The 121,354-nt window shown below is 41.6% G+C and overlaps 15 protein-coding genes and 1 non-coding gene across 22 annotated transcripts; 9 read left to right on the top strand and 7 right to left on the bottom strand.

Annotated features, from left to right (window-relative positions):
* Positions 1–1,513: 1,513 nt before the first annotated feature.
* On the bottom strand, positions 1,514–4,191 carry LOC121608481 (transmembrane protein 80-like). Its single transcript, XM_041939772.1, has 6 exons — positions 4,173–4,191; positions 3,960–3,976; positions 3,768–3,861; positions 3,581–3,673; positions 2,640–2,841; positions 1,514–1,918 (listed from the first exon to the last, which is right to left on the bottom strand). The coding sequence occupies exons 1-6, from the start codon at positions 4,189–4,191 to the stop codon at positions 1,906–1,908; spliced, it is 438 nt and encodes a 145-aa protein (XP_041795706.1). The 3' UTR covers positions 1,514–1,905.
* A 3,298-nt stretch (positions 4,192–7,489) lies between these two features.
* myrf (myelin regulatory factor) lies at positions 7,490–26,207 on the top strand. The gene is made up of 27 exons (XM_041939559.1): positions 7,490–7,535; positions 16,157–16,247; positions 16,380–16,658; positions 17,191–17,252; positions 17,894–18,116; positions 18,239–18,339; positions 18,509–18,623; positions 19,458–19,653; positions 19,754–19,830; positions 20,381–20,491; positions 20,587–20,692; positions 21,892–22,092; positions 22,363–22,471; positions 22,682–22,791; positions 22,871–23,031; positions 23,136–23,208; positions 23,305–23,387; positions 23,500–23,568; positions 23,672–23,755; positions 23,967–24,034; positions 24,162–24,236; positions 24,316–24,546; positions 24,716–24,809; positions 25,252–25,314; positions 25,588–25,693; positions 25,866–25,940; positions 26,082–26,207. The coding sequence occupies exons 1-27, from the start codon at positions 7,490–7,492 to the stop codon at positions 26,160–26,162; spliced, it is 3,090 nt and encodes a 1,029-aa protein (XP_041795493.1). The 3' UTR covers positions 26,163–26,207.
* Positions 26,208–28,630: 2,423 nt separating this feature from the next.
* On the top strand, positions 28,631–30,075 carry tmem258 (transmembrane protein 258). The gene is made up of 4 exons (XM_041939167.1): positions 28,631–28,701; positions 29,048–29,157; positions 29,708–29,836; positions 29,924–30,075. The coding sequence occupies exons 1-3, from the start codon at positions 28,699–28,701 to the stop codon at positions 29,832–29,834; spliced, it is 240 nt and encodes a 79-aa protein (XP_041795101.1). The 5' UTR covers positions 28,631–28,698; the 3' UTR covers positions 29,835–29,836; positions 29,924–30,075.
* On the bottom strand, positions 30,009–33,630 carry tmem138 (transmembrane protein 138). 2 transcript variants are annotated; one of them, XM_041939165.1, is made up of 5 exons: positions 33,512–33,630; positions 32,398–32,925; positions 31,483–31,654; positions 31,255–31,330; positions 30,009–31,153 (listed from the first exon to the last, which is right to left on the bottom strand). In XM_041939165.1, exons 2-5 carry the CDS (start codon positions 32,523–32,525, stop codon positions 31,041–31,043), a joined length of 489 nt encoding a protein of 162 aa, XP_041795099.1. In that variant the 5' UTR covers positions 32,526–32,925; positions 33,512–33,630; the 3' UTR covers positions 30,009–31,040. The 2 variants fall into 2 exon arrangements, with proteins under 2 accessions (XP_041795099.1, XP_041795100.1); XM_041939166.1 differs by lacking the exon at positions 33,512–33,630 and adding an exon at positions 33,013–33,163.
* Positions 33,631–33,955: 325 nt separating this feature from the next.
* On the top strand, positions 33,956–42,680 carry cracr2b (calcium release activated channel regulator 2B). The gene is made up of 18 exons (XM_041938482.1): positions 33,956–34,000; positions 36,009–36,312; positions 36,390–36,501; positions 36,636–36,783; positions 37,239–37,385; positions 37,507–37,597; positions 37,689–37,784; positions 37,872–38,059; positions 39,022–39,093; positions 39,269–39,323; positions 40,196–40,275; positions 40,382–40,502; positions 40,735–40,861; positions 40,961–41,042; positions 41,186–41,300; positions 41,801–41,908; positions 42,032–42,108; positions 42,444–42,680. Exons 2-18 carry the CDS (start codon positions 36,058–36,060, stop codon positions 42,526–42,528), a joined length of 1,959 nt encoding a protein of 652 aa, XP_041794416.1. The 5' UTR covers positions 33,956–34,000; positions 36,009–36,057; the 3' UTR covers positions 42,529–42,680.
* Positions 42,681–42,728: 48 nt separating this feature from the next.
* Positions 42,729–47,551, top strand: cd151 (CD151 molecule). 2 transcript variants are annotated; one of them, XM_041938484.1, is made up of 9 exons: positions 42,729–42,977; positions 43,912–43,996; positions 44,682–44,873; positions 45,477–45,551; positions 45,931–45,951; positions 46,286–46,390; positions 46,569–46,718; positions 46,804–46,890; positions 47,010–47,551. In XM_041938484.1, the coding sequence occupies exons 2-9, from the start codon at positions 43,913–43,915 to the stop codon at positions 47,067–47,069; spliced, it is 774 nt and encodes a 257-aa protein (XP_041794418.1). In that variant the 5' UTR covers positions 42,729–42,977; position 43,912; the 3' UTR covers positions 47,070–47,551. The 2 variants fall into 2 exon arrangements, with proteins under 2 accessions (XP_041794418.1, XP_041794419.1); XM_041938485.1 differs by lacking the exon at positions 45,931–45,951 and having other exon boundaries at positions 47,010–47,515.
* Positions 47,552–47,576: 25 nt separating this feature from the next.
* gatd1 (glutamine amidotransferase class 1 domain containing 1) lies at positions 47,577–51,006 on the top strand. The gene is made up of 7 exons (XM_041938486.1): positions 47,577–47,752; positions 47,987–48,063; positions 49,404–49,509; positions 49,601–49,708; positions 49,789–49,880; positions 49,971–50,064; positions 50,167–51,006. Exons 1-7 carry the CDS (start codon positions 47,704–47,706, stop codon positions 50,280–50,282), a joined length of 642 nt encoding a protein of 213 aa, XP_041794420.1. The 5' UTR covers positions 47,577–47,703; the 3' UTR covers positions 50,283–51,006.
* chid1 (chitinase domain containing 1) lies at positions 49,981–55,301 on the bottom strand. The gene is made up of 12 exons (XM_041938483.1): positions 54,894–55,301; positions 54,544–54,687; positions 53,556–53,688; positions 53,391–53,435; positions 53,180–53,286; positions 53,041–53,102; positions 52,865–52,954; positions 52,678–52,779; positions 52,382–52,531; positions 51,414–51,494; positions 51,276–51,318; positions 49,981–51,128 (listed from the first exon to the last, which is right to left on the bottom strand). The coding sequence occupies exons 1-12, from the start codon at positions 54,996–54,998 to the stop codon at positions 51,030–51,032; spliced, it is 1,161 nt and encodes a 386-aa protein (XP_041794417.1). The 5' UTR covers positions 54,999–55,301; the 3' UTR covers positions 49,981–51,029.
* A 132-nt stretch (positions 55,302–55,433) lies between these two features.
* Positions 55,434–62,184, top strand: ighmbp2 (immunoglobulin mu DNA binding protein 2). 2 transcript variants are annotated; one of them, XM_041939198.1, is made up of 16 exons: positions 55,434–55,565; positions 56,238–56,320; positions 56,642–56,811; positions 56,897–57,092; positions 57,206–57,303; positions 57,474–57,637; positions 57,791–57,991; positions 58,450–58,597; positions 58,687–58,861; positions 59,035–59,217; positions 59,387–59,505; positions 59,595–59,689; positions 60,037–60,160; positions 60,262–61,077; positions 61,171–61,370; positions 61,593–62,184. In XM_041939198.1, exons 2-16 carry the CDS (start codon positions 56,244–56,246, stop codon positions 61,785–61,787), a joined length of 2,961 nt encoding a protein of 986 aa, XP_041795132.1. In that variant the 5' UTR covers positions 55,434–55,565; positions 56,238–56,243; the 3' UTR covers positions 61,788–62,184. The 2 variants fall into 2 exon arrangements, with proteins under 2 accessions (XP_041795132.1, XP_041795133.1); XM_041939199.1 differs by lacking the exon at positions 61,593–62,184 and having other exon boundaries at positions 61,176–61,364.
* Positions 62,185–62,706: 522 nt separating this feature from the next.
* On the bottom strand, positions 62,707–65,259 carry LOC121608556 (zinc-binding protein A33-like). The gene is made up of 6 exons (XM_041939876.1): positions 64,867–65,259; positions 64,377–64,472; positions 63,976–64,206; positions 63,536–63,558; positions 63,336–63,454; positions 62,707–63,257 (listed from the first exon to the last, which is right to left on the bottom strand). The coding sequence occupies exons 1-6, from the start codon at positions 65,257–65,259 to the stop codon at positions 62,707–62,709; spliced, it is 1,413 nt and encodes a 470-aa protein (XP_041795810.1).
* A 398-nt stretch (positions 65,260–65,657) lies between these two features.
* Positions 65,658–72,655, bottom strand: rapsn (receptor-associated protein of the synapse, 43kD). Its single transcript, XM_041939478.1, has 8 exons — positions 72,269–72,655; positions 71,287–71,625; positions 70,469–70,627; positions 69,162–69,260; positions 68,953–69,075; positions 68,797–68,850; positions 67,881–68,080; positions 65,658–67,662 (listed from the first exon to the last, which is right to left on the bottom strand). The coding sequence occupies exons 1-8, from the start codon at positions 72,491–72,493 to the stop codon at positions 67,590–67,592; spliced, it is 1,272 nt and encodes a 423-aa protein (XP_041795412.1). The 5' UTR covers positions 72,494–72,655; the 3' UTR covers positions 65,658–67,589.
* A 1,072-nt stretch (positions 72,656–73,727) lies between these two features.
* Positions 73,728–77,506, bottom strand: kbtbd4 (kelch repeat and BTB (POZ) domain containing 4). The gene is made up of 5 exons (XM_041939401.1): positions 77,452–77,506; positions 76,143–76,617; positions 75,910–76,051; positions 75,266–75,372; positions 73,728–75,156 (listed from the first exon to the last, which is right to left on the bottom strand). Exons 2-5 carry the CDS (start codon positions 76,602–76,604, stop codon positions 74,296–74,298), a joined length of 1,572 nt encoding a protein of 523 aa, XP_041795335.1. The 5' UTR covers positions 76,605–76,617; positions 77,452–77,506; the 3' UTR covers positions 73,728–74,295.
* Positions 77,507–78,450: 944 nt separating this feature from the next.
* LOC121608522 (protein FAM180B) lies at positions 78,451–79,298 on the top strand. Its single transcript, XM_041939829.1, has 3 exons — positions 78,451–78,585; positions 78,763–78,836; positions 78,951–79,298. Exons 1-3 carry the CDS (start codon positions 78,519–78,521, stop codon positions 79,296–79,298), a joined length of 489 nt encoding a protein of 162 aa, XP_041795763.1. The 5' UTR covers positions 78,451–78,518.
* Positions 79,299–79,444: 146 nt separating this feature from the next.
* On the bottom strand, positions 79,445–84,706 carry ddb2 (damage-specific DNA binding protein 2). Of its 2 annotated transcripts, none has more exons than XM_041939364.1 (11): positions 84,608–84,706; positions 84,351–84,491; positions 84,149–84,258; positions 82,848–83,039; positions 82,513–82,658; positions 81,701–81,800; positions 81,346–81,523; positions 80,849–80,994; positions 80,073–80,228; positions 79,944–79,989; positions 79,445–79,849 (listed from the first exon to the last, which is right to left on the bottom strand). In XM_041939364.1, the coding sequence occupies exons 2-11, from the start codon at positions 84,481–84,483 to the stop codon at positions 79,596–79,598; spliced, it is 1,461 nt and encodes a 486-aa protein (XP_041795298.1). In that variant the 5' UTR covers positions 84,484–84,491; positions 84,608–84,706; the 3' UTR covers positions 79,445–79,595. The 2 variants fall into 2 exon arrangements, with proteins under 2 accessions (XP_041795298.1, XP_041795297.1); XM_041939363.1 differs by lacking the exon at positions 82,513–82,658 and adding an exon at positions 82,158–82,324.
* Positions 84,707–85,314: 608 nt separating this feature from the next.
* On the top strand, positions 85,315–95,708 carry LOC121607570 (kinesin-like protein KIF23). 3 transcript variants are annotated; one of them, XM_041938445.1, is made up of 24 exons: positions 85,315–85,398; positions 85,627–85,693; positions 85,844–85,972; positions 86,470–86,575; positions 86,788–86,924; positions 87,052–87,164; positions 87,247–87,417; positions 87,602–87,646; positions 88,615–88,727; positions 89,017–89,138; positions 89,257–89,359; positions 89,441–89,520; positions 89,606–89,725; positions 89,813–89,972; positions 90,436–90,597; positions 90,692–90,858; positions 90,949–91,122; positions 91,306–91,509; positions 92,465–92,794; positions 92,945–93,178; positions 94,115–94,203; positions 94,300–94,378; positions 95,034–95,104; positions 95,196–95,708. In XM_041938445.1, the coding sequence occupies exons 1-24, from the start codon at positions 85,385–85,387 to the stop codon at positions 95,209–95,211; spliced, it is 3,006 nt and encodes a 1,001-aa protein (XP_041794379.1). In that variant the 5' UTR covers positions 85,315–85,384; the 3' UTR covers positions 95,212–95,708. The 3 variants fall into 3 exon arrangements, with proteins under 3 accessions (XP_041794379.1, XP_041794377.1, XP_041794378.1); XM_041938443.1 differs by lacking the exon at positions 92,465–92,794; XM_041938444.1 differs by lacking the exons at positions 87,602–87,646; positions 92,465–92,794.
* Positions 88,800–88,896, top strand: LOC121608636. The gene has a single exon (XR_006006967.1). It is a non-coding gene; the product is annotated as a Z30 small nucleolar RNA (small nucleolar RNA).
* Positions 95,709–121,354: the final 25,646 nt, after the last annotated feature.

The raw sequence follows: 121,354 nt of genomic DNA, 5'->3' as shown, positions 1-121,354 counted from the left end.
AATATTTGAAAAAGCAATTAAAAATATAACAGAATGAAAATAGACTAAGGCAATAAAATATACTAAACAATAAACAATAAAATATGGAAGTGAAATGTGCAACAGAATAAAATATACAAGCAGAATAAAATATACACAGTGAAATGTACCAACAGAATAAAATTTACCAGTGGACAATAAAATATACCAATGAAAATGGAATGTGCCAATATATATATGTATATATGGCTCAGTAACCTGCAGTAAATTTAGAAGCTAACAACAACATGCACTGAGCAGCTGGAATTATGCTGCTATATAGTCGCCATGCAGTTTGTTTCAATATCTACTGGATTCTGTAGAAAGTGTGGTTTGAATAATGAATGAATGAAGCTTTATCTACTTGTGACAGCACAAGCTTTGACCTACAAATGGGTCAAAGCTAACTTGAGTTAGGGGCAGTTTTTCCTTCTCAGACTGGAAGTATTTCACACCTGTATTGGGACCCTGACACCAAGGCTGAGAACAAAAAGTTCCCCAAAGTAGCCTTATATGAGATGCACTGAGTGACATTACCAACACTTAAATGGAAAGAAAAAAAAACAGATTTCAGATTTTCTTTTTATGATTCACAAATGCATGATAAGTTGTATATTCAACCTTGTCAAATAGTGGAATAATTTAATCTCCACAGGTTTTCACTTGGTGCAGCAAAGTAGTGTTCTGGTCTGAGCGAGCTGGATTCAACAGGGTGAATGAAAGAGGAGCAACAGTGTGGAACACTGCCCAGGTTTCAGTGTCACTGGCTGGTAAGAATGACCACTCTTTGTCCAGCTGCAGTGTGCTGTTCCTGCAAAGAAAATCATTAAGATAATGCAGTTGCCCTCTTCTGAGGATAGTGCTGCATGTCAACATCCACCTGAATGATCCTGTTTTAGGAAAAGAATTTAAAAATGAGCACACTCCTCATGGTACCAGCAGAGAAAATTGACATGGGGACATATAAATGCTTGTACACACACTGGCTTGACCTACAATCAGTGAAATTCCAAGTGTTTGCCCATGTTCTCACTCGGCCGTTGCTCAAGCAAAGGTACTCTGAAATCTGATTTGTTTTGAAACTGGTTACTTTGGAAACCTTGGCATTTGGTTTTATCATTAACTTAAGCTGTCGGTGGTGGGAAATAACCTGTTTGGTTAATGTGGTTCAGGGAAAGGTCTCATAGTTACAACAGTTGAAAAAAATGCTCTGAACGATTAAAGTGCTGCGGATCAGGGCTAATCTGACATTAAATATGCACACTTTAAAGAGCCAAACTAAAATATTAATTCTTAACCTGGAATAATTTTTGTCGGGTACTTAAAATTTGTGTAAGTACAAAAGAGATTGTAGAACAACTGAAAGCTCTTTATAGATCAGTAGGAATATTGGAAGGTTAACTGCCACATTTCAGTTGACCTGAGTTGAATAAATAAAGTCCTACAAGTGGAAGGGAGCAGATGTCCCTTTTTTAGTACTAAAATCAATGTTGTCACTATCCAAATCTTAATCAAAGCAATTCTGCCCTCTACTGGAGAAAAGATGAACACATATAAAACTTATCAAATGTTGTACATTTAATATAAATAATCAACAGTAACAGAAATGTAGATTTTATCTTTGGCTCCTGAAAAATATACAGAATGTAATGAAATCAATCAAAAGATAAAAAAGCTAAAGCACTCACTTTTCAACGAATACCAACACATTTCCTGTATTTTACAAACTCAGTTATAAAAAGTCCACAGTCCGAACAAACACTTTTCATCTCACAAACATTCAAAATGTCTTAAAGTCAAAGTTATTCAATTCCTGGTTGTACCAAAGAAGTGCAGACAGCCTGTGAGTTCAGCTATAACACACATGATGATGAAGAGGAGGTGTCTTCATGAATAGACACTGAAAGAGACAAAGAAGAGCAAATAAAAATCTATTATTATCATCCATTACATTGTACCTGAACAAACTGTCTCAGCTGTGTCAAACACAAACACTGTTTAGTTGTCCATAATCAATCTGGCAAATTACTGCATGTTTCGTTTAGTTTCAAGTTTTTCTTCATCTGTACTGATTTACAAACGTATTTTGGCCACCCGCCACCTGAGCAGACAACATCCATCTTTTCAGAATAAAGGACTGGCTTATTGTGATGTATCTTGGGAGGAAAATTTAAGGATGTGACGACATTGTACGAGGTGTACAGTATCACTTGACTGAATGCCACCCATATCAATAATTCAGACAAGTCCTAAAGGGAACCAGGGCTTATTTCATTCATGAACAAAAGCGTGAACAAAGGAAAGCTCAGTGCTGTCTGGCATTTCAAAACATATGTATGAGATGCTAATTATATCAACAAACTATCTTGTCCATCAAAATAAATGAAGCCTAAAATGTAGGCCAGTCTCTTCATGTGATAATGAAGGATCTTATCTATGTTTGATACCAGATATTGTAATTTGCTGACCTGTCTGTCATTTATGTAAACATGTGACCTTGTCAAAAAAAGAAAAATGTTTGTGATCTCACATGTCACATAAATAAATCTTCCTCATCTATCATGGCTGCTGAGGTTTAATGTCAAACGTCTATGATGAAAAGAAATGAAAGTGGAACTGACCTGGCCAGTCGGGCTAACGCGCTGAAAGCCAGGACTCCATCTAAGCCATAGACAACAAGTAAGACACTGCTGATGATTACGTCTGCCCTCGTCACGTACGTCTGCCACAACAGGAAGTAGACCGCCAGCAGGATAGTCATCGCCGTCACAATGAGGTTAGCCAGAATATGGCCCTGACTCTCCGTCAGGTTGCCCTTCACGCCTGCAGACATGAGCCAGACACACAGGGCCAAAGACGGTGGAAGAGGGTTGTTAGTCACTGTTTAATCTATTGTGTTCTGAAGACTATAAACTAATAACAGACTAAAAGATGCTACGAGTTGTAGCATGTCGGATCCATCCTTTTACACCTTGACCCATCCACGGAATTAAAACCAGATTATCTCATTGTCTTTTGCTTCAATTTTGACTATTCCTCCTCTTGTGAGTCCCCCAATTTTATGGAAAGGCAACAATAAAATTGATGGAGTGCCCCTTGTCAGGGAGGATCTTCAGTCATGTAATATTACTGCCAGCTGTTTCTCAAAGCAAAACATAGGCTTTTACATTAATATATGTGTTTTTGCCACCCTGTACAGTAACACTGTACAGAAAAACAAACAAAAAAAAAACTTGCAAAGACTTTGCCAATAAGAGGTCGTATTAACATTTAAATAGATGTATTGGCTGACACTATAAATAATAGCTGCCCAGAAGGAATCAAAAAAGCATACATCAACCTAAAAGACTATTACATGCTTTTTTAAATGGATGGTTAGAAATAATGTATAATAATGCAATCGAGTATGCACAAATTGTATGCAGAAATAGGCATGGTATTTCTGTCAAACTTTAACAGAACTGTGTGTATCAGAGGTGCGTAGATCTATGCTTTAGTGTCATCCTGGTCATAACAAGGTAGGCTTGACAGTCAGCCACGGTTCAATATGTGACTCTCTCACCACAGAAGAAATGGAGGACGTCCAGAGCCGCCAGGAGGAACAGCAGGCTGACATCACAGACCAGAGCATCAGCAGGGTAAGACAGCACCAAGCCTGACAGCAACAGACACATTCACTGCTCTGTACAGGTACATCAGAACACCTGGTTTTAAAACACCTGAGACTACGATACATGTTCAACACTCACTCTTTCTGATGATCAAGCCGAGAGTGAACAGGAAGTAGAAGACAAAGTAGATCGATGTCAGCTTCAGCAGCAGCTGGAAGGTAACAGACGACAGCTGGGAGCGGTGTTAAGGTGTAAGTGTCAGTGACAGAGAGAGACGTCTGTCCTTTTGACAAGGCTTCACTACTCAGCTGAATGATATGAGAAGGATACTACACTGGCAGATCTTCCTAGAGGGAGAGAGACAGACAGACACTTAACTAACCGAAGTCACTTTCTGAACGTCCTCGAGTTATTAAAGTGAACCAAAGAAAAAGTATTAATGGTAAACAAATAAAATAACTAATACTAGATAATATAAACGACTCTGTTAGCGGTTTAATGGAAAAGCGTGTCTATAGCAACCATAGCAACGCGTCCACCTACCGGGTCCGGCCATCGCCATTTTGATTTTTTTCCTCGGTTCGTTCGCTTCTAACCAAAAAGATGAATTGCAGCGCCTACTGGCTGGAAGATGAACTACAACCTCAGAGCGCAGTCAAATGATGAGAGAGGAGGATGATTAATATTTTTATACAGACGTAGAATACACACACAAAAGTCTGGACACGTCTTCTAAGTCAGTGGTTTCTCTTTATTGTTTTTTTATTATTATTTTCTGCATTATAGATTAATACTTAAGCATTAAAACTATGAAAGAGCACATATGGATTATGTAGTAAGAAAAAAGTATAAACAAAGCAATGCTTTATGTTTAAGTAAGTAAGTAAGTAGCCACCTTTTGCTTTGATGACATCTCTGCACACTGTTATCTCAGCCAGCTTCATGAGGTCGTCACCTATAATGCTTTTCCACCAGTCTTGAAGGAGTTCCCATATATCCTGAGCTCTTGTCGGCTGCTTTCCCTTCACTCTGCAATCCATCTCTTCCCAAACCATCTCAGTTGGGTTTACTGTGAAGCAGCACTCCTTCACTCTCCTTCCTGGTCAAATCCGACCTTACATAGCCAGGAGGTGTGTTTTGATGGTATGTCACTGCAGAATGCTGTGGTAGCCAGCCATGCTGGTGAAGGACTCGTCTGACCAGAAAACACGTTTTCTACTGGTCTTGGTCAGCTACTTGACCTCTGTGTTCTTATGTGAACTCTAATCTGAGGTGCTCTTAATTGGCGAGTTCTGAGGCTGGTAATGATAATGATTTTCTCCTCTGCAGCAGAGGTAACTCTTGGTCTGCTTTCCTGGAGCGTCCTTGTGACAGCCAGTTTTATCACAGTATTTGATGATTTTTCTGACTGCACTTGAAGATACATTTAAGGTTTTTTAAAATGTTTATGTCTCAAAGTAATGATGAGCTGTTGTCTCTCTTTACTTAATTACTAGACTCTTACCATAATCTGGAGTACTAGTCAGATAGGGCTATTTACTGCATACCAACACTGCACAACACAACTGATGGTCTCAAATGTATTAAGAAAGCCAGAAATCTCACTAATTAATGACAAGGCTCACCTATTAAATAAACCAGCTGACGACCTCACAAATGATGACTTCAGCATTTTACACAGGATTTTCCTTTATTTAGCCAAATTTATTCCCTGGAGAGTCACTCTACCTTTACATGCCGGATCTTAACCTAAACCTTAACCTACATGTAACCTTAATCCTAGAATGCAGGCTATTATTTAACCTTGTTCAGACCTGCTCTTTGTCCCAAACAGGAGGTGAGTCCCCATAATGTGACTGTGTAGACAGGGTTTCTATCCACACAACATGCAGGATTAGTACATGGGCTACACACACCCACACGTGCACACACACATCCACGCACATGCAGCTACAGGGTTACATGAGATAAGAAATATAGAATACCAAAATGAACTGCTTTAGCATAGCCAGCTGTTTCATTGTCCCCTGCAGCCTCTATCTGTTTCTCTTTCTTGCTTGTCCTCTGAAACAATCTGCATAGTGTGGCTGAAAGAACGGAGGCGTTGTTTGGCGTGAATGGAGGAAAAGCAGAGGGGTGGAGGGGTGGAGAGGGAGATGCTCCAGCTGTGGGGGAACAAGACAACACAACAGCATCTCACATGTGGGTGGGGGGGTGGGTGCGGGGGGCGTCAAGGCTGCGGGGGCTGCACACAGTGGCATTGTTATAAGGGGGGGTGGGATGCAGCTGATAAGGTTTAGAGAAATGGATCATTCCCTCAAATCCTCCCCTTGGGAAGCCTTGACACAAAACACTGCAGTTACTGTATGGTTGTTTAAGCTGGGGGGGATTCAGAAAGGCCCCACAGAGGCCCTTTAAAATCACATACTGTAGATCAAACTCAGGGAGAGAGAAAATATTTATTTTAGGACCAGGCATCAGGTTAAAACTGAACTTGACAGCTAATAGTGACATTAGATCAAATGTGCTGGAATGCTTTTTTTCCTCTGGTCTGAACTATACTGCATGCTGTGTTTACTCAGAGGGTAAAGAAAAGTCAAATGCACTTTCAAAACATATCACAAATTTGTGTCAAGGCTTTTATAATCAGTTTAAAACCCTCTGCCTTTAGAGCCTCTATTGGGATATAACATAAAAACTCAATATACAAAAATCTAAGAGAAAAAAGGGAGAAACCGGAGGAGGGATCCTTCCTCTAGGATAGAGAAAGGCAATAGGTGTCACATACGGATACAGGCAGAAGTAATGAAAATTACAATTGATAAAGAGTCTGTTTAAAGTCTGTACTGACACTAAAACATTTTATTTTAAATATCTAGCCTCACACAATAAAGAATAGGGTTTTAGATAGCAATTATTTTAATAATGGGTCATACGATAGATTGCTGGTTATTATTATTTTTTCCTATTAGTGGTTTTATAAAAAAAATCAAAAAGTAAAAAAGGCCAATCTCAATTTTCCAGAGGCCAAAGTGATGTCTTGTCTGTACAATAGTCTAAAACACAAAAATATTAAATTTACGAACATATATGACAAGAAAAACAGGAAATCATTATATTTGAGTAGTTGGAAGTTCTGGTATTTTTGCTTGAAAAATGACTTAAACAATAAATCGACCATCAAAGTAGTTCCCGATTAATTTTCTTTTGACGACCAATCAATGGACTAGCTGCTGCAGGTCGTTGTGAGGTACAGAGTGTTGTTCAGAAGTGACACATCTGCACATCTCTCACCTGCTCCAGCTCCTCTCCTCCGACTCTGCTGCACACATCCTGTTTGAGATTCAGAGGCGAAGGAGGAAGAGAGTCAACACAAGGGACTCGGGAGTCAAGCTTGGTCAACTTTTACGCACACTTTTTTTTAAGACTTACATTTTCCTATCGACTTTTTTTTCCCCATTTTCCCGCAGGATGATGGTGGATTTTGCGAGAGAAAATCAAAGCTTATGATGAAGACGCTTGTGGGAGCTGAGGAGAAGGTGCGCCTGGAGGAAGGGTTTTAAAAGTTGCTCTTGTATGGATTTTTGGTGGCACCTTGATTTAAAAAAACACTAGTTTTAAAGTGTGTGCCGCGGCGTCACTGGAGGCGTTTGGCTGAGGGACGTCAATCCAGTGCCAAGCTGCCCAACAGGAGAAAGAAGCTCTGCGCATGAAGCGTCGGATCTATGTGAACTACAACAAGAACAACTGAGATTATCATCTGGATTCCGTGATGCACATGTGAAAGTTTCCCCGATCCGAATTGATTCCGTTCGGACGAGGGGAGACTTTAATGGATTTTTTATGTGGGACCCGCTAGGATGGACGTGGTAGATGAAACAGAAGCGTTACAGAGATTTTTTGAAGGTAAGAATTCCTCATTATTATATAAAGACTACTGTAAGTATTAATACACATCAGTATTAAAATATAGTTGCGCAGGAAAACGAAAGGAGACCCTAAACCTGTGATTTTTGTTACTTTTACAATCACTTTGACTTGTGCATAATTGTTTTAGTGAAGAAGTAAAAACTAAAAGTGTTTAAGCGTCAGTTCTGGTTTTGTGTTGTATTGAATGCGCAGCCTGGTTGCATTTATTATCAGACACCACTCAGGTGGTGAACAATAATAGCTGTAATATTTGTGTGATCTTACAGGACTTTTAGGTAAAAGATTCCCAAACATTAATGTGCACCTCACTCTGCTTTCCACAGAAACTTTCCTCTCTTTCAAAACTAAAGAAAAAAATGCAAGAAAGCAGGAGGGTTAACGGGTGCGGGGAGCAAAAGTGCTGGTGATGGGTAACAGATCGAGTTAAACGGGGAATCCTAAGAAAAAAAGGAGGTGGAGGAGGGTGGGGTTGAGGGTTGGAAGGGTGTAGGAATTTCAAGTCAAGATAAATGGTGTGTTTTGCAAGGGTAATATGGCACAATGTGTGTGTGTTAGAGGCAGACATGAGCAATGTGATCTCAGCCAGTGATGGGTTGTAGTGTGGTGTTGATCACCTGGAGGCAAACACCCATAAATAGAACCAAATTCAGTTCAGAAAAGAGGTTATTTATGTTAATCCTACTAAGTCATCTTTATAAAGATAAATTATATTATATATAAAATAACTTGTAAATCATTCAGATTTTGATAAACTTTGGCTTCTCTTGTATACATCCCTGATTTGCCAACCCTTTGTGTGTTAGACTGAATTGAGTCAAGTTAATCAGTCATGATTTGAGGATATTTATGACTTTGCGACCCTTCTTCCAACCATTATATTCTTGTTGTAAATTTTAATGTGTCACATGCAAAACAAACACAATTTGTCCCATTTGTTTGAAGACTTTTTCATACACAGTGATTCACAGTTTGACAAAGAGTCTGCTTCTCACTAATATCTTTTTTTTTTAAAGAAACTTAATGTCAAATGTTCCAGAAGTCAAGTGTCCAGAAAAACACATACTGCGGTTTATGTATAATAAGTTATCTGTAGAGAGTCTTAACACTTGATTATAGTATACACAGAGTGTTGACTTAAATATACACAGCCATCCATGACTGTCAGAGGTTGCTTGCCATTCTGACAGGAATTTAGTGTGTTTACATTCTTGCTTTGGGAGTACGAGAGTTGTTCTTACTTTGACTTTATTTCAGCCACTTTTGCTTGCACTAAAATGTCAACTTGTCCATGAGAAGTATAGGTGCTGCCTCAGATCCTTCTTTTCCTTTTTAACTTCTTCTTTGTCCTAACTAACCTCGGAGATATCAAACTCCTAATTATATTTCTCTCAGATCTTGGATTCAGACCTTTTAGTCAACCAACGTTGACTTTAAATCTGTGACAGAGAGTGCTATCATTAAGCCTTGCGCTTTAGATTTGAGATAATTCGTCAATTAGGGTCCACATTGGTCTTGCTCTTTTATCTGAAAAACACACACACTCACACAGAAGCACACATACACACACACACACACAGCACCATAATGGATTTTGGCACTGGTAAACTGTGTTTTAATGGGATTAGTGAAATATGTATACATTCACACTAATGCACAGTGTACATTCCTGGCATAGCCTCGGTGGCTGTTCAAACACAATGAGGTGAGACTGGTGTTTCTCCTCCAGTCTTTGGCCTTCCCCAGGCTCTCGCTCCTTCTGACTCCATTAGAGTGACAGTGAGCAGACGGGGTGAGGAGGTGAGATACTGCAGACTCAGGGTGGACAGAGGGAGAGCGACTGGTGTGTTGAGAGAAACCCGTCTAAACCACCAACCCCCCAAAACTTGACCTTCTCCTCTCTGACTCACTTAGACAACAAACAGTCGATCTCACGCGCACAGAGTTGCGTTCGCACATACAAAGGATCATGAAGTTTGCTGCTGTTGCGTTACTCCAAGTAACACGCCATCACACGATGCCTGTGCTGCATTTTCAGCATGTCCTTCATATAGAATGCACTAAAACTGAGAAATTCATGCACCATGTTTTGCAGATAACTTACGAGAAATGGAGTGTAATATATAATCTGGTTTACAGATAAGCAGACATTAGACTTCATGAATTGGAATACGAGTTTCCAGTCATGGCAGCAGCAGCAGCTCTATAGGGCTGTACTTAGCCGTGCTTTGAGTTAAACGCTGCATCAGAAACAGAGCTGCAACTAACAATTATTTCATTTTCAATTAATCTGCCAGTCATTTTGTCGATGAATTGTTTGGTCCGTACAATATCAGAAAAGAGTGGAATCACGGCCTCTAAATGTGACACCTTCAAATGTCTCGTTTTTGTCCAACCAAGAGTCCAAATATACAGTTTGCAGCCACATAAGACAAGGAAAACAAGCTTGTCCCCCCAACTGAGAAGCTGGGACCAAGTTTGCTATGAAAACTGTCTCCAAAAAACATTTTTTTAAATGGTTGCACATGAATTTGCTGTGGATCGACTAACTTATCGATCGATTGATTATCTCAGCTGTAGTCAGAACGCTTACATGCTCACAATGACGATGCTGAAGTGGCGATGTTTATTAGGTATAATATTCACCGTGTTCACTGTCTTAAGGTTATGTGAGGGATGTCATTAATGCCATTAACATGATTAGTTTTGCAGGTATTTGGTCATTAACCAAAGTTCTGGAGAAAGTTTTCATCTGATGGTTGTTATTAAACTGTATCTGCCAGATATAAAACTTTATATTCACCTCCTAACCATCTTAGTCTAAAGAAAAATGAGTAATGTTCTCACTCTTATTGCCTTTAAAAGATGAACTCATCATGCATGTTGCCATATCAAATTTCCTATGAACTCCCGCTGTACTCCCACAGTAGTTGTGAATCATGGATGCAAAGGCTGTCGTCCATCTTGGAGAACCTGTGTGAGACACATTGGGATGGTTCCTCTGATTTATAAGTTTAGAGGTGGACTGCAGTCAGAGGAATGTATTGTTTGTGAGCAGCCGGGCTTACAGTGCTTACGAGTAGGTTTTATTTTTCATTGTTGTGCCTCACTCCCATCTGTGCTGGCTGCCAACTGAGTAATCCTCAGCCAGTGAGCGTGGTTTGTGGTTGAACTGGACTTCATGAGATTAATTCTCTTGTATCTGTTGGTGTGTGTGTGTAATAACTCAAAGAGAGGCTGTTGTGGAAAATAAAAAACTTGTACGGTAGTCAAGAAGTGCAGAGTTTTCATGCCACACATCTAATGTGTGACAAAAACAAAATAAAAATGAAATGAAATCCAATAGTAAAAGCATAGTTTTTATTCATCTAGATTATATGAGTGTATTCTCTTGACCACCTCGATTTGTAATTCTGAGCATTTTCAGCCTATTTCTTGTTGCTCTCTATATAATCTCCTTTTATCCTCTTTTTGCCTCTTCTTCTTCTATACCTTCCTCTTCTTTATTTCTCCTCAGTACCTTCCTCACCATCCCTCGTCAACCATGCTTTGTAGTTCTCTCCACCGCCGGCCCTCAGCCTCTCACTCGTAGCGTTTTTCATTTTTTTTCCAACCTCGCTCCGTGTCCTGGTCCCAGCCATGTCAGTCCTGTAATCTCCTGAGCCAGGTCCGCCGGTGCCACCAGTGCTTGTGTGCGACAAGGGCTGTGTGTGGTGGCCTGGTACAGCCCTTTCTCATGACTGGGAAATAATCCTCATTATAGCACTCTCCGAGCCTTTCTCTCACATGCACTCACACAATATCCACACACACACACACACACACACACACACACACACACACACACACACACACACGCACATTTGTTCCCCTGATCTGCATCTCCCAGGTCTGCAGAAGAAAGTCTTCGAGCCCGAGTAGGGAAACATGTGAAAAATAGAGAGGAATTGTTCTTCTCATCTTCTGTTTCAGGTGCTTTCATCTCAAGGACGTCAACATGCTTTGGCTACGCGCAGGTACTCTGCCGCTCTGTCCGCTCTGCTTCTCTTTAGATGTGATTGATTAGTCCCTACCTGATGAGGGGCTTTCTGTTTGTATTCACATCCTGATTAATGTCTGTGTCGTAGCGAATCTCTTCACTCTTTCACCAATAACCCTGTCCTGTAAACAAACGGAGCAGGTCCATAACTCTTAGGCTTTATATCAGAGCCTTCTTAACACTTTCTAGTGTAGTTTTGACACATTTGCTTTCACTGACTATCTGCGTCTGTGTATTGTGTTAAATTGGACGCTGCAGGCATGATCCCTGTATTTCGAGGTTGTGCAACATCTTATAGGAGAGCTGAGAGATTGTTTGCTCTTGTACATTGATTGTATTGACATCAGCTAGATCCATCAAGCTGTTTTTTTGTTGATTTCTGGGTCTTGATCAAGCGCTGCTGGGAAAAACACATAAACAAACAACGTGAATTTAAATCAGACTTATTTGAAAATCATCTCATAGGATGTAGACTAATGGCACACGTTCATTTACTGTAGACAATTACCTGTTCTGTAATACCATGGATGATTCTACAGACATCGGTTTTAATGTTTGTTGCAAGGCTTTTTTTTTTTACTCTTGGTCCAGTGTGTAAATTGATGTTAAATCTCTTATAAAGTGTATTCACTGTCTATACAATGTGTGTGTGTTAATGTGGTGTGAGTGTGCAGCCAAGTTCATTCTCGTCTAACTGTTTGATAATCAGATGGACTTTGTTCCTCCTTTGAAAGTGTTTAATTATTAACACACATGTAAGTGCATACAAATCTCAGTTGGAGGCATACATGAGTATAAACTTGTTCTACCGTATTGTGTTCAGCTTTTATGCTCCTTAAAACTTGTTTTCTTGCTTGTCCTTAATAGTAGTTTATACAACTCTAAAAGAAGATAATTGCGTGATATACTATCATTTAAAAAGTATGTGTGAAGAACAGGGAAAGCTGTGCATTTGATTGACTGATACAAGTCAAACCATGTTTAATTGCCACTCACACTCGCTCCTCTGTTTGTGTCCGTTTTAGATTATTACTCTGCTGACAACCCAGGCATTGACATTGTGGCAGAACACACACACACACTCACACACACAAACAAACACACTCATGCACGCGTATGCTTACACACATACAAAACGCACACTCCCCGCAGCCCCTAATCTCTCAAAAGGCCAGTCTGTATCGAAGTTGGACTGACAATCATTTCACTGTTCCTTGTTGGACACAGCTGGACAGAGAAAAAACATAGAGGGAAGAGAAACTTAAACATCCAGCTCACAGCAATTTAAACTTAACTGATTTGGAGAATTTTAAAGTTACTTTTTATCTCTTTATGTATCTTTCCATTTTTCTTGGCCTGCAAAAAATGCCTTTGATAGTGGCGCTCCCTATAACTTCTCTTTAATTGTTCCAAATGGGACTTGTCAAAACTCTCTTGTTTGTAGATGGCTGCAAAGATGGTGAAAGCTCTAGGAAAGAGGCAACAAACATGCTGGATGTGTTTGCATCAGCCGCAAAGTTATGAGAGACTTGGATTGAAGTACTTGAGTCCAGCCTTTCAGCAATTTTAATGCCTTGGATATGTTGTTTTTTTAGGCTTCCAACTTTTCGACCAGGTCCAGTTAGATTTTTATATGGATACTTTTGTTTTTTTCTAGCAGCTCTGTCCACCGCACCTCTAGCTGCTGTGATTATTGTCTCACCAATGAAATCTTCCTTCCACAGTGTAGTCTGACATGCACTATCCATTCTATTTACTGTGCACCTGATAGCTTACTGTTACCGCTTTTCAGTTTTAATAATAATAGAAGTAATAGAACTTAATATAAATATAGGCATCAGTATGCTCTATACATTAGTGTACATTTGGACGGATAGATGAGTGGAGACTTCAAATACTACTGTTGTTCCACTTCTGATTAATTTACATAACACATCTACAGCTGAAACATTTATTTTGTCATAAGCCAGTCTTTTAAAGATTAAGTTCAACTAATGAAAGCCGCTATAACCAATATTTTTTTTATAACAGTGTATCAAACGACTGCGAAAACACTGTGACAAAGTAAAAGAGGTCATCAGCAGTGATGAAGCTACAGAGAATTCAGCTCTTATCAGCTTTATGGAGCTTTATAGCGAGTTTCAGCTCATTGTTTAGCTCTCCGGGCTGCAGCTATACTGTTTTAGTTCATTCTCACCACTCTCACAGCATCGTTTTGGCTGCAACCGGCGGCTGTTTTCTGTACACGACCTGTTCAGCACCCAAACAACAGCAGACAGACACAGTTAACTTGTAGCTGATGAACATAGTGGAGCATTTAGCAGCTAAAGAACCAAATATTTGCCTCAAGAGTTGGTCAAGACCAAAAACAGAGCCAAAAGAGAGTGTCCTATATTCACCATATGGACAGAATCACGACTCCAAATGAGTGATAATGTTGCTTAATAACTGCTGGATGTGCGTATATGCAGCTGTTTGCTAACAAGTTCATCACATTGATACTTTGATTATACCTGGAAGGCGTCATACATCAGCGTTGTGTTCACAACTTGTTTCTGCTGCCCCGTGTGGCCAAAAAAATTACTGCAGGTTTAAGTAATTTTACTTGTTCTTTCAAATGTCTGTTATTTCCAGTAGTATACTCAAGTCAAGTGGATGTATTTATACTGCCCACAATTATGAATCAAAAATTTGGCTCTCTATTTGGAGCTGAGTGAAAAGGCAGAAACAACTAACTTTTTAAAGTTAAAGTCAACCATGCTCCACCTTGTACGCCTCTCTTTGGTTTTCCTTGTAGTTTTTTCCCGTTTCCATTTGTGTTCCATCCCTGGACAGCAAACTCACATTCTGTATTTCTTGCCCCCGCTTTCCTCACCCTCCATCCATCTACCCTCTCCTCACCCTCCATCTTTTTTATTTTCCGTTATCAGGCCTGCCAGCTTAAATTTACTGCCTCTTTGGGTGGGGTGCACATCTGGATCTTATTTTACGGGGAACCATCCTGCTTTTCTCCCCTTGCACTGGCACATATTAGGAGACATTAACCATCTGTTTCTATCCAGTGGAGAAAGCCAGTCAGTCTAAACATACTGGTTTCTAAAAAAGCATGGTAAGGTGAGGATGTACAATGCTAAACAACAGAATCTGGAGTGCTCTTGATTTGACTGGTTGGGGACAAGAGGTTTGGTTTGTGGGTTTAATGATCGAAGGTGGTAAAATCTTGATATATGGGACAAATCACACGTTATTCTTAAGATAATATGGTCGATTAAATAATTTGTGAACGGAAGCCATGTGTGAAGAGGCATAGGAGAGAACCTGTGACAATAATACTAATAAGTGGCATTTCTGTTGGGTTTCTGATGAAGAATGAGGTGTTAGTGGGAGACAAAAAAGAGGGAAAAGGAGTTTTTTTTCCAACGGTAACACAAAAATTCCTTGCATTCCCGACTGAGTAGCTGCTTAATCTATCGGAGAAAGAGTGTGTGTGTGTGTGTGTGTGTGTGTGTGTGTGTTTGTGAGAGAGAGAGAGAGAGAGAGAGAGAGACTGGGGTTGCTTGCCCACCCACTGTATACCAGGTCCTTACCCTCTGCTTCACCCCCTCCGTCCTGCTCCCCCTCTCGTCTCTCACACTCACTCTGTTTCCAGCTTCTGCACTTTGGGACAACTAGTGACAGCTTTAAAGAAAATGCAACGCTTTCTCTCATGTAGCATTTGAATTGTTTGCTCCGTGTACAACAGGGAGGGCCAGTTTATATAAAGTGATTTCCTCTTTTCTAAATATATGCATAGGAAAGCGCTTGTTCTACGTGTTGGTGTTTTAAAGATTAAGCGGGGTCATGTGTTTGGGATTTGTGAGGCTTTGGCTATCAAAGGCTGAAAATGACCCTGGGGTGAAGTAAGGGGAGCATTAGGGAATTAGAAAATGACTTTTATATATGTGCTATATGAATATGTAAAAATATATCAAATCCTGCCACACGCAAAGAGGTGAAACAGCCTTTTAGATTTACAACAACATAATCCTGTTTGTAACTTGGTTAGTAATTTTGTCATTTTGATGTAGCTACTTTACGTTAAATGTAATTCTTTATTTAATCAGGAAAAGGCAGATGAGGTACAAAATAGCAACCACCCACTGGAATGATTCCTGTCTATATGTGTAACCAGTAAGAGGCTGAATCATCAGGATGTGATTTGTAATGTTGACTACTAACGCATATTTAGACTGTTGGTCACTCTTGTAGCCTTAATCTTTATATTCTCAGAAAAATAAATCAGAGCTCGTCTTTTTACATCATCTTGATTATCTGTTCGGCAAAGATTGTGAAATTTTCTTATATGAATGCATTGATATGCTGTAATGAAGTTCTCTAAATGCAGAAAAAGCTATAAATAATAAACAGAGTTCCTACAGTGTCATTTGTTAAGTCTTACTGGGAATTGTTACAACACAAGCTGAAACTAGACCTGTGTGCGGAGTTGCTGAAAGATTCCCGTTGCTAATTCCCAGATGCTCTCCATCTCCCCTCTGTGTTTCCAACCCTCCCTTCACCACAGGTCATGATATTACCAGTTCTCTGGAGCCAGCCAACATCGACACCAGTATCCTGGAAGAGTACATCAGCAAGGAGGACGATAGCACTGACATGTCAGTAGGGACTCCAGACCAACCCGGCAACGTCAAAACAACATGCACCGACCGAATCAGATCATGTCGTTACAAAGGAATTAGTTTTTTCTGATAAGGCTAATCCCTTTTTCTTCTTCTGCTTTCTCCCAGCTGTTTCTCAGAGGTCCACAGCGCCCCGGGACCCAATTACTCATCTCCCCAGGCAGGAGTGTCCTCCGCTGGGGGGTTGGTGTGTGGTGTGAGCCCCCCTATTCCACTGCGCCAAGGAGCCCCTCTACCTGGGCCCCCCAACTGTCAGAACGCCTACCCCCCAGGTCCATCCCTGGGCCTCCGACACAACTACTCCTGCCTGGGTCAGCAGCAGCAACACCAGCAGCAGCAACAGCAGGCTCACGTCAAGCCTGAGCACAGGGGCCACTACGCTCCAGGGTGAGGACAATACCTCCATCCATGGTAGATGGATGGGGGTACGAAAGGAGAAAATGTAGCATGTTGGTGCTTAGGAATATTCAAGAAGTGTCTGAGATGCTCCTGCAACTCACATTTTAAAATCATGAACTCAGGCAAAAGTTGCAGCAGATGATGCAGCATTAAAAAAAAAAGAGCATGCAACAAAACCAGACACACACCCTACTACAGGTCCATTATGCAATCAATACGTGATTAAGCTTCATTTGTACAAATAAAGCTCGGGCTGGTCGAGAGGGGGAGGGAGACTGATAACAGACAGAGTCAAATTACATCCTGCAAAAAAATCCTGACGCACACAAGCTTGTGTAAAGAACGTCTGCACTTACTCTGATCCTGGTTTCTTAAATATAATAGGAGTTTAGAAAATAAGAATATACGAGGAAGCTCTTGCCAACTTCAAGCATGGTATTTATTTAGGAATTAAGCTATTTCTACATTTGAAAGTCAAATAGTACTGTTTTTGTGAATGTAACATCCTCTGCTTTTTTAGGACACTACCTGAGTCCCCTCCAGACTCCAGCTCAGAGCCGTACTCTCCTCAGCAGGTGAATGGTAAGTAACACATCTTTTTCCTTTCCCTGCAAAAATACACCAGAAAGAATGTGGCACAGAGCACACACCAAAAAGACCGTGCAACACAGAGAAATGGTGCTTTAATCTGCAGACTGAGTCAGAGGAAGCCACTGACGTATTCCAGGTGTATACGGGTCACAGCCTCCCCTCTGCTTAAGTCAATATCTGTTACTCATCACTTCACTGTTTTTGAACAGAGCATCACGACAAAAAAGAAAAGTCAATGTGCAAACCAATCAATACACTAAATATAGCCTTTATCTGTCTATTATTAACAGTTTACACAGTTTGAAAAATAGATTTGATCAAAATACACTTTTTTTAAGCTTTATAAGATTGAATTTCAAGTGTCTGAATCTTTGTATGTTTGGCTTGTTTCAACATTCAAGTTGAACAACAACAGTGCTCAAAGTCATTGTGTACCTCTTGCCGTTCACACACCTGTGTTGGTCTTGACCATTAGTAAAAAGGTGTGGAATAGTGTTATCTGATGGGCCTCCCTCCAGTTCTCCAGTTTGAAACAATGGAAAGTACCTTTCACCAAGGTTGGAGAGAAGTGGAATAAACTGCAGGCTAAAATTCACACAGTCTCACACATTGTGCTCCATCCTGTCTTCTAGATCCTCACATGATCAGGACCATGACACCAGAGAACATGTGTCACATGACTCCAACGCCACCCCTCCCGCCACATGGGCACTATTCCAGCGTGCATCGGGACATGTACCTGAAACCTGAGCCCATGATATCGCAGTATCCTATTGGTCCAGCCACAAGCGGAAGTGGAGACATGCAGCAGACACAGATGCTCCATCAGCTGCTGCAGCATCCTCAGGGGCAGGAGTGAGTCATGGTCATAGTACAGGAGGGAGGGTTGTGCCATGCAGTTTGCATGGAGCTGAAGAAGTGATGGCAAAAGTACTAATGTGTGCAACTACTGACTGAATTTCCATTTCATCACACAGCGGCGTCCCTGTGCACCAGGCCAAGAAGAGGAAGCACTCCGACTCTCCCAACAGCACCCTCAATTCCCAAATCCTCACAGGTATCATCAAACAAGAACCAGGTAGGCAGGCATCCTTCCTCTCTTTCTCGCCTCCTCTACCTCACGCTCACCTGCTCTTGCCTACCTTTTAACTCTCACGCAGAAAAAGACTTTTACAGAACAGTTGCAGCCATTCCTAACATTCTTCTCTCCTGCTTTAATTGCTTCTATTTCAATATGTTTGTCGCAGGTTTAATGCAGGATGCAGACAACGCCTACCTGGACCCAAACTATCAGTGCATCAAGTGGCAACCTCACCAGCAGAGCAAGTGGACACCCCTATATGACGCAAACTGCAAGGAGCTGTGGGTGGAATTCATTTTGACATATCTGTACATCTTGAGGTCTTTATTCTGGGGGGGGGGGCTCTCTGCAGAGAGAAAAAACTGAAAGAAGTTATAATTGGTTAAAAGAATAATTCAATAAAGTATACGGCGGGAGTGGTAAAGGAATAGCAGGGTTGCAGAGGTCTACAAATTCCTCAGAGGTGAGTTGTGCGGGGGAGTGAACGAATGCAGGGTTTCGGCTTAGAAAGCCAACGTGAGGAGGGGTAAAGGGAAAAATTAGTGTGCACCTTCTTTTGCTTTTGCAAAGCTAAAATAGAAAGAAGCGTAGATAGGGAGGAAGGTTAAAATGAACTCACAAGACCTTTCAGATATGTTATCAAAACCACCTGGTTGCCCATCACAACCTTTAGCACACCACACTGCCGTTAAGGAACAGAACGTTTTCATTTGTTTTCAGTCAGATTTTTTAAATCTTTCAGAAGATATCGTAAAGTTATGCATCAAAACTGAGTTCCAGAGGCCGTCAGGGGCCTACGCAGTGCAATCTACCAATGAGAGACTTTTATTTACATGAACATGTCTTTGATTTTACATTAGCATCACAGGAGAATAGAGGTGTCAGGTTTACCCTCTCCACAGTAGCTCCCCACACTGACTACATTACACATTCCCCATCCATGTTTATCTCTCTGAGCGCTTGAACATGACAACATGTGGGAGCCCCCTGTAATAGGGTCAAGAGTCTCCCCCTGGTGATAAAAATGGCAAAACTCTCTTTCCACTCTTCTTACAACAAATATAAGCGTCCTATTCACATTATTCAAATGTCACAATCTTTCTCTCTGTCTTTAGACCGATGCCGACCTACCGTGTTGATGCTGACAAGGGCTTCAACTTCTCCTTGGCTGATGATGCTTTCGTTTGCCAGAAGAAGAACCATTTCCAGGTCACAGTATACATAGGCATGCTGGGAGATCCCAAGTACATTAAGACAAGTGAAGGCCTGCAGCCCATCGACTGCTTTTATCTCAAACTCAACGGAGTAAAGGTGAGTGAAGGCAAAATAGTGAGCATGGTATCAATGCAACAGGTGATCGTTAGCTCTGCAGTGTGTTGAGTGCATGTTTTATTTCTCTCCTCGCTGCAAGGTGGAGGCCATGAACCAGTCTATCAGTGTGGAGCAGTCACAGTCTGACCGCAGCAAGAGACCCTTTAAGCCAGTGCTGTGAGTCCGAACACTTTGAAGCATAGGTTCATGTTTTTTCAAGGCCGGAGCCCATGTGTGCATTAGAGCATTTTTTTGCATGTGGTATTGATTCTTCGTGTCCATAGCGGCCATTCAAAGAGTCATGCCTGATGCACTGCCATTATGAGTGATGGAGGACAAAATCTAGACTCCACGCTTTGTGCAATACTGCATTCAGAGGTTTATCTGAAGCCACTAAGAGGCTTCAGTAGTCTCACTTAGACAAATAAAGTAAGCATAAATTCACCTCTTTTTGTTTCCCTGGACACTGTTTCTGTTTTTAGCTGCAGTGGAAGGACAGTAACACAAAGAGGGAAGTTTGTACAAAATGAGGACTGTTGATTTTGTTCCGCATCACGTACATTGAAAGTGCATCGGGAAAGGATCTTTTAACCAATAAGCAAAAACGGTTTCTTTTTTTTTGTGAGTTGTTGTGATTGTGAGTCTTTCCTCTAATTAAAGCAGAAAAGGTATACAGCTGTGGAAGGACGATTTTTTCATAATGTATTTATGCTTTTGTCTCTCCCAGAGTCACCCTGCCATCAGAGCAGGTCACAAAGGTCACAGTGGGGCGGCTCCACTTCAGCGAGACCACAGCTAATAACATGAGAAAGAAGGGCAAACCAAACCCTGACCAGAGGTGAAAGACACGCCATCACGTGTAAACACATGACTCACTGTGATCCAGTCAGACGCCAGAAGTCACATCTGCTCCTGATTTGTTTGTCCGCACAGGTATTTCATGCTGGTGGTGGCGCTGCACGCTCAGTCCCACAGTCAGAGCTACACTGTGGCTGCTCAAGTGTCTGAGAGGATCATCGTCAGGGTAACGTCTGGCCATGTCTGTCTGCCTCCTACAACAATCATATCCGTTGTGAATGTGGCCCCTTTCTCTTGGTCTACTGTACATGCGTCACTGTGTGGATCTCATCTTCTCCGCTGTCTGTCTGTCCATTCTGCATGGCTGTGATCCCCAGCACACACATCGTCAATATACACAGTTTAGAAGACTTCAGACTTGTTGCTATCCTGTTAAAACCATGTATCTTAAAACACACAAATTTTTTTACAGCTTTGTGTATTTTTTTTATATAATTCAATGAGTTTTTAAGTGATTTATTTAACTTTCCCACAGACATGTTTTGGGGAGTATATAAAACACTGTACTTTGACTAATCATGTTTTTTCTGATATGGTTTTTCCAAAAAATGAGTTCTATTATCTTATAATCCTTAAAATTATATCTACACCTCCTCCCTCATTACAAAAATTCTGAATCTTGAGAGAGAATAAGATAATTTTCTTAATAAACTTTTGATCCTACAATTGATCTAAAATGTATAAAATCTCCAGGGTTGGAGATACATGGTTTTCAGTGGACAGCAATGGTATTGTACAGCTGCACAGCTGTGAAAGCATACACATACATACACAATTGTATGGTTAACTACTTGAGCTTGAGAAGTATTAAAGCTATTTGAAAGCTGCACAACCATTGTATCTAGCCAATTTGCTTACAGGAGTAAATAATTTATTAATTTGGTAAATAATTATGTTTATTCTGTAGATTTAAACATTGACTAAGCTGTAAGGTGTAATGTAAAAGCAATCCTTTACGTCTTTGGCTTGTGTTAAAGGAATAGTTCAGCATTTTGGGAAATACGCCTATTTGCTCACTTGCCTCATATCTCTATGGTAAATATGTGGCTGGCATCAGCAGCTAGTTAGCTTAGCATAGCATAACAGCTAGCCTGTCTTTGTGCAACAAAGCAAAATCAACAAATTCTACCTACCAGCATCTCTAAAACTCACAACAAAAATCAAAGTATACAAAAGAGAAATTTCTGTTGTCTTACTGCAGGTTTTGTGCCAAAGTGACATCGATCTTCTAATCTAATTCTCGGCAAGAAAGTGAATAAGCATATTTTCCAAAACGACGAACTATTTCTTCTAGATATTGAAATAACTTTTTTAGCATGTCTTTCAGAAATATCTGAACCACTGTTTGCCTCTGCACCTGCTCTTTTGTCTCTGTTACAGGCATCCAACCCAGGCCAGTTTGAAAGTGATAACGAGGTGCTGTGGCAGCGTGGCCAGCTGCCAGACTCGGTGTACCACCACGGGAGAGTCGGCATCAACACCGACCGGCCAGACGAGGCCCTTGTTATCCATGGCAACCTGAAGGTCATGGGCTCCCTGGTACACCCGTCTGACATCAGGGCCAAAGAAAATGTCCAGGAGGTCAGGATGACGCTCAGTGTGTATCTATATGGGCGTGTGTGTGTGTGTGGGTGTGTGTTTCCAAACTGTCAGTGTATGTCATTTGTGCCTCATGTGCTTGTCATCATGAATCATGTCATCCAAATGCCCAGCTCAGCACAGCTGACAGCGCGGTTCAACTCTGACTTTTGCCTTTTCATTATCTTGGATCCAAGCATTGTCATCTGCAACTTGAACATCGTGTTTTCACGCCATCTGCATGGGTGTCATTGTCATTCTGTCTGTGTGTAGGTCGACACCACAGACAATTTGAAACGGATTTCTCAGATGAGGCTGGTCCATTATCAATACAAGCCTGAGTTTGCTGCCACCGTGGGCATAGAGAACACTGCAGAGACCGGTAACGACTTCATAAATAACAAAGTCAAATGTTTGCCTCCATCATCTCATTTCTTTGTACTCTGTATAGCATGTTATCATCTTAATATCGTATTAGTTGATCTGTCACTTGCTGCATGTGTATTGTTATGGAAGTGCATCAACTATCTATGCATGCCGTCATGCTTTTGCAGCTCTTTTTCACTTTAGCACTTGTTCTATCCTACTGCAGGCGTGATTGCTCAAGAGGTTCAGCAGATTTTGCCTGAAGCAGTGAAGGAGGGCGGTGATGTGGTGTGCGCCAATGGAGAAACTATCCCCAACCTGTTAGTCGTCAACAAGGTAACGGACGTACATAAACGTATGGTGCACACGCACATTATTTCCATGCGCGCTAACAGCTCTCCCTCTAATTCCAAAGGAGCGTATCTTCATGGAGAACGTGGGAGCGGTGAAGGAGCTGTGTAAGCTGACAGACAACCTGGAGACTCGTATCGACGAACTGGAGCGCTGGAGCCGCAAACTGGCCAAGCTGCGTCGTCTCGACAGCATGAAGAGCACCGTGAGTGGAGGCACTGTCAGGTGAGAGCAGTGGGCATGTATCGCCTCAAATTTAGGCTTCAGAGCAGGACAGAGTCTCATGTGAGTAGAAGAAGAATAAATAAAAACTTTCTTTGTCCACGTAGCCAATCAGGGAGCTACTTTAGCAGAACAGGAAGCGGCCCACTCAAGAAGAAGACAGTTAAACCTGGGGGCAAGGTCTGTGGTGGTAATGATGGATTTAAAAACATCTTAAATCGTGTTAAAGACGAGTCAGGATTTATAGCTTTAATGTGATCTGTGTGTTTATTGCAGAATTTGCTCCCAGATCAAGGCTGCATCAGCCAGAGGTTCATGCAGGGAACCATCCTGGCCCTCGTCATTGTCATGGCCTTCAGGTTAGACTGAGCAAAATGTGTTTGGGGAGGTAGTGGTGATTAAAAAATCTGCCTCACCTGTGTACAGTAGTGACATGATGATGATGTATTGCGTCTTCCCCCCTCCCGGCAGTGTCATTTCCATGTCCGTCCTTTATGTGTTGACTCTTCACCATAGAGGCGACATCACAGAGAAAGATGGGTATGTGCTTTTCAGGGAGACACTTCAGCTTTACAGTGAAAGAAATCAATTTTCCTTTTCTTCATGAATGTGTTTCTACATAATCTGTTCCTGCTTTCTGTAGCTCTGTTCCTTCCTGTGTTCTCTACATCTCTTGGATGCCCATCTTCACTGCCACTGTAACTTTCTGTCCACCTGTCTGTCCATGGTACGCTTTCAGCACCTGCCCTTCTTGATACTTGCTTCACTTTGCGATTGACTCCTTCAGTCTTATCTTTGATTGCTTAGCTGGGTGTTTCTTTTTGTCGTGATCACGAGTCACGTATCTGAACACGCTAAAATTCATTGGGTTTTTAATGTAGCATTATTTTAACTAAAGTATACTCTTGACCTTGTGTACTGCCTTCTGATTGGTGCAGGTCCAGAGCTGCATTGGGATCCTCACGGAAGAGTCCGTATACCCCACCGTCCACCACCCCTGCACCAGGTGAGGAGATCCTAACTAAGTGTTGCGGTTTTGAAAAACACAGCAATCAACAAGCTCACTCAGGACAAAGAGAGAAAATTTAAGTGTATTTTATATTTTTTCCCCCATTCTCTCACAAATCCTCCAGCTTGCTGTTCAACTACAGCCGTAAACAACCAATCAGCTACAGTTTTGACATTGAGCAACAACCAATCCACACCAGGTAAATCTAAAATATGACATGTGTTTTCGTGTAATCTAGATTTGTTTTCAATGTATGTTAATTATCTTAACTTCTCCAGATTTAGGCAGCCTGGCTCCCACAACAAGCACTATTAATAAGAAGGCCAAGTCCAGACTAATGGACAAAGACGGCCGCGGCAGAAACCGTCTGAGTCACACCTCAGCACCTTTATACTTTGCCAAGTCCAAAAGGCCATTACCTACAGACCCGGATGGAGTGGGAGCTACCAACCGTCTGCCCGGGGGTCAGCAGACATTGTCACGCAGACAGCGCAGCCTACACACAAAGGGTAAATCCACAAACACAGCCCAGAAACGTCACTTTCTTCACACACAAAAATAGTCTGCAAACACACTAGAGGCATTTGTTTGAACACAGCAAACAAATCTTATCTGCGTACTGTACAAAGGAATGCTATCATTACAGTGCTCATAGTGCAGCTTTTCTTACTTTTGCAGGAGGAAGGTCAGCTCCCTCCCTCACTCGTCTACGTATCGTGGAGACAAACCAAGAGATCACAGCACAAAGCTGCGCAACACCAGAGAGCTGCAGGTATATACTGAAAAGCAGCACTAGTCTTCAGTTGATGGTGTACAAACAGGTGACAAATGGAATGAAAAAGCAATATGAAGTGTCCCAGTAAGTTTGTGCTACTAGCAGCAAGATTGCTTTCATTGCTCCTCAGCATAGGCTGAGCACTATATCTTCAGGTGATATTCTCTAATTTGCTGGAGTGTTGTTGGACCTGTTGGTCCAAAGTCTCCCAAAGGCGTTCAGTGGGGTTGAGATCTGGTGACTGTGAAGGCCACAGCATATTTCCATTATTTTCAAAGTCATCAAAGTATTCAGTGTCATTCTCTGCAAGGAATCCTATGAATTTATAAGGATTCTCCACTCATTTATTCAAGCTACTTGTCTTATTTTCCTCCTACACGATTACAGTTTGAGTTCAGGTCTTGATGCTTGATATTATTTTTCTCTGTGTCGACTCCAGTTACACAGTGTCACTCCATGGAAGCAGAAATTCCTCCACCTCACAAATCACTTTGCACATGACGTAAGTATACAAACATGACGACATATCTGCACGCATGACATGGTCACACTTAATTCACTTTTTCCTAAAAAATGATCTATCTCTGTGATCCCTATAATAAGTCCAAAATCACACTTCCAGTTAGCTTTCAAGAAATCATTTGGAAATTGTTAGGAAATAACTGATCCAACAAAACAAAAAAACAAGGCATTGCCCACACAACCAAAAAAATACATTTCAACTTTAGAGACTTTATAGGTCACAGAGACATAAAGCATATTTAATTTACTGCAGGTCCATGAACAGCGTGTGGGTACGACAATGTGGAGCCACCAAGGGACGTTTATGCCCCAACCACACAGAGACAGAGCTCTATGGTGGACAGAGGATGTCAACAAAGGTACATAACGATGTACTCGATCATGATTGATCATGAAATCAAAGCATATTTTCTTGTTTTGTCATTGTATGTGAAACTAGCATTATAATTTTACAATATGTATTTCCCCAGTGGTGTCTTACTGCAAATGACTTTACACTGACTCATTATAGTCTTTATACTTTTCTCTAAGGGGACTCAACACCTGTGGTCAGTGCCCGTGATGTCTTTCCAGGACGTCACCTATCACTTCCGTGTCTCCCTCTCTGTGAGTAAACTCCAAAGTATGAGGGGCTTCCAGACGCTGCGTGGTTCCTCTGTGTTGTTTGATCCATTTATTGTGCACTTCGCTGGAATAAAGTCAGTGACTGATTGATGATCTTTATCTCAATGTGCTTTTCATTGACAGAGTGAAGTGAGTTGTGCCACTGAAGGAGAAACCTCATCATACTCTGACTACCATTTTCTCATTCAAAGCAGCTGTGTGTGAGGAGGAAGACGATGTGCCTTTACAATACACCACATTTTTCCTGTGTGGTTCCATTTGTACGCTGTTGTGATGGGATCGGGTTTTGTCTCAGTATTGTACATTATTTTTAAAGATATTCATACAGAACAAACTATATGCCACTGTCCCCACTGTATTCCCCTCCATATGTATGTGCATTAAGACATCTCTTTTTGCTGTGATCACTGGAATTTAAAACACTGTTGGGTTTTTGGGGTTTTTTTTTGTCTGTCACTGAAAAATGTTTTAGATCACTGTACTTGACAACTGCGTTGGGTCACTGTTAACTTGTGTACGTAATATCCATGAGTTTATAGTTCACTTAATTACTGATCACTATGTCTTCCATACTTACTATAAGCCATAATTACTTTTTATCAGAATTTAATTTTCCTAAAGAAATCCAGGCTAAGATACTCTAGATGACACCACACACTTTTTTCCAACTTTTTTTAAATACAAGGAATCTGTATGTACACTGAAACCAGTGTCAGCTGAAAACAAAAACACTTCTCAGTAGTTTAATTCACTGGAGAGAAGATCATTGGCTTCTGCTGAAGGCCTCAGTGAATGCTTGCAACTTGCACTGGAAATATACCTCAGTAGTGCACACTGGCAAATCCTGGGTCTCCGCAGTGGAGCATTGTGTTTGAGGCTGATGCAGACTCCACTGCCTGCTGTCTCCTCATGCGGCATCTGACTAAACACTGCACGAAGGGGGAAATACTCTGCAGAATTCCTGTCTCTATTGTGACATTGAATAAAATGCCAGATTGGTACATTAAATGCTTTTGAATACGCAGAGGATTACACAGAAATCCTTACTGTTTTTCCTTAAATGGGGGAGTGCAGATTCACTGGATGACATAAGACTGGATAAGCAAACAAATCACTGGAACTGAACATGTAGAAACACTGACAGCTCTTAGCATCTGATAGTGGAAATGCCAACACTGACAATATTTCAAGAAACACTGGAATAGCTTACACTGTATTTTGCTAACTGGACAGAATGCTGGTATATATTATTTAAGATGCCCAATCATTTCTCTCAAATGATACATCTCAGCTCAGAGGCAACTCAAATGCTGCTTCAGCTTTGGAAATTCCTTTTAACGGCTCCATCATAAAGCTGAGGAGGAATTGCATTTATTTACGCGCGCTCTCGAGATAAAAATGGATATTATACACTGGACTCTTTCATGTATTTCTCTGGATGTTTTGAATATGTTTCCTGTGCCTATACAAATATGAATATGCAGTGATAACACTTTTAATATAACAGAATTCTATGTAGTTGTCTTTTCAATTATTCTTTCTTGTTTTAAAAGCATTCTCCCCTCACTCTCACCGCCATGCTTTTGTTGCTTTTTTTGACGTTTTGATTTTAAATCCATATTCCATATGTGTCTGTGTCCAGAAAGAAAAAAACACAAGAGTGTATCTCAAATGTAAAATCAACATTAAATAGGAAAAACAGCCATCAGACAAAAGTTTATGGGATTTATCATAATATAATGACACTGTACAATGCTTTCAGTATAATTATTACGGCATCAGTGGGTATAGTGTACTATTTTAGCTTATTTATAATGCACCAGCTAGCATAATGAAACCACTGTAGCACTTTTTGCACTGTATATATGAACTGCTTTTGCTCTATCCAGTGCACCAGACTGTTTTCATATACTCTGGTAGAACTGCATTACATGTAACTGTATAGCTTCATTTTGTTACTACCCATGCTCCTTTTTATCTGATGTGTTTTGTCATATTGTTTTTGTAATTGATATATTTTTTTTGATTGTTGTATTATCAGTAATATATTAACTTTTAGCTAATGGAGCCCAGACATGATTGATAAGCACGAAAACACTCACACACACACACACACACACACACACACACACACCTCTGATTTTAGCACTATTTGTTAAGAGAAAATGCCATAACACTAAAACTTTTTGAGTGCTTTAATATCACTACTTTATCTTTTAGCCCATTTTATCATTACATTTTCAAAACGTTTTTTCAAAAATATGCTGTAATACTATGAATGCATGTAGTAAATAAATTTGTGATTGAATTTCCTGGCGTGTTTGATTGTCCGACTGCTTTATGAGCTGAAAACGAATTGTCCATTAGATGGCAGCCGAGGGTTTTCTATCAGTCGTGATGTGAGGGAGCTTTCTGTGCCCTGATATTTGCTTGTACGGTAACAGATTTCTCCACAAGGCAAGAACAAATTGTAAAAATCAAATAACTGCGACAAGGCAGCGTGATATTTCGGACATATGGATGTAGTTTAAAGTCTATGGGTCAGGAAACCATAAACCCAATCCAAGAAAAAGACGATATTTGTTAGTAGCCTGTGAGGACGAGAATCCTGAGAAGTTTTACTGAGGGAAAATGACGAACAAAATGTCAACTGTACGTCACGCAAAAAACCAGGAAGAGCTAGTCAGTACGTGGCCTTTTCATCTTGAATCACAGAGGCAGGAGCTCCGCTTCATTAAAAATGGTAGAAGTGTAATCTTTACCCCGTTGATATTAGTTAAACTCTAGTATACATGTAAATGTTGGTTATCTGTGTTATTTGCAATTTCACCAGCAAAACAATGCGCTTTGTGTGTATTACGCTTTGTGTAACTGGATGTGCAAACTAGCCGAGGAACGTTAGCTTCTAGTGTCAAATTCACTTTTAGCCGCTTTATTAAACAACATAATAATGGTTCTTCCTATTTTACAACGCTAATCAAACGCTATAGACTCGCTACATTGTGGTGGGAAGGTAAGGTAGGGGTTGGCGGTCGTGGGGGTGATGTGTAGCTTTGTCTAACCTGCTCGTATCTACACTGTGACTGCAGGAACTCGAGGCTATGACCAGATACACCAGCCCGGTGAACCCGGCTGTGTTCCCCCACCTCACTGTCGTCCTGCTGGCCATCGGCATGTTCTTCACTGCCTGGTTCTTCGTGTATCCTTTCAACGCTTGCTCTACTTAATAGTCTGTATGTGTTGTTTACGAAAGACTGGCTAATTCCAGAGACCATTGGGCTATTGCAGAATAGCAACCTTAAGTGAAACTGTATGATAGAAAGTTAAGGATCATGTTAGTGCTTTTGCATGTTGTTCACGCACTTTAAAAGCTATCTTATAATTACTGCTGGACTAGCTTGTGCTAACTGTGGTGACACAGGTTTTCCATTTCTGCAAATGGCCTAAACCTCCCAGACACCTACTGGTTTCTGCTCATTTTAGTAAAATGGGAAATTTTAATGAAGCCCTGGTTCGGTTTATTTCAACTTGGGACATGTTTTCCTCGTTCAGGCCATGATTTTAATTGCTGACAATAACAATGAACTCACTGACTTAATTGCTGAGATTCAGAACAGGGTGACATCTTTACACAAGCACTCAGATGCTCACACAGATTTTGAACAGTTGCATAAGAAGCTGTGCAGCAGGAGGCCTTCAACTTGGCTGTGGTTTGTATTTTTCTGTGATCTTACTTAACTTTTCATCAGCTACGAGGTGACATCAACAAAATACACTAGGGATGTGTACAAAGAGCTGCTGATCTCCCTCGTGGCATCACTTTTCATGGGCTTCGGTGTGCTATTCTTGCTACTCTGGGTTGGCATCTATGTATGAAGGTACATTTAAAATCTTATTTACGTCCAATAGTTTTTAAACCAGTAGAACAATTTTGTATAACTTTGTTCCCTCTGCCTTTCCTGCAGTTTCGGGTGACTGACTTAAAAGAATGACACATTCCAGTGGAACGAAGGACATCACACACAACACAAACTGGATTTAATTGGACGGCACTGACGATATTCTGGGATCATATGGACTCTGATTTTCTTTTCACTAGTAAAGAGGATTTGTACAACTTTTGGTGTCTTTCTTTGAGTCTGATATCTGCAATGATTGTATTAATTCATGGATATCTCACAGATTTTATATAAAATTTTAAGTTTTATTGGAAATGAGACAAGAAGTTCACTGCAAGTTGACCTGCTGGGTGCTTGAGATTAGACAGTTATTTTGACACATGGAAGGCTATTTATGGCGCGTTTACTAGTGGCGCCTAAAACCTCAATCCCTGATTAATCTTTGTGTTAAAAATAGAGCAGTCTGTTTCACCTTGTCTCCAGGATAATACTGACTACCCTAGTGATGAAGGATTACACCAGGATTAGAGAAGGATTATTTAATAAAAACAGCGGGAACACGATTCAAAGATCCCCACTCAAAGACAACTGGATTCACATGAGAATTGGCTTATTAAAATTACATTAACCATGTAAACAGCACATACTAACCTTACATAAGGCAAATAACCAACATGTTTCATCCTTTTGTGGGGGAAATAACAGAACTGTTCCAACGAAGCTATTACTATATGTTCTATAAGTAGGAACATGCATCAAAACAAACTTGCCATGGGAGGTGATACCTGCATCTACGGCAGTTCTCTAAACTTCTAATACTCTTCATTCCGCCTGCACTTCAAATTCATTTACAAAGGCCACATAGATCAACAGACCCAATCTGGATTAATACATTACACATGTCACAGTTGTCTTACCATCCACTGTAAACCATTTAACTGGCTGCATGCTCGACTATGAAGAGCCAATAAACACAGACTTTGGTTGAGACTTTGCTTCATCCTTTTTGCCTGTTGGAGAGTTCCATCGGTGTTCAACATCAGTCCACTGCTTTGTTATATATCTTAAATAGTATAACGTGATCCAAGCGTCCTTTTTGACTGGTGATGATATCCTATGTTAGCATGTCAGAGGAACCATTCTTCGCAGGACATTTGAGGTCTCGATCAAACCTGTAGCTACTTCACTGACGAGCTCTGGCAAAGGCATCACGCAGCCACATAGAGTCCTCATACAGCCTCGGGTCTCCCATGTACTCTGCTGTGCGTTTGTATAAGTAGTAATACAACACGGCCGCTGTGAACAGAAATAAGTGCAGTTACTCAATCACCAGAGAGACTACAGAAAACAGATTAGTTGTGATGGAAAATGTACCTCTGAATTAATCCACCAATTACCTGTTCTCTGGAAAACAAAAAGAGCTTGGAGACCATCTGTCCAAACAAAACGGTTTGACTCGAGCCATCTAAGGTTCTAGAAAAAAGCAATAATTGCATGGATCAAAACTGTGAACAGTTACTCTGATGTAACAAAGTAGAAATTGTATAAATGTATGGCTCTGGGTTTGATATAGTGTTTGCACAGAGTTAACACGCAGGTGTCTGTGATGGTCTGACAACACGTACCAACACCCAGCAATGAAAGCAGATGCTGAGGGTCAGGTAAAGAGCTGCAAACATCAGCAGAGCCCTGAACCTCTCCAGCAGCAGGGACACCAGGCCGACCTGGAACATGTAGGTGTTTAACATCATCAGCAGAATGATGATCACGTTGAACAAGATGGCGATGTCCTGGATGCTGCAAACACAAATTTTATTAACTCATTTATAATATTGGCTTTGTGATGCAGCATGTGCCTTAAAATACAAAAAAATGCAGCTGTAAAGTGTAAACAAAATATATGCGACCATGTCAGAGAGAAGGACACTGAAGGACTGGTACATGGTCTTTTTTTTTTTTAACAACAGTGATACAGAGAAAAATGAACATAGAAAGTCTATGGGTACTGCCAAACTGCCAAAAGATTAGACACTGAATAAAATTCTGTCTCTGTATGTTTCATGATTACACGTTGACACTGAAAGAGTAGAAGAGCAAAGTAATTGCTATTTACACAAAAATTGATACAGTTGTTCTAGTAAACTCTAAATAACTGAGTTCAGGGACTTCCTCTAAGTAAAGTTACGTTGTTCATAAGCAGCTGAATAATGTAAATCTCTGGCAACTGTCTGTTCACTGCTATTTGTTTATCAATCATCAATAACTTCTATTATCAGTCCCACACATTTAATGTTGTCCATCGCTCCCAAATCAGAACAACAACTAATTATCAACTGTCACAACTGATTAACCTCTTGGATTTTAAATGAACCAATTGATCATTTCACTTATAAAATATTAAGACTTATAAGAAAAAGTTTCCAATTTATCAAGCGGGTCTGCACATTTGTGAAGATGAAACCAAACAGTGTTTGGTAATACCAAATAATGACTGGCTGATAAATCAAGTAATCATTTCAGCATGCATTTAAGAGACTTACATGAAAAGCACCAGTTGGACAACAGGCGCTCCCCTCAGGAGTTCACTGAAGGAGTTGACGAAGAGGTCATAGGCCAACAGTGTCATCTGGATCAGCAGCACCAGAGAGTAGTTACCAGTCTGGAGCATCTTCAGGGGCTGATCCTGCACACCACCAAGCTTCACAGTCGATTCACCTTCTAGCTGCTCTTCTTCGCACTTACAAAACAGGTCTATTTAGTGAAGAGCCACCCCTACATACTTCAGCACAAAAACACTGCAGAGTCCAGAAGCAGACAGATCTGACTTCACAACTTGTCCATTCACATAGTCAGAAACTGGTGGCCATAAATGTTCTATTGCTTTAGATGTTCTTTACTCCGATTTGTCTCTCTGTTCAGACACATGCTGTTGGTTGTCCTTGGGGAAAATATATCTCGGTGATGACCGCAGGCAGTCCAAGACACCACATCAGATGTTTGATATCTTTTCATGCGCTGCATGTTGGCGTCTCTGATGTGCAAAGTATCCTCGTCGTCTGCTGCATTTCCTGCAAGAAAGAAGAGGAAAGGGTGTGAAACAACAGGCAACAGGCTGGTATGTGGTTTGGAAGAAAAACGCATTGTGATTTTTTTACCTCCGAAACGTATTCACAGCAGTGAGCCGTATCTTTGTCTTGTTACCTTCTCCAGCTCGGATGTGTGTGGATGTAACTTGTCCTTCGCAGACAGCTACATAAACAGTAAACCTAACCATACAAGGTCAAGATGCCTAGGCTGTTATACAGGCAAGCATGGAAAGTCTGGGATTACAGATTAATTTCACCTACGGCGACACCGCAATCTCTTGTTTTGTTGTTGTTCAGGTTGTCCACTCCCTTTCTTTATATCTAATCTACCTAAGACGGTGACCTGCACGTTATGTAGTGATGGCTGAAGATAATCTGGCAGACTGAAACTAGAATTACGACTGACTGCTTCACAATCTTATTTCCAAAACAAATCACTGGTATGGCACTGGCACAGCTCAGATTTTAACTTCGAGGAACTCCCTCCACGTTTGCGACGTTAACGATAACCATCGCAAGACTGTTTGACGAACGCGACACAAATAGCATTCAACCAACGCCTACTTACCGGAAGAGCGTGTAAGGAGTGAAAAAAGTCATCCAGAGCCAAGAAGAACCACTAAATTTATCACAAACATACTTTTATCGCCAAACAATGCTACCCGCTCGGAGCGTCCACTGCTGCTTTTCACTGCGATGTATTTCCGTAAATTCCATGGTAACGCTACTACTTACCGTAATAACGTATTTATAGGTAACTCGGAAATCTCTAAAAAATAGTGTTGCCAACAGTATGGAGATTACGATATATTTTGTTGTTGATTTTGTTGCCATGGTTCTGACATGTGGCCAATGTTACTGAAAGTAGCTGATGTGTGGAAGTGAAAGCATTTAAATAGGAGGACTGGTTGGCTTCATTTCGCGCTCTACATGAAACATTACGGTAGACTTCGGTAGCACGCGGTGCTCACTGCCACCCAGCGGCTGAAATCGGTACTTGACTGGAGGACTGTCAAGTGATCAAAGGTAGTGAACATCTGCGTCCAGGACAGAGAGGGTGAGTAGTCAAAGTTTCCACAACTTCGGTAAATTTATCTAAATTATAGTAATGTCAGTCGTTTAGAAACGTTAAGAGAGAGTTAATATTTACCGTCTCTCCGCTATGGTACCTCAATAACCGACCAGCTGTTGTGTTGCGTGGTTCTTTTTTCTTTAATGATAAATTTACGTTACTTCATTTTCTTGGCTTTGGTTACCTCAGCTAGCTTAGCTACCAAAATTGACTGCATGTTAAGCAGTTTCATTCAGAGCAGGTTGCCGACCTGAATTTCTGTCAAGCTTTTTGCTAACGTTAACGTACAGTCGCCAACGTGTATGTGCTTTTCACAGGTATACTGTTAACATATGTTCTAAATTAACCCACGTAGTCAGATTGAATGTGGTCTTTTGTTGACATTCATCGCAGATAGTGGAGGACTGTTGGACTGACAATTTTGTATCTTACAACATGTTAAATTAAAACTCTTCAGTGGAGCCACTTTCCGGAGTGTGAAAATTTCACCTTGCGGCAACTTGTAAAATAGTGTTTGGTTGTGTGTAACAACATTTGACCTTTGTCTGTAGACTTATTGAAAGTCTGGTTTGACGCACAGAATCCTTAACATAATATTTACACTAGGGCATACCAGCATATCTCTTATCTCATAAAGTAGTTTTGATCTTCATAGATCATCAGCAAGATGCTTTACTAGCCATTATCAGTACATACTTTTTAAAGTATTGGTTGCATGCCCTCATAGATAGCATGACTGGAGAGATAGGCCATAGTTTGTTTAACAGTGACTCAGATTTCAGTTCAGTGTGCACCTTAGCCTGATGACTCCAGAAATGCATCGATTTTGAAGCATTTCTTATTTTATTCAACACACCATCCAACACCATTTATGATTTATGCTGTGTAATAGAAATGCTGTCTAATCTGATATCTGTCATAAATCACCCTTTTATGAACGTGGAGATACAGAGGCATATTTTCCCCGTTGTTCTGAAGAGTAAAATATGTTTGCAGTCGTGCTATGTCTGTCAATGCAAACAACTGCAAATGTTTTATTTGCATCTCCGATCCCTGGCAATTCACCCTCCCCTTAGAGTGCACAGTAAATCGTCTCACATGACACCATCCTGTTTTTTGCCTTCTACACATCCTGGTGCATGGTCACGGAGCAGTGGCAGCATCACCTTTTACTTAAGTTCTCCTAATCTAAATAAACAGTGAGGACGACTGGTTGTGCTGCATGAAGACAAGAACTTATGTTGCCGGGGGAAATGAACATTTTGCATAAAAATGTGTAAAATAACATGCTGTCATACTGGATACCTCAAACAATTATAAATCTTACTGAGTGTAGACATATCAGGCACCGAAGTACAGCAGCTCTAGATAATGTGCAGAGTCACAGGTTAGTTTGTTCTGTATCTCATGTTTGACAAGGGAGGACCTGTATTGCCAGCTTCTCACAATATCCCACAGCACTAAGAGACTTGTGTCTTTTAATTCATTCTGGCTCTCTGATGATGCCTCAGATTGATAGGATCCAGTAGTAAATACTGTTGAAATACTGAGAGACTTCTCATTTGGGCTGTAATTGTTTTTTAGTATCAATTAATCTAATTTTTTCAGTTTATCGATGAATCGTTTAGTGAGATGTCAAATATGTTTTTTTTTTTTAATGGCGGGCATTACCTCCATGGTGACATCTTCAATCATCTTGTTTTGAAGATGGTAGTTTAGAATGACATATAACAAAGAAAAGCAGGAAATCTTCTCATTTGAAAAACTCGAACCACATTCCAACTTTTTCACTGTTTCTGGTTAAAAAATTACTAAAATGCTTAATTGATTATCAAAATAGCTGCAGATTATTTTGCTGTTGCTGTTGATCGACTAATCAACAATTAATTTCAGTTCTACTTCTCATGAGTCCCTGAGAAATAAAGTGACGCATTTAATACCAGATGACAAACTAAGAGGTCAACATGTGTATTTTGCCACTATTTTATGACAGACCCACATGCACCAACTTGTCGCCCATACCTGTCTGCCTCCGTGCAGTAATGTCTAAGTGGCTGAATGACTGTGAAGTGCTGGTGGCTGAAGGTAGTGGTGAGGCAATGCCAGTGAGCCCCAGACCACGGGGCCTACCAGGGGGGAGCCCCATGCCGGGTCGGGGACATAATCCACTTGTTTCACCCAGCGCCAGAGAGGCAGTGCCAGGCAGCCCACAGGCAGAGATCATGGGCAAGGCCAAGGAGCTGTTTGTGCTGTGTGACAAAGAGGGGAAAGGTTTCATCACTAAGCGGGATATGCAGGTGAGCAGCTGATGTGGTAGAATAGCAACATTTAGGGCAATTACAGAGTCTTGAACTTTTCATCTTGTGGTCACCAGAGGCTACAAGAGGAGTTGCCGCTGTCTCCTGAACAGCTGGAGACGGTGTTTGAGAGCCTGGACCGACAGAACAATGGATTCCTGACTCCTGTTGAGTTCAACACAGGACTTGGTGAGTGTAGAGTCTTGTGCGTTTTGAGAGACCACTCTTCACTGTGACATCAATGGGTAAAAGCTGTTCAATCACAGACGTCCGTCATCCACTTCAAACCAAATCGTGTGTGCTATTCTCTGTCTGTGGTGCAGGTGAGTTGGTGGGGCTGGAGGACACGACTGAGCTGAGTCAGGACGAAGCAGAAGAGGATATGGACAGGGTAGACTGGTCCCAGGACCCCGCTGCAGCTAGATTTGTAAACATCCTGATGGAGCTGGGTGCTGACAAACTCTTCAAAGAGTAAGATCACTTTCACAAATTAATTGCCAAGATTTCCCAATGGCTTCTGCAGTAGCATATATAATCCCATCTGCACTCAGCTGCCAGTTTATCAGGTCACCTAACCAAAACTAATGCAGTCTAATACAGAGGTGTTTCTGTTATTTAATCTACCTTCATTGATATAAGTGGGGTCGACAAAATAGTAAAAACAGCTGTCCGAATAATTAATAAGCATTATTTACATACTGTATTTACTAGATACCACACTACACTGCAAAATCTACAATTAGTAATGTAATCTTTCTTTGTACAGATCACAGTCAAGATGCTCGATGCACTTGATGTGCTCCTATGTGCAGTTTGTCATTAAGATCAGCACCTTTTTGTAATGTCAGAGTGATGCGGTGCTGTTAAGGTTAGATGCCCATAGTCACTTTAACAGTTGTCCTGTCATGCTGTGTGTTGTTTGTCAGTCAGCAGGAGTTCTGTTCTCTGTGGTGTGACCTCCACAGAGACAGACCAGAGCTGCTCTGTGTCCTGGAAGGCATCCTCGTCCATGCAGTGTCCCATTTACAGGACTCCATCAGAGAGAGAGATAGTCTGGAACAAGCTCTACGCAGGTCCCAACTTACTCTCACTGTCCTCTGCATGTGGAACACTATGCATTAATCAGGCCACAATCAACTGTGAGTATTCAGAGTTTTCTAAGACCATTCAACCTTGATTTTTTTTCTGTTGTAGGCGGGAGGATGAACATGACCAGGTTGTTCGATCCATATATGAAGAAATGGAAATCCAAATCCAAGAAGACAGAGAGAAACGCATGTCTGAGGTACAGACATGTGCAATTTTGTCCAGCCTTTGTGCCATGTGACAAGAGATATCATCATATCAAATTGTAATGAATTTATTGTGAAATGAAGGAGAGTGTAAGACAGAAGCAGAGAGGGCAGCAACTTGAGGAGGAGCTGAGGATTCGGGAGCAAGAGTTGGAGAATACACTGACCAAACAGAGAGAGGTATGTGCCCGAATAGCCCTAATGTTATTTCTGAACAGTCTTAGTTTCATGCGTGAATCAACAGGACCTGTCCTTGTCTTGTCTAAGCTGGGGACCAGAATCCAGCAGCTGAGCTGTGAACACGCAGACATTAAGGAGCAGAACCAGCAGCTGCGGCGCCTCAACATCCAGTTACAGGAGCAGGTGGAAAGCAGCAGAGAGCAGCTTCAGGCTGCTCTGGGTCAGCTCAGCCTGCTGCAGCTCAACGCTGCCCAGGAACAAGTGGCTAGACAGAGGTGAGCGGCTAGCAGCGCATACGAACACGCTGTAAATGTCCCAGCGATTACAGCAGAAATGCGATCATGAAAACACTGTTTCTCCTTGAAGTATGACTAAAACATCTTTCTATTAATTTAATTACAAATTGTGTGAGTGCTTTGGTATTGAAGAAAACAAACAAAAAAAAACAGATGGGAGTCACACAGTCGGTATTTTCAGTTCAGTCAAACTCGCTGCAGGCTGTTTAAGAGTTTTAATCACACTTTACTTTTCAATGTCAAGTTTGCAAATACCCAAATGTTGAGTGAGATTACTGTGAACATTTATTTGTTTTCTCAGTTGATTATAAAAATGACTCCTAGGCACCTGGCAGCTGATCTGATAATATTTCCAAGAATACCAGCTGTTTATTTAAGGATAAGGCTGGTATAATTCTGCATTTTTCAATAAATCCCATGAAAAGACCAAACCAATGTCTTAGTCTGTCAGTACTTTCCCTACCCTGTCTGTGACCCTCAGACCAAAGCCCCTTTGTCCCTGCTGAAGATATAAATCTTTAAAAACAGCTCACAAATATGTAGTTTCATTTTTCTAGAAATGTTGTTGAGTAATAACCTGAAACTGGCAACATTCTTAATGAACGTCACTCAGACGTTGTTGTTGGGAACTATTTTGTGACGTGGATTAATCCACATTTGGTGCTGTAGGGAGTACTTATGGCAGCAGAACTGCGCTTGTGGGATCAACTCAATAAACTACTAAAATAAACAAAATACTACAACACCCATGATCATCATAATGAAGGAATACATCACTCAGCAGCTCAGCAACAGCTTTTTGATGTGTTTGGAATCAATGGCAGGAAGGAGTAAGTCATATCTGATTTTAGCTACGTCGACAGTATTTAGAAGTATCAATTAAATGTTTTTTCTTGGGATTTGAGTCATGCTTTAACAATAGTTTGTTTGCTTCACTGTAGAAATGTGATGAAGGTGTCAAGGAACATGCAGAAAGAGAAGGATAGTCTCATGAGACAACTGGAGCTACTGAGGTAACGGCTGCTGTTTCACTCCAGTTCTTTCGTTGTGAAGAAATTTCCAGACAAAAGTCATAGATAAAAACTGAACCTGTAAAGCAATGAATGTCATTCCAGTCTGCGTACTTATATGTCTTTTTTGAAGCAACCTCTCAGCCAGTGTGATGTTGGTTTCCTCTCTTTCTGTCAGGGATATGAACAAAAGGCTGCGAGATGAGAAAGATGCCCAACAGTCTCAGAAGAGGGTTAGTCACAGACACTCTGTCCTTCCTCCTCTGCCATTAACCTGTTACCTCAGTGAAGACCTTTGTACTCCGTGGACACAGAAGATTTATCCAACCTAAGCTAAGTCTGGAAAAGACGTCAGGCTTTTTTCCATCATCTGGACAATGATTGTTTATATGCGCAGCTGTTATTTTTTGGTTATTGATTGAACTTGTTAATGCCATTGACACGGTTTGGGTATTTTTGCAATGTCAGCCGTGTTTTTATTTCTCTCGTGAAGATGTGGTCAGTGAAGTGAAGGATTTTGTTGAAAAGACATTTCTGCTGTCCTGTGTCACCTTGAAGCAAAGAGTGTTGTATGTGTTTATCAATGATACTGTACATAGCAGGTGAACTAAAGTGGGTCAATATTTTCCAAACTAATGAAGCCCTTTATCACAATTCTTAAAGGAGTGCCGATGACTTACCTGGTTCCCCTTTATCCCATCCTTTATCAGTATAGGTCAATATAGGTATACGCTGTTAACTGTAGACAAGAATACAGAACATTCATTCAAGAAAACATATGGACCATAATACAATGAACACATTCATTTCTTGTACTTGTACTATAATTTACAATCAAGTAAGTGTACTGTTGATAGTTGATTATGATGTTAAATGTCTTTGCAGCAGAATAAATGTCACAATTGGACTGAATTTTTGTTCTAATGCACAAACAATCTAAAATTATCTGCCTGTGTGAAGCGACTCTTATTTCTGCAGAGACCTTTTTTATTTCATGTTACATGGAAACTTGCCGTTTTACATACCCACATATTTATACTGTAAAAAACCTATATGATAACAATCTTAATGCTACTCATTTCTTCTGCCTCACAAAACCTTTTAGACTCCAAATGTCACAAAGACTTTGCAGAAGAAAGGGTCAGTCATAGGTAACTACTTACTGCAAGACAAGCCAGTGAAAAGGTTTGTATGACCAACTGCATCTGATACCACATTTGTCATGTTTGCAGTAAAGCGAGGCAGACTGCCCGAGGAAACAACTAATCTTTTGTATTCATTGATTCTGAAGACAGCTGAGCTCATCTGATGAGTTGGAGCAGGACAAAGACAAAGAGGTGACAAATTCATCCAAGAGACACCAACCGTCATGTAGAGTCAGGTGTGAAAATGTTGAACAGATGCAAGCTCAGGTATGGAAAGTATCAAATTTACAATACATTAAATTCAAAATCCATCAGTTTGACAGCGCGGTCGCAGCAGTTAGAGACATAATGATGGAGATAATACCCTGAGGCTTTTGTGGTCTACAGCAGTAATGGGGCACAGATTTGTCTTTGGGAAAAATGTCCATCCTCTTAAATCCAAAGAAAAAGAGACACTGATTTTAAAATGTTAAGTTTGGTGCCTTTACCTGAATTTTAGAGCAAAATTGTCAGTCCTCAGCGAGTGTTCAAGGTGGTGTTCCTGGGTAACTCAGGAGTGGGTAAGACCTGCTTCATCCACCACTACTGCACCGGTCACTTCCACAGCAAAATGAGTACTACTGTCGGTAAGCTTTTCTTTTACTATCACTCTGTTATCACATTGATTAACATGCTCCTCGTTGTGCACACCGTATAAGCAAAGTATGAAACCTTGTGGTTTCTAGGTATAGATTTCCAGATGAAGACTTTAACTCTGGACTCCACCACCATCACCCTGCAGCTCTGGGACACCGCAGGACAGGAGAGGTCAGATTTAACACATCTTTATTCTCATGTTTACCAGCCGTGTGCTTTTTTTTGTGGCTTTACACTAGAGCTGTAGACTTGTAAGTCTGACCATCTGTTTTACTTTCTGTATGTTATTTTATTCATTCATTTTTTGCATTCAGGTTTCGCAGCATCACTGAGCAGTACTACCGTAAAGCTGACGGTGTCCTCGCCATGTACGACCTAACTCACTCCCCCTCATTCACCGCCGTGAGAGGGTGGATGGACTCTGTGAAGGTGAGCAGGTGGAGATGGCATGGATCGTTTGATGGGAAAAACATGCAAAACACTTTGTCCCAGTTTGAATACACTTGCAGGTAAATGCAGTAGGAACCTCGACAGACACTAATGTCATCTGAGTGATAAATCTCCACTAGGTTTTTTTTTTTTAATTGGGACACTAATTTAAAAAAACATATACTCAACTGAAAACAGTACAAAGACAATATATTTAATGATTTACCTCATCAACCTCATTGATTTCAAACAAGTTGGGACAGGAGCAACAAAAGACTGGGAAAGTTGTGGAACGCTCCAAAAACACCTGTTTGGATCATTCCACAGGTAAACAGGTTGATTGGTAACAGGTGATAGTATCATGATTGAAACACAATTCTTTGGAATCGAGGTTGCAGATAATATAAAAGCTTTCCTCACCACTGATGTATTTTTCTGCTTTAGATTTCAACACTAATGCAAGTGTGTGTGTGTGCTAACCCGCTGTATTTCTCTCCCAGGAGAAGATGTGTGAAGGTGCTGTACTGATGCTGCTGGCGAATAAGCTGGACTTGGCGGACAGTCACAGCAGAGGAGTGACAGCCGGGGAGGGGCAGCGACTAGCAGAGGTGAGGCACATTTGAATATTCAAACTACTTTCTGCAGAGATTCACTCACCGTGGCACTGCCAGGAAAGAAACATTTTTTAAATAAATTAAGTTTGTTGTTTGTTTACTTCCTGGTTTATACAGCAACACCAAGCTTCGTTTTACGAGTGCAGTGCCAAAACTGGACGTAACATGGAGGAGCTGATGACTGATCTGGCCCGGTATGGCATCTTATTTCTCGTAACATGTTTGTACACTTAATTTATTGCTGTTTTTTTCACTATAGCCAAAGTACACTCAGCTACCAGTTTGTATACAGTATACAGTCCAAAACAGCTGTCATTCATTCAAACAATTAGAAACATTTTAGTGATTGAAGAAGTGCTGATTCTACTTTATATTAGTCATTTTTCAATCAGTTGATCAACTAATTCTGTCAGCACTGTTTCTCATATTAGTCTGCTGTCATTGATGTTAAAGGCATCAGCAGCTGTAAACTGTTCTCATGTGTTGTGGTTTCTGCTGCTCAGAGATTTAACCATTTTCTCCATCTTAGGATGTTAGTGTCCCAGCATGACCGACAATGTGAAGATGCACTTTTGCTGACTGAGGACACAGATAAAAGACGCTGCTGTGCATAAACAGAAGAGGAAACTATCGCGTTATGCCGTGGTTGACTGACTTCACAGTTGTGTATGTTGGGACAGTTGGATTTTGGGGAATGTTGATAAGTGGTGCCCAAATCCTGAAGTTATAATCCATCCAATAAAATATATTTTTGATGGCTGCTTTGTTGCCATAGTACTATTTTTTTTTTTTATTCCAGTAGGCCATTAGAGCTCATATGCGTGAGAAACCAGCTGGGGGCAGCCATGTACTCTGCATAGCTTGTGGAGCTGCCTGTTGTGCTAAAAGAGGACAGACGCTCAGGCGCTAGGGTAGGAGGCTCGGGTCTGAGCGTCAACAGAGAACTTACACTGTTGCAGTTAACCTTCACAGACAGCACCTTGTTGACACTCGGCTCTGTGGGATCTGGGAAGACGTTACCCACGATAATCTACATCCTTCAGGGTCCACCATCTGAAATCAGGTAGGAGTATTTTAGTCTCAGCGGAAAGGGAGAGCAGTTTTTCCATGACACAATGAGTTAAAAATAGCTTGATTCTGACCGTTGGGAGATTTTGCTTTGCTGGACAATCATATGCACACATTCTGTATTCTGTCTTATTGCTAGAAAACAACATTTATTTTTTTTTTAGTATTTGTTTAATATTTAAATGTTTTTAATATTTTATAGTTGCTGTCCCTTCACTCTTTCTGGATTTATTTAATTCTTTAAGATTTCAAATCACCATCCATCATGATGCTCATAGTCACAACTTTTCTCCAAAAAGAATCAGAGGAAAGTTCAGATCAGGATAAAACAGACTGACTAATTCACAAAGTAAAGCATAAAAGTCAAGAGTGTTTGAAGATCAGGTTCAGTTACGGGGATGGGGGATATATCTGTCTGCTGGATGACATGTGACACAAGTTAAGTATGTTTTTCCCACTACATATTTGATTTAATCTTTAAGCTCTCTGAAACGCACCACATTTCTTTTTTGGTCTAATATTTATTGTTACTTAAAGGAGACACACATAAAACCTTGAAAAAGAGAAGCTCATGCAAACTGCAGTTGTGTTAGGTGTCGACCTAGTAAATCACCTTTTCACACCAAACGTGGAACTAAAGCCGACTGAAAGAGGAAATTCCTCCATAAATATACCGCAGCTGAATCGTCTCAATCAGATAGAGCACTAACAGGCTTTAGCTCGCCGTCATGTGAGTATAAAGATGTGTGTGATACTGATCTCCAGGGTTAGAGGGTATGACCTGAGATCTGAGCATCATGAGTTCACACTCTGCATTCAGCTGTACTATAAAAGCTTCCCCAGAAGGATTTCTTTAAGTTTTTGACTTTGTAATTCTCTGTGTGTGTACTTCAACCTACAGTGTACTGACATTCAGTTTTTCATTTCAGAATGGACGCTCATGGTGACAAAACACACACCTGTGGGACAATATGTCTGAAGTATCTGCTTCTTCTCTTTAACATTCTTTTCTGGGTGAGTTAACAAGGAAGCGTTAAGATTCTCTCTGAATTTAAGACAACGAAACCCTCTGTTAAGGCTCCGTCCTTTGATTTCTTTGCTTCAGATGCCACAGAGATTAGTGAAGATTTTTGTTTTACGACACCGAATCACAGCTCACTGAATTTCTACTGTTCCTCACGCTTGCAAAAACAACTTGTTCCTTATTCCATATATTGCATAAAATTATGCAAGAGTACGCTTCACATATTTTCTACAAACTACATGTATGTTATCATTTAGTGTCTGCATTGTACTAATAGTTGCAAGAGTTATGCAGGAGCACAAAATGAGAAAAAATGAAGACTCAGTGACTCTTCAGAGACAATCCTACAACATGTCTAACTTCATCCCTTCCAGTTTTCTACTTTCTTAATTTTCTTTCGACAACTGTAGTTTTAAGGACAGATTGAATGAGCTCCTGGATAACCTACTCTGTTTTCATAAATATGTCCTCACATGAAGCCATGATTTATGTTCAGATACCAAAAACAAATTTGGCTGAGTGTCTCTTGAGGCTGACAGTGAAAGAATAAGGCGTTGTCTTGTTTGCACCGCTGTCACATTTTAGGAGTTCTGTTATTCCTGCTGAATTTTATGCAGCACACGCTCGATACGAGCATCTGGTTTGAGTTGAGCTGATAACGGTACGTTCTTTCAGCTGGCAGGAGGGGCTGTACTGGCAGTGGGAGTGTGGACCCTGGTGGAAAAGAGCGACTACATCAGTTTGCTGAACTCCAGCTTCTACTCGGCCTCCGCTTACATCCTGATCGCTGCTGGAGTCCTTGTGATAGTGACCGGGATAATCGGATGCTGTGCCATTATGAAGGAGATGAGGAGTCTGTTGATTGTGGTAAACTGAGTCAGACTCACAACCTGTCAGAGGCTTCTTTTTTCTACATTCATTTGTTTTATTTCACTCCACCAGGATCAAAAACCAATGAAAGACACTTTCTTTATACACACACAACCCGATCTGTGTCTAATGGACTGAAAGTTAATCCGTGGCGACCTTCTGTCTTGTCCTCCTGCATTCAGCGCTGCTCATTATGTCAGACGGGCATGACTGTCAAATATAACAGACAAAGTCACGCAGAGTGTGTCTTTAAGAGTTTAGATTTAGAGTGCAGCTCATGCCAGAGGAATGAAGGGCATCACAGGCGACTGCTTGGACTGAAGAGTGTGTGAGAGACACAGACAGACACCATGTCAGGATGTAATACAGAAGCAAAACTGCACAGGCTCTGTGACGTTATGTCTATTTCCATATTCGCCACAACCTTTGTAATGACTGCCTTCCTTTAATCTGTTATTCTCTGGAGTATTACTTTTATTTATTTTTTTTAGCTGTGCACAGATACTTTCAATGCCATGTTTTAGCACAGAAATATACTGACACACATCTTCATCTTATTCACAGCTGTGTTCTTGCTTATTTCATGCCTCTCCTCTACAGTACCTGAGCTTGTTGCTCTTTATTTTCCTGCTGGAAATCATTGCTGGGGTGCTGGCCTACATTACCTACCAAGAGGTGAGGGGCTTTACCTTGTGTTTGTAGCTGTGAGAAAATATTAGTTAATGTCATTTTCAGAGTCAATATTTCCCTTACGTACAAAGTGACTGGTTGGACTTCATACTTTTATTTACTAGCTACCATTGAGTTTAAATCTCACTGCAGCAATTACAAATCTACTTTTTATTCTTTCTACTTGTTTTTCTGTCATCCACAATCCCTTAATGTGATTTCAAACTCCTCGTCCATCATATTTATCCACCCACAAAATGCTGCAGTTGCCATTCTCTCTGTTGTGAAATCCTCTCTGCATAACTCTCTGTGCATGTTCTTCATTTGTCCTGTTTTTCCACCCGTCTCACACCTCTCTCTCTCTTCCCCCCTTTTCTTGCTCCAGTGTTTCCCTTTCTGCTACCAGGTAATCTGCTGCTGCATGTTTCCATGTTGTACCAAACTGTTTCTGGTCTTTGCACTTTGTCAGTCAAGCGACACAATGTTTTTTTTTGTTTGTTTGGTTTTTTTTTTTGAAAAATTAATTTAAAGACTGCTCATGTGGAACAGGGAGTGGGGTCAGAGGATCTGTGCTCATATGTTTTGAGTTATGTGTGGGCATTGCACAGGTACAGTGGAATGTTACAGGGGAGGAAAGAAACTTGACCAGGGGCTATTTTTATTGATAGGCTGAGATTTGCAGGTGACACATTTTTTTTTTCCCTGTCACTGATAGCTGAAATGCTTCTCCTGTCTCACAGCTGGATGAGGAGCTCAGGCAGAACCTAAAGGGGACCATGCAGCAGAAATACCAGCAGCCAGGGGAGGAGAGCGTCACGCAGGCTGTGGATAAGCTTCAGCAGGAGGTGTGGGAGTGAAACTGTATGTTTAAATCACACCTGATTTACAGGCAGCCAGGCAAAAAGTAATACCGCTTGAATAAGTTCAGTGTTAAAAGTCAGAAAATGTTAGATTTGAAATGTTTGTCACCTTTGTCTCATCTTTTTCTTTCTTTTGTTTCTCTCTGCACTGGCTCCCCTTCAGTTTAAGTGCTGTGGCAGTCACAACTCCTCAGACTGGACAGAGAGTGTTTGGATCCAGGTGAATGAGCGGCTTGTTCCTGATAGCTGCTGCAAAACTCCCACTGAGCTCTGCGGACGCAGGGACCATCCCTCCAACATCTACAAGGTGGAGGTAGGTAGAGGCGTCCATTTGGCTGTGGCTAAATGATATAAATCATAACAAGATTTAAATTTTTCTCCCTTTCTCGTGCTCCTAGGGTGGCTGCATTATGAAATTAGAGGAGTTCATTCTGAGTCAGTTGTATATTCTTGGTTCAGTGGGCATTGGGATTGCATTTCTACAGGTAAATCAATAACCTCTGAGTAAAATACATCTTAATATGAACATCTCTTTTAATGTTGTGCAAACAGCTGAACTGCGAACAACAATGTCTAACCACTTCTTTGTGTGTTTTTCTTTTAGCTTGTGGGGATGATGTTTACTTGCTGCCTTTATCGAAATTTGAAGGAAGATCCGTACTGATTATTGACTTTCTTTTATATGACAAGTCACATCATGAATTGTAAACTGTTTCCAATTCTGTACGTGGTGAAGTTGCCAATTCAAATCATGACATGATGAATAAAATTTAAGAATACACACACTACAGATGCTATGATGCTGCTGGGCAGCACTGTTCAGCACTGTTTCTGCAAAATGCAGTTGCATGCTGTATCTTCCCTGTTAAGATAGTGATGTGTAGATGAAGTTGTAACCAAACAACACATTTGAAAGAGCAGCGAAATATGAGCATGCTGTGCCTGCATTTGCAGCCAGTGTTGGTCTTGTTGTTTATCTACTTTTTATGTAATAAACAGTGTTTACCAAAGTTATGATTTAAAAACGAATATAAGAATATTTTTGTTTGTTGAAATACAAATAAAATGCTTGCCATTTATGTGATGTGACAGTGAATCTGTCACATCACATTGTATTCTCCGCTGCCTTCGACTGTGAACTTTTATTCTGAAATCTCTCGGCGGATGTTGTTGTCAGCTGACTTCTGAATACTTCCTCATCGCCTGTTCCTCTTTCATGATTTTACCCACAATTACCTTCTTATTCATTTCAATCTAGCTGAAATATTTCATGTGGAGGGAACACGGATATAAATGAAATGTCTGCGAAACCAACTTGTTTGATAGTGGCGAGTGCGTCTCCACAAGGTGGGTCCGTTAGCTTGCACCGGTTCATGTATCATCAGTTAATGAAGGGGATTAATTACACAGGGACAGAGTGTATTATTCACTTTACTGATGCAGGTTTTTGTCAGAGCTTACTTCTTCATCTAATTAGTCTGTTAGCTGTGGTCAAACATTACTTGCTAACTAGCTAGCTGAACCACTAAGGTGTGATTTGTTTACAGCTCTTTAGCTCTATGTTGTGTTTTGTTCCTTCAGGGGTGTCAGCAAAGTCTTTCCACCAGTCCTTCAGCCTTTGTACCTCAGTGTTTAATCTGCAGACAGCCACACCAGGGGTAAGACTATATTTATACCTGCAAATTACTCCACAAAGTAAATATTCCTGCCGTGTTTCAGCCGTTGACTCGCATCTGAGAGCCGGCATTGACCTTAAAGACAGCAAAACGATCTCACCACAAGGTCCATCAGTCTGTAGCAGTGGGTTGAATGTAACGAACTACATTAACTCAAGTACTGTTCTTGAGTACTTGAATTGGTACTTCAAAATTTATGCTTTGTGCTATTTCCACTAATTCATAGACGACAAAAGTACTTCTTACACTTATTTGACAGTTTTAGTTTCTAGTTATAACCAATTAATATGTCTCACAGGCAAAATATGCCATTAGCCGGAACAAACAACACTATAGACAAGTAAAGCTGAAACGACTGGTTGATTAATTAATAAATTGATGGACAGAAAATGTACTATTTTGACAATGGTTTGTCATTTCTCATGCAAAACATTTTTGTAAAAAAATTAAAATTAGTGAGAAATGCCAACCAATTGAGAAACTAATCAGCAGATGATGATGCAAAATAGTTCAAAAGATTTCTCCACCTGAACCAAAATTCTGCTTTTACATGAATACTCGAGTAAATACTTGAGTAAAATAATGATACATGATCGTAAAACAATCAGTGGGGACATTTTTCTTCAATTACTATTTTTACTTTAATACTTTAAGTATTTCCTAATTATACTTGCATACTTTTACTTGTAATGGAGTATTTTTACATTGTGGTTTACTAAAGGATCTGAATACTTCCTCCACCACTGTTTAGAAGTTAGTGGAAGCACCAGATGAAGTTCTAAAAAAATTTAGATGTTCAAATGTCCACTTTTCTCAGCATTTTAAAACCTTTTTTAATCTTTAGGTGATTTCAGGGCACATCTACAGTCCAGCAGGTGGCCTTAAACAAGTGAAGCTGTTCTCTACCAGTGAAATAAAAAGGCTCTGAAGTGATATATCTCCTTCTGTCAGATGGGAAAAAAGGAGTACAAACAGACATGCCTTAAAGTAAATAAATATAAATATATAAATATTAAAATGTTTAATTTCTCTCCTTACTTGATCGAACGAGCTGGGAGATATATTTTTATATAGAAAAACAAAGGCATGTTTGTTATGATGTCCTGGAACTAATATTGGTTGATTTCACCATCGATAAGCATTTTATATTTCATATTAGAGCTGATGGGATCACCTTTTTGAAGATGAAAACTACTGCTTGCATATAAATAAACATGTAGATTTTTCTTTTAGCCACAATTGGCATAGGTGACATCATGTGACCCCAGCACAGAGTGACAGAGCTGAGCTGAAATGGGCCTAAGTGTTTATTTGAATTGCAGGGAAAGCCAATAGACTTCATCGGAGTGGATGAAAGCACTGCTAGATGGGTGCAGGACTTCAATGTGAAACCCTACGCAACACCTGCTAAGCTTGAATCTATAGATGGTGAGAACATTCATTTCATGGCCATTTGGCTGTTTTTATGTGTTGCTGCTGGTTGGACTCTGCTCAGTTGAGTCATGATGACCTTTTCCAGGTGCCCGATACCAGGCGCTGCTCATCCCGGACTGCCCTGGAGCGCTGAATGACCTCGCACACAGCGGCTCTTTGCACCGCATTCTCACACACTTCATCTCTCACCAAAGTGAGTGTGAGGCTAATTTTAAAATAAGTCATGTAATCTATATGTCCGGTGTAGAGACATGTTGGTGTCTCTATTTGCAGAGCCTGTTTGTGCAGTGGGACAAGGAGTGTCAGCACTGTGCTGCGCCACTGAGGGACAGAACTGGATCTTCAGTGGCTACAGCTTAACAGGGGTTAGTCTTCCTCTGTAAACATGATGATAATATACTCAAATATCTTTATATGTTTAATGTATTTAATAACAGTAACTGTTTTACTGAAAGCCGTCAGTGTTTGAACTGGTGCGGAGGCCTGACTTTGCCAACCTGCCCTTGGTTGTGGAAGACTTTGTGAAAGACAGTGGTGGATCATACACAGGTGAGCAGAACTGCAGAGCACAGATACTAATTTGAAAAAGACTTTTTTAGCATTTTTAAAAGCTAAACCTAAAGCCCTCTCATATTTATCTCTGTTTTCCAGCAAGTCCAGAAGATGCTGTGCACGTAGTCATTGACAGACACCTAATAACTGGTCAGAATATGCAGTCAACCACACTTGCTGTAAATAATCTAATACTGCTCTGTGGTGCCAAGTAATTTTTAACATCAGGAACATCAACTTAAACAGCTCAGTTGTTCCACATTTATATATTCATGTAATTAAACATTCATCTCAGACAAATATTGGAAGATGTTTGGCAACACTGTAAATACAACTTCATTACTTGTCAATGCTGTCATTATAAACCTAATAAAAAAAAACACACAATCAAATGTCTCAGTTTGAAAATTAAAAAAAATGACAAAACTTGCGGCGTCAGGTTTTGGGGATGTTCAAAACCACAGAAAGATTCATCTTCACAGCAAGCAAAGACTCCAAGAGCAGACACGATTGTGGTTGATGAAGAGCAAAACAGAAGATTTCTGGATCTGGACTGAGGAGAGGCTGCAGATGTTTGGGGCACGTGAGCTCTGAGACCCTCAGAACAACAATATAACCCTTCATTTAAACTGTATACATATCGATGATCATGCACCCTCTGTTGCTGGAGATGGAGATGTGTTACTGCACTCTGTACTGTACAAACTGAATTTTTTCACAATATAATCCATGAAAAGGAATACAACACACTGAAGTACCTTGTGTCTGCTGCTAATATCCTTTCAATCAACACATCCCAAATGTGTTCCTGTAGACAAGATTCCTCAACAGTTCATAACCCTCAAACAAAAAAAAAGCTTATAGCTCTTGAATTTTTGGTGCACCATATTTAGGGAAAAAAGAAATAAAATCCATGTGCTGATGATTTGGGGTCCACAGTCTTCACTTATCAAGTCCAACTCTCATAGGAGATCATAGAAATAGTCCAGTCCTTGTCCTAATTCCCATAAGGAAATCCCTGTTCCCAGTTCAGTAGCTAAAGAAATCCTCAGGTAGATGGACTGTAAAAGAATTTAAATCATGTTAATCTCCACATGTAGAAGTAAACCTCATGAAAGGATCAGCTAACACAGTGAAAGAAAACAGTTTGTAAATCATCTATGTTACTCTTTGTGTTTAAACTTACTGTTTTTTTGAAAAAGGCTTACCTTCAGTGATGGATAGTACACCACATGCTTCACTGCATTGTTCCTGAGGTGAATGTAACAGATCTTATTAGAAGAAGCCATTGGAAGTGTAAGATTTCAGCCATAATTTGTTGACTTAATGAGTTATTAGATAAGTACCTCTTGTATGTGAAGTAGTGCTCTCCAGAATATTCATCCCACAGATGTTTTGGCCTGTGTTCTCGCAAAATCTCTACGTACCTGCAGGAAATCAGAAACAAGTTTAAGACAGTGTTTAAGTCCCTGAAAGCCTTATTTCTTTACTGTGACTTCTCTTGGTGTCTTGCTACTGTGTAACAAATTATTATTAATCCAAGTTAGAAAAGTTTGGGTTATTTCACATGAGAGATTGTTTTTTTTTGTTACTCCTCTCACTGGTTTAATCTGGGCGGGGCTTAGTTGGAAAAAGGTGATGTCATGTGCTTCCAATCAGTATAGAGAGTTGAAATTCTGATGACATTTGGAGAGCTGTTGCAAGTTTGATCAAACACCTTCCACACAGGGATGTTTTCCTCCCAAACTTTAACTTTGATTGTTGCTGATTTGCTCATGAATATTTTATGTTATGGAGAAATACTTACGATTGAAATTTCTTTTAAATGGGCTTTAAAGGGAAACTCTGAACATCAAAGTCTGTTCACAGGTTTTTTTGGTGTACGACTGCATATGAGAAAAAGTTGCATGAAGCCTTTTGTGGCTCCAGAGGGAGCTGCGTGAGATCTGATAAACTGCCTAGAGGCAGCATCATTTGGGGCTGAGACTGGAAAAATCTGGGGGTGTGGAGTTATAGAGAAGTGAGCTTACCAGACCTCTGAAGCTCACTCCTCATCTTTGCTTGAGGCTAGTGGCTCGAGGCTACATTAGCCACTATTAGCAATAACACACCAAAATCTCTGCCCAAACTGGAGTTGCATAGAGAAAAATACGATATCTCTAGTAATTTTTTTTTTTTTTTTTTTTTTTGTGAGTCCAACAATGTTTTGCACAGGGCTAAATAAGCGGAGCACTCTTTTAGAGTCAGAAATGTATGAAGCTTTTAATTGCTAAAATGAAAATGTATTCCAGCAGAAGTTGAAGCATTATCTCACCTTCCTCCCAGGATCGGCTCTGTTCCCTGGCTTGCAAAATCAAGGCCATACAAGTTGAGTCCAAGCAGGATCTTTTGCCTCCACTGAGTGTTGGGTGCAAGCTGGAGGACACAGTCTCTGACCCAGGGTAGGGGAGCACTCGGGCCGGGCCTATTTTAAAAAACAAAAACAAATAACAACTCAGTAATACTGTGAATCCTCTTAGGTCTGTCGGTTATTCTAATCATGTCACAACATAAAACATTTCCATTTCTACCCCAATGAATCTATGGACATGGCTTGTCTGCGACACTCACCTGGCACCGCTGGAGTAGTCATATGTCATGAGGCTGAATCCATCGACGGCAGGAGCTAGCTGCTCAAACTCCTCCCTGCCAAACATACCTGGCTGCCCCGTACTGATGGTGATAGAGACGAAAACAAGCAAAGGAATGTCAGCAAAAATTTTTTTGCATTTAAAGTCGCTGAACTAATTTCACTCACCTTGTCACAGCAGGTGGGATGACAAGAATGCAGTCTAATCTTTTAGCCTTCAAAGCCTCACATATGTGTTTTACCAAATGGACCAGCTCCCTGTACAGGGAAGATTTCGCATTTGAGTCATCTCAGTCAGCGATGGTCAGAGCAATAATAACAGACGTGTCCACAGAATGACTCACTTTCGTTTGTTCCCTCCCAGCTGGCTCCACAGCTCCAAGGTGAACCCATCGAAACCTTCAGTCTGCAAGTCACAGCTTCATTAGACAGACACAGGACAAACAAAACAGTGTTGCAAGGCAGTTAAAGCTACTAGATTACCTTTGCCACATCCACCAGCTCACTTCCCAGCTCTTCAATTTCATCTTCACTCCCCAGCACGCTCATGTAGTCCTGGTAAGACCAGCCATCAAACAGCAGCCGAGGCACTAAGGAAGAAGAGCTAAAATGACCAAACTGTCTTCTCTGAAACCGCAAGCTGCACTGACCCACGTGACCAGAGCTGTGGGCAGAGGGGAGAACATCTACTCACCCATCCTCACTTTTTTGTTCGACTTTCGTACAGCTTTGACCCAGCCTGCAGAGACAAAAAGACCCTTTTATTGCATATACATGAGTCATATATGGTGATGTTTAAATAGCTGACAAAGACCAGAAAGCCCTTTCCACGTGACTGTCAGTGGAGTGGGTCCGCAACCTGGGTCGTGATCGTGGAGTCCAGTAACATCAAAGGTTTCGGGTCCCCGTCGGCGGAGCTGAAGCCACACTGGAGACACTGACGTGAGTTTAGAGCCAAACATCTTGGTGATGTCATAGCCGTGGGAATTCCACTGGAGGATGGCAGAAATAAGGCATGTAATTTAAAGATATTCAGTCAAAATACCGAAGGATAAAAAAAAACAAACAAATGCATTTTCCTTTTCAGCACACACACAGAACAGACCGCTTGCAGATTGTGAGGAGATATTCGACAAATTTCAAATTCAATCCAGCAGTCATTTACTTAATAATTGACTACTTCTTTGGTCTATTAAAGGTCCAGTGTGTAGGATCTAGGGGAAATTTGTTGGCAGGAATGTAATATAATGTTCATAATTATGTTTTATTGAGTGAATAGTCACCTGACGATAAGGACTGTTCTGTTGTTGATGTTTCTACAGTAGCCCAGAACGGCCAAACCAAACACTGGCTTTAAAGAGCAGCCACTGAAGGGGAGGGTGAGGTGAGGGGTGTTCAGCTGCTCGTAATCTGCGCCCTCACTGCTACATGCCACTAAATTCTAAACACTGGATCTTTAAACCTCGAAAAATAGCAAAAAAGCACATCAAAATTTCCCAAAACCAAAAGGCGACATGCTCAAATTGCTCATTTTATCCACCCACAACCCCCAGATCTTCAGCAAAGAATCAGCAAATGTTTGGCATTTCTGCTTGACAGAGGAGTTAAATGATGAATTGATAGATTTTCTGTCAGGATTGATCAGCTAACAGTTTCAGCTCTACCAAAGTCAGTCATAAAGAGTTTTAATAACTGCAGTGACAAACGCAGAGGTGGGCCTGCGAGTATTGCATTAAAACTGACTTGAAAAAATCTCAATTTATCCTTTAATGCTGTGCAAAAAGTGCAAATTGCAGAACAGCAGCTAGGGAGGCAGTAGATCTGTTGGTGGCTGGTTTCAGACTTACAGGTGTGACATATCCGAGCACTTGTCCTTGAAATGTTTTCTTGATGTGAGCACAGTATCTCTTTTCCTCCTTCACTATGTCTTTCCAGTGCGGGTCTGAAACAACAAGGCCTCTCTCCAACACACACAACTCAGCTGGAGAAGTCTAAAGAGGGAGATCACAGAGAGAAGACCCCATTTCAGAGACAGAGACAATCATCGTCAGGACTAGACATGACAGGTGAAGATACTGGCCTCATCCCGGATCTGCAAAATGCAGGCAAGTCCAGTGACATACCGGTAAACAGAAGAGGATTTGTAAGACATGATAGCTCACACCTTTCCTTAAGGTAAAGCCCTGAAGTTACCCACCTCGGCCTCAGCTTTATGCGACTTCTTTGCATCAGATTTTGAAAGTGTGGCACTGACCAACCAGCAGCATGAGATGGCGGGCAGCAGGAATAATGTCGTTCTCATTTCCAAAAAAAAAAGAAAGAAAAAAACGCAGTGGAAAGGAGCCGTGAAGCAGTTGAATAAAAATGGGTTAGTTAGCTCAGGTCTGCAGGTTTGTAGCGCAAATGCTTCCTTCCTGACTGAGATCTGGCAGATTATCAACCAGCATATCCTCCTGCGGTCTGAGATCACACAGAACAACGAGCCAAAACAGCCCTGTTTATACTGCTAACACATACAGCCTGGATTTATGACAAATAACCTGGCTTTCACTGTCGGGCGGTCGATACCAGTTTGACTGACAACTTAGCTCAACGTGTTTCTATCTGGAGCGTCAACCAAGCTGGGTGACTTCCGCGTTCTGTGTTTTTCAAAATAAAATGCGCGTGAGAGCAGTCATCTGAGCAGATAGGCGGCAGTGTAGCTAGCATGCTAACAACCTAGTACAAGAAAAGAAGACAACAAGAGCCAAACAGACCAAGTGCTGTAATCTCATAGAGGATATTTCCAAGACATTTTGTCCCGCATGGTTTACATTCCCTCTCTGTCCTCTGCTCTTCTGTCGTCTGTACAGATAGCTAACATCAGTGGGTGAGTGTCATTGTCGCTTGCTAAGTGTAAGTTAGCTAAAGTAAATGGTTTTGAGTGCAGTGTGGCTAGCAAGCTAACATGTCAGCATATCTGTAAATGAGGAAACTTGCTTCATAAAACCAAAACATAAACCACTAAACTGGTACTTTCTTCGCATGTATTACCCTTAACGTCAACTCCAGCCGAATATAATAATTAATGAGAAGCAAAACTTGGGACTGTATATGCCACCATATTGGAAAATGCATGGACTGTGAGAGTCACTGGTTGAATAAGCATTCAGGCTTGTTTATTGAACAGAGTGGCCTTAAAGTCCTCCATTCAAAATTTCACTCAGAAGAATATCAGCAAGATTTATTCAAAGCATCAGAAGTAACAGAAGAGTGCAGCATAATGATATTTGCTGCAGTCTGTAGTTTTGTATTATTGGATTATTATTACTATGTGTGCAGGATTTTATGGTGTAGCTGCAAGGCTGGTGTAAAGCAAATTTGTACAGTCTGAAATCACCTTATTGCTTTGTATTGCCAATAAATGAAAGCTGAGTTAAGAGTGGCTGCATCTGGTTTGTCTGTTTTTTATCTCAGGTTATGACATTTTATTAAGTGTCTTAACTACTGACATGTTATGGATCTGTGCTGTAACATTGATTATTTTCTCGGTCGGTTTTAGTGAGTGATGGCCGTTGAGCAATTTGTGTCAAAGACACTCGAGCTTCTGCAGGAGGAGAGGGAGGCTGAAATAGAGGAGACCAGGTATGTAAAATAACATCCGGACTTCTCCACTTCCATGAAGTTGGTGGACGAGACAGATGGGGGGAGAAAAAAAAAGAGTGCTCAGAAATGTAGCAGCACAGACAGATTTATTGTGAGTCCCTGGTATGGGTCAAGGTCCAAAGCAGGGGATTCCTAAACTTCCCATAAAGGCGCTGGTTATAGTCCAAAATGGACGCTGACAGTGGACACGCGTATCTTGTTTATACTAAAGTGAGAGTCTGCCTTCACATTCAGAAATGTTTGTTGGTGCCATCATACATTGTAGGCTGCATACAGTGTCTTGTTTTTTTTTGCCCACAGGATATGGCAGGAGAACATCTCTCTGAAGGATCTTCAAAATAAAGGAGTTTGCCTGCTGAAATTGCAGATAGGAAGTCAGTCCACAGGCCTGTATGGCCGCACAGTTGTTGTCCTCGAGCCAAGAAAGCATCTTGGTTTCTCATCTCTGCCAAGCAACAGCTTTGGACCTGGTGAGGTGGAAGATCTGCATAAAGATCTGTGTTTTTTTCTGACTTTGGCATCAAGTGACATTTATGTTTTTGTCTTTTGATACAGGTGACATAGTAGGTTTGTACGACACTGGCGGATGCAATGCAGACTCACAGATCGGCACAGGAATAGTGACGCGGGTCAGCCAAGCCTCTATAAGTGTGGCCTTTGATGATTCAAAGGATGGCCTCAGCTTTGACACAGATGCTCTGCACAACCTCTTAAAGTTGGCAAATGATGTCACATACAAACGAATGAAAAAGTGAGTGACATCTGTGGTGAACTCACTGTAATGTCTGTAGTGACCATGTAAGACATTCAAGAGAGGTATGAAACCGTGAAACAACTTATTTTCACTGTGTTTTGTGCTTGCAGAGCCTTGAATGCCTTAAATGGATACAGCAACGGACCAGCTGGCAATCTGATGAATGTTCTCTTTGGAGACTCAAAACCTTCTTCTCACTCACAGCCAAGTAAGTCACACTTACATAGCAAGTATTATCAACAAACAGGCCCTCTAATTGCCCTGTGAAATTGTGCTTGTTGTGCAGCATATTGTTCACTCTGATTTCAAAACCTTGTAAATCACCATGTAAAATACACTACATACACTAATTCTTGGTTTTGTATTATATCTCATCAGATGAAGTTAAGTTCTTGAATCTGAACCTGGATGAATCCCAGAGAGAAGCCGTGTCCTTTGCTCTGTCTCAGAGAGAACTGGCTGTAATTCATGGACCACCAGGCACTGGGAAAACCACCACAGTGGTGGAGATCATCCTGCAAGCAGTCAAACAAGGCCAAAAGGTGCAGAAAGTGGATTTTTATAAGTATATATGACAATATTTTTCCCTGTTGTTGATTTATTCAGTCACAGTGTCATTCGTCACTGCAGTTGTCGTTGCAGCATCTCAGTCTAGACAGGACAGTTTTTAATGTTTGGATTTGGTGTCTGTGCAGGTCCTGTGCTGTGCCCCCTCAAACGTGGCTGTGGATAATTTAGTGGAGAGGTTAGCCCGGTGCAAGGCGAAGGTCCTGAGGCTGGGTCACCCTGCCAGACTGCTGGAGTCCATTCAGAAGCATTCACTAGACGCCATCCTCGCTCACAGCGACAACGCAAACATCATCAGTGACATCCGTAAAGACATCGATAAAGCTTTTGTAAGTATTTTAGTGTGAAGCGTTCCAGAGCTCATGTAGTATCATCCTTTCTACAATCACGTGTTCACAAAGTGCTGAACCTCACTTCATCCTTGCTTGTAAATGACTGAGCCTTTCCAGGATGCTCCTTTCAAACCCAACATGATACTATCACCTGTTACCAATCAACCTGTTTACCTGTGGAATGATCCAAACAGGTGTTTTTGGAGTATTCCACAACTTTCCCAGCATTTTATTGCTCCCGTCCCAACTTATTTGAAACATTAATCAAATTTAGAATAAGCAGATATTTACAAAAATCAATGAATTTGATGAGGTAAAACATTAAATATGTCTTTATCCTGTTTTCGATTGAGTATTTGTGAAAAAGGATAAGCAAGTTATCACATTCTGTTTCATTCATGTTTTGTACAGTGTCGCATTTTTAAATTGGGTTTGTAATATTTTGTTTTTTCAAGCTGGGAATGAAAAAGATGCATGAAAAAGGAGAGCGAGTAAACTTCAAAAGGGAAATCGGGGAGCTCAGAAAAGAGCTGAAAACCAGGGAAGCAACAGAGATCACCCAGATCTTAAAAAGTGCTGATGTTGTGTTATCAACCAACACAGGTCAGTAATGCCCTCGAGTGAAGAAACCGTTATTCAGTCGTTGCAGTGATGATGAAAGGCAATCACAGAGCACTTGTCTGCGTCTGCAGGTGCTTGTGATGATGGCCCTCTGAAGTTCCTGCCAGCAGAGCATTTTGATTGGGTGGTGATAGACGAGTGCGCTCAGGCCCTGGAGAGCAGCTGCTGGATCGCCCTGCTCAGAGCGCGCAAGTGCATTCTGGCTGGAGACTACAAGCAATTACCACCTACAATCAAGTCACAAATGTAAAGAAAACAGGTTTTCATCTTTGTGTGCATTCATAGATAAATAACATTCATGATTTAATATTTATGATTTTCCTTAAAGTCCGTGAAATATGTTTTCAGGGCCTTTTACAGGACCATGCTAGATTCTGTTTGTATCTTGCTGCTCATTGCTCTCTGTTTGGGCTCCACAGGGCTGCGTCAAAAGGCCTGTCCCTCAGTCTAATGGAGAGACTTATCCAGATGTACGGGGACTCAGTGGTGCGCATGCTAACAGTTCAGTACCGCATGAACAGCGCCATCATGGAGTGGGCCTCCAAAGAAATGTACCAGGGAAGACTAACAGCTCACAGCTCTGTAGCGAGACACCTGTTAAAGTGAGTGTGAGCTTGGCGATGGGAAGTATCTCATTTCTGTGCCTCAGTTAATGATAGCCAACAGTGGAGGAAGTACTCAGATTTTTTAAAGTACTCATATCAAACTGCATTTAAAGCAAGTAAGTATTCTATAAGTATGATCAGGAAAATTGTGTGTTTGATGCAAAAGAGATCTACCAGGGGTCACCTGTGTTGAAGAGACCTGCACGCCGCTGCTTCTTATCGACACTGCAGGCTGTGGTCTGAGTGAGATGGAGGTCACAGACGAGCAGTCCAAAGGCAATCAAGGTTAGCCCGTATTATTGTTTAAAAGATACATTTACTTAATTACAGTTACTGTGTTGTGAGATCTAACAGTATGTTAACTGTGTCCTCAGGTGAGGTAGACATTGTCGAACTGCACATAAAGGCTTTGACTGAAGCTGGGCTTAAAGCTAAAGACATAGCTGTTATTGCTCCATACAACCTACAAGTAAGTCACTGATGTGAACTGTTCTGTGAAATATATCTTGACTGCCTTAAGTATGTTACAAACAAAACCCTGCTGTCTAAACCTGTGTTTGTGAGACTGTCTCTGGTCCACTACAGCTCTTAGGTGGGAATGCTCAGGCATGGCTTTAACTGCTTATTTCAATCACATTATGTCTTGTAGCATGTAAAACAAAACGCCCTGTGAACATGTTAACAAGGTTAAAAACTTGATTTTCAGTTTTTAAATAAAAGATCTATACTTTCACAGGAAAATGTTACGTTAAACCTTAAATCTAAAATTACTGTACATCAAAAAATCTGCTTTTTTACGTTTTTATCTCTGTAAAGGTCGACCTTCTGCGTCAAAAACTGTCTACAAGGCATCCAGAGCTGGAGATAAAGTCAGTGGATGGATTTCAGGGCAGAGAGAAAGAGGCCGTGGTGTTGTCGTTAGTTCGCTCCAACAGAAAAGGTCATTTTTTTTGTTGGTTGTGTCTGTTTTTGCCACACCATGAACATTAGCGGCATTCATTAATGCGTATAAACACATATTTGTTCATTGTTTTATTTTAGGGGAGATTGGATTTCTGGCAGAGGACAAAAGGATCAATGTGGCTGTTACACGTGCGAGACGTCACATCGCTGTAGTGTGCGACACACAAACTGTCCAGAATCACCCTTTTCTGAAGTCCCTCATCAATCATATGACTGAGTTTGGCGAGGTCAGAACAGCATTTGAGTACATCCAGGACATCGTCCCACAGAATTACACCCGTGACCACAAAGACACGAAGGCTAACACGTCCACCAGCAGCTCCGTGTCCACCAAACAGAAGGTTAAAGACCAGCCTCCCAGCAAGGCCAAGCAAGGACAAAAGAAGCCCACTGGAAGCAGTGGTAATGAAAATACAGCTAATGCTAAACACGCAAAGTCCTGCATAAGAGCAGTGACTGAGGAAGAGAACAAGAACAGATACACTGAGATCAGAGAGCAGGTGGAGAGCTTTCTGAGGGATTTAAATCGCACTGAACTACAGTTTCCATCATCCTTTAACTCTCATGACCGACTGCTGGTCCACCAGGTCGCTGAGGAGCTGGGCCTCGTGCATGAGAGTAAAGGCGAGGGGAAAGACAGGTGTATCACTATCTCCAGACCCCAAGTGTCAACACCAGCTGAGGAGCCAACCCAAGAAGACGAAGTCCAGGAGGACGTGACAGTCCCAAATCCCCAAAGAGAGCCGCTGCATCAACCTCCAGTAGACCTGAAGAGTTTACATTTGGAGCGAATGAAGAGGGAGCAGCAGAAAAGGGAAGAAAATGCTCAGCAAAAAAAGCAAAACAGCAACATTCCTCCAGCTTCATCATCAAAGAAGCCCAAGTCAGCGAAAGGTTTGTAGCAGAAACATCTGATTTGTAAGTGCTTTTCTAATCTGTCCGCTCTGATATGTTTGCAACAAATCAACTCTACCATTTCTCTCCAAGGAAAGAACCGAACAAAGGCAGGTGCCTGCGACATCGCTGCCGCCGCCGCTCCAGATGATGACTTTGATGCACTTATGGACGCTGTCAGGAAGGCTGACAGTGTGTGCAGTTTTGTCAAGTGCAAAGCTTCTGTGCTAACACTTGGGCAGCTTTGCCTCTTCTGCAACAGGCAGTATTGTCTCAGTCATCATATACCAGAGGTAAGACAGGAACAGGCACAGAGGGTAGCATTTGTGTTTTCATCAAGCTGGCTGTGATTTACCTGATTCGATAAAGAGGCTTCTTTTAAAAATGCTTGGATGATGCCTGGAACTTTATAAGTCTGTTTACTGATATTTCACCATAAGTGAAAGCTCATATGTAAGAAAATTTGACGTCTTGTGCCTCTCTGATCTGACTGTCATGTCGTAAAACCCTTTTAGGTTCACGGCTGTGGAGATAAAGCCAAGTCTCATGCTCGGATGAGAATAAGCAAAGAAGGTGTTCTTTATGCTGGGAGTGGGAAGAAAGACAAATCCATGGACCCCAATAAGAAAGCCTATCTGCAAAGGAAACTGGACTCTAAACTGAAAGACATGGCGTCACAGAGGAAACCTAAAAAAGAGGACAGTAAATGATACCAAATCAACTCTATAAGTTAACAGAACTGAAGACTTTGTTCTGAACATAAATAAAAAAATCTAATATTTTAAAATAGTAGTTGTCTTGTTTGATCAAATACACAGTTTGATACAGCTCCGACTGTTGGCCGAATTTTAATTAGAGCAGCTTGAATTCTTCAATATTTGAATGTGCAACTTACTGCTGTCCGTTATTGTTGTCAGTTGCAGCAGCTATAACCAGTGGTGGACAAAATATTCAGATCCTTAAGAGTACTAATGCCACACTCTGAAAATACTCCACTACAAGTAAAAGTCCTGCCTCACTTAAGCAAGGTTTAAGTAACACTGTTGAATTTCCCCGGTTGGGGATTAATAAAGTCTTATCTTAAAAGTATCTAAGTATTATCAGTAAAGTGTAATTAAAGTATGACAAGTAAAAGTACTAATTGTGCAGTAAAATGGTTCCTGTCAGTGTTTTATTATTATATATGATGTGTTTGGATTAATATTACTGCTGCATTCATCTGTATGTTGCCTTTTACTGCTTTAGATTTTTAAGGTTGAGTTAATTTAACTGCTTAGTTTTCTGTTGGGTAGTTTAATCTACAGCAATGCATCATGTTCTGTAAGATCATCATATGTTTGTAGCGTTGCTGTCCTGTGAGAATCGTGAGGGTATGAAAAACTGTACTCTAGTAAGTAGTAACACAAGCTTTCAGAACAATGGAGTAAAAAGAGTAAAACGTGCAATATTTGCCACTGGAGTGTAGTGGAGTGTAACTGTACCATTGCATAAAATGGAAATACACAAGTACAACTACCTCAAATTTGTACTTAAGTACAGTACTTGAGGAAATGTACTTAGTTACATCCCACCACTACATTCCTATTAGGCACACACACACAGAGAGCCGTGTGTCTTCTGTATGTGAGTCTACTGTACATCCACTGTTACTGTCAGAGGACAGATTGTCAGGGGGCTGGAGTTTTTCTCCTCGTTATACAATCCAGGGGAGAAGAAGGGAAAAATCCTCTCTGAGAATCTGTCATTGAAAGTGTGTATTGGTGTCAAGTCGGCAGCGCTGATGAAAACTACCTTTCCTTTGTCGTAGTCCAGTTTTATGGTAATCCTCGTGGGTTTCTGCCTCAGCGTGAGCTTGGTGCGAGGCGAGGTCTGAGCCCAGAATGTGTCTCCGTTGCAGAGGCCAATCACCCAGAAGCCCTCGGATGGGTTGAGGAAGACGGTGCTCTTCCTTTTTATGGACTCCTGGGCCACTCCGATATACCAGTCCTTGCCTTGGCCCACGTCTACGGTCCAGCTGTGCTTTCCAGACATGAAGCCGATGGCTCCCAGCACACACACACGGCTGGTGCAGCGTTCAGGGTTGTCAGGTAGGAGCTGCTTATTGCTGTACTGCACACAGGTGAGCTCTTCAGAGAACTTTAAGTTGGACTGGGCTGTGTTTGGATCCAGAGTGATGGGAACTGAAAGTGGAAGCAAAGTTCAGAAACACTGAAGACACTTCATAGTAAATTGTAACTTGTTATTATCTGCTTACCCACCATATTTAACAATGCTAACCATCTTCTTCCAAATTCCAAACTTAAGTAATCCCAGATGCTTTGCAGAGTTAATCAGGATATCTCTGATACACTCTGGCTCTCGAACGTTGTCTTTGGCCCTGAAACATGATATAATAATTACAACATTGTCATATGTTGACAGCTGGTGCTAATTTCAGCACATAGTGAGATATTCATACCTTTTCTTTGTCTGCTTGTAGTCCTAAAGTCGCAGAAAGAAAGTGAAGAAATGCAAACTCATCAACAAAATGTTAGGTTTGACTGCTGGAGATTGAGTAACACCCACACGCTGACTCCAAACTGCAACATTATTTAGTTTCATTCCCAGTCAGATGTTTTTCAGGTCAAAATCACACAATATGTGCACCACCTTATCTGGCTTTGGAGGTATTCAGATGAAGGATATTTTAATGACCTTCAGTTGAGCTGAATCTCAGTTTTTATCCTCATTTATCTTTAAAAGGTTTCACCCATCCATACATTGATGTCAGTGATGTTTGGCAATGACAGAGATGTACGTGTGTCATCGGCATAAAAATGGCAACTGAGGTGATGGTTGATAATGTTTCCAAGTGGGAGCAAATATGATGAAAGATGTAAATACTGGCTGTAAATGTACCTGTAAAAATGCTAAGTCCCTTTGTCCGAGGGCAGACTCAATATCACTGATCGTGGAGGAAAGGGTTTTGATCTGGTCCTCGATGGTTTCCAGCTTCTCGCACATCACCTGGTTCTTGATTTCCTCTTCCTGTTTGAGCACCTTCAGCCTGGACTTTTCCTCCTCCCAAAGGAACAGGTGTAGCTTCTTGAACTCCTCCTTGATTTCACTCTCGCTTTGGTAAGCCTGAGTCTGTAATGTTGAGGGAGCTGGTTACTCTTACCAGTAAACAAAAGGCGTGTGTGTGTGGCGCGGAAGTGAGTAAACAAGTCACACCTGTGAGATTCAGCATTAGGATGTCTGACAGGTACAACACAACTCATATCATGTAATGATGACACAGTGAGTTTACCAATTTTTACCTTGATGTAGTGTTTAGTTTCCTCCCACTGCTCCTTTGTCTTGTTCAGTAATCTGAGCTTCTTCCTCAAGGACTCCAGCATGGTGGAAATTTCAGCCTGAAGAAGAATCATCAGTTAAAATCTGGAGCTGTAGCAGTTAATCGACAGATAGAAAATTAATTAGCAACTGTCTTGATAATCATTTTGCAGCTTTTCTCCGTTTTGTATCATCGTAAATTGAATTTCGTTAGATTTAATTTTGAAGATGTCACCTTGAACATCTGTCATTATATTGATATGTTTACTATCGACTAATTGAGAAAAGATTTGGCATATTAATCAGTAATAAATAACTTTAAATCTCCTTTCACACCTAAAAAAGCTGCAATCACAGTAAGAACAGATCTTTGCTCTCACAGCTCTCACAGATAATTGAATTCTGTGTTTTGTGTGTTGGAGTGGACGGACAGTAAATCCCCTTGGTATTTACTAGTTTCTATTTTTACTCTACCTTTTTCTGCGGGGCCGCCTCCTCTACAGGGCAGCACTCGTGAACTTTATGCCGTTTTGATGTTTGGCAGACCAGACAGATGGGCTCTTCGTCGTTCTGACAGAAAATCTTCAGCTTCTCGTTGTGAAGGACACAAACTTCTCGATTCCCGCTGGCCCTTTGCGCCTGATATTGGTCTGCGGCTATCTTTAGTGCCAGGTTGATAGGAGGCCTCCCGGGGACGGACGCGGTGCCACACACAGGACATTCTCGACATCCTTTCCATTCCCAGAATTTCTGTAAGCAAACTCTGCAAATGTTGTGGCCGCATTTCAGGAGAACAGGAAGGCAATAAATGCCGGAGCACTGAGGACAGAGTAAGTCCTCTTCAGGAGGTGAGCTTGTTGCTGCCATCAGGTTTGAAGGGTTCCCGTGAAGTGCGGCTACAGGAACTCTCCCTTCCTGCTCTTCAGGTGTAGTGGCTTCAGGCGGGACAACGCTGCACACATGCTTGAAACTTCTGCAAATGCTGGTAAACTAGTACAACTGGTTAAATACACATTAAGCATTCCACATTCTGCATGTTACAGCTGTAACCTGTCATTATTAAGTCACAGTTGCAGACTGGCACTTCACTTTCAGTATGAAAATATGTGGAAAAAGTCGAATCAAACCATTTGTAGATGCGGCACGTAAAAAAAAACAATACAAATTGTCAGTAGCAGCAGCAGGATCACAGACTAGTAACACTTGCATTGATTTTCAGTGCACTTTATTGTTCATGATGAAATGTTTCCATATGCGCCTGTGGTTTGACTCAATGCATAAATATATTAACAATGCATTTCAGTCAGACTCTGAATCATTAAAATCATGGTTATATCAACACGATGTCTAGAAAAACATAACAATTCTACATGTACTTAAATGTTGTGTTATTACTGCATTCATCCTCTGAGGAAGGCAAAGCTTAGAGGCAAAAACAGAGGTAGTTTAAACCATGATAGATGAGTGGCTGTACTGTCAGTAAAATCGTATTTATACCCCAGAACCAAGCACAGAAAGTGTAGATAGTGTCTTTGCTTTACATCGACTGTACTACAGGTAAACAGACAGTGAATCAACGTTGCTTTGGATGCAGGGGCCTCAAACAAGAGCCGGGTGCTGTTCAGAAGGGAGGCCAAGTGGTGACGTGACCTCAGAATGAGAAACATAAGTGCTTGTGCAGTAAAAGAAAATGTGTTGGTCTCTCTCTTCTCATACAGTCGACCCACTCACATGTCGTGTGGAGAGAGAAAACGAAACGCTTCATGTTTTAAAGCTACAGTGTCGTGTGTTTTCCTCAAGTTTGATGATTTTCACTGTGAATGTTTCAAAAGGGCTTCGTAGCAATCTCCTACCAAGCATTTATCCTGTTTTCACCGTACAATTCTGAATGACAAATATAGTCTTACGAAAAATCTTAGGATCTTAAGAGTCTAACTGTGAACGAAAAAACCTTGTTTAGGCCATGATCATTTTTTAGCCATTAATATGGCCTTTTCTTCCCAAATCACAATATGTCTAAAATAAATGGAACAAATATATAACACCATTATAAGCAAGTCTGAAATAAGTAAACGCACAGTTTGATGGATACATAATCTGATGTAATCCAACTCTGTTGCTTGGCATTGTGAATAAAACATGCAACGATAAATGATGTGATAGCTCAGTGTTTTGGCGTCAACAAGTAAATAATCATCTGAAGATCAAGATTTTACCAATTAATTAATATTAATATGTGACCACAAATATGAAAACACTACATTTAAAACATACTGTATGTATCTGCTCTGATTAATCATTCGACGAGTGTGTGATTGGTCAAAGAAGATCCTTTCCCAATAGGTTTCCTTCAACATTATCATGTTGATGACTTAAGAGTAAAACATTCCCAGAAATGGACAGAAAAGGAATTTCTATGAACACAATGTGTGTTGATCCTGCTCCTTAATCTCAGCGAATAAGGAAGAAAAAAAATAAAACAGCTGCATGTACCTGTTTTGTAAAGACATACTAGTTTTTGAATGGTTAAGAGATTTTAGTTCGTTTTTAGGTTTTACAAAACACCTCAAATAAATCAAACTTTCAAAACAAATGAGAATAGTATGTACATGAATACAATAATAAATATACCATGTATGAAATCAGTTCAACTCAGAAATGGCTCTGTGCTCTGATAAAAAAGGAAACTCGGCTGAGTAAAGAAGAAATGGATGTTGTGTAAAAGGTAACACAACAAACCTTGTGACTGAGATTACGGAGATTTGACTGAAGATCATTTCATCTTGACTCTAATAAACAATTCTAATGCATAAAATAGCAAATACAAGTTATAAACGCTCTTTGGACAGTCCATATTCCTCTAGATTTAAAACTCTGCAACAAATGGCCAGTCGTCAGAGGCAAAGCAGGTTCTTTCTTCTTCAGCTTATAGTGAAATGTGGCGCTGCTCCTCCTCAGTCAGCTGTCACTCACAGGCCGTCTGCCTGTCAACAAGGTGGATGCCTCAATTGTGTCCTCAGAGCCGCACTCTGCGACGCTCTGAGCTCAGTACGGCATCCTCTGCTTAGAGCAGTGAGTTATTACTCCTCAAACATCTCCAGCACATCCTGAGGCTGCCCGCTTCCCTCGGATCGGTCAGGAGCCTGCGAGGCCTCGCGCCGCGTCTGCAGATCCAACGTACAAACGCAGCCTCGCAATCACACGAACGCGGGCTTCATGGAGGACTTGAAACATTTGGGACAACCCTTTGTCCCGTTTGTCTGCAGACACCTGAGAGGATAAAACAGCCGAGCGTCAACAACGTTAAAGTGCGTTTGGACTAGATTACTACTGACCAGTGTGAATAAAGTCCACTTCATTTCTTTTCCAAGCAAAGTTATGTAGGAATGACATCAAAATAAAAATCACACTCAGTAATTTGTTTCATCGCTGAACTTCATGTGTCAAAAACAATGAAAGGCAACAGTATGCTGTGCTCTAACACCCACTTGAGATGGAAAATGTGGGAACAGGGTAAAGCCTGCAGTTTTTGGTCCCTGTCCCCGATGGACTCTCCACACATGCCGCAGTAGAGCTCCAGCTCCTCGACACACTGCAGGAACTTCACCACCTGCTCTCTGAGCTCCTCCTGCTGCCCCCGGCTTCGATAAATCCCCTCACTCAGGCAGTGAACCTTCAGTGTGCACAGCTTCAGACACAAACCAGAAACAGGCCGTCAATGTCACGTGTGTGTGTGTGTGTGTGTGTACTGACAATTTTGATGTATACCTTAATACATGTGTGAAGAGGATCTTTAAGTAGATCCAACACATGCTATTCTTCTGCTCTGCTACATTTCAGTGGGAAATATTGAACTTTTTCCTCCACTTCATGTATTTAACAGCTATAGTTACCTGATTAATTTCTGCATACAAAACACGGACTCAACTTTTATGTGTGATGAATCGTTGCAGATAAATGTCAGTTATGTTGCTGCTTGCTGCTGACCTGCTCTAGTTGGATTTGTGAAAAATGGATCTGACCCAACAGTTATCTGGTGTGCATAAGATTAAAAAACTTCTTTTGGGTGCTTGAAGCCTCCATCATCTAACAGCCTGAAAGGGACCATTACGGACCATAGTGAAAACTTCTACTTTTGATACTTTATACTAAGTATATTTTGCTGGAAATTATTTAAGTACTTTTACTTAAGTATATATATAAGTAATTTTGCAGGACTTTCACTTGATCTAAGTACTTCTTCCATCAAGAAATCTGAGTGCAAATGGTATTTTAGCGTGAAAACTATGTATTATTGGACTATTAACATAGTGACTGATTATTTTTCCATCGACTTATTGATTAATGGGCTAATCGCTGCAGCTCTGCATGTGTGTTTTGTCCTGTGTGAGGTGCACCAGTCACCTTGTTTCCCATTCCATCTGCCAATTCCTGCGCTCGCTGCAACGAATCAAGAGCCTGGAAAATAAACAGTGATGGAGGGTGTGCCATAATTAAAAAACATAAAACAATTCTGTCAGTCACATTTTGCAATTGAGGTTTATACATAATTGTAAGTACTTTGTCAAATTCTTTCTGTCCAAGCCAACACTTTGCAACTCCCAGGTAGACCTGTGTTTGTCCAAACCGGTTTCCAATCTCAGTCATGATAGCCAGCGCAGACTCGTAGCGAGGGAATGCTTTCTGGATGGATGAAGAGAAATACCGAGATAAAGGTCATCATGTAGATGGAAAAAAAGGAATATTTGAGTCAAAACATTTCACCTTACATCAACGTCATGCCTGGAGCGGTGTATGTCTGCAAAGTTTAGCAAGCACAGAGCCTGCAGAGGACGGTCACCGTGCTGCAGAGCAATCTTCATAGATTCCTGTTGACAGAGACAGATTTTAGAGGAGGGGGCAGTTTGCCTGACTTCCTTAGCTGTGATACCAAAGCTCTGCTGAAATCTAATGATGGGAAATTATGGAAAACTCCCATAAACATACAAGCAGAACAGTGCACTGGGTATCCTCATTCCCCATCACTTCCCTCCACACCCATATGCTCAGGTAGACAACACAAAGCAAGAACTAGAAAGAGCTGAATTCAAGATGTGCTTAAATATTGTGTAATTATTCTATTGATGTGTTCTTGGATACTCTCGCCTGTCAGAATAGTACATTTTTAGGTTTGCAAGAGTACAGCCAACATTTCATGAGCATCTCTCGGGTGTGTGCTTGGTATATTAAGATTGCACTTACAGCATTATCAATCACAGCCAAACTATATCTGTATGTAATGAAGGACCAGTGATATACTGCAGGTTTACCCTCAGAAGTGCACATATCTGTCAAAATTAACACACTTACTACTACACATTTCTTTCCGGTTAGTCAAGTTTAATATCAGTAGATAACATTAAAATGTAATGGCAATATTAAACTATACAGTACCACAAAGTAAGCTTCTTAAAATTAAGTCTCATTACGGATGCGTGTGAATCCTGCAACTGGTAGCTACATTTTATTAAACTACTTTTACAACCAGCATGCAGTTATTGCATTTAGCAGCTTCAATAACAGCGTACTTCCAAATAAAGCAGACTGAGAAGTGATGCAGAATGTGTGACGCTGTTGTTTCACCTTTAGGTCTCTTGTCCGCTGGTATTCTAACTATGACAAGATGTGTAAATTGTTTGGCTAAATGCGTTTGGCAAATGTCATAAATCTGAAATGCATCCTGCTGTCTTGTTACTATACTTTTACACTCCAAGGCAATGACATCAAGTTATTTTTCACCCTTGGTACATAATTAGAACACAGTGAAGACTAAAGTGACCCTCTTCATTAACACTTTAAACCAGAGCCTCTGTGAGTCATATTTTTGTCGAGGTCTAAGGCTGCTACGACAGAACAACTGGCGCCTGCACCTGTCGGCAGCGCAGCATCTACTGTATCTGCAGCTCCGACAGCAGAAGGCAACAGGTGACTTTGTGAGGGAACAAAAACTGCGACACCCTCCGTAAAGTTGTACAAGTTTGTCTTTGCCGGATGAATCTCTGAGGACGGGACTCATGTGTTGGTTCTAAAACAATACCTCACAGCATTCCATGGCGTCTGGCAGGCGCTCCAGTTTCCTGTAGGCGACAGACATGTGGTACTGGCTCATGGCTCGATACTTGAGGCTCCAGCCCTTGCCGTAGTCATTGACGAGCTCAGCTGCTTTGCAGGGGAAGAACAGGGCTTTTTCATAGTCCTGTTGGCAGAGATTATTGATGAGCAAGACCTCTGGTGTCCAGTTATTGCCCACAAATGGCCATATCTCAGTCAAACGTCTTATTCAGATACTACTTACATAGACTTTCTATGACGGTATTCAAACAAATGATCTTTTGTGAAAGTCAGTATTACTGATATGTGTGTCTTCAGTTTTATCAACAGGCATGTTATTTGTTTTCTTTAATAAAATAATGTGACATATGAGTGCATTCTTCAAACGCTACTTTGCCACAATCCCATTGAAACCAATCCTCCCCGGGAAGCCGAGGGATTACTCTTACAAATCTCTGATGTCAAGGGTACTACATAAGCCCCGCGCCGGCCAGCCTACTCACTCCGCCCTTGTTTTACAATGCCCAGCACTACGTGAGCTAACCATTGATGATGTTTGCTTGGATGCTCTGCAGTGTTATCATACTCTGCAAATAGATTGGCAACATTAGTATTGATTGCATAATCAAGACACACGTGCAATCCAATGTTGTTTTACCCGCAATGATCAGACTCACTCTATAATATCTCTTGGAAGAATTATTTTTAAAGATAATTAGTAAAAAGGCAATGCTGAGCAAAGACTAGGCTGTAGTATTTGCAGTACAGGGTGCGTCGAAATGACCTAATCATCTTTCAGCTCACCTTCAGATGGACATAGATGTTTCCCAGACTGCAGCAGACTCTGCACTCCAGCATCTTGTCGTCGTTGTTGTGGGCGTAGCGCAGGGCCTTCTCGTAGCTCTCCAAAGCTTTCTGGAAGACGCTGAGGCCCAGGAAGGCGTTGCCCATGCTAAGACATACCTGGCCGTTGAGCTGCAGGCTGACGGTGGTGCCCTGCATGTTTAGGCAGGTCTTACAGTAGGACACGGTTTTCTGGAAGTCGCACAGCTTCTCATTGCTGCGCGCCAAGTTCAGGTAGCCCTCTGTCAAGTAGTCCGGGTCCTCCATTTCTCTGGCCGTGTCGATTTGATCTAGAGCGTACTGTGGAGAGAGTGTGAGGTGATGGGAAACTTGCAGGCAAGTTGTGAAGGATAAGATGGATGTCAAGTGTTAAATTCAAATAGATGCTGGATAAAAGAGAAGAGATATGATACATTTATTCCAAGACATAGGGCCTCCTCTTTATAAAACCTTCATTAAGGCTGTGTGAAAGAGAGTGGGTGCTGCTTGAGTAAAGATGATTATGTCAACAAGACACCGCACACTGATACTCGGGTTGCAGGGCACTTATTTACTCCGCATCGCGTGGAAGCCACAAATTAACCCATGCTTCTCAAGATCACTGTAAATGGAACCAAGACGGTGACCTTTGACCTCTTTGCATTCAATAAACACTTGGACGCTGCGGAAATGTTAAAATGCTGCTGCAGCATAAACTGCAGACATGATGACATATAAAACTGATGAGCTATAAAGTGGCATTCAGCGTGACACACACACACACACACACATCTGCTAGTTGCATAACAAAATATCACACAGTATTAAAACTGTGAGAAATGTCTTAGCATGAATTATCCCAACCAAATGACAACACGGCTATTTAGAGTAGGAATATTATATTTCCCCAAATTAAACCTTAAACGCTGATGGTACGTTATCTGGTTAACTCAAGTGTTCTTACCTTGAGCATATCTTTATATTTTCCCATTTCCGAATGAGCTGTGATCAGGCACCCCAACACCCGAAACTTCCCTCCTGGGTCTGAGGTCTTCTCCAGCACTTTTGTCCAGACATGCAGGGCTTTGTCTGTCTGATTGGACTGATACAACCTCAGGCCCTTCTCTATCTGCTGCTTGGTTTGGTCCTGGCCCATCTCTGGTGCAAGGCGCCTCATAAAAATATTCATTCGTTTAGGCCATGCACTTTCGGTGAGGCAGCAAGAAAGTAGATCCTTGCCATGCACAGTACAACTCCAAAGAAGATCCCTTGAAGATGATCCTCTCAGAGGTCGGAGCCAGAGGGCCTACCAGATCCCGCTCTCTCAGCTCCGGCTGCGCTGAGACGGAGAGGAAACTGGATCCACCGAAGCAAAACGGCAACACACCAAGACCATTATCACCAATCGTGTGGCGGAGAGCCGGAAAAACACTTTCCCCATTTAACCCTGCGATGATCCCATGTCGCCATCAAGTGTTCAAAAATTCTCCCTCAGATTTCCGTTTGAAAAATGCCAAAGAAACACGTTTCCCAGCGAAGTGCTCGCAGAGATATCCCAGAATATCTCCTCCCTCCACACCCCAGCGAAAGGAATTCTCAGCACCCACCGTGTCCAACCCCCTCCACCTTCCTCCTACTGCTGGCGCTACAGCAGATGGCCTTGTCACTCTAGACCATGTGTCCCTTCAGGAATTCTGTCCTGCCCTCAGCAAGCAGTCCCAAGGTCACTTAAGCTCCTAGCGATCTACCTTCACACCAACCCTCACCCACTGGCCAAACTGGACTACACATTTTTACATCACAACCCTCTGGAGCATTAAAAGCAAACATCCCAAAATGGACCTCACCAGACCCTCACATGTGGGACTGTGAACTGTGATACAGAGACTATTAACAGCTTTATTGCCCAACATTAAGGTACTGCATGTCAGATGGTGCTCATAGTGGCCGTCAGTTCCTATTGGGAGTTCTTATGGAGGCGCATATGTGGCCCCAGAAACCCCCACCCCTCATCTTGGCGTCAGCAACTGATGCTTAGAATAGTTCACAAAGTCTGACATGTTACTGGGTTTGGGTTTCAGCTGCACAGCCTCCTGCAACACATCAATGGGATCAAAGTTTTGGCCTCTCTGTAGTAGCTTTCTCTCCTTCAACACCCCTTCTTCCCCCTCCCAAGGACAAAGCAGGCACCTTTACCACCTCACCATTCACAAGATGCATTACTAATCCAAAGATAAAAACTGTTGGGGGTTATGTCTTTGTAGAGACAAAGCTTTCAGTTGCACCATTTCTAAACGCATCGCTGTATAATTGCAAGAATGAAACATCCTTAATCCCTGGTAATAAGCCTAATATTAATAGTATATAGTTAAAGCATAAAGGGCCAAAAATATCAAAATAAACAGTGACAGCAGGTAGCGACAGCAATATATTTAACATTTCTGTTAACAGTTCAACTTGAACACAGTACATCAAAAAATAACATTTTCAGACAAGAAACTGTGAAAAATTGAAAAGTTAGAAAACATTGTCTGTTATCATGTTTATGATTATTAAAAGACTTGAAATCTGACATCTGAGGATATTTAACCTACAACATCATGATACACTAATTCACATCTAATATACTGGCAGATGTTTTATGTTCACTTTAGGTTTTTACAGTGAAGTTGTTCATGCGTGTCAATAAACAGGCAGTGCACAGGAAAACAATGTGGATTAGTTCATCACTGGTTACAGCATCATCACAAACTGTTTGACTTCTCAGCTAAGGGATCCACAATGAGACACACTGTAATACAAGCGACACATACACACGCACACACAGAGCTCTGAATTGTTTTTCCTGGTCCGATGGAATGAATGACACAGAAACCAGCTGATTAAATACATTTAGGACAGGTCCCCTCTCAGGATCATGATAAGTTATCAGTCTTCCCTGATTCTCTGTGGTGACTTTGTGGACCACAGCGTGAACATCTGGAGGACAGTTTAGGCCAAAACAAACTGCCAGTTTGTGAGGAGGATTTTTATACCTCTGATAACAGAGACGACAGATGTGGCCGGGTTAAACTTTAACGTGTTTGCGTCCCCTTTCTTACACTTGTCCCTGAAAACGTATATGCAGCCGTTACAACTTGCCACCTTCCACAGGGAAGGAACGCAGCTCCACACCTCAGGGAAGCGCAGGCGGGTGAAGCTCTCCAGCAGAGGGTTGTAGCACACCAGGGAGTCTCCCTCTGCTACGATGAAGATCACGTCCATGTGGACCGCAGCGTGCATGCAGCCCGCGAACGGCAGCATGTAAGGTTTGATCTGGCACTTCTGGGAGGCGGTGTCAAAGCACTGGATCAGTCGAGATGGCTTAGTAAAAAAGTCCATGTCGTTCTCCTCCCCTCCGAGCAGGTAGATGGTGCCTCCCAGGTTAACGCCAGCAGCCCCTGACACTGCAGTGTCCAGCTGGCTGGTCTCTGTCCACATGTTGTCCTTCACTGTGTAGTAGATGACGGCGTTAGAGAGGGTGTCCTGCAATGTCTTACCTCCCAGTGAGTAGATAGCGTCCTCAGTAGAGACAGAGACCATGGTGTGGTGGAGGCGGTCTCTGGGCAGTGGGGCGCAGCGCTCCCAGTCCATGGTGTGCATGTTGCACTTCCACATGCGGCGAGGTATAGACCCCCCCACCACATACAGGTCACCTCCGTGTTTACAGGCTGCAGTGATCTGATGGCATAAACTGTTCTGGCCGCTAACGCTGATCGCATCGTCCTCGTCACAGTGAAGTGACACAGCCAGGGAGTGAGTCCGAGTCTCCTCTTTACCAATCAGGTAAATGTGGACGTTCTCACCGATTTCCTGTAGACATACAAGGTAAAGACATCTGTGATACAAATGATTACAAGAGATATTTGATAAGAGCACCCTCTTTATCAACGGTTCACAGGTCTAGACGAAAGAATGTTACCTTGAGGTTTTCTTGAAGGATGCAAGAAAACTCCTCTCTCTCCACCTTGTTGTGGTTTATCCACGACTCGATGGCCACTGTTGGATTCTGAGAGCTCGGAACTCCATCTGCATGCAAACAAACACAAAGCCTAGTGAGTCACATTCATAAAAGGTGTTTACTTTTTGTCCAACATTACCTGTCACATTTTCATTGGATAGGTAATAGTGTAGAGCCAGGGGTGGGGGGCTTAGGGTGGATCAAACTGGGGACATTGTGGTCATATGATAATTGCCTTAGCCATTCAGCTACCAGGACGGCACATATAATCTGCATTCAAGGTTAAAGGACTATACTTTTTCTTCGTAAAAATTACAAATGATGTAATGTATTAGAAAACCATTTTTCTAAACATACTACTGCTTTTTAGAAACTGGTTTTCATTCCGTCTTTTTCAACCACTCGCTGTTATTCAGCCTTTTCCGTAAAGATTGACAATCAAGCCTATAGAAACTGTAAACTCAGGAAATGTATTAACAGTGTCACAGTGAAGGCATGATTTGGCTTGCAGTAATGTAAATAATATAATATATGGCTTGTAGTAAATGGAAAAGCATTGTTTCAGACATCATGGCACACAGTGATAGGACAGCAACGGGTAATACCTTTGATGATGTCCAAGAGCAGACAGAGAGGCAGATTCAGAAATTCTTCGGTCTGATGCAGCTGAGCCAAGTGGATTTTAGCACAATGCTTGGCTGCAGTGTACAACTCCTGGTCACTGTGTCTGTCTGCAAGCCACATCACCTGGGAAAAAAACAGGTAATCACGAAACTGATACTACATAATTATGACTAACTAGCACAGACTACAAGATTTGTGAGAAACAGTGAATCACCTGCAGGCAGTTCTTGACCTCTACTGTCCGTGAGAGGAAGCGGGAGCATTCCTCAAACAGTGCAGTCAGCTGGTACATATCTGCCATCTCATAGGTGTCCTGCAGCTCCTCCACCCTCAATTTAATTGTGCCGTGATAGATGTAGTCAATCAGCAGCTGGAAGACCGTGGCGCTGACATCCTTAAGCTCAATAGAGCGGTTGTGGGACTCTTTGAGGTTGGAGGTGAACATGGAGCGAAAGAAACTGCTCTGCGCCGAGAGCACCAGCCGGTGCAGGTGAAACTCTTTGCTGTCCACGGTGACGGTGACATCAGCGAACAGGCCGTCCTCCAGACACAGGTCCATGATGCTCTTCACCACCCGGCTCGAGTGGGAGCGGTCGGTGAAGGTGTATCCCAGAAAGTAGTTCTCCTCTCCCACAGAGCCCCCCACACTGAGGCCCCCGTCCTCGCTGGACTCCATCTTTGCTGCTCACCTAACAAAGTCAAAGAACAGCATAAAATCTATTTAGACCCAGTCATCAGTCTGTAAGACAGTCTAGCGAAAACTAATGCAGTCCAATACAAAAGCCCTGCAATAAATCCTGCCTTTATTAAGGCGATAATGTTGTTGAATCTGTTCAAGAGAAACATTTATGATGAGGATTCTTTTTTTCACTTGTGACCATGACATGTACTTAACAAGACGTTTTCCAGTTAAAACAAACTTTTTAACATCTACTTTTTTCTTGTTAATAACTGGCCGATATACCATGACAAAATATCAAAAATACGCATACACCGCTGATACATCGGCGAGGGTGACTTCTCCCTTTAGCTCAGGTGTTGATTCAGTATAATTATAATTTTGGATAATATACTATGTGGTGCTGTGTTGCGTTACCCTGTAAGACGTTTCTATTCAATTTTAAAAATGATCACCACCCCATTTACTTAAACTAGGAAAGAATAAATATTAGACACCTACCAGTAAAACACAATATTATTCAACACCCGAGACAGAATCGAGATCACTGCATGTTCTGTAATATCCCATTTAACTATATCTGAACTCCAATAAGCATGACATCAGATACACAACAGACGCTAATCCATAGTAAAAACAAGTGAACACAATTAGCTACTGACTGGCTATGCTCTGCTAACGCTAGCTATGTTGTGTTTACGTTAGCACCCACAGTAGCTAATGGTAGCTGGCTAACGCTGCCACAAGTGAAAATTCAGCGTGAGGGTAGAGTTATAACTAGAAGTGGAAGTGAGACAAAAGCTTCACAACGTTTGAACAATGACTGCTAAACAAGTGTGGTTACCTTTATTTCCACTACTTTACCATTCAGCAGCTGAACTCTTCACCGGAAGTAAATAAACTTTTTCATTGTCAGTTATGAAACGACTCATTGGTATCAACTGATGCTACTGCCCCCATGTGGTGGAACTATGTTACTAGAGTTGTCATTTTGGAAATACACTTTTTCTTTTTGATGTAAATACTACTGTATGAAACTCTAAAAATAATGCATTTTTTACAACATGTACTGTATATCATCTTTACCACATGCATGAGTTTTCGAGATTATATTGTATCTTATCCAATTTCACATGAAGCCAAAGAGGTGAGCTTTAAAATCTTGAATGACATTTATCCATCCACTGAATTCTTGCATAAAAGGTTTCATTGGAAAGATACTGAGACTGTAGTGCATATTTTATTCCAATGTGAATTAGAGCAGGTTATCTTTTCAGAACTGACTTCATCCACTGAGTGTGGTGTCTGTTCAAACTGGAGTTTTTATGAAGTTGAAAAAAATAGAATTTTGTGCTAAATAATACAATTTCAGGGTAAGTGTTAAAATAGTCACATATACTCAAACATTAAGGCCTTAATGAACAAAGAAAAATAATAAAAAAAAACTTTTCAGCTTCTGAATGACAAAATGCCCTAAAACCTCTATCTTGAGTGGACTTCTGTTCAGGAGGACCCTCACCCTTTATTAACTGGTACTGACTTTGTGGGTGCTTTTATTTATCTTTGTATTTATTGTTCAAATTGAATAGACAGGGAAAATACATTATTCAAGTAATGGCTGACATGTTTGTACTTGAATTTTGCAAAATAGATGGTGGAAAAGATTAGCTGACTCTGTGAACTTTGAGTCCTGCATGCTGTGGATAAAAAGAACCAGAAATTAAAAAAGTATTGCTGTCTGCTCTGCATTACAGCCAACTGGCTTTTGGTCCTGTTTTCCAAGGTGGAAAAATGCATGGTATTCAGGCTGAGTTGCTTCTCTCTTGGTTTGCAAAATGGGCGAGTGAGAGCAGAGGTGAAAAGGATGCGGTGTACTATCTGTCCGTAAAAAAATTCAAGAGGAGAGTGAATATGGAAATACAGCTTAAAATCTGCTTTCAGCTCATTTTGTGGTTTTTGTTTGAGCCAACTCTACAAGGTAAGTAGAAACAGAAAATCTTTTAGCAGGGCTATGTGATGTGGACAGAAATTCTTCGGTTGTTATATAATGATGCTGCATGCACTGTTCAATTTGCAGTATGGTGTCAGTGTTTGCAGGCACTGACAGTTTATCTGCAGTGATTTAAGTAACATCACACAGTATTTTCTACTTTAGATGTGGCTGCAGGCAAAAACCCAACTCCTCAAAAACCTGGCTCATCTGTCTCTGATGCAAACCTGATGTTTGAGGTACTTGGTTCATGTTAACTGTCTAAATGCAGATAAATCTACATGCAGATATATTTCTTGCTGTTTTCCTCGCACAGTAAATGATAGATATTTATTTTGCTATCCTGCATGCAGATCTTGCTGGGCGGGGTAGAGATGGACCAGGACAACAACATCGTCCTGCTTGACAAGGAGCTGGCATCGATGAGGTCGGGGCGGGCTTTCCTGTCTCAGATCAACGACAACATCCCCAGAGGCCAGAGCTCCATGGTGCAGATGGTGAGCGCGCTGCAGTCTCAGAGGAGGAGGCCTCTGAGTCAGGCTCAGTTTGAGAGTCTTGTCCTGAGCATGGTGTACTCTGCCCACCAGGCCCGGCATCAGGAGAGAGAAGAGGAGCAGGAGGCCTGGGCCGGAGTGCTCCTCCAGCTGGCAAATGTCACAGTCCATGAACTTCGTGGAAGTTATCTCTTCAGTTATGCATGAGACACACGCTGCCATTCTGTATGAATTAAAGGTGTATGCAATAAATCACCCTTCTTAAATCTTCCTGTGATGTTTGTTCATAATAACGCATGTGGTCAAAGATTTGCAAAACTTTATTATTACAGTACAGTAGAAAAACATCAGTGAGAACATACAAGAGCTTTGGTTTTAAAATGGTTCATAAAAGAACATCTGGAACATTTTTTAAACATTCAAACAATCCCTGAAGTTAGAGACCCAACAAACTGTAAACAAAGTAATATATACATAGATTTTCAATAGCCTCTCTATTATAGTTTACTTCTTCCTCATCTGTGCTTGTTTTTGTTTTGTGCACCCAGTCTGGGTCTTGGTTTTGGTCCCTGTTTCTTCCAGAGAGGCCAGTTTCTTCTTGAGCTTTGCATCCACAGCGGGACCTCTCCTGTCCCTGCCGGAGCGCTGCTGACTCCTCCTCTGGCCTCTCGAACTGTCCACCGAGGTCGAGGTTTCCTCCTGTTTGTGTCGGTCTCTGATCAGTGACTCGTTCCTGTCCCAGATGAGCACTGTCACACCTGTGAGTGAACATGAAGCAGCTGAGGTGACACAATCCGACCTCCTCGTCATCAGGTAACATATATCAATAACGTGCTTTTAAACAAAACTCACCCATTCCCGATCCAATCACGTCGCCCATAGGGTTGAATTTGTTGATCTGTAAATGAATATTTGCATATGTTAATAACAAAAGGTTTCTGGCCTTTAAGGTTTTTAAAGGTGCTTTTGAAGCAGACTCACAGATTTGATCCCTGAAACAGTGGGATCCTGCAGCTGACACACGAGCTCTGCTGTGTTGGAATCAAATATGTCGATGGTCCTCTGATCTCCGGGGCAAACGCGGTCATCAGGGTAGCGGCCCGCCACAATTAGGTCATAGGAAGGGTGCCAGGTGGCCTACAGAGAAAAAATAACAGCGTTCTGTTGTTACATACATGACAAAATGTTTCTCCCCTGAGCATGTCTTCAAATACCACCTGGTCCATTATTATCTACAAACGTCATGAATATTAATATTATATCTCCAACAGATTCTTCTACATATTTTAATTTTAGCTTCATATGCAGCACAGACATTTTCCAGACATCTCTGCACACTCTTCAACTTCTGATTGCTGATAAGATTAAATGTGTTTAAGCCATGAGACTCTGTAAGACCCTGCCAGCGTTATCTTATAAACTTGATTAAAGGGCTGATAGCAAAGAGAACAATGGGTTGCTTGTATCAAGTACAGATTTCTTCCATCAATAATTCCTTTCCATGTATGACTGTGGAGACACCCTGTGCTCAAAAGCAGCATTTCATTGAAAAGTGATGCAATCCAAATGTGCTTTGCAGACCACGACAACACTGTAAATATAAAAATGATGCACAGTCTAAAAAAGACTGACAACCCATGATTTTAACTTTGGTCATGTGTCGTTCTTTATGCATTTAATCATGTGTGCAACTGAAATCTGTCCCATTTCTACATGAGTTACAGAAGTATAAGATCACATGCAGGAAAGAATCCAACCTTGATGGGTGTGAGATGCTGAAACTGTCTGTGTGGATGCTGGATGATATGTTGAGGCTTCGACCAATCGGAGGACGAGTAGACCCGGATCTGGTCGTACTGATCTGTGGTGAGCAACTTGGAGCAGTCCAGTGGGTTGAAATAGGCTGTGAGCAGATGACAGGACCAGCTTTGTGTAAATAATGTTGATTTTCTTTGCAGCATGTGGTCACGGTGTCTCCAGCTTAAAGCAACAATGACACTTTTAACTACTCCTTCACAACTGTATTTATTATCTATACTAATGTTGATGGTCGACTACCAGAGGTTCCTTTTAAAATCAAGACAAGTTAAAGTTCATGTATCATTTACTTTCATATCATTTACGTTGTACAAAAGTCACAATGTTTGCAAACGCAGACTTTTCTTTAAAAAAAAAACAAAAACGTATGCATGAAGCAGCCCTGGACAAAAACACTGTATTACGTACGAGAGGGTTTTCTGAAAGTGAGCGTTACCTGAGTTGACAGCTCTCTCGTGAGGCAGGTCGTGGAGGAAGCTTTTCTTGTCCTTGATGTTCCTCAGGTCCCAAAGCTTCACCGTGTGGTCCACAGAGGCCGTCGCCAACAACCAATCACAGCGGGGGTTGAACTCCGCATGGGTTACTTTGGCTTTGTGCAACTTGTCACTGAAAATCTACGACATCAAAACAAAGCCATTCATGATTAAAATGCACACCTTTGTTTGAGGAATGCAAATTCACTGTAGTGGCTAAAAGACAGTGTGCTAAAATACAGAAATAACTGTGTGCTCAAACACACACACACACACACACACACACACACACACACACACACACACACACACACACACCTTCTGGCCATCCAAACCCAGGAGTAAGAGCTGTCCCACATTGTCTCCAGTCACAAGCATCTGTCGGCTTACTGACACATCGACACAGCAGTACCAGTAACTGCAAGAAAGCACAGAAGAAACGTGAATTTGCTTGATATAACAGATGAAAAATTATTAATTCAATTACCAGTGGAGAAAATCTATATATAAAATATATTTTTTTCCCAAAAATATTTCTTATGGTTTTAAAGTTTTCTCATGAACTGAAGGTTGTTCATATGTTTTAAGCTGAAAAACACCTACAAACAACAACTCACAGTATAATCTAAGAACTGCTACAAATCTTAAAAGCTTTTCTCTCATGTCATGGAAAGCTAAAAATTTGGAGATGCATGTCTTTTTCTTTTCAGTGTTCCACTTTAGCGTAAGATCAGCACGATCACAGCATCTCTTTGTTGAGCATCAGTCTTCTCACCAAACATTGTGGTGATCGTGGCCACAGTCTTCAGTTCTGGACAGAAGGGCGGCTGTTCGGCCCTCAAAGCTCTGCGCGGTCAACGTGCCCTCGCCCGAAGCCACATAGACTTTGGAACGGTCCATCGGGCAAAACTTCATCCCTCCGATGAAGTCCCCTGCTCCGTTCTGCGCACAGAAACACAAACGCAGGGCCTATCACAGGGCAGCTACGAGCACTACACCGCCGCGCAAAAGTGGCGCATTAAATCACTGAGGGCCCCCTGGTAAGAAGACTGACGCTTGACCGATCAGGCCTAGAGCTCTACAACCCTTTTAGACCGCAGCTGACAGAAAACAATGGGACTTAGCCTTACTTCAGTGTGTCTGTGCTGGCAAACACCGTTACAGTTGTCCCATTGAAATCTCGAAGCGCTGTCGTACCCGCAATAGACGAGGTGAACAGCTGAGTGGGATTTAACTGGTTAAACTTCATGCCTGTTACTGAGTCTCCGGCCCCCATCTAAGCAGAGAATCAATAACAGCGTCACAAATAAATATCAAGGGGATGTGATTTGCACACTTTTTGAAAATATTCACAGCCTTAAAATGTAACTGCCACTGAATTCTAAGGGTTGCATAACTTAAGTATTTGCTGAACACCCTGCATTGATGGTCGTTCAAGCATCCGGTAAAATGCGCAAGGACTCACCCCTTGAATGAAAGCTTTCTCCGTGGGCACTTCAAAGTCCCACAGATACAAGTCGCCACCCTTGGAGCCCACAGCCAGAGTGGTGGGCAGAGTGGGATGCCACTCCAGACAGGTGATCCTGCGGTCGAAGGGGCTGGTGGCTCCGTGGAAATGGTAGGAGGACAGGGAGCGAACGAAAGGTTCCTGGAGACACTGGAAGAGACGACAGAGCTTAATGCACCACAGCTCGCTGACAGGAGGTGGAAATATATTTTACAACGTATGGAGTCACAAAATACACTGAACGCATCACCTGACTGACTGAGGTAAGGAGAGGGAATAATACAGTATACAGCAGGCGTGATGTCACCACTTGAGCTTTAAGTTGCATTGCTTCTAATTAAAAATTTAGTCTCGGACATATTTACGATTAAAAGACAAAATCTAGTTCTCTGAACTTTCTGCTTACCTGTTGCACTTTCATAAATAACGACTCTATGGCCAGATAGTAGTCCAGCATAAAGCTCTGACTGGCTTCCTGTAACATTCAGAACTGATTTGAAGATCCTTCTCCTTGTATACAACGCCCTTAATGGACCAGAACCAAGCTTCATTCAACTCCCTTGTTCACCAATTGCCTTCAAGAACACTGCCAACATCTGCTGCTGGTTTATTGAAGGTTTCCATCAACAGGGATGCAGCCTTTGTCGATTACACCTCAAAGCTCTGGAACACACTACCTATAGATACCAGGGACGCCTGATACAGACCTGAAACTTTTGCTCTTTGCCTCCCGCTTTTACTCTCTTAAATTATTATTGTTATTCAGTGGTTTTATTTCCCATCTTATATTAATTATCGATTATATCACTTCATTCTTCATATTTCTAATATAATCGTCAAGTGTCTTATTTTACATTATTTTTCCATCCATGTTTTTATGTTCATACTATGTCCTTTTAATGTGAAGCATATGTGATTTCTTTTTTGATGTAAAGCACTTTGAACTACACTTCTTGGATGAAAGGTGCTGTACAAATCAAGTTTGTTATTACTATTATTACTGGAATAAAAAAGATTAAACATGATTAAAGGAATGGGAGCTTATAGCTTTTGCACTCTAGCAGGTTAATCTGGCCATGAGAATGTTTTTTCACACTAGAAACTAATGCACATATAGCATGCACACTCGCAAAGTGTCAACTTAGCAGTAATTCATGTGTAGAACTTTCTGACCCTACAAATTGAATTACATTTTGATGTGCACTGTTTGTGTATGTGATCCCTCTGTGCAGCCTATGGGTGAAGACCTGCAGTCTCACCTGTCTCATCTGTGAGTGAAGACTTTGCCCCAGAGTGCTCTTGTAGATGTAGTGCAGGATACTTCCAAACCCACTTCTCCTCTGGACTCCTGCAGACTTGAGAGGAGGCCCTGCAAGACACGCAAAGCAAATACACTGTCATGGCATTCCATGCAACATTAAGATGGCACCGTACTGAGGCTGTCCTGCCAAGGCTGCACACCTCGCTTGGATGTCTCTGCATCTTTTTTGTCTCGTAGTTTTTTGGAGAGAGTCGGAGCGCAGTTCTCCCCGGTCCTTTTCTTCACTTTACCCTTTGATTCACATGCATCTGACTTCGTCGGTTTCCTTTTCATTTCTCCCCCTAAAAACAAAAACAAAAACAAAAACCACGACTCTTACAGTGCAACCCAACACGGAGGATTTGACTCGACAGTCGATCATTTAGCTGCATCGGTAAAGTTCATACAAACTGCTTACCTGTGATTTTTAGTGTTTAGCGCTGCTATTTCAAAGTAGGAACGCCACTGTTTGCATAACACAGCAGTACACGTGAACGTGCTCATGGGACGGCTGCAAATGTGCCTGTTTTGTAACGTGTGTATTACAGCTGGTGGACGCTAGGTGTCAGCGTTTCTCTCTGTGGACGCCATGTTTGGTGTTTAGACAGGACTACAAACTGACGTCTGATCAATAATAATAATAATAATAATAATAATAATAATAATAATAATAATAATAATAATAATAATAACAATAACAACAATAATAATAACAATAACAATAACAATAACAATAATAATAATAATAATAATAATAATAATTATTATTATTATTATTATTATTATTATTATTATTATTATTATTATTATTATAGTAATCCGCTTGTCTTTTTGAAAAATATACAGTATTCTTTAAATATCCTTTATCACTATGGCATGAACTTGAACTAGTCAGGCACTGCATATTACCAGAGTACTGTACTGTAGCACTGTAGTACTGTATATATTAGGGTTATATGGTTCTAGTTTTTAGATATTGTCTCGCATGGTACGTTGCATGGTTCGTTGCATGGTTTCAATAAAGTTGAGCAAAAAGCTCGGAAGTGCAGGCGGAAACACGTGTTCGGTTGTTCTGAAATCTTATTGGCTGTTACCGGCTCGTTTTGAAAAAGTCGTCTGCTTTGAGGCGGAGGGAAAGTTCAAAATTATATCAACAGGAACGGTGAAATTAACGTTACAAGAGGTAGCGAGTACAATGATTAGACAAGCGTAAGTAGAGTTAATATTTTTTACACTGCGTGTAAAGTACTTTGCCTACATGTATAATGGTAATGTTGAATGTCGCGTAACAGTTTAGCTTAGCAACTTCACTGAATCCAAACAAGAGCTGACTAGTTAGCTTAGCCGTAACGTTAGCCAGTGGCTTTGTTAAAGCATCGCCGCTTACTGTAATGAAAGGCAATATGTACTGTGCTAACGAAAGGTAATTTTTTTCAGGAAGGGTAAAACCCCCCGCAGGCCTCCTCCTAAAAAGCCTCACAGCAACCAGAAAGACCCTGTTGGGGTGAGTCAACAAGTTGTTCAATACTTGTATGTTGTAGTGTAAAGCTTCTTACTAATTTAACCGTGTTTCTAAAGATTACCATGTTCAGACTGTAGTAGAGGAATACCCCTACCCTTCTGGAGTACATCTGACTGATGTATTTTTACTTAGGTGTACTGTCGTGTACGACCTCTGGGTGCTGAAGACAATGAGTGCTGCATTGAGGTTATCAGTAGCTCCACCATCCAGCTGCACGCCCCTGAAGGCTTCAAAACAAACCGCAATGGAGAGTACAAAGAGGTAACAAATCCAATGAACCTGGAGTAGTTTATATGTTCCCCCCCTTGTTCTAGTACTCCAGTGAAATAGCAGAGGTATTTGTCATCATCATCATGGGGTGTGACAAGGTGCTTTATGTAATCTATCTAGCGTGGAGTTGAAATATCCAGAAGGAGCTTAGGGTAGAGCAGCTCCTGATTTGCATTGAAAGGAGCTAGCTGAAGTGGTTTAAGGATGTCTTTTGGATGACTCCCTTTGAAGGCATTCCACACCATATCTAACTGGGGGGAAAACACCTTATCTGTTACTGGTGTTTAAAGATTTACATCTTCAGCATTGGGGCTTGCGACTGAGAGGCACAGAAGTACTGGGGAACTCAAAATATTAAAAGACATGTTGGTTTTAGTCTTTTTATGTGATTTGTTGACAATGAAAAAAGTGGATGATATTGCCAGCCTTATTCTTTAATGTAATATATTTCTCCCTTAATATTCCAATTGATCTCTTTTGCTTCTCAGACACAGTATTCCTTCAAAAAAGTATTTGGAGTTTCAGTATCTCAGAAGGAGCTGTTTGAACATGTGGCCAAACCTCTTGTCGATGACCTGATTCATGGGAAGAATGGTAAGAGCAATGGCCAGCTTCAGAAAGAAGCCGTGTTTATTTTTTAAACAATAATGGTAAAACTATAGCCTGATTTGTCTAATCAATATTAGTAGTTTTGCTGCATTTCCTCCCACTGAATTTTGCTGCATTTTAACATGCTCAGGAACCAAGAGCTGTTTAGCTTTGAGTCAGCTATTGGCAGTTGATTCCCTCCTTTCTGTTTGTTGCAGGTCTGCTCTTTACATACGGGGTCACAGGAAGCGGAAAGACGTTCACCATGACGGGCTCTCCAGGCCATGGTGGACTTCTACCTCGCTCACTTGACATGATCTTCAACAGTATAGGAACCTACCAGGCCAAAAGATATGTAAGAGAGAAAAAAACAGTCAAGTATAGTGTTGATCGTCTCTTGTACTCACATAATTTAATAATGCTTTGTGAAATCTGTATCTTTATTTATTGTATTTCACACCTCGTGTTTTTTTCTTTCTCAGATTTTCAAGACCGATGACAAAAATGGTATGGAGGTCCAGAATGAAGTTGATGCTTTGTTGGAGCGCCAAAGGCGAGAAAACAACTTGCCGGTTCCTAAAACACCTTCCTCCAGGTAAGCCTGAGTCCTGTGAAATACCAGTGCTGTGCTACAATGTAAATGAGTTATTGCACAAAAGTCACCTTTTTGATTTCAGACAAAAGCTTGATCCTGAAATTGCTGACATGATTAAGCCGGAGGAGGCCTACAAAGCAGTTGGGGTGGACGAGGACAGCAGCTACAGCGTCTTTGTCTCCTACATAGAAATCTACAACAACTACATCTATGATCTCTTGGAGGAAACTCAGGAGGATGCAATCAAACCGAAGTGAGTTCAGTAATGCAAAATGAAAGGAGCCATACTTCAGATATACTTATTTACTACATGTTTTGACTGTTTAATGTAGTCAGACATTGAAATTCTTTTAGATTTAAAGTGTAGTGGTTTTTAGAGGTGATTATTTTATGTCAGAGTAGCAGAAGACAAAATTATTGTCTCTTCTTTTTATTAGGTGGAATGGTGGAGGCACACCTGTGCGCCAGAACACTGAGTTCATGTATGTGACCAGTGAATAGTCTTCATCATACATCAAACTAGAAGCCTTATTAAGATGAACTTTCCCTCTTACACACAAATCTGCAGTCTGGATTATAAGTGGGACCTTGTCAACACTGGAGACAATTTCAAACTTCCACAAATGTTATAAAACGTCTTTTAGAAAATAAAAAAAATCTCAAACTGGAGTTATCACAGCAGCTAAAAAGTTACCCAGAAGATTGATATATATTTTTTTATTCTAGTGCTAATTATACAACACCAGTTTCGGTACCAAAGTAATACTTTTATCTTGGTTTTATTTTGTTTTTGGGTCTGCAAAACAATCAATCATGTTTAAGTGACAAATGGTTTCTAAAGAGGTCCATATATAAACAAGTTTTCAGCAACCCCCCTTTTTTTTATACATGACAAAAAAGCCACATGCAGCTGAAAAGATTAGTCAGTTGAACACTTGGTAAACTGACACAATCTACATTAGGCTGTGGTGTTCAGAGCAGCTGTACAAGGACTTTCCTTGAATAAAATGCAGCCAAATTGGCTAAATTACAATTAAAATCAAATGGTCTGACCAAGTCAAGAAACATTATGAATCTGAGCAAACATTCAGTGCCCAACTTTGGCACTCTGTCATACAGACACATTTGATCAGTACCCAGAAAATCCTGAGGTGCGTTACCGAGCCCCACTGAAAAAGAGTGACAAAGCTGCTGATTGCAGGCTGCACCAGGTGATGTCTCCAGTCTTGATGAGTGCTCCTATATTCCTAAAACTCATTACAATTACCCTGCTGCTGCTTGTAGTCTTTGTTATGGCAAAGCTCCTGAATGTCCTTAAACCTCCTGTCTGTTGCTTTGATTGGCGCTTCATGATTGTAACTTTGATTATTTTCCTTTCACCACCCCCACCTGTTGCATGAAAAATGAAATTCCATGTCTTCAGTGAGTAACACTTATTTCTTCAATGTAGACCACCTCAATCTAAAATCCTCAGAGAGGATCAGAATCACAACATGTATGTGGCTGGTTGTATGGAGATCGAAGTCAAGTCTGCTGAGGAGGCATTTCAAGTATTCTGGAGAGGTAAACTGCTGTAAGATCTATATTAAGAAAGTCAAATTAAAGCAATAAAGACAAAGAATCAAGGAAAAGATACTGCTTTGATGATTGTAGATGTGACTGACCTGGCACTGCTCGTCTCCGGGCTGGCTTTGGCCAGGAAATGACCCCTGTTAATCTTCTCTCTGAGCAGGTCTTGAAAGAGTTAAATGAATCAGTTTGGAGTTTTGTGCAGAACATTGTTTAGAGTAGTTGAAATGACATGTTAGGATGCTATCTGTGAATAAACATGGTTGCCTAAACTATTTTCCAGGTCAGAAGAAGAGGAAGGTTGCGAATACCTGCCTGAACAGAGAGTCCAGTCGCTCCCACAGTGTGCTCATTATTAAACTGGCTCAGGCTCCTCTTGATGCAGATGGCGACAAAATTCTTCAGGTTTGTTGAAATGAAACCAAATGTCTAGTGGTCCCAGAGTTGCAGGACTGTAATTTATGTTTACATGAATATACTCACCAGCTTTGACACTGAGGTATATTCTGATCTTGTTTGTCAGGATAAAAACCAGGTGACCGTCAGTCAGCTGTGCCTGGTGGACTTGGCAGGAAGTGAGCGCACCGGTAGGACTGGGGCAGAAGGCACTCGTATACGCGAAGCAGGTCTGTTACCCAAGCATCGACATTTTGGGATTTTTTGTAGCTGAAGTTCATGTGACATTAAACAACATTCTTACTGTGCAGGTAACATTAATCAGTCTTTGCTGAATCTGCGGACGTGCATCGAGATACTTCGAGAAAACCAGATGTGCGGCACAAACAGGGTATGAATTACTCAAGCTGAATCCTGTTATTATATTATTATATTTACTTACAAACCATGTAAGTAATGTAAGTTTTCTGTTATAGATGGTCCCCTACAGAGACTCTAAAGTAACCCATCTGTTCAAGAACTACTTTGATGGAGAGGGCAAAGTCAAGATGATTGTTTGTGTCAATCCCAAAGCTGACGACTACGAGGAAACCTTGGTATGTTCGTCCAGCTCATAACTTTGATTTGAATGAACATGGAAGTTGCTTTTCGTCTGACACGCAAGATGTGCTCTGTTTGTCCAGCTGGTGATGCGGTTTGCAGAGATGACCCAGGAGGTGGAGGTAGCTCGGCCGGTGGACAGGCCCATCTGTGGCTTCACCCCGGGCCGTCGCCATAGAAACCAGGCCTTTAAAGAAGAGCTGTCTCGCAAGCTTGAGGAGCGTGGTGGTCCAGTAGACAGAGGTAAGTTGTGCGCTGTATAATCTTTTAAATGAAGCTATACTCTTAATTATGACTCTATACTAGAAAACTATGTTGGCCCAAAAGTAAGCAGAGCCTGATTATAAAAAAAGTGCATTATTCCTATAAATCAAAACACTTGCATATAAAAATACATTTAAATAAAAATACAGTCAACTGGCATAGAATTAAGGTGTTTACAAAAAAGACAATCAACATGAATAACTGCGATGGTAATGTTTATTCCTTCAGTTTATTATTCAGTTGTACTTTTCCTATCAAACCTGTACATGACATTAGTCCTCAAATTTAAGACAGCTAAACCTAATTTCCAGAAAAATGGACACCAATACACACTTATATGTGGAGCAATACTGTATTTGTACATGTTTCGTATCTGGAATATTTTGTACCTTTTTATAAACATGGGAAAGAGCAGTCGAGTTAATTCTCTGTGTTTCCTTAGATGTGCCCTCTGTCATAAGTCACCTGGTGCTCAACCTCCCACCTCTGCCCTCCTCTGAGCTGACCGACCCTCATGATGACATCACCCTGCCCAGGCTGATCGAAGCTCTGCAGAACAGGCACAGGATCAGGCAGATGATGATTGACGAGTACAGCAAAGCAGGTGTCTGCTAACATTCTCAACCCTCGCACCTTGGCTTTGAAAAGTTGTATTTCTTATCTTGGCTCACATGTTCTCTTCCTTCGTGTTATTGTAGCTCACACCATGAAGTCCATGCTTCAGGAACTGGATTGCAACCTCAATTCCAATAACAATTTTATTCATGAACAAAATGGCAAGCTGGCAGAGAAGGACAAAATCATCCAGAACAACAAGGCAGAGATTGAACGCCTCGACAAGAAAACCAAGATGCAAGAACACAAAGTGAGGGACAAAATCATTCAAACCTCCAGGAGATTGCTGGTTTGGTAATGTGTTCAGTTTTTTGAAATGTCCCACATGTTTCTGTTCCAGATTGATATCCTGCAGAAAACAGCTAAAATCTATGAGGACGACAAGCGTTCACTGCAGCAGGAGCTGGAGACGAGAGAGCAGAGGCTGCAGAGGGAGCTGTCTGACAAGAGACGCATGGAGCAGCGCATGCATGGCGTGGTCACAGACACCCAGCTCAAATGGGAGAAAGAATGTGTGAGTGACTCCTCTTATAACAGATGTTGATACATTGACGAGCCTTGTGTGTATTATACCCTGTTAAAGTAGCACAGTTTGTTTACTGCTGTGGATTATTTGTTTGTCATGCCTCAACTTTCCCAATGATCATTTGTACAACCAGCGGTGTTGTTCTCAAACATTATGCCTCTTGCTATGCAGGACAGACGTGTTAATGCGAAGCAGCTGGAGATGCAAAACAAACTCTGGGTGAAAGACGAGAAGCTGAAGCAGCTCAAGGCCATTGTGACAGAAAGCAAGACTTCAGGTCGTCCTGATCCCCCGCAGCGTCAGACACAGCCAAAACGGCCGTCCAGAGAGGAACGCCTTCCTGCAAAGAGATCGGCCTCGCCATCACCCCTCCCTGTACGTTGTGTTTATGATGCACTTGTAGAGCACCTGCCTAACTGTTGCTAAATATTGTTAGGTGACGTGACTGTGGCAGTTTAACAATGCTGTTGATCGAAAACTAAAACACTTTTCCTGCCTGGACTAACATCACTAACGCCAACGTGATGGCAGGACATGCATTAATGTGGACACCTGTACATTGTATCGTAATACAGTGCATTACTCCTGCAGCACTTAACAACTTTGTGAAAGTTAAAATTTTACATTTTCGATGAGATTGTTTCGCAGAAGTGTTGATTCAACTCTCTAGTAACTTTTAAGGTTGCGTCTGTAGTTATTCCTTACGTCTAATTTCCCTGATGGTTAAACTGACATTTAAACTTAGACTAGTTTACTTTTGGACTAGTCCAAAAATAAGAAAACTGAGCACAATTTAATCTATAAGATTAAACGTTGAATTTAGAAGACATTTTAAACGTTTAATCAGATTCCTCAATAACCAAATCACATTTTAAATGCTGCTGAAACGTGTGGCACTTTGCACCATGCATCAGGGTTTTGGTGTCGGTCCACATGGTGTGAAAGATTTCAATGTCCTGGACAAATGCGAGGCATAAACCCTTAATTCACCGAAATATGAGAGGAGAGAAAGATGCATGTAGAGCCAGCAAGGATGGCAACATTTAATTGACGTGTTGACTAATCACATGCGTCCCTAGTCTGTAGTACAAGGCTGCAATGACTGTGTTAGCTCTACATTGGAATATTCAATATGAGCTTGTTATTATCCCCACAAAGTTAGGATGTATTGAAAGGCTCTGTATTTGATTTTATTAGACCATGTAGGTGTCTGCTGCTGTTCCTGCTCCACCAGCCACTGTAACATCTAATTCTTAAGAAATGTCTTTGTACTAACTGTTTCTAACAGAGCATCTATGTAACTGTGCAGTCTTTCTGCTTTGCTCCCCAGTGCCCTGTTGAGTCTCCCCATGTCAGACCAGGGCCAGTCAGTTGCACTAGAGTTGAGCAAGATGAAATTAACCCAAGGCCCACCTGCCCCATCCCTATCCCCAGCACCAGTAGCTCTTTGTCTGTGACTAGCTGCATCTCTGCGTTGGAGCAGTGGGCGGCCCAGGACATCAGGCAGGGTTACCAGTCCGCTAGTACGCCCACGAGAACCCACCCCAGGGCAGACGCCTCAGCCAGCAAGGCCAGGAGGAGAGCTGTGTGTTGGATGAGAGAGGAAGAGGAGGCCAGCTCCCTTACATTTGATGTAGATCTAACTGAGAGAAGCTACAGGGTCAGTGAGTTAGCGACAGGCAGGAGCCAGAGAAAACGTGATTTACCAGTTTCATGACAGATCATTGTCAGGATCTGATTTAATCTTTTGCCCTTGTTTTATGTATGTATTTATTTTTTCGTCTTATTTAACTGCCACACCGTTCTGTAGACGGCAACGCCGGTGCGGCCGCTGCACCGTCGCTCCCGCTCTGCTGGCGGGGAGAAGTGGGTGGACCACAAGCCCTCCTCCAGCATGGACTTGGGTACAGTTTTGCAGCCCGTCATCCCCAATGCCATTCAGGTGTCTGCTCCCAGTGAGAAGGCCCTGTCGAAGTGTGACAGATACGTGTTAACGCACCAGGAGGTTGCCTCTGATGGTGAGATACAGACCAAACTTATTAAGGTGAGTACGCTGCAACAGGATATTTGTCAGATTTTTGAACAATGTTTTTAACAACTAACACGTGTATGTCTCACATTGATCAAAGAAATGTCACTTTTAAGAGTTCGTTGTTCCTGTAACAACAATCTGTTTTGCTTCATCAATCTCATCCATTCCTGAGGCTGTTTTTCTGGTTCTGGGAAGGTGACTACTGGCTGGTACATGTGGATCAGTGAAGCATTGGCATCCTTGCATTTATCATAACTTGGGTTGACTTTGTGATACATTTTAGATGCTTACTACTACAACTGCCTTTTAATTGCATTAATGAGTCACAAGCTCATGTAGAAGATGAGTGCACCTGCTTGAAAATGTCATCCCATGTAAGAAGGAGAGAAGGAGTGGCCATGTCTTCCTCCCAAGCTGCTTTGGCACATTTCAGGCCTGATATAAAGGCATAGGGAACTGGGACTGATCCTTTGGTTAATTGATTGAAGACCAGCACCAGATCAATAAAGCTGGTGTCAGGTGCCTTGGGAAGGCAGGATATTTGAGGCTGTACAAAGTGTCTGATCTGTAAATATCTAAAGAGAGGGACCTATGACAGGTTAAATCTTCCAGACAGTTAAACGAATGAAGCAAAGCAGTCATCTCTGAACAGGTCTATGAAGCATTTTATGTCTTTTCTGTGCCAGTTCTGGTGTGTTATATCTTGCATTGATGGGATAAAAAGGTGTTTTTGTTGAAACGTTTATCCTAAGCTGGATCCACAGTTTGGTTTAGAACATGTCACTTCTGTTTGAGCCAATATTACCATGTAGTGCACTTGCTAACTCATTGTGTTTTATGTATTTTGAAGAACTATTCAACATCTGTTTCAGCTGAGTAACACTTTTACTTTGGATGAACAACAAGTTGAAGTTGGCTTCTTCCTTCTACTTGCTCTTCATTTTTCAGGGTGAGGTGATTAAAACCAGAGGAGGAGGACAGGCTGTCCAGTTCACCGACATTGAGACACTGAAACAGGAGCTCACCACAGTCCCAAGGTAGTAGCCTGCATCCAGTTATTAGCTGCAGATTAGCTGGATGTTTATAATGATGCTTTAACTTCTTTTTTTTTCCCTTTACATTTGTGTCTGCAGCCGCAAAAGAAAATCTTCAGAAGGCAAACCTTCCAATGGAGATCAGACAGATGGAGCTTGGACTGATGTTGAGACGAGGGTAAGATGATGATATTGATTAGTGTCTAATAAACGATCATTGCATCTGCATCTCAGCAGATGGATCATGTAATGAACCTTCTATGTGTATGGACGCCAGATGGTTCTTGTAGTTAGGAAATATAGTATTATGACTGGGTAACATTTGTCATGATTTCATATACTTAGGGGCTTTAAACAACAATTTTGTTTATCTTTTGATTATTTTATTGATTCATGAACAGTTTATATATAGTCTATAAAATGAGATTTCATTGAATTGCTTTGGATTGTTGGTCAGACAAAAGCTATTCAAATTACAATACATTTTCATAACAGGATTTATTGCAGGGCTGTTGCATCTGGTTATATTAGAGTTGTAAGTAATGAACTGGCAACTGGCTATGAATCTTCAAGCCTCTGTGCATTGAGTTATTGATGTAATTTTTTATATATGTATTTTTGGACTTTTCTGTACATAATCCACCCCAGGCTACTTCATGTAGCACTCTCAGCACTAAACAGTCATTGCAGGCATAGATAAACATTTAACAAAAAAGCAGCTAGCTGTTTTATTGTGTTGTTCCTAACGCATCCCTCAGTTGACCTCATCATTCAGATTAATGTACATTCACTTCAGAGTAGATTTGGATCCCAAGTTGTTTTTTTGTTCACAGTGCTCTGTGGCTATGGAGATGAGGGCTGGATCAAACATGGGCCCTGGCTATGAGCATCATGGGATCACCAAGTAAGCAGTCATTTTTTATGGATAGCATTAGCGTTAAATAGAATTTCCTCTGCAGTGCACAGTTTTTGATCAACTCTGTTCCCTTTTACAGGCGCAGAAAGCCCTAAAAACAACCACCAGCTGCTCCAGTGATCACTTCCCTCTTTCCTCACCTGGCTTTTGTGCAATAGTCTGGACTTTTTTATATATTTAGCTCTAGTGATTAATATTTAAGAATTTCCAAGCTTTTATATATGCAACAGTGTATACACATGGGTCACCAAAGCTTTTTTGTAAAATATTTTATATGCTGTATTTGAACCAATAGATAACAAATGTTATGTGATTCAGTCAAGGATGGTTGCAAATATTTAGCTACTGTGGCCCTGCTGCTGAAAAAAGACTTTCTGCACATTTGTGTGTAATAATTAGTCACATTTGTTATTTGGCACATGAGACATTGTGAAGCCGCCATACAGCTTTTTGTCCACTCCGTACTGTTTCTGTCTGTTGATGGGTGAGTTATGTTGAGCTTCAAGTGGAATCTGAATAATCCAGTTGTTTATATCTGAAATCTGCTTCTGCCACTGATAAAGCTCAGGAATAAAATTCCTTTGCAGCACCAGTTTGCTTGTGTTTATATGCCAGAGGAATACAATGAAAACAGAACAATGTGTAAAAATGTAAACGAGCACCAGGATCATCTCTGAACACCAGATGGCAGCACAGGACTGCAGTACATTAAAAATTCTGAACACAGGGGCTCAGTTGTACTGCAGAAACACTCCCGGTATCATCTCTGAGGGGAAGCATTCATACAGTGCTATTCTGTAAGCATTTCAATATGACAACAAGCACAAATGTTAAGTGTCATCTCATTAATTCTAAAATCTTTGCTGTTCTGAGGACCAATTTTGTCCCATCTTTAAAACAGATGAACAACCCTCAGTCAGCAGAACTGTCATTTTGATGAGAAACGACCCGGTTACTTCAAGATGATGCTGGAGATGAGATTCAAAGATGCAATATGTGAGAATTTTAGTTTATAAAAAAATAATAAATCATAAACAGAATGTGAAGTATGAAGAGATTTGGTTTGTCTGTGTACTGTGTTGCAGAAATATCTACTGAAGTTAGCATGCTAACCAGCTAGCCCTTGCCCATCCTGTCTCGTGATGCCACTTTGTACCTCAAGAGGCCAAAAGCATAGCTCGGGCCTCCTGAGATAGGCGCTCACCAGGTATGCTGAGCTCTCTGTCTTGGCAGAGTCAGCTGATGAGCTAATGGCAGCTATATTAATGGTTAGGCTGCAGATATGCTGCCCCCTATTTGTTTGGAGTATTCGACAGGTGGCCCTTCTTGCATACTGCATTTTTAATGTTGAGTTAGAGCTCTGGGCGATCCTGTGTAAGAGTGTAGCACTATTCTCTGTCATATAAACAAAGGCTGCTTTCAATTACTCTGCAGAAATTGCTTTCCTGTGTTCATTTTTGATTAGATATTCATTGTCCAACAGGACACCTTGTATATAAATCCATATTAAATTAGTCCGGATGGCTGCCTTCAGGTCGAGTCAGTTGGATCTCAGGCACTAAAAAGCCTGAGTATAAATTGGCTTTCACTGTTGTGTGCTTGGTTCTCCACTTCGTTTGGTAGCTTGGTCATTTTTCTAACCACACCATACAAAATACTCTTTCACAAGTAAGAAACTCAGTTCTGTGTTATATTAGATTATTGGATTATTTATGCATTATTAATGTTAAAGAAAGCTTGTTTTCTGGTACTGTTTAATCTATGGGAATGCATTACATTTTACATGTGGATCATATGTTTGTATGTAAAATAGTGGTCTTTACTGTAACTTGTAACAACATCTGTCAAATGTAGTGGAGTAAAACATCTGATATTTTCCTCTGAATCATAGTGGATAAATTTAAATAAATGTAAAATAGCCAAAAATGAAAGCACTCACGTAAAGTACAAGCACCTCAAAGTTGTTCTTAATTACTGCACTGGAGTAAATGTATTTCTACCTCTGTTTTTGTGTTCTTGCTGCTTTTGGCTATGATAAAAAGGGCAAAGTATACTGTGAACTATTGATTGAATAACAATTTGCATGCTTTTCAAACCACTGCCAGCAGACAAGAGTATGAGACCTTAAGCTTTAAAACTACAGCAAAAACTCCAAACTTTCTAGAATATCAGTGTCCAGTTTCACTGTCTCTTATCAGCTGAGCATTGCCAGTCTAATGACCAGCTGAAGCTAGTGGTACAGTCATCTAGGCTTTGAGTAGACATTTGAAATCTCATCTACCACCAGTCTGGCTGAGTTTCAATTGGAAAGCACTGGAGAGTGACAACCATGGAGCCTCTTGGAGAGGGTCAAGAGCCAAGAGCAACCAGTGGCCATTAAATTCTCTCCTATGAGATATCGAGTGCTTTGCTGTTTTGACCAGAGCCTGTTTGATGTGCTACACCGCACTATTATCCCCAGCTCCTCACTGCAAGCCCTCCACAACCAAGTGGCGTGAGCCTGATAAAGATGTTATTATGAAACTGCTGTTGAACTCCTGATCAACATTACCACATTCAAAAAGACACTTGAGGAAAATAAATGAAAACTGCACTTAGAGGCCCACAGTAAGCATAAAACCAAGTCAACACCATTCATCCAACTGTACGGTAAGAATACATCATTCCGTGTTTCAGGGCGTCGAGCTTGTGATTATGCTTATCAATGTTATTAAACTTGCTGGAGGGAGTTCTGATGTTCTGCTTGAATACACACAGTCAATTAGACCATCTCAGATTTTAGAAGAGCGAGTCTAATTGCAATGTTTTATTGACGCTTTGCTTGAATGGCTCTGATAAAGAGGTCTTAAGCTGCCTTTTGGCACAAGCAGGATGAAATAATTTTCACAGCGATCCATGATGCTGCTGAGGGCCATTCATAATTCAGTGGTTCACAAGAGGGCTGTCCACTGGCGTACCTGTCATATAACCATTTCTTTAACCCTATGTGATTAAAACAATATATTTTTAACTTTCAAACACATTATTTTACTCATTTTATATCACTTAAACTTAATTTTTAGCCCCCTGAGGGCAATATTATAGACTGTGAACACAGAAGTATCACTTTTTAAGTCAAGTTTTCAAGCTTGTTTGCAAACAATTGCCTGCTAACACATCCGGCAGCTACTGAACGCATCACCATTCATTCGGAGTCATGTTTGTGTCCACCTCTTGAATGTTGGTCCAATGTTCCCCCACTTTCTCCCAGGGGAAATATCTGGCTTGTCAGCTGTTAAATGTTCCACTACGCATCAGTTAGCTGCTAACTATGTCTGTCTGCTGTTTGCTGAGCAGGTAGTGTGTGTACAGTGTGTTTTTAGGGATGAAACGGCTGCCTGCTGCAGCTAAGAACGATGCTGCGAGAGCAGCGACGGTGAGCCAACACAGTGAAGCGGCATGTCCGAAAATCAAAACGAGCACTTTAAAGCTCTAGAGCTGCAGGTCGGCCGCTACGTGTGGCACTTTTCACATTACATGTAGTCACTTGATCCATTGTTAATATAAAATATGCATAATGGCAGCTTTAAAGTAGCTATTTTGATTTGGTAAATTTGACTTGAGCAGCAGGTTCGTGACCTCTCTCTGCTTACATGATTAACACGCTGTTCTGAATCAGGCTGTGAAAAGTGGGCATGAGTTTAAATAGGTGTGATGAAAGTGTAACCCTATCCAGTAGCACTCTATACTTGGCTGCACGGGGCATCTGAGGAATGATGGCGGTTTCAGTTGCTTCCAAGGCTGTATCATAACAACTGAATGGTTGCTGATTTGAAGGGCATGTCGAAGCAAGCACCTCAATCACGGCCACAGATGTCCTTTAAACCAGAACCCATTGCAAGGTTTTCTGCCTTCTTTCAGTGGCAAGGATAACAATCCCTGACAATGAAAGTCAATTAGTGGGGAAACACAAGTAAATACTGCATGAGAGCAGAGCTTTGCAAATCAAAGCTCTAAGCAGGGTCTGTACACTACATCTTCACATGTCAAGGCTGTGGCTGCCTGCCAGCTAAGTGTGTTGGGCCAGACAGATATGTGAATGCAGATGAGTGCTGACAGCCAGTCAATTGTCATTCAGCCCATCTCTCAACCTCTCGGGACTCATCTGGCTTTTTTTTTTTCTTTTTCTTTTTTTTTTTTTGCAGGGCTCCTCTTCGCTGCTTGCTCTCCTCACGCTCCTCTGCCTTAATGCATACTAAAATGCACAGCGGAGGTATGAGGCACCATGTTCAGTGTTAATAAAAGGTAAAAGCTCCCACGCTCTCCTCTCTGCTGCTGCGGCTGTGACGAGCAGATGGGTCAAAGAGTCACAAGCTCGAAGAGACTCCCGGAGGTAAAGTTTGGTTTTTCAGCTGTTTAGAGGCACATTGGAAGAGAATTGCTCTGACCCTTAAGCGCATGTGGTTAGTGGTTCAGAACACCTCATCCCATCTGCTGCCTCCTCCTCCTCCTCCTCCTCCTCCTCCTCCTCTGCTTTTTAGTCCGATATGTCACTTAGCCGCTCTTACTTTATGGGCTTGACGACTTTTTCCAAAGATGACTGCAACAGATGTTTGGTCTGTCACTGTCCATTTGATTTCCTGACATCCGTGTTATCATTTTGAGCTCAAGTTGTAATAAGGGATCCATTTGTCCTCTTTGTTTGTTGTTGTGGTTGCACATCAACGCTGAGAGCCGACCTCTGACAAACTCAATTCAAGACATGACTGATTTATTAGTGCAAATATTGGAAGCCATTGTTTTGTAGGCTCATTATAGCCAAATTGGGCTGAATAGTGTTTTTCCTCCCTGTCTTTGTTCTTGGCAGCCGACTAAGTGCTTGCAGCTGTCAGTTGAGTGCATTCTCCCTGCCCAGTATATGTGGCTTGGCTGCACTTTTAGCTGGCTGTGTCCTTACTGTGGTGACAGTATGCCATGACTGATTTCCGTTGACTCACTTTCATTGTAGCCACAACGTGTCCCTCACAGAAAAATCCGACTGCTTTTTTCGCAAGTGGTTGATCTCATCTAGTTAGCGCGTTGGAGTAACCAGGCTTTGCGTGCAGTTGGCTGATTATTTAAGCAGCGCTTCAAGCAGTTTGCTGATGAAATGAAAGCAGAGGAGATGCCAGAAATGATTGTTCTGACAATGGCACAATGCAGGATGATGTATGGTGACTAAATGGTATTTGGATGTGGTGGTGATTGACTCAACTTTCTCACATCACATCAATCTTTTGGCTTCAGCTCTGCAAGCACGAAGAATAAATGAGTGTTAAAAACACCTCTTATTAAACCACTAAACTGATATCTGTGAGTCTGTGTTGCTGCAGAAAGAAGGAGAATGGCATTTCAAACCTCTGTCCTGCCAATGCTTTCATGCAAATTACTCACACTGGAGCTTATCTGTGAGCAATCTTCGGCGGCATTTGGAAGAGGGTGAAATAGCACCACATGATTTTCATATCTGCATAAAGCTCAGTCAGGTCCCTACACACAAAGGCCCATGCAAAAGCAAACACAAACGCCTCTTTGAATGCACACATCAGCTGTTTATCTTAAAATAGTCTGCTACACTGCTGCTCTTATCCAGTACCTTGCACGTTGCACTTTGTAAATGGTCTGCAATTACACATGGCACATTACCGAGTTGTTATTTAATTCATTAGATATGGCTAAATTGCTAAGTTCATTCACTCTAATAAAGCAGCGACTTTTATCACACGGGGCCAGGTATGAGTATAAAGGCTGAGATTACAGCATCCATGTGCACAAATAAGATTAGAGTGCTGGCTGCGACTGCTGTTGACAAGGTGAACGGGACAGTCATTCCAAAAAAGCAAAAACACTGGATGACTGTGGGTTCATGTAATTCACAGAGCATGCTATTTTCATGGTGTGTTTATCCGCCTGATTAATGGCCGTTCAGGTTCGCATTTGAACATTACCTGAGGAACACATCTGCATGTGCCTTACTGGATACTAATGATCCAGCGCATGCCTAATAAACTGAAGTGAGGATTCAAATGAGGCTCAACCTGCCTGCGAGGCTAGCTTAAGCAAACACCAGGACAGCTGGCAGAGAAATCATTGTGACTAATGGTCTCAGTGTGAGACAGGAGCAGGGCTGTGGGTGGTTGTTTTACCATGCTAAGAAGAACAGACTTTGTTTGTCTTTCTATAGCATACAGCATGACTGTGTGATTCCGGAAGTGTTGGCTTTGCCTGTGTTTGCTTCTCTTTTCTTGCCACTGTAGTGCGACACCAGGAACAAAAAAATGTGTTTTTGTTGTGCATGTTTTCCTCTTGAGCATGAGGCGACCTTATAAAATGAGAATGTATTAATGCTTTTTGCAGCGAGTGCACGCGCCACAGACTGTTTATAACGTCACCTGGAGGTGCGGGGCTCTTCCCTGTCAACTCCTGTTCTGACTTTATTTGGATTCTGCACGGCTCCTCTGCCGTGGTAAACATAATGTGCTGTGGCCTGTCCTCAGGGCAAATGCTCTGATTTGCTCTTCCCTTGTCTTTTACTCCTAATCGCATCTACCTCGGAGCCAGAAAATGGTTGCGCAGCTGTCATAACTGAAGCACAGCACGGCTTGATGGGAGTGCATGTTTTTGCTATTATCTATTCTATCTGAGCCAGAACACACCGCTAAACCTCCACTGCATCCCTCTTTCTCACAGGCCGCTGCATGATCAATACCCACATCAAAGGCTCTGCGGAGATAGCAGGATTCTTTGAAGCATGTTTGTGGAGCTAGATTTGCTGAGCTAACATGGTCCACACAGAACCCCCTTGAATAAGCTTGTTTGGCTAGCATCCTCTCTGTTTGTAGAAGAACTGAGTGGACTCTAATGGAGAACAGACAAGGGCTCTCCCTTGTCTTTTTCCTCCCTTTGAGCTGCTAAACGCATCCATAGTGCCAGTGCTTTTTGCTCATCTGACATACGCTTCATTGCATGCCAGCTCAAATATTTATCTAATATCAAATTGGCTGTAACACTTTGGAAGCAGCGAAATGCCAGGAAATATTTCTCATCGAGGACACAAAATAACTTGCATCATATTTCGCGGTGCCAAGTGCAAATATGCCGGGTAATTACTGATTGAAATGAGATGGAGTGCAGACAGCAGCAGTGTTGTTTTGTGGTTACCTTGTGTTGTGACTTGAACAGGCAGACAAGAATTTCCAACAGTGATTATTCTGCACTCAAAACATGACCTGTGTCCCTGGAAAGCTATTAACTATTTACAGGAGTGCTTTCCATCTCCTAAATGGGAAAACGGTGCATTTGGGACTTTGTGTGCTAAGTGGGTATAGGAGAAGTGGGGGTGGAGGTTCAACCACAATAAACACAAAAGCACACAACTCCTGCCAGCCCGTCAGAGAGAGTCAGCAACTCTTTAAATGACGGAGCGGGGACTGTTGAATCATCTCTCGACATGCAAATCCAAGACAAGGAGGATATAAATTACACAATAAACCACATTTGTGATGCTTTTGACTTTCTAAACTCATATATCGTTGAATCTTTTGGTAAGTAATTGCACTATTTGGTATATGCAGTGTGAAGGTTTGACTCTCCAGTCAGCTGTGGCTCATTTGAAAGTGAAATGTGGGAAAATGCTGACATCTCTTTCTCTTTCCTCCCAACACCGGGGGCACCAATGCATTTGCATCCCTGTCTCTCTCTCAATCTCTCTTTCGTTCTCATTTACATTATGGATGGTTCATTTAGCTTACATGACCGAGTGAATACATAACCCAGGGCAATTCAAAATACCGTGAGGGCCTGTAGGGATAAAATGAAACCACATAAGCAGAAAAGATTGCTGCACTGCCATCTGCAGCAGAAGCAGCGGCCTGTAATTCAGCTCTTCTCCTTTCATGTGGTTGATAAGCATGGCTTGACCCTGACCCAGATGGCGGGGCTCAACAAGGTGTATCAATTAAAAACAGTGAGTGATGATTTACAGGAACATCACAACATTTGATGCATGCAGTAAGCAACTCCACTGTACAGCGATTGCCCACCAGCCCAGGCCAGATTTGTATTTCTCCACATGTTGAGTTGGTGTGCACAGAGCTGTAGAAAGATTTGCAGGTTGGAGGGACCAGAAACATAAGAGAAAAAAGTATAAGGAATGGATTAAACCACTGTGTTCACCTGCTCGTTAGTAAGCAGCAAACATTAGCATGTCTGGCTAACTAGCTTATGTGCTACAGTAACTGAGCAGTGCTTCCGAGGCCAAGGAGCACATTAACTTACAGCATTAGTGTGTGGGTTTACAGGTTGAATAAAATACAACAACAACAAAAAAACAAGTTTTTAATCACTACCTCGTCCACGGTGCAGTATTTCCCCGCTGTGTGGAAGCCAATTCTGGATGCTATCAGAGTTTAGGCTAACGTTAGCAACTCTGTCTCACTCTTTAACGGATAAAGTTAACTCCATGTTATCACAGAGAGTTAGATTTGCCAAATTCATTGATTAGAAAAAAAATGATATTTTTCCTAGTCATTTTTCATCATTTGTTGTTAAGCTGTAAAACTGCAATGTTTGCATCTATAAAGAGTTGCATTGTGGGATCGTCAGCAGAGAGCAGCGTACGTGACCAGGACGCTACTTATTCATCCCACTACGGAATTGTTTCGGACATTATAGTATACAAATTACACATTCAGAAACTGAAATAAAATGTTGGAGGGTAAATATAGTGGACCATATAATATGTGGGGAATGATTTCGGACACAGCCTAATTAGTCCATGCAATGTGTATATGAGAGGCAGAGAGATAAAGTGCGATAAAGTGGTGAGTAGTCAAGAAGGTTTTCCTTGTCTGCGTGTTCTTTGTGTGGGTGTTTTATGGTAGGATAGAGCTGTTAACATTATAGCTGCAATGTGTAACCCAATATAATAATTTAATACTCGCGCTCAGATTAAAAAACGTGCTTTGGCACACACCCCAAGGTTTTATTCCTGCTGCCAACAAGTCCAACGTCACTTTGTTTTTCGGCGCGGAGGCGCAAACGACACAATGGCCCCAGCAAGCCAGTTTTACAACCTCAAGAACGCAATGGGCTTAATGACACAAAACCACAACGCTGTGTGTGATTTCACAAGAAGACATTTCACAAGTGGCTGTCATCGTGCATCGGTGATAAAAGTCGTGGAGTGAGAAAACATTTGCGCAGGGAGCAGATTGCGAGCTCCACCTCTGCACCCTCAGCGGCAACTATCATCGGCTGCGGCCCTTCTGCCCTGCTTTACATTAGCACCGCAGCTCCAGCCTGGACAGGTCCACGGCTGTTATCTCAATGATGTTCTAATTCTAGTCAAACAGTTCTGTGTTTGACTCAATAGAGGCAGTGTTAGTCAGGAGAGTCAATATTAGCAGAGCACACAGAGCAGGACTGGTGTTAGGAGAAAGACAGAGAGTTATGTGTGTGTGTGTGTGTGTGTGTGACAGGATACATGGTTAAGCGTGCTCTGTTAGTGAACCTTGACCGCCCTGCGCAGTAATAATAATAAAGATAATAAGGAAAAGGAAGAAAGAAAACTCCTGCTTACTTTTGCCTCAGTGGCTTCCGTGTTTGACAAGAGTGACATTTCTTTTATCGCCTGTCTCTCATGTGGATGTCAGACGTCAGAGTCCCCGTGTTCGGCCCCTCTCACGCCTCACTCTCCAGGCCGAGGGCACTCTGTGCAGTCGAGCCTGGACTTGCTGACAGTCTTACATGAACGGCTCAACACTTCAGATGGTTTCAGTCGTTTTTTTTTTTTTTTCTTCCCTTAGTTTGTTCAAGGTCAAACAGCTGCCAAAATCAACAGCCTGATATGATAGTGTCACTCTCAGGTTGCACAAGAACAACATTTAGTCTTATAGATGTGGATGAGTAAACTCAAAGCAAAGTCAGGACTAAAGGCAACTGCCTGCATAAAACATGCAGTGGCATATAGCATATCTGGGGCTGAATAAAGCTTTAATTACAGAGGGCAGCTGAATAATGTTTGGTTTTGCCTCATTTGCAATTACAATGTAAGAGGAAAAATTATAAACCCATCGGTTAACAGCACCTTCTGTTTGTTCAGGGTTCATCCACCAGCACAGTTTAATCTGCAGGAGATTCTGGAAAACAAACAGAAAAATATTGAGCTTCTACATCTGCCGGTCTCAGTATAACAACAAGAAAAAAGAAGCGCAGAAGCAATATTCTGTCATTGATCTGCATGCTGTGTGTTAATTACTCCTCGCTTTCATCATAAGAATGCTTTGGGCTCTAATAACCAGTTTTCTCAATCAGCTTCTTATTCTAAATCACTAATTTACAATGAGTGGGTCTGGCGCTCCAAGGTGTTGCAAAAATAAATCTATGTGGGCATGAAATGATCAACAAGAAAGGGAAAAAGGTGTAACCCATCAGCTCTACGACGGTTTAAAGACGCTTTGATTCAACGTTTTGGCTATCAAGCCTTTTTTACTTTTGCTCACAAAAGCTCCAAAAACACACAGATGTACACCACCTGTCCAACATCAAAGGCAATTTAGCAACTGCTAGGTGAACATTTAGATGCTAAATTGCCCAAGACTGAAGACCAGAGCAGACACATTTTTCATACCAGCTTCAGAGAAGTAATAAGAATTTAATGTTTAAAGATAGTTGTGCTGCCCCCAGTGGCCACAAAAAAAAAAAAAAAAAAATAGAATAAAATAAAAAAAAGCAAGTTTTCAGGTGCTTTAGTAAACTGGATGTCATTGTTTTGTTTTATAGCTAACTTTGAGTGAAATTGTCAACATCAGTGACAACCATGATGACAAAAATATGAAAAATACAAACGTGACTGAAATAGTAACAGCTTTTTTTCCTCTAGGAAAGGAATCTTTTCTTATAAGTTCTATGAAACCTACTGTAAACTGTAGATCACAAACCTGATAATTAGAATTGCCATTATCATTTCACTTCATTACTGACTATTTGAATCTGAGATGTGAGCAGCGATTCAGAGCCCCACAATCAGGCTCGTAGCTCACGAAGCTGCATTTCCTCAGTACCAGTCAAGCAAGGCTGTAAATCTACGAAACAAAAAACACGAAAACAGTGTGATGGCTGTCACACATTCAGCTGAGCTTCTGCAGCAGCTGTGATGGCTGCAAACAGTCATGTCTGACTGAGCCCGTGGCCTTGTTAGCAGTAATAACTAGTGTAAATAAACAGCAGCAGTGTATTTTAAGGTCATCACAAACATCAACCAAAACCTCCCAGTCAGCACAAAGCAGTGGCTCTGATGTTGCAGCACACTCCTCCTATTTAAATCTGCTGACATGAGAAAAAGCAACATTAGCTAATGCACTACTTAAAGACCATAATCGCTCTTTCCCCTACTGTTAATGAATGCTAATTAGAAGTCTGGAGCAGTTTCTGGCGTGTGCTGGCTGCTCCTCTAATGTGCCGTATTGTTCCTCTCCTCGCTCCAGCTCAGCACTAATGCTGCTGTGCCAGCTATTAAAGTCAGATAAGCTATCCATCTTTAGCATTGCCAGCCAAAAAGCCACTAATAGCTTAGCCACAAAATTGTTAATTTCCATGGTTCCCCTTTCCTTGCTTGAGTGTTCTCTCGCAGTGTATAAAATGGGCAGATATTCCTCCACGCCTCCACAGTGTCACTCTGTCACCCTCGCGTGTTCACATGATCCACGTTTTAAAGCCCCCATCACCCCAAAAACATTCTGTCAGGGAAACAGGCTGCTGTATTTGTGGGCGTCTCTTCACAAACCTGGCATGACACTCCATCACGGACACTGACACGAAAGCCTCGGGGCAGTGCACAGCACTGGCTCCATAGTAAATGTGTCTGTGACTCTTAAAACTAATACAAGAGCGTATTTTAGGAGCCCATCTTAAAACGTGGGCGGTAATGATGTGATCTAATCCATGAAACGACTTGGCTGTAATAAGGTTAATCACAACCACACTTTTAACGAGGAATAGGAGACATATTAGCTGCTAAATTATCCTCATTCCAGATTCCTGTTAATTTTACAACTGATTTTAAGATCTGGAAGATATCCATTAGCCAATTTAGGCTACATAGGCCACGGAGGATTTGAAGTGAAAATTGAGTACATGTCGACACTGGAGGATGACAAAAATTACACTCTGTCTTGCGCATGCAGGCTTTTGTGGTGCACATTTTTCACGTTTGCATTCAATAAATTGATTCAAATAAATGATATGCTCACCGGATGCATTTTAATGAGCTTCACCCGCGGTTGTTTTCATTTTAACTCCTTATGAGCTTAAACGTAGGCAGTGATCCAGATGCAGCCTCAAGATTAAAGGTAACAGAGCAAAGCAGAAACAGTCCAATAACTCTTTTTTATCACTGTTGTTTTACTTTACTCAGTTTTGGCTCAGCTTTTATTCCACTTTTTTTATTGTTACTGTTCGAACATTTAACGCCTTCATTTTCTTTTTGGCTTTTTTATGTTTTATGTGTCATTTTTGCGTAACTTTATTACTTTTTCTAACTCGTCTCTGAGCAGCATGATAATCTCGCACAAAGACTTATTTAGTAGCTTTCTACTGTATCACAGGATCATAAGAATTTTGGAGAGAAACAGGAAAGAATAATACAAGTCATAGGTCACATTGTACTGTGCTGAGTTGTACATTAAAACCCATTGAAAGAGACTCATTAATTAATATTCATGCTGGCTCCTTGGCAGACAAACTACATCTACAACAGCTGCAATAAATTGAATATGAAGGTGATTCTCTTATTAGTCCAGTTTACAGGCTTCCAGTTGGCAACTACTGCCGCAGATCATGAGCCTGTGTGTATTTGTTTGCATTTGTGTGTGTGTTGCTTTCAGAAATCCAACAGGTGGCAGGTCCCGGTCCATCCCTTCAGGGAGCTTCACCCCTGGCACATTGTCATACTGGAGACACAAACACATGCACTGATTAGACAAGCTGCAATCATGTCATGTGTCTGCCAGGTGTCGGAGCTGCTTGAATGAGTTGCAGGAACACATGTGGGGTAAGAAGACTTAGAGTGATGCTAGCAGCTGGAAATAGGCTCAGGTGTGTGCATATAAAAAGCTAAGGAGCCTTATTAATACAACATTCGTCCAACATATGTATAAGAGGTGACCTGACTGCATGATATTTGAGCATACAGTGATCCTGGGTAAATGATGGGAGCAGCCTGACCAGCGTTCAGTCCCAGGGGGACATCAGTGGACTGCTTAAACCTGTGTGGGGCTGCTCTCAGGGGGATGCACCCATCATATCCTCGGCTCAGACATTCCACTGGCTCAGGGTGGGTGTCGAATCCTAGCCCAGCAGGAACAGGAAGGGGAGGAGGTGGTGAAGGGATGTGGGTGTATCCCAATAATTCATCGATTGCCACCTCGAGATTAGAAAGCACGTCTCCCGACTCCATCTCCCCCACAGCACATTCAAAGTATGCACAGTCATCCATCGTGCCAGCAGATGTTTTGGATGCTGCGTCCACACAGTTTGTTCTCACTTGCCGGGCTCCGGTGACACACACTGATAAGAAGCTGTTTTTGAGGCGCTTGTTGGGCGTAACATTGGAAATAAAAGCAACAGCTGCAAAGTGGATTCTTGGTTAGAGTCAAGGTGAGAAGCGTTTGTGTAACTGCTGCCATGGGAAGCACAACAATGAAAACAAAAACATTGTTGGACGGTAAATGTCCCCAATCAGCTCTGCTGGGAGCTCTGGCTAAGAGTGATAACCCAGTTCTGAATACAACCACTACTCATAACAACAAAAATAACTGAATCAGAAATACCAGGAAGTAAACACACATGCACACACTTAAACAATCAGTCCATTACTGAATATGGAGGAAAAGCTCCTACTGTTCAAAAGTACTGTACAATTATGAGGTATTTCTGCTATTTTCTACTTCTGTTTTACTACATTTCAGAGGAAAATACAACTACTTATTATGTTTATTTAATAGCTGTAATTACTGCTTCCTTGCAGGTAATATGAACACTTTATAAAATTTGGTGAATTGTCAAAGATTAAACTGCCCAACATTATATAAAGTCATTGACTGGTTTCGCCTGGACAGCATGAAATATTTAAATACAGCTTACATGTTGATGAATAAGTATTAATAATCCAATAATATTATGAAATAATCAATCTGCATGATAAGTAGCTTTAATTTTAAGCAAATTAGCTGATAAAAATTCTGTACTTTTAATGAAGTTCGATGAAATTACATTTTTACATGTAGTACAACTACTTCTACTTAAGTAAAGTCTTTGAATGCTTCGCCCAGGGCTGCATCAGGGAGCCATGAGTGCTACTGTATTAAACCATCAGATAACATCCTAATAAGCTGAGTTTCTAACTTTCTCCAAAAGAATACTGTTGTATTTTACAACTAACAGGCCATAAAAGAAATATATAGCTAATGCTGAATTTGTGTTTAGACAGTTGAGTGCACCTCAGTCAACATAATGAGAGGTTTAACTGTTACTATGTTTGGAAACACCAGTCTAACCTGGCTAAAAAGCGAGCTACCTGAGTGCTTACCTACTGCTTTCATTGACAGTTTAGCTAACTGGTGGTATTTGTGCTTGTCTTTGAGATATGGACTTTTGCAGCTTTCCTTGAGAATATAAGTTGTTCTCACTGTGCAGGTGAAATAAACCAAAGGTATCAGAAGTTGCGTCACACAAGTTCTGACTTACAATAGAATCATAATGTACATTATAAAATCTTACATCTCAGGTTCATATTACTTCCTGTTTCCAACACCTCTTCATCTTTACCCGGTTCAGGCATTCAGTAACTGAGTACATTTACTCAAGTACTGTAGAGTTTTGACGTACTGAACCATGAACAAATTCTTCAAATATTGATTCATATATGGTTGCGCATGCTGAAGGATAATATATATGAACTGCTGTGGTCAATAATATTGACCAATGACACTGAGATTCCATGTAAATAACCACAATCAAACAATACGTAGACTTTCATAGTTGTGTTTTTTACTCATGGTTGTAAAAGAGGCAGAACCCCGAGAAAAGAAAGGATAGTATTAAATCTGTCGATGGTGTAATGATGAGACGCATTTAAAATGGAAATAGATCAGACAGAGAATACAAATCAGCAGCTGCGAGATCAAAAAAATCCAGTCTATGGTTGACTCAAATGAAAACAGTGCCTGCAAGGACTCAAGCGTTGTTATCGGCACAGCAAAACTAAAATAAAATCAATTCAAATGAAAGGGGGTAGTTCCAGTCATTTAAAGGACAGGTCACGCTCTAAGCACTCTGCACATTCAGTCCCTCGTGAGTTAGACAGTGCTTGCATTTCAAGATGTAGATGCACCACCTGTGGTGAACAAAGGCCAAGGTTTATGAAGCATCTCCTGTTAGTTTGGCCTTTTGGTTCAGCTATATTAACCTGATGCACCAGATGGTTCGTTACACAGAACCATCTGGGAAGTTGTCCTTGGATACCGGAAAAAGAAAAAAAAAAGTGATTGGATGTACCATCTGTCTATCACCATCTAGCATAGGCTAACTTCAACCAATCAGATCAATTAACCATATGTATTAGCACTCTTGCTGTAGCCAGTGGGGAGAAGAGCGAAAACTTTCCATGGAGAAAAGCCTTCAGTGCCGATCTTTGCTTTTCACTTTCTCTCCAGTTCTGATAGCACTGATGCTACAGCAGCATCTGTGCTAACCTCTTTAGGAGCTGCCATGTCCACAGAAAACAACGCCCATCCACAGCTGCCACTAGTTCCTCATCAGATGTCGATTGGTTTGAACCGCTGTGGTTTAGCAACAACCGCATAACTACGAGTCTGGCAAGATGGAGTCTCGGCTCGTGTGATTTTGTGTGATCTTGTGATCTTATGAATCCAGCTGCCTTGCAAAGTAAAAGTTACACAGACCGAAGATTGAAGTGGGGTTGTATGTAGGTACTGATGAATCAGTCAGTGTGTTTCATCAGTAGATGGAGGTCAGCATGCGCCCAGTTTGGAGAAGCAGAGAGTAGTTCCAGCATGGAGGCAGAGCAACATACTGCTGCAGACAGGTTCAGTATTTAGATATATCTGTATTTAGAATATTTTCAGCTTTGTCATCAGCCCTTTCCTTTGGCATTCATTTTCCCAACTGTAGAGCTTCTGTATTCCTACACTACAGATCAGCTGTTTGGATCAGTGTTTCAGTGGGTTATGGAAGAAACAGCAAATACAAGAAGATAAAAATGAAAGATGGCAGCAACGACAAATGCGGTTCACTATGGTGTCAACCAGAGTGTACAAAAGAAGAAGGAAAGAGAGAGGGGAGAGGTCTGCTTTATTTGTTTGTAGGTATTTAGCGCTATATTACCTGATTTTTTAATGCACTGCAACCTCAAGCACAGCTCATTTGCCATCACGCCATTGATTACACATCAGTGACATGAAAAATAGAATAGTTTCTCCAGTGTACACAGTGTATTTACTGCAAACCCACAAGTGATCAATGACCTGAGATACAATTTTCTCCACTTCAACAAATAATGAGCTCAGCAGGAGCAACCTTATGAGGCCTGGGGGACAGTTGTGAGGTGCTGATCCAAAGTGATATAAAAAGAGTAAGAAAGAGAATTTAAATGAGAGTGTATGAAAGTGTGAAATCCACTGAGGATTGAAGCGGTTGTTGCTCAGCCTTTTTGAGAAAGTGCCCTTTAACTGCTGCTTTTCCTCTGGAGACCTGAGCTAAAACAACTTTGCAGCCACACAGATGGTCAATCTTGACACCTATAGACACCCCTGTCTAGATCTTACCCACACAGAGGCATCTTATTTCAGGGATATGAAACTAGATCCATAAAAGTGCACAGAAGAACAGTGACTCTGTGACTGTAAAAGCCCCCTCATGAATTCGTTGTTTTTTTTTGTCCACTGAGTGTTCAAGAATAAGCTAATGCTTGAGAGAGTGTAAATTTCACAACCCCAGATTTTTCATGCGCACAGGGATGAAACAGGCTCTCCTCGGAGTGAGGAAACCCAGGAAGTGATTAGTTTATAGAGCGTGCATGAGTTATGGTCTTGTGGTTGCGCGGACGTGCCCTGCTCTGTGGCAGCACGAAGTGGGAAAAGTGAACCTTCAATGCTGTGTGACTTTATGGCTCTTCGTCATGTTTTGTTTGACAAAAGTGAGGTTTACCATTTCCCCTAACAGTCTGATATTACAGGCACAAAGGCTGATGGATTTAGCAGATCCCAGCGTCGTTTGTATTTGCTCTGGAGGGGATCCTGTGAGTCCCTTAACAAAGAAATGCATTTCCTTTAGGCATGTATGATATTCATTGTATATTTCATGGAACAATATAGAAGCTATAATAATTCTAATTATTATTATATATATTTTAAATTAATCAATGAATCGCTTGGTCTATAAAATGTCAGAAGATGGTGAAACAAGTACAATTTCTCACAATTAAGAAAAAAGAATGACTCCACTTGTGTGTGTGAGTAAGCGTTTCAGCTGCAATTACTTGTCAAAAGAACAAAAATCAGATCTAATAGGTAAGTGTCGACTTTCAAGGTCAACAACATCGAGAATATGGTTGGGTTTTCATTTCTTGCATTTACATGCTGTAGGTCTCATAGCAATGCTTCCTTTTGACGTTTTAAAAAAAGAAGCTATATGTATTGATCTGAAGAGCTGGGATTGACCAATATCAATGATTTCCTCCCTCACATACAAACACCACACTCTGAGTCATTTCAAGTCTTCCTTGAAAATAAATGTCAGCTTCACAAATGTTTAGGTGGAATCAGTGCAGCCAGTGTTTTACAATTTACATTTATAAGAGCTGTTTTACTTTGGACTGACTGGAATGAATGAAATTGTATTCACTCTCATCAAATCTAACCAAATAGAGGGGAGGCTGTGAGATTTTAGGGCATACTGAGTCTTTGCTGAGAGAGACAAATCAAATAGTTTTTGGATTAAATTATTACAATCAGACTTTTGTGTGTTCAGTTTTGTGTGAACAGTTTTTCAGCCTGGCACTTTTCATTTTCTTATATTTATTATGTATTTTTATTAAGCATTAGGTACAGAGAGAGCCAGGATTTTTAGCCACACTGCCGGTGTGTGTTTCTAGGAATAGCAATGTCGGTTGGTCATTACAACACATTGGTCTAAACTGAACTGTCCAAACTATTGGATATATTGTCATTTGATATAGAGATATTCATGGCTCCAAGAGGATGAATCCTAATAACTTTGGTGATCCCCTGACTTTCCCTTTAGCACCACTTCAAAGTTAAAGTTTTTGTTTTTGAGTGAAATATCTTGACAATTATTGGAAGGAGTCTCATAATTCATGTTCCCCACAGGATGAACAGGTGATGGTGTGGATGATCCCTTCACTTTTAACGTAGCACCATCATCAGCCAAATTACCTACATTTCAATGTTAGCATGCTGACATTAGCAAGTGGCAGTACAACCTGCCAGATATGATATTATTAGTAATAGTAGTTCTCATCAACATGCCAATATTCACTCAACTATCAGTAGGAATTATTTGGATATTCGTGTTGGTTATCTGGTTCCAGAGAACACACAGTAATGAGTGAGTGAGTGCGTGTGCAAGAAGACAAACAAAGAAAAAGTTCACCACGTTCATGGAACTGCTGGTACAAGTGTGAAGACCGCCTCCCTCCAGCAATGCCTCCAGCCCTGCGACCTCCTGTCACATCACTCTCTCCTTTCATCTCCTCAGACATGTGATCATGTTACAGGAGAGAAGAGGCAGAAAACTTCACACACCTATATTTGTTACTTACCATCAATTAGTCAAACTGATGGACAATGAATGGCAACTATGCACCGGTTGAGATGTGCGACACTGCACGCTTTGCAAATGAGTTTGCCTTCAGGCTCCCATATTCTTTTGTTTGACTGCTCTGTCTGGATTGTCTTGCGCAAACGTCAGTGGTGTTAATAAAGCTGTTGCAATATTATCTCGAAGAAAATCCAACAAATCTGGACCTGAGTTGTTCTGCCAGCCGCTTCCTGTCACCGCCAGGGGAGATGACTCCACAGAGGAGCATCAGGCAGCAGCACTTAAATTATAAACCCGACACTGCGGGTCAAATACCACAGAAAACTTGAAGAACTGTTCGCTCCTCCTCCTCCTCAGAGAGAAATAGTATCTACAGCATCCTGTAATTGTCAGTGGTTTCCCACTGATGCGCCTACGGGGCGGGGTGGTAACAATGTGCGGACTGACAGGTGGTTGAGCGGTTAGCTGTGTGTCATACAGCTCTTTCCTCAATCCCAGATCAGTGGAGCTGTTGACTCACACAAATCCCTTTCTCCGCCCTCCACTGCACCAACACAGCCACTAACAAACAACTTAACATGCTGTGGAATGTGGCTCAACACTAAAGCAGGGGGAGAACAGGTCTTAATGAACCACAAACAGCCGCAGGACTCTGGGGCGCCAGCACCTCATATAACTGACTGTGACTATTATTATTATTATCATCATCATCATTCCTTCTTTTGCTCTGTCATTTCTCAGATAGTCTGGCTGTTGCCAAAACAACAGCCTGTTATCTGAGGAGCGATCAGCATGTGCTAGCAGAAGCTCTGCCCGGCTGAATTCTCACAACAGGCTTCACATTTGGGTGAAGCGCCACAGGTGTGAGCATTCCTTTGCAGACTGTGGAGGGATGAAAAGATTGTCCTGTGAATGAGGGTAGGAAACAGCCACACCTTTGAGGTTCAAGATTCCTGAGATAAGGATTACCTGTGAACCAAAGGTCAGGGGAAAAAAAATCCCTAACAATCTCCACTCCATCTATTTTATCCTTCTAGCAACTCAGAAATAGCAGACATGCTGTTCTTTGATATGACCTCTGACAAGGATAATCCAGGACCTTGTTACACCTCTTTAAGACTTAATTGCTACCTGTCACAGGACAGGAATCTTGCCTCTTTTACAAGGCCCATAATAGCCAAGAGCATCAGTCGTCTTTGTGGTGTAACTCATCAACCTAAAAGGGTGGATAAGTAATCTGGCAGATGAAAGATAAGAGGGAAACCATGTGAGTCAATGCAGAAGCGCAGAGAAGCTGCTTGTGGTAAAATTCTTTGTGCCTTTCTGGGAGGTGCCGCGCCGTTTTGCCTCGAGCGCGAAGGGAAGCAGGGGTGCAGCATGCTTAAGCGGCGAGGAACCTGGCGAGAGAGGTGTCCGCTGGTGTTCTCTGCTGCCCCGCCCGCCAGGCAGATGGGAGGCGGTGTCATGTCCCCGGTGTCAGCCGCTCCCCCCACTGAATCCCTCCTCTGTTCACCCGTGGAGTGACGGTGAGGGCGGAGAGCTCATCGCAGCATTTCAAAGGTGAGTGATTTATACGGCAGCTGTTCCCCAGTGTGCCGTTCTGAATGCCCGTGCCCCATGTTTAACAGCTGACAAACACATGCTTTTTCTGTCACGGTCGCATTTATGGCCTCACACACAATTCTATTAGTGCAACCTCAACCATACAAGGATATAAAGAAGTTTTTATGATGCAGTTATCTCGGTCAATCAAGCAGGGTGACTACTTCAGCAATGCACACGCCGACATGACGACGCAGGCTTCGGCGTGATAACATCGACCGAAAGAGCAAGCCGTCCCAACAGCTGAACTGCTCTCAAGGACGAAACTTTCATTCGCTGTTTTATTATTGTTTACATTCATCAATCACAGAACTTTTGCTTTACACGATGCGTGAGCTCCCGAAAATGAGAGAAGGCTCAGAAGCAGTTTCTAGAGTTGTTTGATATTTGAAACCTCTCCATTAACCCACAGCAGCACATTGGGAGAGTGTAACCTTATTTCACGCTGGCTCTCAAATAGTGCCGAGAATTTGCGAGGCAGTTAGTGGCCGTCATTAATAACGGCCTAGGCTGGGTTGACAGCTGCTGATTGGAATGAAGAGCTGCTCTACGGCAGACAGCTACAAATTTCCCTGACAGCCAGGTCTCCATTACTGGGCGTCAGCTGCCAAAACAGCAGTAATCAGAGAAGGAGAGAGGAGAGAAAACACGCTTTCTCGCAACAGACACCTTCCTTTTCCCTCTGCTGTTATAAAACATAAACACACAAACAAGTGCATACACATATAACTTACTCAACTGCTGCAGCAGATATACTGCTCAAACAACTGCTGAACATCTGACAGGTTCATCTGTTTCTGGAGCACCACACTGGTGTACTTTTGACTTCATACCTCACAGACTGTCCCTGTTGGCCTCAGCGAAGTTTCTGGATTGCTGAGCTACATTCATACTCTCGAAAGAGCAACCTTGTCCTCTAGATGCATGTGTATATAGGCTACAACTAATTATCAACAGCACATACGGTTTGAGAGAAATGTAATGCTGCCCCAATAACTGTTTTCAACAAGATAATGAGGGTATACTGAATGCATCTAGCTGCTAACTATTTGATGGATTGACATGAAGTTTTGTACTGACATTCAGGTTCCCCAGAGGATGAATCCTACTGACTTTGGTGATCCCCTGACTTTTCTTCTAGCGCCATAATGAGGTTGACATTTGTGTTTTTTTGTGAAATATCTCAACAACTATTGGATGAATTGCTCCCCTCAGCATGAATTGCAATAACAGTATTTTTGTTTAGGAATAAATAACTGCAAAACCTCGCCAGCATGTTAGCAATGTCACTGTGAGCATGTTAGCAGATGCTGATGTTAGCTTTTAGCTCAAAGTAGCACTGTGCCTAAGTACAGGCTCTCAGAGCAGCTAGCCTGGCTGTAGGATCTTAGTTTAGATACTTGAACCACTTTAAGTTAGGAAAGGATTGTGGTCTGTGGCTAAATATAGAAAAAAGTCAACGCTGACATGCTCAACTTGACATGTCTAATTTTACAATATTTGACCAAAACCACAATCTTTCACTGTCCTTAAGTGTTTTAGTGGCCTAAACCTGACCACATGTGGGACTTAGGACAGGATGTGAGCCCCAGTCTCCCTAACCGACCGCCTCCCTACCACAAAAACGGAGCACTTTCTTTACTGGAAAAACACGTCAGTGCACCTAAACCAGCCAGCAATTATGTTTTCTTCTAAACATATTTGGCAAAACAAATCTAAAGGTATAATTTATATGAGACAGGGCTGGAAACTCACATCAAGTCTTTGCTGTCATGGAGGACATTTAGGGGACTTACATTGTTCCCCTCTGTTATTTATTTTTCCTGCGTGGAACGCCCAATGAGAGCGAGCCAGAGACGCTTTGGCCCAAGACGATGCAGCCAAGGAAAAATATTAATTTCTTTAGGAACATAAAAGTAGAAGAGATTTAATATCTATATGCATGTCGCAGAGTAAGACAGTAATTTCATCAAAAGTAAGTGTCTGCTTAATTTTCACAAGGGTGAAATTATAGATGCTGCGCAACTTTCAAGCCTCACAGAGTGTTTCCACATGAAGAGCAGTCAGGATGAGATCTACTAAAGCATGCATTGTGTAAACATGTGCACACACAACTTTCTAAAGGCAGTGACCATCTACAGCAATGTTGAGACGCCAAAATGACACCGATATGGTCCTCGAAACCGCCTGATCATGTAACTGTGCTTGCACAAGTGAGGAGGGCAGGCACAGTATTTTTTCTGTGGGAGGAGTTGAAGTGAAAGTCTGTGGCCTTGAACAGTTTGATCCCTGTAATGACAGAGGGCTTTGGTATGGGTCAACCTGTCAGCGCTGTGCTACCACTGATCCCTGCTGCTCCCCACTGCAAAGCATGTGAACATGGTCATCCGCACGCTGTCACACACACAAACACACACAGAGCTTAGAAAAATGTCCCCGGGTGTGTCCCACTGTCCACCAGGGAATCTACTGATCCTGATGTTCTGGAGTAATTGAGCTATGAGGCGAAACGCAAACACACTTCACTGATATAAGGCACTGGTCAAATGTTGTTTTATGGATGGGGCCATTAGCTCATTGTGAGTTCTGGAAAAAACATATTTGTGATGCTTTCTTTTAGCCAAAACTCTGTCAGCCCTAAAACAGATGTGGCAGCACATGAAAATGAATCATTTCTCAAGCTTCCTCTTGGTGCTGTTTGACACATAAACTCCTGTATGCACTCTGTGGTTGGAGCACAGGACAGATTAGGTACCAGAGCCTCATAGATTACAGTGACACATGAGTAATCACTCATGCCTTATTTATTCTAGAAACTCAGCTTCTCGTCTTATACCAACTGAACAAACAAACAAGCTCACAATGCACATCAATCCCCTGCATGCACATACAGTAGGGATGAGCACGCATGCATGCAGACTGCAGAGCTTTCACGGGAGGTGGCGGACGACCAAGAATGGGAGGCTTCATTTTATAGCTGCCTCTTCCTTGTCAGCTTTACTCCTGGCAGCAATAAAACACTCCATAATAAAAGGCACTATCCCAGAGAAGCAGCAGGACTGCAGCTATAGATAATCCACTCAGCTCACATGGCTCGCACAGCGTTTGCATTTCTTGCCCTAGAATTCATTTTGTAGGTTTACTTCAGTGTGCTCTGGTTTTAAGCATAATGGAAAGCAGAGAGTCTATGGCTTAGCTGCCGGATCAACATGAACAAAGCAATATCGTGACCTTAGCTACAAGTGGGAGGGCAAGCTGGTTAATTAGCACCTACTACATTATCTAAACAAGACCTTTAGAGAGAAGACATAATTAATCCTCCAGATAAAAACTAATAAGGGAGAAAAGCTGTCGGGTTGCAAATTAACATGTGCATTTTTGTTTCATGTAGACAAAGTTATTACAGTCACTCTGTAACATAAAGAGAAAACACTCATGTATACATCTATGTTGCAGGGAAAAAAGGAATTAATGTGCTATTCACAAGCCACAACTCTAAACATCGTCCACATTTCACTGAATCCTTTCGCTGCCTTTCGATCATTCACTGTAATTTATGTCCGCACTTGTAAATCCACGGTCAAGGTTACTTGGAAGCAAAGCGCAAGTAGGCATGTGCGATTATAGGCAGCACAATTCACACAATATTTATGACACAGGATGTCCCATCTGGAGCCGCTTCCTGTCTGCTGGCCCCCCCGAGGACGAGCTGCCTGGAGCTGTGGTAGCGCTGCTCTGGGACATCTGCTCGTCTCTTCTGGGTGTAACGCAATACAGTCGCCCACAGCAGGGGAGCTGCAGCTCAGACAAAACACCCTGTCGCCAGATATGCTGATATGACATTCAGGGCTGCAGCTATCGATTAATTTCTGAGTTTATCATTTCATGTAGAGCTGGAATGATTAAATAGTCAATTAGTGGATTGACAAAAATAATCAGCAACTGCTTTGATAACTGATTAATCAACGATGCATTCAGTAATATTCCAGAGTTTAAGCTTCTTAGGTGTTGCTGCTTTTTGTCTTTGATAGTAAACTGAATATTTCCAGCCGAGTCATTATGGGCTGAGTTACTGCTGCCTCCAAAGACATTTTTACTTCTATGTTTGAAACCTGCATTTTTAAGATCCATGTTTACTTGCAGTTAGCTTTCAGTCTTCTTCTTCTTCCCTGCCTTTGCTGGCAAGTTGCTGTGTTTCTTGTCACATTACCATCACCTGCAGGCCAGTGGAGCAGCATGAGCTATTGCTATCAATGGCATCACCCACTTCAACTTGTGCGTGTACACAAGGCAAACAAATTGGGGACCCACCATGAATTGGCTGGTCTATAAGATATCAGAAAATAGTGAAAACTATCCATCAGAGCCTCAGGTGGCATTTTCAGATTGCTCATTTTATATGACACACAGTTCAAAACCTAAAGATATTCAGGTAGCTATGATAGAAAAACAGCAAATATTCACATTTAAAAAGATGGGAACAGAAAACAGAGAGTTGTTGCTATAAAAATGATTTGATTAATCAATAATTAAAAATGTCGCAGGTTAATTTTCTGACGATCAACAAATTGATTAATGGACTAATCCTTACAGGAATGTTTATAATATTGCATATTTAACCAGGGTTCAGAGCAGCAGAATTGGCAGGTGTCATGCTAGATCACTGCAGTGAAACATCACAGGACGGTGGATTATTTGTGCTGTTGCGAGGGTGTGTGTGGATAACATCGTCAGTAAAAATATCTGTACATTTGTCACCTTCCGATTACCATCTTTTTACATCCTAACTCGTGGGATTTGGAGGCCTCGTTATCAGATGGTAAAGGTAGGTGTGGCCTGAGGGAGCAGACTCTAACAAGGCAGCAGCCCTGATTTAACACAGCGTGAAACTGCTGTTAGTCATAGATCGCCATGACAGCAGCTCTCATTATCACTACCTGGATATGCATGGCATGGTTGTCAGAGCGATGCAGGCACAGGGGACGGCCACACATGATCGGCACAAATCAGCCGGGAAATGGGATGTCTGATCACTCCCACCAAATCTGATAGAAGTACGGAAATTCAGCTCTGGCTGTTCGACTTTATGGATGTTACAAATGGAAATGCAGATGGCTTATTAAAGGTGCAAATTGAGAGGCAGAAACGCTGAACTGAGTTTTTTTTCCCTGTTTCTCTTTTAAACAAAAAGAATGAAAGGTGAGATAATACCCCAATTTCAACATGGCAGCACTAAAAACAGAGCGCATGTGATAGACGACGTCCTTAGTTTTGGCACCTTCCAGCCACTCAAATCAGACCAGCCTCTCATCCCTGTGTCCTTCTGTCAAGTGTTGCTGGGTTGCCAGTTTCTCTCTCTCCCCCTCTGCTCTGTGTGCTCAGGGCTCCAGGGCTGCAGGTGCACAGCCTGTCTGCCCACTACAGGTGGGCCCAAGAGAGAGAGCTCACATCTCACCCTCCTCTTGGCTCATTAAAACCTTCAGCTGTTCCTCGCCCCCAATCCTCCTCCCTCCTTCAGCCTGATACGGCTGCTCACACCACGCTGATCACACCAATCAAGCTTTGATTTACAGTATTTACACCATCCTCCTGTCCCCATTGTGGCTACAGGGAATCTGAGGAATGCCCCTCCCCTCCCTGCCCTCAGTGCAGCCAGCATCCTGCTAAATGTGAGCCAATCAGTGGTGGTGGGTGGAGTGCCAAGCCACAGAGCACTTCTTCCCGTTGGCAGCCTTCCCTGTGGTGGCTCTGATCACAGCG

The sequence above is a fragment of the Chelmon rostratus genome, chromosome 6, assembly GCF_017976325.1.
Source record: "Chelmon rostratus isolate fCheRos1 chromosome 6, fCheRos1.pri, whole genome shotgun sequence".
Classification (NCBI taxonomy): Eukaryota; Metazoa; Chordata; class Actinopteri; order Chaetodontiformes; family Chaetodontidae; genus Chelmon; species Chelmon rostratus.
The sequence above is the reverse complement of the archived record's forward strand: the minus strand, read 5'-3'. Positions and strand labels throughout refer to the sequence as shown.

Bases quoted from the DNA above. Each gene is read 5' to 3' on its own strand.
- LOC121607570 (XM_041938445.1), top strand. The intron at 86,925-87,051 runs GTAAGAGAGAAA...TTTCTTTCTCAG, and splicing joins CCTACCAGGCCAAAAGATAT to ATTTTCAAGACCGATGACAA. The intron at 94,379-95,033 runs GTAAGATGATGA...TTTTGTTCACAG, and splicing joins GGACTGATGTTGAGACGAGG to TGCTCTGTGGCTATGGAGAT.
- cracr2b (XM_041938482.1), top strand. From the start codon at position 36,058: ATGTCTAAGTGGCTGAATGACTGTGAAGTGCTGGTGGCTGAAGGTAGT. The intron at 37,386-37,506 runs GTCCCAACTTAC...TTTCTGTTGTAG, and splicing joins CTGGAACAAGCTCTACGCAG to GCGGGAGGATGAACATGACC. The intron at 42,109-42,443 runs GTATGGCATCTT...TCTCCATCTTAG, and splicing joins CTGATGACTGATCTGGCCCG to GATGTTAGTGTCCCAGCATG.
- ddb2 (XM_041939363.1), bottom strand. From the start codon at position 84,483: ATGAAAAGGAAACCGACGAAGTCAGATGCATGTGAATCAAAGGGTAAA. The intron at 84,259-84,350 runs GTGTGCAGCCTT...CGTGTCTTGCAG, and splicing joins TGCAGAGACATCCAAGCGAG to GGCCTCCTCTCAAGTCTGCA. The intron at 80,995-81,345 runs GTAACGCTCACT...ATCTGCTCACAG, and splicing joins CGAGAGAGCTGTCAACTCAG to CCTATTTCAACCCACTGGAC.
- tmem258 (XM_041939167.1), top strand. The intron at 29,158-29,707 runs GTATCCTTTCAA...ACTTTTCATCAG, and splicing joins TTCACTGCCTGGTTCTTCGT to CTACGAGGTGACATCAACAA.
- LOC121608481 (XM_041939772.1), bottom strand. The intron at 3,674-3,767 runs GTGAGTGTTGAA...TGTTGCTGTCAG, and splicing joins CGGCTTGATCATCAGAAAGA to GCTTGGTGCTGTCTTACCCT. The intron at 2,842-3,580 runs GTGAGAGAGTCA...TCATGTCTGCAG, and splicing joins CGTCCTCCATTTCTTCTGTG to GCGTGAAGGGCAACCTGACG.
- LOC121608522 (XM_041939829.1), top strand. From the start codon at position 78,519: ATGGAAATACAGCTTAAAATCTGCTTTCAGCTCATTTTGTGGTTTTTG. The intron at 78,586-78,762 runs GTAAGTAGAAAC...TTTCTACTTTAG, and splicing joins GTTTGAGCCAACTCTACAAG to ATGTGGCTGCAGGCAAAAAC. The intron at 78,837-78,950 runs GTACTTGGTTCA...TCCTGCATGCAG, and splicing joins ATGCAAACCTGATGTTTGAG to ATCTTGCTGGGCGGGGTAGA.
- LOC121608556 (XM_041939876.1), bottom strand. From the start codon at position 65,259: ATGGCAGCAACAAGCTCACCTCCTGAAGAGGACTTACTCTGTCCTCAG. The intron at 64,473-64,866 runs GTAGAGTAAAAA...ATTCTTCTTCAG, and splicing joins AGGCGGCCCCGCAGAAAAAG to GCTGAAATTTCCACCATGCT. The intron at 63,258-63,335 runs GTGGGTAAGCAG...TTCCACTTTCAG, and splicing joins GGTTAGCATTGTTAAATATG to TTCCCATCACTCTGGATCCA.
- cd151 (XM_041938484.1), top strand. From the start codon at position 43,913: ATGGACGCTCATGGTGACAAAACACACACCTGTGGGACAATATGTCTG. The intron at 45,552-45,930 runs GTGAGGGGCTTT...TTCTTGCTCCAG, and splicing joins CCTACATTACCTACCAAGAG to TGTTTCCCTTTCTGCTACCA. The intron at 46,719-46,803 runs GTAGGTAGAGGC...TCGTGCTCCTAG, and splicing joins CCAACATCTACAAGGTGGAG to GGTGGCTGCATTATGAAATT.
- ighmbp2 (XM_041939198.1), top strand. From the start codon at position 56,244: ATGGCCGTTGAGCAATTTGTGTCAAAGACACTCGAGCTTCTGCAGGAG. The intron at 57,093-57,205 runs GTGAGTGACATC...TTGTGCTTGCAG, and splicing joins ACATACAAACGAATGAAAAA to AGCCTTGAATGCCTTAAATG. The intron at 57,638-57,790 runs GTGCAGAAAGTG...GTGTCTGTGCAG, and splicing joins CAGTCAAACAAGGCCAAAAG to GTCCTGTGCTGTGCCCCCTC.
- gatd1 (XM_041938486.1), top strand. From the start codon at position 47,704: ATGTCTGCGAAACCAACTTGTTTGATAGTGGCGAGTGCGTCTCCACAA. The intron at 49,510-49,600 runs GTGAGAACATTC...GACCTTTTCCAG, and splicing joins TAAGCTTGAATCTATAGATG to GTGCCCGATACCAGGCGCTG. The intron at 49,709-49,788 runs GTGAGTGTGAGG...CTCTATTTGCAG, and splicing joins ACACTTCATCTCTCACCAAA to AGCCTGTTTGTGCAGTGGGA.
- rapsn (XM_041939478.1), bottom strand. From the start codon at position 72,493: ATGAATATTTTTATGAGGCGCCTTGCACCAGAGATGGGCCAGGACCAA. The intron at 71,626-72,268 runs GTAAGAACACTT...CTCTCTCCACAG, and splicing joins AATATAAAGATATGCTCAAG to TACGCTCTAGATCAAATCGA. The intron at 69,076-69,161 runs GTAAGGTGAAAT...TCATCCATCCAG, and splicing joins GCTCCAGGCATGACGTTGAT to AAAGCATTCCCTCGCTACGA.
- chid1 (XM_041938483.1), bottom strand. From the start codon at position 54,998: ATGAGAACGACATTATTCCTGCTGCCCGCCATCTCATGCTGCTGGTTG. The intron at 52,780-52,864 runs GTGAGTGAAATT...TATCACCATCAG, and splicing joins ATCCCACCTGCTGTGACAAG to TACGGGGCAGCCAGGTATGT. The intron at 51,129-51,275 runs GTAAGCCTTTTT...ATTCTTTTACAG, and splicing joins TGTACTATCCATCACTGAAG to TCCATCTACCTGAGGATTTC.
- myrf (XM_041939559.1), top strand. From the start codon at position 7,490: ATGGACGTGGTAGATGAAACAGAAGCGTTACAGAGATTTTTTGAAG. The intron at 22,792-22,870 runs GTAACGGACGTA...CTAATTCCAAAG, and splicing joins ACCTGTTAGTCGTCAACAAG to GAGCGTATCTTCATGGAGAA. The intron at 23,388-23,499 runs GTTAGACTGAGC...CCCTCCCGGCAG, and splicing joins GTCATTGTCATGGCCTTCAG to TGTCATTTCCATGTCCGTCC.
- tmem138 (XM_041939165.1), bottom strand. From the start codon at position 32,525: ATGCTCCAGACTGGTAACTACTCTCTGGTGCTGCTGATCCAGATGACA. The intron at 31,331-31,482 runs GTACGTGTTGTC...GCTTTTTTCTAG, and splicing joins GCTTTCATTGCTGGGTGTTG to AACCTTAGATGGCTCGAGTC. The intron at 31,154-31,254 runs GTAATTGGTGGA...TTCTGTTCACAG, and splicing joins TTTTGTTTTCCAGAGAACAG to CGGCCGTGTTGTATTACTAC.
- kbtbd4 (XM_041939401.1), bottom strand. From the start codon at position 76,604: ATGGAGTCCAGCGAGGACGGGGGCCTCAGTGTGGGGGGCTCTGTGGGA. The intron at 75,373-75,909 runs GTATTACCCGTT...GTTTGCATGCAG, and splicing joins GCTCTTGGACATCATCAAAG to ATGGAGTTCCGAGCTCTCAG. The intron at 75,157-75,265 runs GTAACATTCTTT...GTATGTCTACAG, and splicing joins TCCTTCAAGAAAACCTCAAG to GAAATCGGTGAGAACGTCCA.